At 38.9% G+C, this 114,104-nt stretch overlaps 2 protein-coding genes across 2 annotated transcripts; one reads left to right on the forward strand and one right to left on the reverse strand.

The window, feature by feature from the left end:
• Positions 1-11,822: 11,822 nt before the first annotated feature.
• On the forward strand, positions 11,823-59,784 carry PRR5L (proline rich 5 like). The gene is made up of 9 exons (XM_063289626.1): positions 11,823-11,905; positions 24,149-24,399; positions 26,218-26,298; positions 30,251-30,299; positions 38,535-38,592; positions 43,632-43,723; positions 47,792-47,932; positions 49,137-49,263; positions 59,393-59,784. Exons 2-9 carry the CDS (start codon positions 24,230-24,232, stop codon positions 59,773-59,775), a joined length of 1,101 nt encoding a protein of 366 aa, XP_063145696.1. The 5' UTR covers positions 11,823-11,905; positions 24,149-24,229; the 3' UTR covers positions 59,776-59,784.
• An 8,078-nt stretch (positions 59,785-67,862) lies between these two features.
• Positions 67,863-96,732, reverse strand: TRAF6 (TNF receptor associated factor 6). Its single transcript, XM_063289627.1, has 7 exons — positions 96,624-96,732; positions 82,022-82,352; positions 80,394-80,544; positions 79,264-79,422; positions 77,969-78,040; positions 75,518-75,595; positions 67,863-73,979 (listed from the first exon to the last, which is right to left on the reverse strand). Exons 2-7 carry the CDS (start codon positions 82,324-82,326, stop codon positions 73,098-73,100), a joined length of 1,647 nt encoding a protein of 548 aa, XP_063145697.1. The 5' UTR covers positions 82,327-82,352; positions 96,624-96,732; the 3' UTR covers positions 67,863-73,097.
• Positions 96,733-114,104: the final 17,372 nt, after the last annotated feature.

The raw sequence follows: 114,104 nt of genomic DNA on the forward strand, positions 1-114,104 counted from the left end.
CCCCCTCCAAGCTCCCATGGGAACTGGGCAACGATGGAAAGTCTTCAAAGGAAAACTCCTCCAAGGACGAATCAGTGCTGCTCTCCAGGTCTGATAACGCTTCTGGCCCGGTGCCTGCTGCTGGAAAATAGCTAGATAATTAGAAGATTCTTCCCCCCTCCCCCTTGGGAAATGCAAGCCGGAGGTGGAGGGCTGTGGCTCCCCCTCTTCTTCTCGCTCTGGCCTCAGAGCCTCTGGCGGGGGTGGAGGCTGCCAACTTACGAACTCTTCTGCTTGGGATTCCTCTGCTTGCTCGGTCAAGTGAGAAATCTCTGGTAGAGTGCGAGGCTTGGGTTTGTGAGGGAAAAGCTGATAGAATCGATGAACCAGCGCTGGTGCATGCACATCTCTGGCATTTTCCCATGTGTGCTCTTCCTCAGGGTACCCTTTCCAGTGTATTAAATATTGGATGCCCCTTCCCCTCCTCCTAGAGTCCAGAATTTCCTTGACTTCGTATTCCTCCTCCCCATCCACAATTACTGGAGGGGGGGGGCATTTGCGATCGTAAGGCACTTGGGGGAGGGTCTTTGGCTAGCAAGGCTCTGTGAAACACTGGATGGACTTTCATGGATGCTGGCAGCTGTAAATGATAAGCCACTGGATTTATCTGCTGCACCACAGTGAAAGGGCCCACAAACTTAGAGTCCAACTTCTTGGAAGGCCTGGTAGAAGTCAAAAACTCGGTAGAAAGCCATACTTTGTCTCCTACCACATTTGCTGGCCCCTCTTGTCTGTGAGCATCTGCAGCTCTCTTGTAAGCACTTTTTGCCCTGTTCAGCTGCTCCTTTAATAATTCTTGTGCGGCTTGTTGCTCTTTAAGAAAATCAGCCTCCGCTGGAACAGTTCCCTGCTGGGAGGAGGTGGGCAACACCTGAGGGTTAACCCCGTAGAGTGCTTGGAAAGGAGACATCTTGGTTGAGGATTGCACAGAGTTGTTATAAGTAAATTCTGCCACGGGGAGCAGGGCTGGCCAATTGTCTTGCTGATAAGTGGTGTAACACCTGAGATACTGCTGTAACCATTGGTTAATTTTCTCAGCTTGCCCATTACTAGCAGGATGATGCAATGATGATAGGTGGATCTGGACCCCTAATGACTGGAAAAGGGCCCTCCAGAACCTGGAAGTGAACTGAGGGCCTCTGTCACTCACCAAGTGATTTATCATGCCTCTATACCTAAAGACATGGTCCATAAACAACTGCGCTGTGGCTTGCGTAGATGGGAGGCCCTTGCAAGGAATAAAATGCACCATTTTAGTGAAAAGGTCCACCACCACTAGTATGGAAGTCAGCCCCTGGACCGGGGGTAAATCAATGATGAAATCCATGGAAATTATATCCCAAGGTCTACTGGGGGTGGGTAGGGGTTGCAAGAGTCCTGTGGGCTTCCCTGGGAGAGGCTTGGCTCTTCTACAGGTATGACAAGAAGCAACGTAACCCTTTATGTCTGCAGTCATCTTAGGCCACCAGCAGTCTCTCAGAGCTCTATGGAGAGTTTTGAAAACACTTCCGTGGCCTGCCGTTTGATGGTCATGGCAAAGTCTCAGTACTTCTTCCCTCAATGAGGGGGGAATGTATAATCGCCCGCTATGCCAGAGGATTCCTGCTTCCCCATTAAATGGGGAGGCAGTGTCTTGCGGGCCCCTCTGGAGGTCATCCACCCTGGCCCTGGCATACAGTTCCTGTTGTTGCTGAGCTCTGACTCTTGTAAATATGTCCTCTGCTTGTCTGCCTGCTGCTAAAATCTCTGTCTGGTTCCCCCTCGTAGACTGATCAAAGTTGTGAGGTTGTAATATAGTAGCCTGTACCTCCTGGTGAGTAGCGGGGGTTGCCTGAATGGATCGAGATGAGGCATCTGCCAAACAGTTCTGTGCCCCGGGAACATAAGAAATAACAAAATTGAAACGGGAGAAAAACTGGCTCCATCTGATTTGGCGTGGGGTGAGGGATCTGGTGTTTTGTAGAAGCTGTAAATTCTTGTGATCGGTGCAAACTTTCACAGGAAAGGTTACACCTTCTAGCCAGTGCCTCCACTCTTGAAATGCTGCTTTAATTGCCAGCAACTCCTTGTTAAAAACATCATAGTTTCTCTCTGCTGGTGAGAGTGTGCGGGAGAAAAATGCACAAGGAAGCAGTGTCTTCCTTTCTTTGTCAATATATTGCAATAAAACAGCAGCGATAGCAAAATCTGAAGCATCTGAATGCATTATGAATTGCTTCATGGGATCAGGATGCTTCAAAAGTGGCTGGGATGCAAAGAGTTGCTTGAATTCTTGGAAGGCTGCTTGTTCCCTCTCCCCCCAATGAATTTTGATCCTTTCTTCAAAAGCTGTGTGAGGGGTTTAGCCCTGTCACTAAATTTATTTATGAATCTTCTATGAAAATTGGAGAATCCTAGAAATTTTTGTACATCTTTCACATTTCAGGGGGGTTGCCAAGAGAGAATTGCTTGGACCTTTGAAGGATCCATGGATATGCCTTCTGTTGATATTCTATAGCCCAGGAAATGTAATTCAGTTAAATCGAAGGCACACTTCCCTAGCTTGGCGAACAGCTTGTTCTCTCTCTGTCTTTGTAAGACATTACATACATGGGTTACATGAGTTGTAGCATCCTCAGAGAATATTAATATGTCATCTAGATAAATGACCAGATACTTATCTAGTAAATCAGAGAAAATTTGATCCATAAATCGGGAAAATATGGCTCCTGCATTAGTCAAGCCAAAGGGCAAAACAAGGTACTCAAATTTACAAACCTGGTATCGAAGGCAGTCAGATATTCATGCCCCTCTTTCATCTGGATCAGATTGTACGCATTCCTGAGGTCCAACCTAGTAAAAATGCGTGCTTTCTGTAAGCGATCCAGCAAATCAGATATTAGGGGGAGTGGGTAATTTTCCTTGACTGTGACTTTATTGAGGGAGCTGAAATCATGCACCACTCTCATGGGTGCCTCCTGAGCTGCCGGTGCCAACGGGTCAGGCTTCTTTGGTACAAAGTAGGTAGGAGCAGACGCTGGGGAAGTAGATGGTCGGAGGAAACCCTTTTGGAGATTAGAATCCAAGTAATCTTTTAAGGTGGCTAGTTCCTTGGGGGACATGGGATATTGTTTCCTTGCTGGAATCTTGGCTCCTGGTATCAACTCAATGGTGCAATCACAGTCCCTATGGGGGGGTAGTGCTGTGGCCTCTTGTTCACTGAAAACGTCTGCGAAATCTGCATACTTGGCTGGCAACTGGACCCCCCTGCTTCCGTGACTGCGTTGGTTGCTGGAGAATGAAGAGCGGCTTGAATTTTGTGCTGGCATTCCTTAGCTGGGAAGGAGACTGCTCCTGTAGTCCAGTCCAACAATGGGTTGTGGATCTTCAGCCAAGGTGTGCCCAGGACTATAGGCACATTAAGTGATGCAGTAACATAAAGTTGGATCCACTCAGTGTGGTCTCCCGTTGTTAGTTGCAAAGGTTCTGTGAAACTTCGAATTAGTCCTGCCTTGAGGGGCTGGCTGTCAATGGTCTCAACTTCTATGGGACGTGACAATTCCATGGTCGGGATGTTCAGGTCTTGTACAGTCTGTACATCAATAAAATTGGTGGAAGCTCCGAAATCCATGAGGGCCTCTAGCTTGACCTGGTGCTCTGGGTTTACGTGCATTATGACTGGTAAGTAGTAAAAGGATTGCCTGGAATCCTTGGAATGAGCCCTTCTTAATTGATTGTCTCCCTGCTGAGCTCTGTGGAGGGAGATCGACGGAGTTTCCCTGGTTTGAAGTCAAGGTGGAGGTGGCTCTTGGTTCTGCTGCTTGCCCTGGGGCTCTTACGGAATTTGCTTGGCTTCTCGCTGGGCAAGCTCTCACCATGTGCCCCTGGACTCCACAGTAGAAACAGAGGGCTCTCTCTCTCCTTCTCTGTCTCTCAGCCTCAGAAGTAAGCCTCCTGCTCACCCCAATCTGCATTGGCTCCTTTGGTCCTGAGTAGAGAGATGCTGCAGAGAGAGCTGGAAATCCTGGAAGCGCTCTGTGGCCCCTGCCTCTCCCCGGCTGCATCTGTCTGAGCTCTTCTAGCCTGCCGTCTATGACCACAGACAACTGATATAAACCTTCTAGGGTAGCTGGTGTTTCCTGGCTCACTAATTCATTTTTAATTTCCACATCCAGTCCCTGTTTGAATTGGTCTTTCAAGGCCCTCTCATTCCAGATCTCCTGCTAACAGCTTGAAATCAGCAATGTAAATTCCCACCCTCTTGTTGCCTTGCTTGAGCTTCCGAATTTCCCTGCTGGCAGTGACCTCTCTGATCGGGTCACCAAAGTGTGCTCGGAACCCTGCCAGAAAATTCTGGTAGTCATTGAGAATCGGGTCGTTGTTCTCCACCATGGGAATAGCCCATTTGGCTGCTGGGCCCTTTAGCAGACTTAAAATGAAGGTGACTCTGGTTCGGTCTGTGGGAAACTCTGCCGGCCTGCTATCGAAAAACATTGTGCACTGTGTGAGAAAGGTTCTCGACTGTCCTGCTTCTCCTCCAAACTTCTCTGGTAAACTGCCCTGGGATCTCCAGACTACTGGCGGAGCTCCTGCTGCTGCTGCTGGCACTGGTTGTGGGTTAACCAGAGCTGGTTGTTGTAATTGCTGTAGCATAGCTGCTTGTAAGGTGTTGATCTGGAGATCTACTTGTTGTTGGTGTTGTTGCAAGGCTGCTGCCAGTTGTTGGATGGCTTGCCGAATTTCCTGGTTTTCCGAAGACATTTCCCCAAATGTCTTTTTTGTTGTTGTTGTTCCTCCCTCTTTCAATGGGAGTAGGAGTTTGTTAGGATTGATGTCCTAACAGTCAGGAACCACGCTGAGACGAGGAATAGGTCTCTAGTGTTTTATTACTGCTACATAAGACAGAAAATCCTAACAGACTGAAGAAGCGTGGGAAAAACCCAGACAGATAAACCCCAAAAGTCAAGGCGGGTCTGTTCCATATCTCTTTGAATGGCTGCTTAACTCCTCAGTACTACGCATGCGTTTTCCCCCCTGGATAGGGGCCCCCTCCTGCTCACCATCAGTGCTCATGACAGAGAGTGGCTACAACAGATCCCAGGAGCAACATTAGAGCTCTCTGTCCAGAAGAGTGCCATGCTAGGAACAGCTAAGATACTGCGCAGAACCCTCAAACTCCCAGGCCTCTGGTAGAGGAGCCGAGGTTGAGGAAGACACAGGCCACTGATAGGGGTGAGAAGGGAAGATTTTACACACACACACACCTGTGTTGAAAGCCTTCATCAGGAGTATTTAGAGATAATACTTGGATCAAATTCTGCCACAAATCAATCCTTCAAAATAACATGAATTCCAGGTATCTTCCACAACTTAACTGATTCACTTCGTAAGAACATAACACAAAAATCATCACTTCCACTGTACTTGGAAAAAATTAGTTTTTTTCACATGCATGTGCAGGCAGTTCTTTTTTGTAATCTCTCTGATGGGAATGTATTAACCACCTCCAAGTAATAGATGTTCCATATATTGGTGCTGCACTCCTGAACGGTGCATGCATCAAACTGCACTGGATAGATAGTGCTCCCAGCAAACAAAACAAAAATAAGGACAGCAACTTATAACAAATCAACAAACAGGAGACTAGGCTGAAACTCTTCTGAATTAACTCAGACTCTGTTTTATTATTTTCCTTGCACAGAGAATGTTGTTCCTCACACAAAAACATTCTGTTTCAGCCACTGCTACAGCAGGGTTGTGAAGAATTGACATGCTATGGAATGAAGTTTTTCACACTCAAAAACTCTACTTGCCCTAGAGGACCAGAGGGTTTGAGTCTGAATTTGAATGTCAACAAAGCTCTTTCAGGTTTGATGTGTAAGTGTGTCTTATGACCAGAAACCTGGCCCTTTTTCTTTTGGGATAAATTAATCTAGAGATTTTAACCTTTAGCGCTTCACTAGTTTGGGTTACTTGTTGAGGGCAGGGTGAGGAAATAAAATACATCGAGAGTACTGGGTGAAAGCAAGATGTGTTCCTAGCTTTTCTAAGTCTGATTCTCTGAAGCTATTGAAAATATTTCACTGTGACTACAGTGCACACTTGCATTGTAAATTAATTAAGAGACAGATGGCAAGTTAATCATTCACACAGAAGTTCTAATTGTTTTTATCTTAATAGTATCCAGGCATTTGATATAACCCTTCTTCTAATCTGTTTCCTGAATTAATTTTATGAACTTCTCTATATTGGTTCAGACCATGTTAAAATCTAGCTTACTAGTTAAACAATATCAAGAAATATGCTATAAAAGTAGGAAAATATTAGTAAGTTGGGAAGTGGAATATTGGTGACCCACAGTCATCCCCTCTATATTCTATTAGACTTATTTTTTTCTCAGTTTTTCACATGAAATGCAACTATAGTGATGAAAATGGAGCTGTATAAATATCAACTGTGCAGCTTCGATTTAATGGACTGTTGAACAATGGATTTTGCATGCAACAGATCATATTTTTGCAGCATCATTTGCATAATGTCAAATGCAAATCATGTCTTTTGTGTCATAATTCATAATTATACAATTTTTTTTCCCATTTGATTGTGTCTGATCCTCGGCGACTGCCTGGGTAAGCCCTTGCAGTTTTCTTGGCAAGATTTCAGAAGTGGTTTGCCATTGCCTCCTTCCTAGGACTGAAAGAGAGTGGCTTGCCCAAAGTCAGCAGCCAGCTTTCATGCCTAAGGCAGAACTAGAACTCAGAGTCTCCCAGTTTCAAACTCATTGCCTTAACCACTAGACCAAACTGGCTCTCTATACAAATGCAATTTGACACAAATAACAGTTGGCATCATTTGTGTTAATGGCAGGCATTCCTCCCTGCAATTATTTTTTTTAAAACAAGGGTTTGCTGTACTTACCCACTTTTTCTGCAAACTGAACTCTGTTAAAGAAATAGGAATAATAAGAAGTTGGCAACTCAGTGAGCTGCTGTGCTGAGACTTCTGTGTTCATTATGTCAGCTTCATAACTTATTCATGTTCTATGTCTCTAACAGAGATTTTATTTAGAGAAGTTAGCAAGTGATAACTTCTTGGATATATGTATTTGATTTATACTTGGTACATCAAGAGGTTCCTGAAAAGCTTACCAAAAAAAAAATGATTATCTTTGCAGTGCACTGATTTCTTCAGAGAAAGTTCTGTTAATGGCACAAGGGCAAGCTAGATTACACCCCTTTCCTTCCTGCAGTCATCTGACAGAGCAGATATCCATCTTGAATATCTGTGTTTGATTTTTCTTTTTAACTGGCTGATTTCTTAGGTGCAAATTTTACTTAAGCTTAATTCTACCACAAAACACAGTGATTACCCATTGTGGCTGGAAATTTTGGAAGTTGTAGCCCCAGCACATCTGGAGAGGACCAAGTAAGCAAAGGGTAAACTCTGAATTCTAGTCCTGTCCAATCTGAAAATTATGGTTCACAGCTTCAAAGCAAGTGAGGATACTAAACTAACTTCAGACTATTAAAATAGCCTTTCTTGTTCCAAGGTGATGGCCATAATTTACTGAATTGATTAAATTAGAAGATTTTCTGGTTCATTGTACCTGATGCAGAAGGATAATGTTATGTGATCTATAATCATCCAAGTGGAGTCATTGTGAAATCAAGATAATTGTCTGATGGTGATGGTGAGCAGGTGAGCAGGAGGGGGCCCCTATCCAGGGGGGAAAATGCATGCGTAGTACTGAGGAGTTAAGCAGCCATTCAAAGAGACACAGATCAGACCCGCCTTAACTTTTGGGGTTTATCTGTCTGGGTTTTTCCCATGCTTCTTCAGTTTGTTAGGATTTTCTGTCTAAGGTAGCAGTAATAAAGCACTAGAGACCTATTCCTTGTCTCAGCGTGGTTCCTGGCTGTTAGGAAAATAATGCAGCTATAATTCATGATACATTTTGTGCTTATAGTGTACTGTATATGGGCATGCTGAAGACAATTTCTTGTATCAAACACTTAGCTACCCTGTATTTTCTGTACTTTTTGTTTAATAGCATATACAGAGAGATTGAGAGAGAGATTGATTGATTGAGTTACTGGCTTTTCATTTAAATTAACAAAAAATCTGTAGCTTTAAATCATATTAAAAGCCCTGGTAATCTATTTCGCATTTATACTGATGAAATCTGAGCAGTCAGGAAAATGACCTTGGATTTGTGATGAAAACATCAATCTAGAATCTGGTTTTGTGAAAAAGGCAAAATGTTGGAGTTTTTTTTTTAAACAAAGCTGCTAATTCCATAATGAGTGTATATAAAACTATGTGGTAACCATGCCTGGAATACCATCCTGCTGCCTACACTTCAAAAAAGATACTGCAGAACTGCAAATGACCAGAATAATGTATGCAGTATCTACTTGAACCATGGATGTGGTGGTGTTGATATTGGCACTAGCAATTTGAGTTGAGACGGGTCTCCTCACTCTTGGACTTCCGGAAGAAACTGAAGACCTGGTGCTGCCGCCTTGCTTGGGAGGGGGAGAGTGATAGCTCCACCTGGGGATGGCTGGCGCCATAGCACCTCTTAGTGATTGTGTTCCATCTCCACTTGGATTTTACATCTGTTTTTATGTATATTTTAATGATAATGTTTACGTGGTTACGTTTTTAGTGCTATTTTATTGTAAACCGCCCAGAGTCCCCCATTGGGGGAGATGGGCGGTGATATAAATTTAATAATAATAATAATAATAATAATAATAATAATATCTTGCCATTTTTATGGAGCGGGTGGTGGGGTGAGGGACATTGTTTGCTTGGAGTGGGATGCTGAGAGAATAACTTCCTTGCAGTCTCCTATGGGTCAGTTGGAAGGAGACTATTAATTCGCGCAAGATGTTTCCGACATGTTTTCTGCTGTTCACTTCTCAGCAGATATGAGAACCATCACAGGTCAGCTTCAGACTGGTTTGTGAGGGACTGATGAATGGAAATGGGGCAGTGTGGAAGGTAACAACTAACTGTCCTTCCCCCCACGTTTCTGAAGAGTAGCATCTTTTCAAGGACCATAGCAAAACAAGTCTTGGACAGTCATAGCACATTAATTTCCAAGTATGAATCAGACATCCCCTGTGGTTTAATTAAAATGTTTCATTTCCCCCACAAACTTCTACCTTAAGAAATCTGGCTGGGAGAGGTGCAGATTTCCAGTCAGAAAACAGATCTACCAACTCCAGCTTTCCAGCTTTTGCTGTTTTGGTAATGATCTCCCATTACTTTGATGAATAATTCTGGAATCATCATTGGTAACATTTCAGGGAATTATGGCCATAAGAGAGCCCAAAATAGCATTTCCATACATCAGTCCTATGCTGGTTCCGTTGTGTAAACTGATAATGGATGCTGCTGTGCACGAATAAGCCAATTAGCAAATGCAGATTTAGAGGGATGTATGTATATTACATACACATTTGTACATACATATACATGTATAACTGCCCCATGTATTCAGCGGTGGGATTGAATACCAGATTCCACATCCATCTTGCAGTGTGCTAAAAAACATTTTCCTGTGTTTTATTTTGCTTGTTGTTGTGAGTAGCTTTATTGCATGTGTATGTAACTAACTATTCAATTCAGCACCTTGTTTTTTAGATGACTTTTGGCTCAAAGCCATAAGATACATTAACCTCATTGATTGGGATAAACGAAATATCTTTTAATTAAGAAGAAGAGGAAGAATTTGTTTTATAACTGATTGAAAGGCAGTATTATGAATATGGTTTGTGATAAGAGTCCAGATTTTTTTTTCCAGGTAGGATGGTACTTGGTAAGCAGAGAGGAGGGAAAAGAGGGTCAGTTTGACTGCTCAGAAAAATTTAGATTTCACTCTAAAGGGCAGGACAAAGTTTTGACAGCAAAGGCTATTCCTCTTTATTTATATACAGTAGGTACAAAAAGCTATCACAAACAGCAGTGACATATTCATCAAAGGAAGGGGTAGAATTTCTAGCCAATTATATTTCTTGTGGGAACTGACAGTGTGAAAAATACACAGAAGGATGTGACCCTCAAACTGGGTTACTTGGGAAGTACTTCAGTGAAAATAGATGGCATAAGTGTACCATTAAATAGATTCAGGATTAAAATCAAATTATCTCAGAAAGTCTGAAAAGCTGTTTGGAAAGCTGTCTATTGAGATACAGACACTTTCCTCTAGTTTCATTTTATATAGACTTCTTTTTTTCTTTGTCTTGTTTTGACTCAGTCTAAGCAACTGAAAGTAAACCTTTGCTACTGATGAAATAGGATGGAATTTTTGTCCCATCTGTCATAGTTATGTGTACTTCTGAGCAAAAGGGTGTTGACTTGGGGCATAACCAGACTGGTGTTCAGTCCTGCTTGTGGAGCAAATTGAGCTCCCCATAATCTCTTACCACTGTTCTCGCTCACTTACCACTGTGCTTGGTCCTGGCTTCTGGAGGCAGTTGTAATAACAGGAAACTTCTGCCTACTAGCAACACGTGCCTTTTCAGAAGTGGATCACAACATTGTCTTGCATGCCTGTCTCACCTTGTCTCACATATCTCCTGTTGCCTGCTTGTGGCAAGGAAATGGCATTGCTTCAAAAAAGATGCGAGCACAGAGCGGTCATGTCAGGGGGAAGAAATTTGTGAGTGGTGGGACAATGCTCCCCATACTTGCTGGAAGATAAGCACTGATTGTCTGGTAGCTGGGTTCTCTTTAATTGTCCAGGAAGGAGAGTCATGATTAACTGTTGGTTCTCTGTAAGTCAAAAACCCTTTTACAGCATATCAGATCAAGCACTGCACCATTCCTGTAATTGTATCTACTGGTTTAACACATGTGGATAACACATAAATTTAGCCATGTTTAAAACGTTGTCATTTAAAAATATTATGCTGTCTTCCTGATTTTTAAAGTAAAATAAAAATAAAATATTGCAAAGATGTGCTAATTGGAACAAAATAAAAACAAACTATCTATAAACCACTAGGAAAACTAACTATGGGTACAACAGTAACTGTATCAGCAGAGCTAAACTGGGAACTGAGCTTTATCCTAACATTTGTTTTAGAATAATGGTTTGAATGATAGCAACTTGGCCCCTGCCTAAAAAAAGACATGAAGAAAGCATCCAAAATACTGGGGATGACATTTACAAGGATCTTTACCTTGCCAACATCCCATTAGCCTTCCACATCCCTCCAGATATTTTTGGACGGAACTTCCAAAGTTCCAGAGTATAAATATCAGACCACGTTTGCTGGTGCTGGTGGGATCTTACATAGCTTTCCTCTCCCAGCTTGCTAATAGAATGCACAGATCAGCAGCAGTGAAGTTCAACAATACAGGTCCAGATTTTCTCAGTTATCCCTGAGTGCACCTTTAACACACTTGAACAGGTGAAGCTCCTTGCAGTACAGAGATGTTGTGATGGAAAAACTGTACCTGTTGCCTGTTCTGTGGGAGAGAAGAAATCCAGTTGATTTCAAACAATGACCGTGATTTTGACTTCTGCCCATTCCAATGCAACTTCCTTTCACATTGATATAATTTGTTTTTGAATATCATAAGCCTGTCCAGGTCATAGAATGCTGAGTTTCTGGGTGCCCTTTGCAGCATTCTTCTTGTCTGGAAGTCTAGCCAATTGTAATGTGCTTCTTCTTTTGGCTGCTAGCAGGCTTCCTGCTTCTGGTGGGTAACTGAAGAGGGAGGAGCTGTGGAAAGGAGGAACTTCCTCCTCCTGCCTCTTCCCTCTTGCAGCTGAGTGTCTGCCACAGTTGGCTCAGATTCCTGAAGGAGCAGATGGTTGCTCTTCAGTATACCATGAAGAAAGGGAGCAGCATCCCCAGTCCTTTAATGGTGAGTGTTAAGACTAATAGGTATCTTGATTTGGGACATTTTGCCTGGTTGACTTTTTAAAAAGTTTAATCTTTAAAAAACTTTCATCTCTAGCTAATATGCAAATGAAAGAAGTTATTAACATTCAACTTGGATTTTTTTAAAATAAAAATATTAGAAGTGTTACTTTAGCAGCAGTAAATGCTTTCAAAATAATAAAAAAGGGTTACATTTTTTAATTTGCCTTTTGAAGTGGAGGTTGTCATCCTTTACCTACTTATCTGAAATGAGCTATGATGAACCCAGTGGGACATCTACATAGACAAGTGTAGGATTTGTCTTTTGTAGGATGGGGGATAACATAAATACACTTTGAAAAAAACAATATGGGCATTTACATTAATATCGAAGACAGAGGTGCCAAAGGGTAACATATTTAGGTTTGAATATGATAAATATTGTACAGCAGTTATTGTAAGTACAGTCTTCAGGGCAGCGTTTCCCAAATGGATGCCTTCTGAATGCATTGAAATTAGTGTAGCTAATTCATCAGCAAATTGTATTTAGGATATGTTGGACTCCCCTAATAATGTATTTGAAAGGGTGGACATCAGATTTTTTATGCTGGAAGTGTAAGGAATTTGAAGGCTCACTGACACACATGATATGGTCATGTGATCATTTAGTAACTTTTTGGGGTTGTGTATGAATGTGTATTAGATTTATGGGAAAATCTTTAAATGTTAAAGATGTTAATGTAATGTTGAATTATATATCAAAGCTTTGGAATTTCTTTATCAGGAGTTGTAATTCTATCGATTATTCTGGGGTGGGGTGGGTGGCAAAAAGAATTATATTAAGAAATTGGAAAAGTGATATTATTCCAGATGTCAAGGAATGGTTATTGGAAATGTGTGATCTATCTGTTTTGGAAAAGGCAATGTTTTCTACCAAAGGATGCAGCAATATGTGTTGTTATGGTGGAGATTTTGTGATATTTTACAATAGTATCTTGTATTGTTTATATTATAGTAGTGAAAAAAAAAAACCAGTGACTACTGATCAATATAAAATGCAAGTTATTTTTCCTTCTTAGTTTGTATCTTTAGTTTGTATTTTTAATTTTTTTTGTTCATTTTTTGGTAAAATTAAAGATTATTTTGTTAGGAAAAATAAAGATATTAAAGAGAAAGAAGTGTAACTTTTAGCTATACCTGTGCTTTTAGCCTGAGTCCCAAAATAAATGGATAAATTATGTAATTGATATTGGGAATACTGACTGACCTCTTTATCTGCTGCTTTTTTAATTAGGTGCAGTTGTCCAAGCTACCTTTAAAGGCATGATAAGGTAGAACACTGGGATGATGGTAGCTTAGGACACCTGGAAAGCAACAAGTTGGAGGAAACAATTCTGGGAAGCATTTTCACTTGGGCATAACAATGCTTACTGTTGAGTTTAAAAAGTTGGGATTGGAATCCTGTAGCTTACTCTACCACTGCACCCTGTTCAGTTAAGAAAATAACATTTACAATTTATTAAAGAAACAGCATGCATAGTAGGAAGACAGTTCAAGACAAGTTTTGAAGAAAAGCTTGGTGGAAAATTAGGAAAAAGATTGTGATAGAGTTAAACTAGTGATTGTTCCTCTAAAGTATGTCTTATTTCAAATTGTTATTTAGCAGGGTTCATTTGTACTATACAGTAAGCCATGGTTTAACTATAGTTTATTAATCTACAATTTAATGGGTTCTCTGCTAAATAGTGAGTGAAAATGATGTATGAACAGTGGCTAAGCCAAAACAAAATTATTTTCGTGTGTTCTGTAAACCCCACCCTGTATACATATCCTGTGATGAAATAGTAAGACTGGTAGAAATTATGCTTAAATTTGGTGGCTGTCTAGAGAAGTATTATTACTAATCAAATGGACACTGTTATTTAAAGAATGCAATTGTGGATTGCAGTGGAACACTTGCAAATAACAACATGGCACGTGGAATTAGATTATAACGAACATCCATGTTTCTGCACTTCCTAAATGAGCCTATACATACTTAAAAAGCTTTATGACCTTTTATAAATAGAGAACGTACAAATCAACTGAATTTTACGTTAACCATTATTTTTAATTTGCTCACTATATCTAAAGACTATGACTAGAAATATCTTTATGTGCTCAATATAGATCTCTTTGCTCTTTCTCCTTTCCTTTTTTCTAACTAGAGAATTTGACAAGGAATAACCTTTTGCGGGAGGAGAAAATAAAAACAAAGCTTGGTAATATATGTACCTTATTCTTGGAACAGATGGAAATGACTTCATGTACATAGTGATGTATAGAAGTAACTGATAGTAAATGTTTAAATCTTCTCATGTTTGCTCATGGAAATATATATATATATTTAAACCTACATGTTTATTAACCCAACATGTAACTGGAGACTGGAAATTATCATCTGTACCTGTAAAGAAAGATTTCAATAATCCCATATCCAGTTAAAGATTGACTAGATTCGAAAAGGAAGCAAGCAGCAGGTTACAGATGCTTAACCGCTAAATGGGTAGAAAGAACCTGCTATCTTTCATTTAAAGACCTACAGTGTTGACTGATTCTTCTTTTTTAGTGTGTTGTTCTTTTTTTTTAAAAAAAATGGCTTCTAAATGCCTTTCAAACCTTTCTGAAAATTATTTGGCAAGAGGACAATCCAGAGGTGGAAGAAAAGCAAAATAGCCACCTGGCTGGTTAAAAAATCAAGAGCAGGTGAACAGAAGATTAAAAGAATAATGTTTAAAAATGAGAAGGGGATTTACAGTATATACTCTGTCTCCCCATAAGTAAATTACATTGACTTAATTGGGATTAAATCCTTGGCATTTGCATCCTGAATTAGGGAAACCTTGATGAAAATAATAAGGTCCAGACATACTGTTAAAGTATTCGAGGTCATCATGTTTCTAGAACTCTTCTAGAATATTGCTCAAGCCTTTAGTTGCAAAATTGTTCTAACATTTTTAGTCAGCAGCAGAGGGGACCACAGGCAGACTGACAAAAGCAATGTTATAATGCATGCTCCACTCCTTTCCTATATGTGTCATAACTTGCATGCATGTCTGAAAGGGGCGGAGCTTGCAGCATGATGGTGCAATTCTGCTTTCACCGTTCTGAGGAGAGCTTGAGGTCCTGGGTCATTGGTGGTCAGCGGTATTACAAAACCATGTTTCCACCTGAAGGACTTCACCTTTGGGATTTTTAAAAGATAAAGACACTTCATAGGCAGAAGTGCTGTCCTTGCCCATTTTTCAGGGTGGTTTTTGAACTTCCCAGCCTTGTTTACAGCCCTGAGATGTCCTGGATGTGTCTCATCCAAGGACTGAGCAGATGTGACTACATAACTTTGGGCTCCAGAGAAGGTCAGCTAAGTGCTGTGGCCTGCTGAAATAGGAAATGCTTGGCTTTATTAAAAATGTTAAATGTTTACATATTTGGGCAACATTTGAAGCAGGACTCAGCATTCCACTGAGAATGCCCAAGGACCTCCACATGGGTAGTGAGATATACAACTTGCCTCTCCCTCTTCGTCATACCAAATTTTATTGCAACATTGCAAGCATGTCTGAAACTTGTTTGGTTCCATGGGTTTATTTTGGGATGATATTGGGAAGAAAAAGGTTTTGCTGTGGGAAGCTAATGTTTCATGGGTTGCTAAGAACCTTTTATCTATGTATCTCTGTTGATGAACTTGGGAGCAAGGTTTTTAGAGGGTTGTGGTGACTTGATAAATTTGGTAGATAGATACATCTGATCCCCAATCTTGAAATCATGTTGCACAGAACGATGCTTATCGGCTTGAAACTTGTAAGCAGCCTGGGCATCAGCCAAAGCCTGTTGAATCACCGGCCAGGAATCCGCAAGCTTAACAGCCCAGTCAGAGGCAGAACAGGATTGGGGAGGGGGTTGTGGCAGTTCAGAGATGGGAACAAAGTTGTGACCAGAAACCACACAAAAAGGGGTTTGCCCGGTACTTTGATGGACAGCATTGTTGTAAGCCACGTGCCATCTTTCTTTTTCCGGAATAGCACAGGGGCCCCAACTGGGGAATTTGCAGGTTCAATAAACCCCCTTGATAGATTTTTGTCAATAAAGTCCCGTAATGCCTCAAGCTCCTTCTGAGTCAGTTTTCTGATGGGGGGGGGGGTAGCTGATCTGCTTCCATTTCCCCAAAAACGTCTGCAAAGTCTTGGTATCAAGCGGGCAAGCCTTCTAAATGTGCCAAGTTAGGGTGCAGCGTGGCGGCCGCAGCCCTTCCAACCCCCGCACATGCAGCCCTCTCTGCTGTAGGAGCTTGGTAAAACCCATCTTTAAAAGTCACAGTTCTGTGTTCCCAGTTTATATATGGGCTTCAATAGGTCAACCAGGGGATCCCCAGAATTACCAAGGGATTGCCAACAGGTGCTACTACGAATTTTAAAGTCTCACGGTGGCTGCCCATTTACATTGCGACAGTTCCAGTGAAATGGGTTGCCACCGCCCCCCCCCCACCATTGAACCATCCAACTGTGTGAAGTTCAAAGGCTGCTGGAGGGGGAAGCTAGGCAGGTCCAAAGCAGCAACCAGATCAGGGTGAATTAAATACCTGGAACACCCAGAGTCAACCAAAGCCCAGACCTCTGTAGTCTTTGTGCGGGAGCCCAATTTCAGGTCTTCTGGTTTGCATGAAGGTATGCTGAGCGTGCTCAGCCTTGCCTGCCAGACAGATCCATTCATACAATGACTCTGGGCCATCCCTACACAACGCCCACCGTAGGACGTCCCGCTTTAAACCATTCTGTGAAGGTTGACTGAGACCAGTCGGGGATTTTCCCAGCTAGAGCCTTAAACTCCAGGGCATAATCAGCTACAGACAGTTGGCCCTGGGTAAGATTCTTCAGCTCCTTCTTAGCTCTTGCCTTGGGCAGAGGATCCTCAAAATGTAGCTTTAACGCCCACATGAAGTCCTCGAAATAATCAAGTGCAGGGGAGTCAGCCTCACTTAACTGAACATACCAGTCAGCTGCTTGACCCTTCAACTTGGTGGCAATGGCAGTTATCTTAGCCTCTTCGGAAGGGAAGTATGCTCCAAATTGCCTCGTGTAACTTTTAGCATTAGTTAGAAAGAAAGATAACTTGGTTGGATCCCCATCAAACTTGACAGAAAAGTCTCTCACCCCCACTCCTGTTGGAGCGGAATCGGCGGCTGCTTGAGTGGTTGGGCCCCAGGTTACAGTAGCTCTCCCTTATCAGGGTGGGGACACTGGTTGAGCCCTGCGGGGTGGAGATTCATCCTGAAGCCATCTCCGGCCCCGCTCTGCTGGCAGTCTGGATGGGAGGATGGGGGATGGTTGTGTGAAGCTGGGATCTCCTCCGCGCCTCCCCTGCCCCCCCAATGACAGAGACAGGTTTCTTAGCATATACTCCATCGATTCTATTTTGGCCTCCATCACTCTTAGCCTTTCAGGGGTTTGAGATTCCTCCCTCCCTCGCGTATTAGGCTATCTCTCTGTTGATACCGTGGTAGATTCTATGTCTGGGGTCAGCAGGAACCGATACTTCCAGGACACCTGGGACATCCCTGGCTGGGATTCTCCTGCTTCATCCCAGGTGATCAACTCTGCAGGTGATTCGCTGGGTGCCGGTTGCTCTGGTTTTCCCCCATCGTCAGATTCCTCTACCTCAGGACTGGAACTCGATTCCTCCCGGAAATCTGAAGGTTCTGGGGTGAGGCTCAGTTCTCCGCTCTTGACCCTCGACTCGGGCATCAAACTAGTCATCTCCTCAAGTCCCCCGGTCATGAGCTTGGACTCGGCCATCGTTAACTATTTTCCCTCACAAGAAACTAATCTTGGTAGGAGCTAACAGTACAACTTCGGGAATTCTCAGCTTCATGTAATGGTTGCCTATTCTAAAACACTATCAGACTCATGAGCAGGAATTCAAAGATATCTGATTTATTAAAGAATAGTATGCAGGATCACAGAGAAAGCTGAGAATGATAAAGCGTGCCAAATGCAAACTAAAAATTCTCGGTGTAAATGAGATCCCTCCCCCTGTAGAACCTTCCCAAGTTCACAATCCCAGGTGCTCCTAACAGTTTCTGATGGTCTGCGGGAAAAGTCCTTGAACAGAGAACATAACCCAAATACATTCCATTGTAATGAACACAGATACAGAGCTTGGTACAAGGTCTCACAGCAGCTCCCTCCCAAACAGAAACACGCGTCAGCGCCATGGCATGTGAAACGTTATGATGTATACTATACATTGAAACAGTGAACATGACAGATATAGGTTGTAACTGCTGACTCTCAGAGCTGGGATCCCAGCAAATGATGAGATCTAACAAGGGCAGTTTCTTTGTGTCTTAATCCAGATTACATCTGAGATTAGCTAGCACAGTGACACTGCTCTAAATTTGAAGTGTAGGAAATAAAGTCTTGGTAATTTGTTAAGAAGAATAAGATAATTTCTTATCAGGAATAGATGGGAAATGATGTGTCAGAAAAAAAGATTAAGATTGCTTTCTTTTCTCAGCATCTGGTCTAGCCTTGGGAAATTCCTTGCCTCTGCAGCAAATGTTGTAAAGTTCTGTGAAATCCACGTTAGTTCTGCCTCTAATCTTCAATTTAGTTTTCAGTTTATAATTCTATCCCTTTGGGTTTCTTACCTTGGGGATAACTGCACTGTTAGGCAGCATGTTCTACATACATATGGTTAGCTGTAGGTAGACCCTAGTTATGTTGTATTTGACCTTGGTAAATTCCAGAAGATAGAGTCTTGTCTTTATGGTCAGTCTCGGATTTAACATTGTTTTCTGAATAAAGGAGTTGTTGTTTTACTGTTGTAATGTCATAATAAAGAGATTCTTTAAGGAGAAGGAAGTGTATTCTCTAGATTTGGACAAATTATTCCAAAGCTTGCGGTATAACCACCTGTGTGGTTTAGGTAAAACTGTCTTCTTTTTTTATGCCTGTTCCAAATTTAAGGGGATGAGCTAGTTGAAAAATAGCAGTAAAAAGTATATTATTTGGAAGCTTGTTTTCTGATTCGCCGATGATCAGATATTGTAGATTATATGTTTTGCTGTGGAGTCCTTGGTGCTCTCTGAGCCTTGTTGTTTTCTTGCAGACATTTCATTGCCAGACTAGGCAACATCTTCAGTCTGAGAAGGGAGTGGGATTTGCTTTCTGTTTATATACAGTGGCTTGCCCTGCTTGTGTTGGTGGGGGTGTTGTTCTCTCCTTGGTAGTTCCTTGATTAGGCTGTTGTTTAGCACTGAAGATGTTGCCTAGTCTGGCAGTGAAACGTCTGCAAGAAAACAACAAGGCTCAGAGAGCACCAAGGACTCCACAGTTCAACCCTGAGCTACAAATATTCTCTTTGATTGGTATATGTTTTGCCTCTGAAGCTTTTTAATATACTATAGTGCCATAACTGACACCCATTAGGCATAATTGGCACAAGGCCTAGGGCTCATGAAAATGTTTTCCAATATTTTAAAATTGGAAATAATAAAAATGAAATAGAAGTTGTTTATTTTCATGCCTTTTAATGAATAATTATTCTCATGCCTTTTAAATTTAAAAAAATGACAAGAAACACACATACTTTGAACATCAAACCAGTCATCTGATTTGTAACTTATAGGCATAGTGTGAATACTAAAATTTAGTACTTTAATTATTATGTTTGTCCCAAATCATCAATCTGCAACAACTGTTCATTAGTACAAAAATGCATATCATGTATTATTTACTATTCCTTATTTCTTTGTAAAAATAAGGAAATTTGAAAATCATGTGAAATATAATTTTAATACTATTATTTTCATGGAAGGAAGGGTCCGCAAAGGCAAAAGTACCCAAGGCCTACAAAAGTCATAATGTGGCCTTGACTAGTGCTATGTGCATATCAATGAAAAAGATAAGCCTTCCTACCACAGGATCTGAATTAATGAAAAACATTAGAACCACTACCACCTCATCCACCCCAAATCAAAGCTTTCAAACCCAGGAAACCATGTTATTTATAATTCTAGTGTTCCGAGTGAGAAATAAGAACTTTCCCACCCCAGTTCTTCTGAACTTAGTTGACCCTTCTATCTGTACTCCCTTTGCATTCAGGATAATGTAGGTTTGTAAGTGATTTGGAAATTCCTTGTTTTGAACATCAATACTTTTGCAGGATGATTTGTACTAGAGATGAGGAACCTTTGACCTGCAGGCTGAGCTTGGTCTCCCAGACTTTCCATGAAGTCCTCACCTGGACAATTGCTGTTTCAAGAAGCTGAGATAAATAGTGCTTCTCTGGGGCTTCACTCTGGGGCTTCACGTAGGAAAAGGAAAGGGTAAGCAAAGCCAGAGAGAGAGAATGAATGAGATGTATGTCTAGGTAAGAAGCTGAAAGGATGGGTTTTGATTTTGCCCATCAGTAGCATCAAGGCCACCTTCTCCTCTTTCTTTTCTTCCTTCTGTTTATATTCTACCACTCTACAAATTGAAAACCAAAAGTAATGTTATAAAAGCTGTGTGAAAGCCTAGTTATCTTTTAAATAGCTGCAGAGCTATTCTGAAGTACAAACTGGAGACAAAATTCTCTCAAGCTTTTTCCTACATTTGAACTGGTACATAAATCACCTTCAAGTTGGACATGCATGCTGGGGAATTCTGGGAGTTGTAGTCCATGCATCTTAAAAGTTTCTGAGGTTGAGAAACACTGTTCCACAGATACTTGTTTGTAGCATGTTTTAGCTCAAAAGTATCTTCCCCTGCTTCCTTTCTTGATACCATCTTTGTGAATGTTTCCCATGCTTGGGGCTAAATGTACTAAATGCATTCCTTCCCTGCTATTCTTTTCTTTTTGTTCCTTCAAGTCAGTGTTGACCCCTGGTGACTGCCTAGGCTAGTCCCTGCAGTTTTCTTGGCAAGGCTTTTCAGAAGTGACTTGCCATCGCCTCCTTCCTAGGGCTGAACAAGAGTGACTGATCCAAGGTCACCCAGATGGCTTCGTGCCTAACCCGTCTTCTGGTTTCTAGCCTGGTGCCTTAACCACTACACCAAACTGGTTCTCCCTGATAGATATAATAAGTGCTTTTTAAAAAGCAAACAAACCCTCTTCTCTGGTATCTAGTTGGGCAACTATGAATAAGTTCTGCCAATAATGTAATGGTCATGGCTAGCAAATTATGAGAAAACATTTTGTACAGAAAACATCTGTCTAACTTGAAGGTGATCCGTGTACCAGTTCAAGTGTGGGGAAAAAAGCTTGAGAGAATTTTGTCTCCAGTTTGTACTTCAGAATAGCTCTGCAGCTATTTAAAAGATAACTAGGCTTTCTCTGTAACAGCAGAGAATTCTGGTAACTCATCCATCAGTTGGTTTGCTATGGCCTCCAACAAGGTTTTTATTCTTCTTTTTCTGAACTTGATGCTTGGACTTTGTGCACACCATCAGGAAATATTTAATAGCCAAATCTTCATTGTACAGAGCGCTATACCATTTTCATATGTGACACATTCTTGCATTGTTGCTGTACACCTAAGCATGTTTATTACCAAAGCTTAATAGGTTGTGAAAGACTGTCTTAAAGTCTTCTGAAGTTGAATGCTCTAAAGTTTGAGGCAAATCAATACCTGAAGAAAAATCTTGCCTAGAAATACATACTGCTGTGAGATTGACAGCGGGGGAAAAAGCATTTGAATAATAGAAATAACTAAGTAAAAATTAGGGGACTAGCTACAGATGATACTAATCATAAGATTAGCAAGAACATAATTAAGGACCTTTACCTTTGTTGTTGTTGTTTCTACATATAGTAAAAGATACCTTCATGACAGTATAAATAAGAATAGCTTAAGCTTTTCTTTCTGCAGCCATGAGCTCAGTGAAAGAAAGAAAGAAAGAAAGAAAGAAAGAAAAAGAAAGAAAGAAAGAAAGAAAGAAAACAACCCCCTACAGTGATTAGTTGTAGGGGGGAAAAAAACCCCACTAGCATCAAGGGGAGGTTTTTCCTGAACTGGTATGCAGAGGGGGGAAATCTGATTACAGTCATGCTTGAAGAAGCAAGGCATAATTGTGTACTGAAATGCTAATGACCAGTCTAGTTCTATTTTGCTGTTTAATTAAAAGAGGCTGGGGGCGGCACTTAACATTTTTATAAGAGGGTGAGATTCATGGTTGAGCGAGGTTGTATTACACATATGGGTGCAACCAGAATTGTCTGGCTTTTTTTCTTTTTTAAATTTTTGATGGAGAGTGAATGTAGCGATTTTCTTTATTTTTGAAGCTAAGTCAAGTCATTACTGCAATTGGATTATAAATTCATTTTCCTAAATTGTGGGAAACCATATGGGAAGGGGGCCTAGGGAGGACACAAAAATAGAGTTGAGAGCAGGATGCCTATCCCTGAATTAACACAACATTGCAGTGACTAATTTGTCTTTAGACTAGGTGGTGCTGGATCCATTTCAAACTTCATCTGTAATTCAACAAGTCTATAGGAACACTTATACCTTTTTCTTATTGTCAGTTATGTACTTGTATAGTACTAAAATGCTGCACAGTTGTGTGTTTCTTTCTACCAGGATGAAGTTGGCTGCTAAGGGCAGGGCATTTTCTACTCAGTGAATGAGTAAGAGGTTTAAACCAGATCTAGAGCCTCTAGAATACTTTAGTCTGATATACTGGATTAGCCTCTTAGTCTCATGAATTTTTGATGTGTTTCCAGAGGAAATAAATCTATCCCAGATAGTTTTAAAAAAGGAACTTACCTAGTATATAATCTATTTAATAGTTCACTAATATCTTGATTTGCAGTCTTTGGCTTGGACCCAAGCTTAGTCAGAACAAGAAAGAGACCTCAGGTTGATCGTGATCCACAGAAGTCTCTTTCATTTCAGCTTACTCTAATCCTAACTGTGAAATGTAAATTGTATATAGATGCTTGGCTATATATGTGGCCTGGTTTTGTCAAAATGAAAATTCTATAGAAATGTAAAATATTCCAATTATTTCGCATTAATGTCATGTATAATCATTATCATTTTGAAGTGGTATGCAGTATTATATATTGCAAGGTGAGCTAAGTGGAAAGAAATTGAGGTTGAAATAAGATAAGGTGGGAACCAGGAATTTTAGCCCATGGTCTTAAGTACTACACTACTGAATACGACAATGGAAACAATTTTGCTGCCTCCTTTTAAGTCCGTGCCTACCACTGATGATTAAAAAAAAAATTACAGATCCAAAACTCCCATTGTCTAGCTTTGACCCCAGGACTACATTTAAAGTCAAAACAAAACCAGTTTGGGTGACACAACAAATCCCCTTTGGCCTGGTGACAGTCCCAACAAGTGGGAGAGGCATCTGTCTGAACTCTAAAGGAAATTTCCACTGGTAATGATCAGAAGCTTGGTACAGTATTACCAATCTCAGCCTCACTCATTGGTATGTAGTGATTTCACAAGGAATAGGTTGCAACATTGTTTACAGTAAAAGGAAAACTCAGCCTTTGACACTTTTCAACAATTCTCCATTAGATCCAGAGGGACCTTAACAGAAAGCCTGGGTCTGCTTTTCTCAATGCTTTGTTGATCATTTGGGATCCTTCCTAACAGGCCTGGTTGCATTTTCAGTGCAGAGTTGGGAGGGTATGCCTGCTCTGCTTGGGTTAGGCATGTTGCCGTGTAAAAAACCTACATTCAGTCTAGATCAGTGTTTCTCATCCTTTGCAAATTTATGATGTGTGGACTTCAACTCCCAGAATCATAAACTTGCAGAGGGTGAGAAACACTGATCTAGATAAAACCTTTTGAGCAAACAAGATGACACGGCTTGCTGATATATATAGCATTCCTCTTCCTTTCTCTGTTTTATGTATGCTGGTTTCTAGATATTTATTATAAATATGGGTTTCTAAGCCAGGCTTCTTTCTGTTTTTCCCCAAAGGATTTTGAATACTTGCATATTAATATCTAAAAACCAGAATGTCTTCTTAAGGCTGAAGTTGAAATGAAAGGTTTTTGTTTTTGTTTTGGACAGGTTAAACTGTATCACAACAGTGGTGATGGGGAGGGTCAGTTTGCTTTGGTGCAACAGAAGCCACGTGAGCTTGCCTTATGACTAGTCTATTTTATTGGATCATATAGTTCATATACTATGATCACTCCTCAGTTTTAACCTATTCTTTTTGGTTTCCTTTTTGGACAGGTTGAATTCTGATTCCTGAGGAAAGAGAAGTCTCTTTTCTGCTAGTTAACCTAAGTATCCTTGGCTGGTTTTGAAAATCCTTTTCCTCATCTCTTTCCATCTAAACCGATGACCAAGGATTCCACCATAGCTCCAGCTTTCACTTTCCAATTTCAGAAGATGGGCTCATTCCGAAAGCCCCGGCCACGTTTCATGAGCTCACCAGCGCTCAGTGATTTGCCACGATTCCTGGCAGCTCGGCAATCTCTGCAGTTCAGCTCTAACTCTGCCTGGAACAGGTGAAAAAAATCATATGAATGTATATATGATGTCTTGGGGTTTGGATTCAGAGGGGGGAAAAAGGTGCTCCAGCGTGTGCAGGGACACTCACATAGCACCTTTCAGCAGCTCCTTAAAGCAGTGAGGTATCTTTCAAGGATGGTGTGACTGCCCTTTGCAGTCCTGAGGAAAGATGCATTTGGTTTAAGAAATTGCCAGCAGGAGATATGTGTGCACTCAGTAACCCCCTTTTCCCCTTGTACCCAGAGTACCACAGAGCCCTGTTATGTCTTATAATACCTCCCTTCCAATGTTATTGGCCTTCTCTATGTGTTTGAATTCACAAACTATCTTTGCAATTCTGTGGATATGTCATTAATTGTATGTATCTTGTGGGGGTGGAATTTTTTTCCTCCCTTTCTTCTCCTTGGTGTGCAAAGGAAAAGATTTTGGATTAGATCTGGTTCAAACTTTTCCTGAATGCATCAAGGGTAGAGATTGGGTGAATAAACTTGAGTCATACGCCTGTTTTTGTGAGATACCATTCTGTAAGAACTTGACAATATCTCGGCAGGGATTTTTCACACTAGAGAGATTTCCATGTAGGTGTGTCTAGGTGATTTTACAATGTGGTTATGGAAAAGTGCCTTGAAGTATTTATTGAAGAAGTTTTGATAGCTACAGTTGATTGTATTTTTATTGCTTGGTTAACCTGAAGTGCCAAATCATGATTTAAAATTCTGCATAATAGGGAAGTTCCAAACATAGTTTTCTGATTCAGATGCAGTGGTTGTTAGTACGATGGCTTAGAGAAAAAACCAAGTGAGCTCTCTCAAGAGTGTTTCTCATAGTATCAAACGATGATTCCGTGCTGTGTGTGAATTGTCACTAGATCAGCAACTAGAAGCACAGCCCTGTTAAATGGCTGCGGTTAATGGCACAGAGAGCATTTACAAATTGTTGCAGGCAGCAGTGATTGATTCCGGTCTCCACTCCCTCTCAGACCCATGTCCTAGCTGACAACTCTGATTGGCTTGAAAGTGGGTAGGTTTGGGCAAATATATGTGTAAATAACTGGATTAGTGAAAGGAAATGGTAAAAACATCCTTATTTTCCTGAATTCTGTTATCTTAGAAAATATTTTTTCATCTTCCATGGGGGGGGAAAAACCCTGGGATAATTCACAGACTGTTCCAATGATGATTTGATCATGCAGTACCACAGAGATAGAATTTTGTAGCTTGTGAAACATACACAACACCCTTCCTTCCTTCCTTCCTTCCTTCCTTCCTTCCTTCCTTCCTTCCTTCCTTCCTTCCTTCCTTTCTTTCTTTCTTTCTTTCTTTCTTTCTTTCTTTCTTTCTTTCTTTCTTTCTTTCTTTCTTTCTGTGTTCTTTTGTGGTATGCAGTGAATCAAACTGTGTTTAATTTCTGGCCTTTGTGTATGCCTGGAGAAGTCTGAATATACAATGGCCAAAATATTCAGGGTGATTTTTCCTTCCAGAGAAGATGATGCAACAGTCATGGCAGTGCTCTGAATAAGGGCAGAAGAATACAGTGGAGCTCTTAACTTCGGCTAGTGCCTGCCCGTATTAGTCTCTTGATATCTGTATAACTACATTGCTCTCCACTGTTATCTCTTGACAGCCACGGGCAAAGGAGGCTGATGATTCCATGGGGGCGGCGGGGAAGCAGAAGTCATTTAAGGGCAATTAATCTCCTTCTCTACTCACCAATATATTTACATGGTTCTTGACTGCAGTTTCATTGCTTTGTGTAAATCAGGCTGTGACGTTCATTATTTATGACTGCCCTAACCATCTCCTTCTGTTTGGCAGTGTTCAAACAGCAGTGATCAATGTGTTCAAAGGGGGAGGCTTGCAAAACAATGAACTCTACATCCTCAATGAAAATGTCAGGTACGTTGCTTTAACTGAACTGGATTCAACAGCTTTCCCAGGGAGCTTTGTACTGTGACAGTAGCTTGTGCCTTGGATTCATAATCTGCTTCTTTTATTGGCACAGTCAAGGAGACTGACCCTGGGACTCTTTTTATGATGCCGTGATGCCAGAGCAGTGCAGAAATCCACAAGAGAAAAAAAATGGGCATATATCAATTATTTTACATGGGAAGCAGGAGAGTGGATTTAGACCCTTCTCCTTCTTGCTGCCAGGTGATTTGTGGTAGTAGTAGTAATGGACAAGTGACATCAGAATTTGGCCCTGCTCCTCCTCCGACAAAGTCTTTACTTGCCAAAATCATGGTTAAGAAATGGCTGTCAAAAAGGGCATCTTTTCACCTTCCTTCTGTCATCATAATAAAGGATCTTCAGGACTGCGAAACTGCCACCCATAAGAATGGTTTAGCTGGGTTGGGCAGGGTTGTTAATGGTGGTAGGTAGATGTGCTTTGCATTTTTAGTGGGCAGAGCAATGATACAATCTGGTGGAACCATGTGCATGTAAGCAGGACTGAGATTTCCCAATTTATTTTCTCTTGAATTTTTCAGAAATATTTGAGGGATTTTCTTTCCCTGTCTCTGGTCTCTGCACTAATATATCTACATGTGGTCAGAAATGAGTAAATTTGCACCTTCCCGGGCAAAGATTTAATTGAGGGTGAGAAAGGATCTGTTTGATTGTCACTGAGTTGTGAGGTGCTGTGTGAATGTTGCTGCTTTGGAAGTTGATACTCTAAACAACTGGCATCATAGAAGAGAACTAGCCTTGAACTGGGTTTCCTCTTCAAGATAGACTTCTGTCTCTATGTCCTTGCTTTTTTAAAAAAAATGTGAGGTGTGTTACTGAGGCATCTGCTTTGATGGTTGGTTTTTTTGGAAGTGGGATACAATAGGTCTGCTCTTTGGAATCTGAACAGAGCTTTATTATTTAATCAATCAATTAATTATTTATTTATTAAATTTTGCCACTGCCCATCTCCCCCCAAAGGGAGACTCTGGACAGTTTACAACAAAGATAAAAGCATTAAAATACCTTAAATAGATATAAATACAAATATAATATTGAGCATAAATAAGAGTATAAAATCCAGATGACAGTGAGAGTTGGAATATCACTCATGTCTATCTAAAGGGCTATTTTATGAGTTAATGTTTTGGTACTGAATTAGTGTGTATGAGAGAGAAGAAGAGAAAAAGAATGCGTGTGTGAGAGAGCTACAGTATATGCTGTGAGTGTAGAATATTGCAGATATTCAATGTTCAATTGTGAATATCTTTGTGACTTGTAGAAGTTTGGATAACTGTGAACACAGACACTGAATCACAGAATGAGTTTATTTGAACAAAGTCTGGTCAGATATATTAGTACAAAAAAGATTAATCTCTTGGTGGAACGTGTTTGGTGTAGTGGTTAAGACGCCAGGCTAGAAACCTGGAGACCGTGAGTTCTAGTCTGCCTTGGGCACAAAGCCAGCTGGATGACTTTGGGCCAGTCACTCTCTCTCAGCCCTAGAAAGAAGCGATGGCAAGCCACTTCCAAACATTTTGTGCAGAAAAGTGCAGGTACTTGTCCAGGCAGTTGCCAGGAGTCAACACTGACTTGAAGGCGCCTCCCCCTCCAAAAAAAAGCATGGCAATAAAGAGTTTGCTCCAGGAAATGGGAACTAACATTGATTTGATTATGGCTTCAACTTTGATAAACACATAGAATGACCTCCTTTTCTTTTTTCTCCCTTCGTGGCCTTTCCTCCTTCAACTCCATGAACTTGTTCCAACATTGTCAATACCAAGATATTTTGACAAAAGGTTACCAGTATCTCTCATGCTTCTGTTTGAGATGTACTCAGTGAGTTAATTAAGAACAGCTCTGACATTTTCTCCAGTAGCACAGATCATTTTTATTTGTCTGATTTGAAGCCAGATCTGTTTAAAGCCTGCAATTTTGGCCATAAGATCTGGATTTTAAAACAAATTCTTCATAAAGTTTGTTGTTTTTTATATCATCTCAGTAAGACGTAGTTCTTCATGCTCTGACAAATGGCTTCATAAGTTTCTTCTGGAATCAGTTTCCGCCCCCCTTCACCCTTGTGGGTGAAAATCTTACTACTTTAATGCAGGCTTTAAATAAGAGGCTTGGAAAGGAAAGTTGTCTTTTAATCTGTGCAGGGAACAGCAATGCATTCATTTTTTTCCTTGCAGTGGCAATATGTGTTTCTCCAGCTGTGAAACTGGCTTGCATGTACTGTATATAAGCAAATCTGCCAAAAGAGGCAGAAGTTTCTGTAGGATTAGTCAGTTGTCAAAAAAGCCACCAGTTCCACCTATTTTGGCATGATTTCCGGAAGGATAAATGTCTTGGTATGTCATAGCAAAATGTTTGTAGTTCATTTTGAAGACAAATGAATGTTGTTATGTGGATTAAAGTTTACCTGATGCATTGAATAAATTGGGCTCCAGATCACAAAATCCTTTGTTTAACAAGCTTACTTTGGAAGGATGTCTGATTAAGTTTGTCCAGTGGATTGGTTAATTGGTGGAGTGAGAAAATGAATAGCAAATATATTGGGAGAATGCCTGGAAGGTTTTGATCAGAGAGGATTAAGGGAAAAAAATGTGCTTTTAGTTTACATGTGAGAACATGAGCTTAGACAGCAAATTTGTTAATCCAGTGAATGGGATAATTTCAGAAAAGGAGGAAAGAAATAACGTTGCTGAAGAATGGCTGCCCATAATTTGAGAAGCACTAATGGATGGAAATTGAAGACAGGAATTTAGAATTCTTATAAATCTCCTGTATTGGATTAATGTTGGTACTATAAATTACTGGGTGCAACAAGGAGAAAAGTGATGTCAGAATAGAATTTCAGCTTCATGACAAGCTGTAATGGGGAGCTGGTATCATAGCAGTGATATACTGCAAAATCATGATTTTTTAAATTATTATTACTTTGAAGTCATAGAAGTGGCTTATTTGAAAGTTCCAAGGTTTTGGTCCACAAGTATGCTACATCCTCAGTTTTATTTTCTGGTATTCAAAACTCAAAATCAGTTATATCTCAATTCTGTTTGGAAATATGCATATTTAAACTGTAATCTTATAGTGATTTACTTGGTGGTAAGTTACTGAAATGGGCATTGTATAATGTTTGTCATTGATCAAAAAATGACACTGGTTTTCTGTACTGGAATATTGCTGAAAATATTTCTCTGCTAGTGTCATTGGCCGTTAAATATGTGTGGGAGGGGGCATCAACCGCTCAGAGTCCCTCCTTCGGGGGGAGATGGGCGGTAGTACAAATTTGAGAAATAAATAAATAAATAAATAAATAAATAAATAAATAAATAAATAAATAAAAGTCTTATGAGTTAACCTGACTGGAAAGAGTAGAAAGCATGTTTCTGCTTTGCTTTCCAGCCCACTCAAGAATAATATATTGGAAGGTAGAGATGGCCAAGTTGGAAAAGTGATCTTGGCTTCTTTAGAAGTTGAACTTGCTCTTGCTTGCTTAACTTAAGGAGTTAAGTATGGAGACTAAGGCCTTTTGGTCAAATTCTTGCTGTAAAGTTTGTCTCATACAAATCAGTATTTCTAATCCAGACTGCTACGTGTAACAAGGAATGCATTGTCAAAAGGTGATTCTAAATGAAAGTGGAAAAAGTCAAATTAAAAACAAATGAAGCTGGCTTTGGTTTAACTTAATGCTGTACTGGCTGACAGGTGGTGGTCCACCAACATAGGACTCTTTGTTTACTACCAGATGTGTTATGGGGAAGCATGAAAGAAATAAAGAACCTTTGCTTCAAAGCACCTTATTAGTACACCTATACATTATACAGTTCAGTAAAAATCTATTCTTTTGATTAATGTTGTCTGGAAGTGTTTTCATGATAAGTGATCCATTTCTTTCCAGGCAGTTGTTGAAGAGTGAGCTTGGATCCTTCATCACAGACTATTTTCAGGTAACACTTAGTCCTTAAGTGGATAGTTGAAACAAAATGAAATTGGACTGTCTTTTGGTTCAGTCTTTACGCTGACTTTCCTTTTTCTTGTTCTTTTTTAAGTAGCTGCAAGACCTTGGATTTTGAGTAGAAAGCTGAAAACTGTTTTGAACAAGATAACATGATAATAAAGGTTAAAGCAAAGCTGGACCACCTGATTCCCATTTGCTAAGAACTACAAATTGAAAAAGTCAGGGTTTCTTTTTTAAAATGCTAGGATTGTATGACATAAAAACACCTCATTTAAGTGGATAGTGCTCTGAGGATGATTTTTTTTAATTTAAAAATTCTTGAATAATCGGACAGTGGGCTTCAGAAAAAGTGTCACAGCTAGGGAATTTCAGATCCTCTGCTTCTGGCCTCAAAGCCCTCTCTGCCCCCACTAAATGGGTGTGTCTGTGCATGTGTTGCTTAAGTTGCAATGCTCACAGCTAATGTTTCTCTTCTCCCCATTCCCCTCATCATTCTCACTGCATAGCTTATGGAAGTGGAAGTGTACTTCACTTCCTGGTGAACATTTAAGATACATAATATACCTAAGATCTTCTCAGATAATGCCTGGGTAGTTAATCCCAGATTACCAGATTCCCCTGGCATTCTCTGGAGCATCCTTGATCATTATAAATCTAGACCCAGTAAGGAGATTTGATTATAAGACATTACGAGGAAGTTTTCAAAAGCAGTCTTTGAAACTATTGCCACCATTCAATAAATACTCAGCTGATAGTTTAATAATTCCTAATCAGAAATACAGGTAGTCCTCAGTTAATGACCATTCATTTAGTGCGGTTCAGACTTATGATGGTGCTGAAAAAAAGGACTTAATAACCGGTGCTCACACCTATGACCATCACAGTGTCCCTGTGGTCACATGATCATGATTTGGGCACTTGGCAACCGGTTTGCATTTATGAACATCACACCATCCCGTGGTCATGTGATCACCATTTTCGACCTTCCCGGCCGGCTTCTGGCAAGCAAAATCAGTGGGGAATTGTGTGGTTTGCTTAATGACCACGTAGTTTGCTTAATGACCATGGTGTTTTGCTTAATGACCACTGCAAAAAGGTCGTAACATTGGGTTGGATTCACTTAATGACCGCTTTGCTTAGCAACCAAAATTCCAGTCTCAATTATGGTTGTTAAGCGAGGACTACCTGTACATGAAGTTGCTTCTTGTTCCATAGTGCTAATGCATCTCTGCATAGTTGATTTAAGATGGCTTCAGTCGTCAGTGAGACGAGACCATTCTTGAGAACAGCTTCCTTTGATGAATTTTCCTCCCTAGGAATTCATGCTATGATGCTTAGCCTTCCCCACCTTTTTGGAAAAAAAAAAAAAGACTACCTAAGCAATGACATGAGAAGTGCAGTGCAAATACACATTTTTGGCACTTAAATGTGGAATGCATGTTAGATAAGCTGTCAACCCACATAGTTCCAACATGCACTAAAATATGTTGTGGTTGTGGCTTTGAAACAGTGAACAGAAATCTCATTTATTAAGCCTTTCAGGGAACATAGCACTGCTTCTTGAAATATGAATAATCTGCAGAGCAACAATAATTCAAACATTGGAGGTGAGGAAATGCATGAGTCAGAGTGAAATTGTTATGTATCCTTTAACTGATAAACAGCCCTTAAAAATCTTATATTTAACCACAGAAAAAGTTTGGGTCTTGTTATCTACAAGAGTCCAAAAGGATGCGTGCATGAATTCATGGTTATATCATTGTAGAAAACTGCCTTGTTAGTGAAAATGGAAGATCTGAAACCAAATCATGAATAGGGTGTTTCTTTATCCACCCACCTCTACATCAGGGACCAGTTAGAGTTCTCAGAAATAGCCACAAGGATTTCTAAAAAGGCAGGCACACTCTTAATTTATTCTTTATGCTAACTTCAGGGTATACTGTTATAATGCATTTCTTGTAGCAGTAATAACATGTAAAATGTTGCACAAGTGTATGTGTGTGTATGCATATGTATATATACTGTATGTACAGCAACTGGACTTCACTGTAACTTATTCTTTCTTGGTCAGAAACAGAAAAGCTATAAAAATTCATAAACTCACCAAGCCTACTGCATGCTGGGCAAGGACTATAAAAATAATTGGAGAATGTAATTCCAGGCAATATCTTACAGTGTGCCATTTTGTAGCACAAATTTAAACCAGCCCTATTCAGGCCAGATGAACTTCATCATAGCAGATGGATCAGTGAGTTTGGTAGATTGACTAGTGAGAGCCAATTTTAATTGACAAGGGTGTGAGTTAAGAGTACCTGTTAGCTACTTGATTCTAGTATGCAGGTAATGGCATCCAAGGGATAAAAGAAAATAAGAATGATCTTTCCTTCAATGATTTGTTGCTTTTGTTTATTAAACCTGTAATTTAGGCTATGCTTGCTTCTACATTTAAAAAAAAAAGTCACCTAAAACAATGGTAGCATAGACATTGAACAATAAACCAGGTTTATTGAAAATCCTGGCTTACCATGAATGGCATGCTAGTGCATTGCAACCTGTTCATTCTTCCTGCTAGCTTAAATTGTTAAATAAATCAGGAATGATTTATTGGCGCATCAGCTGGACTAGAGATGTTTGGCTGTTTGTCTCCATACAAACCAGAATTTGTAAGTGAGAAAGGAACCCTGGCTAACAACTCTGGCTTGTAAGCTGTGAGATAAAGCCAACATTTCTGATACAGGCAATGTGCAGAATGGATGGGATTTGTTTGGCCTCTTGTACTAATTGGGAGGAACGAAGCATACAATAGCTAATGAGCCAGGTATATCAACAGCTCATTTGCAGTAAGGATTCTACAAAATCCTGGTTATTATTCTATGTGAAAATTGCCAGTGGTTAGAAAAAAAAAAATTTCAGCATAAAAATTGTGGAATTGGTCTAGTAGAGCTAGACTGAAGTTTCAGCCCATTCAGAAGATCATAGTTCAACCCTAATATTATTTTCTCCTACATTCTCTGGGAACAGAGAGTACACAACCCAGATCTTACACAGACATAATAGGCCTAGTAAAAAGGTAGTACTTGGCCTCAGAAAGCAGTAAAATTGGCTGAAATTGTGGAATGTCAGGCAATGTGAAATGATGTAATAACAAACCATGGTAGCCTGAAGCTTTTGTAGATGAGGGGAGAAGAATGTAAGTTTGGTGTTGCGGCCAATCATAGTTTGCTTAAAATCCATGGTTCATGATTAGATTTTGGTTCATAATGACCAACTGCAATTTGCTATTATGTCTGAACTAAACTGCGTACTTGGGGAATTGATAAATTTGTAAAAAAACACATTCAAAGACAATTTCTCAATTGTCTTCTTTTGTCATGAGTTGGACGGACTGAAACCTCCTTCTTATTAAGGACTCTTTAAGATCCACCTTCTATTTATATCTATATCTGTATTTATATCAATGTATCTCCATATATCTATATCCTCTACTGTCAACTGTAAAGGAGAGAGCACTTAATAACAAGATTTGAGAGCTGGAATCTCATCTCAGAAATGTGAGCTTAATCTGAGAGACAACAAGCACTTTCTTTTTCTACTACTTTAGATGGAGTTTTCTGCTCTATAATAAAAATATTTCAGATTGAGTTACAAAAAGGCTAAATTGCGAGATACCAGTTCACTTGGTCTGTTATAGCTTTACAGGTAGTCCTAACAGCCATTCGTTCAGCAACCGTTCGAAGTTACAAACATGCTGAAAAAAATGAGGACTGGTGGCCAAAGTTATAGCCATTGAAGCACCCTGTGGTCATGTGATCAAAATTCGGGTGCTTGGCAGCCTGCCCGCACTTATTACTGCAGGGGTGCTGCAATTCCCCCCCCCACCTCCCTATCTCCCCCCCATCTATGCCTTTTTGGCCCCCTGCCATCCTGTGCTCTGCCATCCCAGCTGACCTTGCCATCTTCTTGCTCCCACTGCTGATGAGGTGTGTCCAGCCTGGCTGCTGGGCTGGGCCGGCTTTGGGTGCAGAAAAAGAAAAAAAAAAATGGTAAAGGCAGCCCCTCTGCAAAGAGCTCTTGTGTGGGGCTGAGCTACCTTGGATAATGAAACTAACCAGCATGTATTTACGATGGTTGCAGTGTCCTGGGGTCACATGGTCACCATTTGCGACCTTCCCAGCCAGCTTCCAACTAGCAAAATGGGGAATGGGGAATGATGTGATTCACTTAACAACTGCATGATTTGTTTAACGGCTGGTGCAAAAATTGTCGTAAAATCAGGTGCGGTCATGTGATGCCTCGCTTAACAACTGCACTATTTAACGTCAAATTTTATGGTCCCTATTGTGATCATAAGTCAAGGACTACCTGTACTTGTTTTTGTAAATAAAAAAGAGAAAGCTTCACGTTTCGTATAAGCAGTCTGACTCAAAAAATACAAATAGAAAGCCCAGTGGGATGCATAATAACTGCTAGCAATCTAATCTTGAGGAAACTATTCCAACAGACACTTGTCCATATGAAGGAAGCACATTTCTTGCCTTCTGTGTTTTGTTCTAGTTTAGCTGGTTAGAATGTGCCATATTTTGAAAATCCCAGAAGAGTCTTGTTGGCTGTGGAAGTTTGCAGGATTGGTGCTGTTCAACCTACATTTCTAGTGCAATCATCCAGTTTTTTGGGCATGTTACAACTATCTTTGTATGTAGATGTAAAGGTTCCTAGAATTCTTCATCTCATTTTCAGAGTGGCTCATCAGATGATAGAAGTTGAGGATGCGCACTCATTGTCCTAGATTTTCTTTGGATAAATGGTGGCAGTAGGAAAACAAGTTTTTTTTTTTGATTGTTCAGAATTGCACACATCTCTGATGGGCACAGAAGTTTTCAGCTAAGCCAATGATATCTGGAAAACGATGTCCAGAAGGAATGTAAAGTGTTGTAAGTTACCAATTACTGTTCCTGATATAACTGGGATAATGTATAAGAGTTCCCTGCTACCTTGATATTCCACAATCTAGAAAGAGTCTGGCTGCTTAGTCCTTACCCACTCCAGAAAGTTTCAAGTTTCATGTATTCTATTAAAACTAGGATTTTTTAATCAAGTGTTTTACATTTCACACTAACCACCAAACAAACTTACTGTATTATAGCTTCAGAACTTAGCCAGTTAAGGTTTATTCAATAAATCAGGTAACCACACATCTTCTAAGCTATAAACTGTACTTAAACCACAGTTGCTGGATTCATAAATCAGATATAGCCAAAGCAAACAAGCAAAATCATGACTATTGTTTTATGGTTGAGTTCTGGCAGATGAGACCTTGTATTCCATCCTATATACCTTCTTGAACTTTTTCTTGTCTTAGTCCTCCTCAGAATAGATTTTTAATTCAAGATATTTTGTTTTCCAATATCTTTACCCCAAGTTCATGAGTCATTGGGGGGAGGGAGAATATACTGGATCACAATATATCCATGGCATGGATTGTGAGAATAACCTAAGTACTTGTTTAGTCTGGCATTTTGAGAAGCTTGAGAGGATGACAGATCATTTACTGTTACCCAAACATATATTTATTGCATCTTAACTAATTGCTAAACTTTTACGTAACACAGAGAAAGAGACACAGTCTTCTACATACCACATAAAAACAAACCATGAATTATTTTAAACAAAGTCTCTCTTGAGTAATTTTTTTTCAATTTCAAAATCTGTCCTTTAATTGGTTTGGCATAGTCTTCCTAGGCTTTCAGAATAAATATAGCTTCTTGAGAAGAAAGCACTGTAAGCACATTGATGCTTTTCTTAAAATAAGAATAGCTTCTTCCCCATGCTTGCTATGTATTTAGACTATTTGTGCAATTTTGGGGGGGCTTCAATCCTTTCCTTTTGGTTTGTGCTAAGATTGCAGGAAAGTGTTTGCTTGGGTAATTGAATATAATATTAACACTGCTGACAAATTTTCTGTTTTGTTCACTGTTCCTCTGTGTGGTTGCTTACACGGAGATCCTCCATCAGACAATTATTCTTCCATCAGACAAGGAATTCACAACTATTCTGGATAGTTGTGAATTCTTCCATGTGCATACAGGTGAGCTGTAGGCAGCGGAGTACATCCATCTCTTGAAACCATGAATCCCTCATATGATTCATCTGCCTCTTTTTCACAGTGGAAGGAGTGCTCATAACCTTGGGCATATTCTCTTTGAGAAATTCTGCCTACATGCATAACCTCCAGCCTTAAGCAACTTGCCCAAACTGGTGCCATCCAGATGTATAGGATTTTAATTCCTAGAATTCTTACGACCATTTTGGCTGGGAATTCTGAGAATCCAGAGGACATCTTGGAGATTATTGTACAAAATAATACCACTATCTACTATACATCATCCTAGAGCTCAGGAAGGCAGATTCCAGTTGAACGTTAGAAAAAAAAATTCTTAATAGTAAGAGTAATTTGACATTAGGACCAATTACCTAGCGAGGTGACATTCTCATTAAATGTTTCTGGTGGGCAGAAGCTGATGGTTTAACTTGGATTTTTTGCATTGAGGAGAGAGTTGGACTTGATGACCTGAGCAGTCCCCCAATTCTATGATTATAAGTATTGTAGTACAATACTTAGACTGCATTTGCTCATCTCCACCGCTCATTCCTTCTCCCCATCATCAAACTTTAGGTTGCCAGTTTCCTGGAAGGCTTATGTGAGTGTTTTAAAACCATATTCTGCAGAATAACAGTATTACTGTTAAAGATGTTCTGTGAGTTGGTCTGTGATCCAAAAACCTTTTTAATGGGTTTTAGATCTATTCAATTTCACTAGTGAAAAATGAACAGGAAATGCTGGTAGATCTCTCCATAAGCATACAATAAAGTAACTGAAAAAATCCACAAAACTTCAGTGAAAGTTCATCGGAATAAAGTCTTTGAAGTGAGCAAAAACTGATGGTATGGCTTCTTTTTCCTTCAATGCATCTTTGAGAAAGTGGATTTTCAGCATATTCATCAACAAAGATTCAATACTGAAATAGGTTTAATGATCAAAAATCTTATGTGGATGAAACATGTCATCATATGGAAGCCCATATATCCCATTAAAATGTATAACTGTTGCATTAAATATAAAGAAAACTAAAGGTTGTTATTTAAACAACTTTTTCATTTGTTTTCCTTTTTTAAAAAAGATCACAGGTGTTCCTCTTTTTTTTAAAAAGTAAAATTTTTCAAAGTGGCATACACTGATGACATAAAATAAAGTCAGTATTGACTCATTCCTTCTATTTTTGAAGTTCAGAATTGAGTGTCAGTTCGTATATAGCACAAGAGGGAATTGTGTCTAGGGACAGCCCCAAAGGTTGTAGCTGTACAACACATCTTTAGGGAACTCCCTCCTTAAAGCGGGGATTCCAAAGTACAGGCAGATTATATTCAGTGGGCAGATAATGCAACTGGACTGGGGTTGTCACCTGAGAAATGGTAGAAGAATAAAATGGAATGTCATAAAGTTGATATGGCCAGAATAGCAAATAGGGGCATCCCTTAGTGCAATGTGTTGTTACAAGTCCTACTTGTGTTCTAATTCCCAACACACTGGAAAACCAGTAGAGTATTTATAATATTATATTGTCCTTTTAAATTCTACATATTGCAGTCCCAGATAGAATAGCCTCTGCACTAATTCCCTAAGAATTTAGTTCAGTTGGTTTCTTCCACCAGTTAATGTATTTATGGCATTGGACCAGCATGGTATTCAGTTGAGATATGCAATGTGATTGAACATCTGCAGAGCAGAGACTGTTTTTAACTTATCAAATGCAGGAATGCCTCTCTTTATATCTATTTTCCACATTTATATGGCAACCCAGAAATGTATGCTCTTTGAGAGTTCCCAGAGCTGAGAGTAAGATGATAATATAATATTAGAATGCAATACAGTGATTAAGGCATAATAATAGCAATACAATCCAACCCGAATATCTTTTTGGTAGAAAAGAAATGAGTCTGATTAGGAATTCAGACATTACAGCTAGAGCATGTGAAACTTTCATTGGCCATGTGTGAATTGACATAGCTAGTTGATCAAAAACTAACAGGGATTTTAAAAAATATTGCTTGTTCGGTAGGTTGAGTAAATCCATTGGAAGTAGCATTTGTAAAAATTGAAAGCATCATTTGTATCTTTGAGTTTGTGAAAAAAATCCAACATTATTTTTTTCCCCCTTTTTGGCAGAACCAGCTTCTTGCAAAAGGCTTGCTGTACGTAGAAGAGAAAGTTAAGTTTTGTGAAGGCAAGTATAAAAAATGACGGCTTTGGGGAGGGCTCTGGGTTCCCAGTAAGCTTTGTGAATCATCGTCTGAAGTTGCTAAGATGAATTTGTGGAAAAACCAACAGGTCTGAGTCACATGGCTAAATATCCCCAGGTCCTATTATATATAAACAACACAGTGAAGTCCTAATAATAGCATTGAGTAGAGGTGATTTAGAGCAGAGAGAGAGCCACCTTTCTAATTGAAAAGCATACTATAAACAGCTATTTATCAATACCATTTGTGAAAAAAGGAAATCGCTTGCCATGTGATATGTACATCATAGTAAGTTATCAGATGCCAAAATTTATCTGTACACATGTACCATTGATGACAAGGTGGTGGTGGAGGATGTCTAGCAAATGGCTGTACTCAACCTCATAATCAAATCGATATTGTTATGGAAGGCTATTAAACATTGTTCATATTTCTGCAGGGAAAGCATGCCTTACATTTGAGCATTATAGACTGAAATCAGTTATGTTGTGCCTATAATTTTCAGTCTTCAGAAATCTTTTAATATGTTCCACATGGTTTTTCCAATTGGCACTAATGGGTACAAGTCAGACATTTTGGATACATTTTGGTGCTCTCTGATTCTCAGCTGTTTGGTTACAGTGAAAAGTTTGGAAACTATGGGCAGCATTTGAAAGTTAATCCCTGAAAAGATTGGAGCAGGGTCCTGGTATTCATGAAATACAGCCTTATCTCAGATTGACATACAATACATGGGAGAATGTTACTAGGCCATAACAGATTTCACTTGCCAGTCTGCCTGGAAGTTATGCTACTCACTGATACTTCAAAAGGAGACAGGAATCTAGGGAGAAATAAATCTATCTAGACTTATTAATACAGGACCAGATAAACTTCAGTTATTGGGCCCGTTTCTTCATCATGCATAGCATTCTGGTTTATTGTTTTCTGTTACTTGGATTCAGAAGCAAAGAAATAAGAGTTCTGAAGATGGTTGTAAAAACTGCATGTAGCATTTCTTTTAGAACTTTTTCTTTTAAAAAAAAACAGACATACTCTTAGCTAGACATTAACAGGCAGATGTGATGTAACAGCTCTAGAACCTGTCAAACATACTGTTAAATTCCAACTCTCAAACTAATTTCTAATTAAACTCAGATAATTAGGGTTTCTCTGAGAGAGAGTTTTACAACCTTAGTTTAATTTTAAAAATTAAGTAAATAAAATTACGTTACAATTCAGTGGGGCATAGGCCGATAAGACTGTAATTCCAGGAGTCCTTGTTTGGAAACTAGTCTAAGAGCAATGAATAAAATCTGCCTATAAAGTTGCAACACGAGGTTTTCCAGTGACCAGTCTGAAGCCATCAGTGCAGTTCGCACAATTCTTTGGAGAGAGTGCTCATCTGGGTCTTAGGCCATGACAAGAATACAGCAGCCAGAAACTTGTGCTTCTAGGTTGAAAATAAAAGCTGAGTTTGGCAATTCTTCAGTGGCAAGTTTCTGAATCACTCAACTTTATGCAGAAAATTCAGATGGTGCCATTTGTGGCTGCTGAAACTTATTTTGGGAGAAAATGAGTGATTCTTCAGTTCCATGATTACTGAAAAAAGGTGATATAGATGCTCTTTAGTTTCTTTGGCATGGGGCCTGAAAAATAGTTGTAAATACGGAGACTAAAGGAGGTATATCTGTAGTGATGGTGAGAGTTAAGGAGATGGTGGGTATTTAACTTTTCCTGTTCTGTGTGACAGGGCTTTCCTTGTTTTGTTCCAGGAAATACTCCATGCTGCTGGTAAAATAATTTTGTGGAAAGATGGATTCCTATAGGGAGTTCCCAAACACGTACCTCTGCACTTCCACACTGCATCATGCTTAAAAATAGTTCTTTCTTGTTTTACTAGGATGAAACTGCAAATCCTGCTAAAAACCACTTCAGCACGCAGTGTGCATTACAGGTAGTCCTCAGGTTATGACAGCAATTGGGATGGAATTTCTGTTGTAAACAAAGCAGTTGTAAAGCACGATGTCACATGACCACATCACTTAGCGATGGCAATCCTGCAGTCCCAGTTGCCATTGCAACTCCAGGACTGTGCGTGTCGTTAAGTGGGAAGAGGCATGCGTCCCAGGCAACCAGGCTGGCAGGTGAGGGCTGTGGGCTGTGGGTATCGTGGGCAGGCACTCTGGAGCGTGGGTAGGTGTGCTGGTGCTGCAGGCAGGTGGGGGATGCCATGGGCAAGTGCTCAAGTGTGGTTGGGTGCTGGGGGGGGGGGGTGCCATGGGCAGACACTACGGAGTGCAGGCTCATGCAGTGGGGGGGGCAGATGCAGGCAGGTGCTATGGAGTGCGGGGGTATGTGTGAAAAAGCAGCAGGAGCAACTTCCAACTTTCTGCCAACATCCCACTGAGTTTGTTTGTGGAAAGCCAGCAGGGAATGTTGGAAATCGCAATCATGTGACCACGGCTCGCTGCGAGGAACTCTGAGGACGAGTTGTAACTTTGAACAGTCGCTGAACGAGAGGTCATAACCTGAGGACTACCTGTACTATGAATTCAGAAATGAGTGTAAAGGCACAATTAACATGGTAGGATCTGGGTCATTGGAAGAGAATCTCCCCCTCCTCCCAAAGAGTTTTGAGTGATCCCTGACTTCATAACCAACTCTGAGAGGTAGAGTGAGCAGACAGAAAAGTATTCTTAACTGTATGCATGGAGATAAAATGGTAACAAGGTTTAAAGTTGAGTTATAACTGTTTATCTGGATGGAATTACAGTGTTCCATAGTATGCATGCACTGCTGACCACAGATTTTCTCCTCACTTAAGAGTTGCTGAAAAAGGCTAGAGGAAAACCTATTTAATGGGTTTTGAAATATTAATGCAGGTATTTTCCTTCCTCGGTAGAGGAAAAGTTTTGATAAGTAACCTTATGGGTAGGTCCAGTGCAATGTTTTTTGATGCCACTATGTAGAATTATGTCAATAAACATATAAAGGGATGCATTCTATTTGATTGTTTTTTTTTCCAATCTGCATACTTAATTTAGGATTAAACTCCTGCTTTGTAAAAACCTGAGCATTCATTCAGCAGCTCATATTAGGACAACTGTACAGTTGGCACGTCTGTCCTTGATCATTCTCCATTGGGAATTGAAGAAAGGTTCTATTCACATTCAGTCACACATAAATAAAAGCCACAGTTTGTGGAGAGCCATGGTAATGCAGGATTCCTAACCATATTGGGATTTATAGTTGTGTTCAAGAAACAGGGAGTAGAAGGTCCCTTGAGAACTTGCCCTCAAGTTTAGGTTGTAGGTGAGGACTAGGGGAATAGGTCTTGTGTTCATAAACCTCATCTCATTTTTAGTCTGCAGATGATCTTATTGTAATAGGATTATATGAAATCTAGAGTTGATTCATACAATGTGATGTTGGACAAAGTGTTTCCTGTCTTACCAGCTCCTCCTATGAAATGGGACTTCTGGTTTTCCATGACCACTGTCCTTGTTATATCCTTCACACAAGCACGTGCCTCATTAATGGACATATTTGTGCAACTGGAGAATAGAATATTAAAACTCCTTGTGCTGAAACCTTTTGGCATTCTGTGGATAGTGAGATATTCTTTAAATAGAGAGGAGTGAGGATAGCCTACGGATTTTTTTCCTTGCAATGAACAATTAAAAAATATATATTCTGAAAGTTTAAGCCTGCTAAATTATTACTGTTATTTCTGCCTCTCTCTGGGAGAATGCCCACATTTTTAGTTAAAGGTTAATGAACTCTATAAACAGTAGGGGCTTTCTGCTAAGCATTTTTTTTTTCTTTTTAGATAAATCATGTTTTATAGTTTTCATATGACCTTAGCCTGAGGCAATATGGAATACTGATTATTCTGCAAAAGAAGTCAACACTTTATTTTATCTTGGACGGAAGACAGAAAGTTAGGCACAGTTGCTATTGTTATAATTTATGTATCTGCAGCATTTTTATACTATCGGTTTCATCTAAATTTTTATCAGGGTATACAAGTGCATAAAAACCCTAGAAATATAATACCATAAAATATACCGTACCCTCAAAGAAACCTGGTCTCTTGTAAACAGTTCCCAAGGTTTCACAATAATTAAATGCTCTGTGGAAGTGCTTAGCCATTACAATCCTCTGGAAAACTGTCAGGGATGGTCCCATTCAGAACTCCAGAGGTCACATCTTTCATAATATAGAGACATATCCCACAAACCATCATGCCCTTGCTCTTACTCCTCTGATCTCACATGGGGAAGAGATACTGTCAGCATCCCCATTTGGGACAAACAAACCAGATGGGTCAGTGCTACCTGAAGTAGTTCTGTAGACACCCAGACCCCAAGTTATAAAGGGCCCTATGACGGGCCTTATAGATTAAAACTAGCATTTTGAATTGTACTCAGAAATCTATTGGAAACCAGCGTAGGGCCAGCAGAACCAATGTGAGGTGGCCCTGGTGATTGTTACTCACCATAGGTGGCAGCTAAATACTGCACCAACTGCAGCTTCCAGGAAGTCCTTAAAGGCAGACCCATACAAAGGACATTGCAGTAGTCACTGTAGTTGCAACTGAGTCTGCCTTTGTGCAAAATTAGGCAGTATTTGGATAAAGGAGAAACCCTCTTCAAACTGAGTTCAGCTGCTAGTGACTGCATGAGCATTTCCATGTGGGTTTCTTGGCCACCACATGGAAGTGGTTTGTCCTTGCTTACCTCCTGGATTTTTCTGTTTCTACTTCCCAGTCTAATCTACAAACCTGGTATTCCTGGAGGTCTTTCATCCAGGTACTAACCAGGTCCAATCCTAGTTAGCTTTTCAAGATCACCCAAGGTTGGCTAGGTTTTGCCACTTATCTGGGCCTCTGTTGCTCAGCTAGAAGGCACCTAGCCAACCTCCAGTGATCTCTCAAAACTAAGCAATGTGTGGACCTAGTTTGTACTTAGAAATGAGGGATGAGTATCTAATAACAACATGTGTCTTGAAAGTTCTCCAACGTTTCTTGTATTTGTTTTAGGAGAAGATCGGATCCACGTATTATCTGAAACCTGGGATCACTTCTTCACAGAGACTCTTCCCACGCTACAGGCTATATTTTACCCTGTTCAGGTAAGTCTAGTTAAAATATAAGCTCAACAGGACAGAGAAAATGTTTAAAGCTTACTGACAGTTGCTTCTCTGTAGCTGCAGGGAGATGTGAGACTTAAGCTGTAAAGGAAAACAGTTTTAAACTTTAAGAATCACAAATTTCACCAGAACTGCAGCTGAACTTGTTTGTCCTGCTGTCAGTGAGTTATAAAACTCTGACTAATTTAAACCATAAGCCCTGTTTCTCAGTAATTGTAACTCTATTCATGTGCTTTAAAGGATAAGTTATTCTGGATCAATATTTTGTGTTATTTTCAATTGACAGGTCAATATCCATTGTTAACAATACATTTTATTTTTAACCACCCAGAAGACATTGTAATTGGACAATATACTAATGATAAAAACCATTGTCTTCAACCTGGCACCTTCCAGGTATATTGGAATAACAAAATTCCCAGCCAACCTGGCCTGAAGGTTCCTTGAGGACAAGACTGTCTGTACTTTCTTCACCTTCTTCCCTCTCAGTTCTTTGATCATCTTTATTATAGCCTCTTTTTCTTCCTGCTGTACCTGAGGGGAAGAACAGGAAAGAAGTCTAGGTTCAGTGGTTGACCCTTGAATTTCAAATGATGATTTGTAAAGAGGCAGCTTAATTTCTATGACAAATACTTGGTAAGGATCTATGAGGCATATAGAGGCAGCATATTTGTAAGCTAAAATTTCCCCCTTTCTGACTTTAGAACTGTCCCTCTAGAACAGCGTTTCTCAATCTTAGCAACTTTAACTTGTGTGGACTTCAATTCCCAGAATTCCCCAGCCAGCAAGGTTGAGAAACACTGCTCTAGAAGCAGAGAAATCATAAAATGTATTTGTGTTGGCCTCTGACTAAATTGGCTCAACCCACTGTCCAACAGTCCCAAGGATTTGTTTCCCATAGTTAACAATCCTCAGTGGTGCACCACCTTTTACACAAACCATTTTCACATTTGAGGTAAGTGGAATACTAATAACTTCTCTGTGTTCATTATCCCAGTAATTATGTTTGGCACTCTGAGATACAAAAGATAATATTTTTTCCCAAGGAGCTGAATGGGCTCAATAACAAGAAAATAATATTATCTAGGCAAGAAAAGTTCCTGATGGGACAAATTTCTTGCAGAATGAAATTCTTAGGGAAGTTACTTACTTTCTCTGTGCTTTTCCAGAGCTGCCTTTAACAATCTAGCATTAGATGGTGTTTTTTCCTCTCTAGACTAAAAATGTCAACAGGTAAATATCGCTACCTTATGCAAACCTTCTTTCAAAGTGGTGTTTTCCATATTGGTAGAAAGAATGTAAATATTTGCTTCTTGCTGCAGGAATCTTGATTTCCCATGTTGTTGTTTTCTTTTTCTTTTTCCTGTTATCCCCTCCCCCTACTCCTCTTTCTCAAACTTGCAGCAGATGATAAAAGGTATGTGTGGCTTTATGGGCAGGTGAACTGTGCACATTTGAAAAATCTTTAAGTCCTGGGCTCCCAACAATATGCCCATGGGTGCCAGTGTGCCTTGCAATTCCTCTTTTTCCTACCAGGCTGCCTGCCCCATCTGATTTTACCTTTTACTTTTTTTTAAAAAAAAATGGGATGCTGCAAAGTAAAGCATGATCTCTAAATGTAAGTGGCAGAGACTGTACTAGAAGGTTAAAAGAGGTGGTTGGGAGAAATGAACTGAAAACCAGCTCAGCTTCTGGCAAATGCTGTCAACTTTCTAAATATGCCTACAGACCCAGAAAGTTTGGGGCCTTAAATCAATACATCTGTCTATCACATTTGTAGGCCACCCATTCAGACTCTGGGACATATTGAAACATAAAAGTCCAATTCTGCATCTTCTTTAGCCCATGTCTCAGGGCAATATGTTTGAATTAAGGAGGCACACCAAACCCACTCAGAAGCATCTTTATGGCTTTGGATTTGAAGTGCTTCACAGCTATACTACATGGATTAGAAGAGAGTTATCCTTTGAATTCATATGACCTTAAATTTTGTGCTCTGTTTACATTATGAATTTAAACATGTGTATAGTAGGAAAATGTTCATTCAAAACTTAATGGATGTGATCTGAAATTACATTTTTTTTTCAGTTACATAATATTGCTGTTGCTTTGTTGATTGAAATGCTCTCCTGGATTCTTTTTTGTGTGTAGTACTGCTCAGACAAGGACCTTCCATCTTAAATAAATAAAAATAAATGATCATATTGAAGAATACCAGGTCTTAAGACAGAGCTTAGTATCATCCTACTTGACACCTTCCTCCAGTTCGATAGATAAATCATTGAGGTCTTTCTGAGTTTGCAGCCAGCTGTGACTCCACTTGATGTAGCTTAGCTGACTGTATAACCAAAATATTATGGAAAAATGGAAATACTGTATGTTTCTTAAAGTACATATAAATTGATGGAAGCTTCATATTACAAGAGATCTTTTCATGCAGTACACTCCCCTTCACACTCTTCCTTCATAAAGGAACAATAGTATAAACAGCATAAGAGAAATTCTAACAGTTCTAAATGCTGTTCTAAAATTCTCATGTACCTTGGGTACAGCAGCCCAAAAGATTCTGTACTTAATGTTACAATGATATGAAATTGAATGGTTACAAATAACACATGTGTGCTACATTCTAGTAATTCCCGAATAGTTATCAGAGGATCATAGAGAGAAGAGCAGTTTGAGAAATATAAATATGATTGAAAATGAAAGGGGCATTAACAGAAAAAAAATATGCTTTTGTTGTTCATCTACAGTAGATTGTACAACTAAAGGGTGCCAGTGAAATTAAATTTAAATTTTAACAATGAACCAGTATCTACAGGTTAAATGAACAATTATATATAAATGACCTTGGTCCAAATGTGGAGGCAAAGCCAATTAATTGTACCAGAACATTTTTCCCAAAATAAATCAGAAAAGGTTTAATATCCTTAAAAGTGAATAGCTAGGCAAACAAAATTTGGCATCATTTTGCCATGAATTGATAGTTTCCCACTCCGCCAGCTTTCTCTTGCAAATGAATAGATATTTATGCATTCTTAATGTCTCTGGATTGGTGGCACTTATTTGCTGAGATGTTCTTTCTTGATAATTTTTTAAAATTTGCACAATAGGTCGGTTGTAATACAGGAAGAATTAGGCCAAGTTGAGAATCTCACGTTTCTGTTTCTGAAAAAATTCCATTCCCTTCTTTTTGCAAGTTTGTCCTGCTCCATTTATTTGCCCATAACCACACCCTCTGAGGCTTAATGAGAGCAGTCCTTTTTTAAAACAGGAAGATGCTAGCTTCAGAGCCTTTGGCTTGTGTTCTTACTTGGCATTTTGATGAACTTGTTAGTTGTATCATTAACCCTATTATGAATTGATGATTAACATACATTTATTTCCTCCAGCTAGAGTTCTGCTTCATTAGTTGTGGATAGCAATACAATTCCCATGGAGAGTATGCGGCATAGTTGATTTTAGCTGTTAAAATAGGAGTTGAAAACAGCGCTGAAACAAAGGTGGCAGGGAATTGCATTCACATAGGCTTGGCATTAGCTTGTTTAAGGTGGTAGCAGCTAACAGAAGCATATTTTTTTTAAAAAACTGATGCAGTTCAATTTTATTCAAATGCCATATATTTTATCTCTTACAGTGCTCTTCTCTTTGCTGGTCCAATTTCAGATATTTAAGTTAATAAATTAAGCCTTGTGCTTTGGCAAGTCCAGGATACACAATGAAGTTTCTATGGGACCCCTTGGAAAGGGTGCTGCCTCTAATATGCTTTGCCTGTCCTGATACAAAGTGGTCCCACTTCCCCATTCTTAACATCAGTTTTTACAGTGCCTTTCTGTCCACATACTGTTCATCAAGGGGCCTAACCACTGCATTTATTTTAATTTACAACCATTTCTTTGTTAGCTTATGTTCATGTTACCATCTTGTTCTCCAGTTCTTTTCTGATAACATGTGGCATTAACAGTCCTAAAACATTGGTGTCAGTCTGCAAATAGGGTTGAAACAAATTCCAGTGTCAATGGATGCCATATTTTCTCTGTATGTGCATAGGGCCAAGACTTAACCATTCGTCAGATTTCCTTGCTTGGCTTCCGAGACTTGGTCTTATTAAGAGTAAAGTTGGATGAGATTCTTCCTCAGGTCCAAAGTAACCTTCCACCCTCCATTATCCAGATGCTGCTGATTTTACAGGTGGGGAATGGTCTGTTTCCACCTCTCATTTATGCTGTTTGAAGGTTTAATGAATGGAAGCGGGCAAGACATTTCAGGGCTGAAACATTCTGTCTCAAAACATCCTGTTCTAACCTCGCACCAGAAGAGTATTGGTGTTGGAACAGCCTGTCTTAACATTTCCATGAGAGAGCCAACCTTGAGGTGTATTATTCTGACATCCAAATGTATTGCACACTTCTATTAATGAACATTAGACAATTAGTGAAGAAAGCATAAGGATGAAATTATTGGTTTCCAAACTGTTTATGAAGCAAAGAATACTAAAGAAACATTGCCTTTGGCCTGGACCAACAAATACTGGTTCCCCATATCACTGGGATTCTGGCTTACAGGGAGGCATTGATGATATGCCTGCCTGCACAAATGCCTCTATGCTCATGCTGTATGCATGGATGTTATGGGGTGGGTCAACATGGTGCAGCCTTAATCATGTGCTGGGCAAGGTATTTTCAGTTAGGAGGGCTGGGATTCTGACATCAAGCTTTCATTGATAAAGTTGAGTCCGATGGAGCACCCTAATCGCTGATAATATTTTAAGCCAACCTAAAATCTGCATTTATAAATAATTAAAATAAGTTTAATTAAGGTTGCAATATAATGATTTCTATGACTGTTTCAAGGATAATAGATTTTTTTTTAATTACCCTCTCTGAGGTCAACGAGCTCTGGCCTTCTGCTCATTTCCCCCTAACTACAACTCTCTGACTTAAAGAGAGAAAGGGGAAACATCAGGAGTGTGGTCATGAGGTGCTGGGGTACTTTGGACTCAGAGAATTAAAAAAAATATATCACTTCCCAGTTGTGTCCAAATCCTGGGGAGAGAGTTAATTTGCTTTATTCTTTGACTTGCTGGAATGGCCTGCTTTTGCTATCCTGCTGAGGGCATTCAGTAGAATCCTGTAGAACAGTGTTTCTCAACCTCAGCAACTTGAAGATATGTAGACCTCAACTCACAGAATTCCCCAGCCAGCATCCTGGTTGAGGTTGAGAAACACTGCTGTAGAGAATGATATAAATATTGTTATAACTCCCACATAATAGGTAGCCTAATATGTTACTGAGTTTCTTTTCTTTGGTCAATTAAAAAAAGATGAACAAATGAAATGTGTTGATTTGCATACCCCAGGTATTTGGTAATAGGTGTTTTTTGTTTGTGTTTCAGGGAGTCCATGAACCTACAGGTCCCAGTAAGGCCTTCATGCAATTAGAGGAACTTGTGAAACTGGTAGTTTCCCCATACCTTGGTTTGTGTGAAGAACATTGCTTTCCTGGCAGTACCTGTGCCCTGGGTAAGATGTATCATGCTGAAAAGTGTTGCAAATCCTGACATTTGGGCCCAGGGTAACTAGAGAATCAGTGGCAGACCTTTTTGTGTTTCAGAGAATTAAAGTTGCATAAAAACCACAGTCAATATCCAAAGTATTTGCTCACATCTCAGTAGTGCCTCATTTGATTCTGTTATAGAAACCCTGCAAAACACGTTCGGCCAGGGGCAGTACCATATGGTAAGAAAAAGTGTGTGTGTGTATATATATATACACACATACATACACGAGATATCTACCGTTTACAATTGACTATAAACTGTCCATAGTCAAGGATGTGTAATCAATACTCAGCATCAGATGAGAGGCAGAGATTGAGAGTGAAAGCTTAAATTGTCCCTGTGCAGATACTAATCAATACAAACTTGCATTTAATTTGTGTACATGCAAGAAAAAAACCCTTCATTTCTTTTTCTTCTGTCTTACTGAATGATAATGAGACAGTCATTTTGCAAATGTTTAACAGCTAGTTAAAATCTGATTTACAAAAATAAAGTCTTCTGAGCGCTCAGCTTTTGAGGTGCGTTGTTTTCCTTTGGCTTTTTAATGAACTTACCTAATTATTAAGTGTCTGTCTTGTTTCGTATGCCTACCCCTTGTTCCCACAGGTGTGTTGCCTTATCACTGGAATAGCTAATCTGATTGTTAGATAGAAAAAAAAACAATTCTCTTGTGGTTATATTAAATCATGATCACTGTGAACTGTTCCTCCCAGTGTTTAGTGCTACGTTGTGGCAAGGAAATGACTGTAAATTCAATAGAGTCAGATTAATGCAGTAGTTCAGTAAGGTTTTGGGCACAGATTGGTTCCTGTCTTGCTGTCTCAGATCATTTCACTGGAAATAGCTAAAACTGGGATCTAGTCACAAAGTATGTGGTTTTCTCAGACTGATTTTCATAGGGGAGCATAAGTTTGTCTACAGATTTATATTTAATATGATTTGATATGTAGTTAGTTCAGTGGAAAGAATGTAGGTTGCTCCAACCCTATCCAACGTTAACCATTTTCTCCCTGATCATTTTCTGTTTCCTTGCCTATCTCTTAAGCCTGATTTGAAAGCAAAGTTGCCTATATTATGCAGGGTTATAGGTCTCCACTTGTGGATTCTTAGCTCCCACTGTTTGGGTGCTGATCTTGTATGCATATATCTGGTGTCTTTAGCCAAGCAGAGTTCTGGGCTTTCTGTTTAGTTCTTGGCCATAAAACCATACCAGATTAGTTTGCAAAATTCAGCAGCTGTAAATTCATGACTTCAATAAATGAGATGTTCCTGTCACAGTACAAATATAATCAGTGCATAGCTAGCTGTTTACAGCTAATAAAGTCATGGCCCTTCTCCTTCAGAAGAAAAATAATACAAAGTGTACAGGGACTTGAGTGATACCGAAATTGTTTATTTGTGGTGGCCATGTGACCCTTGTGAAACCACTCTGCTATCTTCCTGTCTACCAATAAAACCAGGGTTTATTGTCATAAAACACATTTTTATATGCTCCATGACCTTTAAAGAATTGTAGATTCAGAATTCATTTGGTCCTCCATTTAGAGAACATGGGGGCCCTGCCACCATTTTATTTTATTTTATTTATTTATCATATTTTTATCACCGCCCACCTCCCTCATACGGGGGACTCTGGGTGGTTCACAATAAAACAGTTTAAAATTCAATAAAAGCATAAATAATAACATCCATAAATATCATGCTATTTTGATATTACCATGCTTTGTAAGTGTACATTCAGAGCATCCTTGGTGCCATGGCAGCTGTAGGCCTGCATTTGGAGTCTGATAGTTGTATAGAAATATTGACGTTATTCCTTTTGGGATGGAGCAGGAGTAGGCAACTTTTTGAAGCTCATTTCAAATTGTGAATGTGTGGTGGGCACATTTACCAAATGGCTGATATGGAAGGCTGCTTGTTCTCAAAACATCTGCTGTGGTGAACATGGCAAGTCACAAGTCACCCCTTTATCGTAAGATGACCTAGTGCCCTAGCATACTTTCATCCCAGTGGGAACTTCATGAGACCCAAGGGTATTCCTGCAAATCAATAGGATAATAGAGGCTGATGCTTTTTTTTTTTCCTAACCTGCAATTTTTCCTTGGCTTCCTGTGGGGAATATAAGAATTACATAACCATTGATTACTAACTGTTTTGATAATTACCGTCTCATACACTATCTAGTCTGATACTTTAGTTTCTGTAAGTTCTTCCATCTTGTTCTATTTCAAGATGAAGGATGAAGGGAAACACAGAACATACCATTTTTGGATTGATCTGAATTCTAGAGCAACTAAAAACACTTCCCTGAACTCAATTAGTAGCTGATTACCTTTGTTTACAGGGATAAATAAAGGATGAGAAAAATAACTAAAAGGATTTGGTGTTTTAGAGGGAAGCTGTGATTTTGAAGATTTGGATGATGTTGCAGCCAGGATTGACATTTATTGACCTTGAAAAAAAATGAAGCACCATATGGTATTTTGTAAGCAATAGATACTAGTTAAAAAAAATCCAAGTACTTGATGGATGCATATTTTAAGCAAGTGACCAAAGGTTAGCTAAGCAGAATCTCTTGCATTTTTCTGGCTCTCTAGCTAGCAATTAAATATGTGGGTGGGAAGGAGAAGACGTGAAGATTGGTCTCTTGAATGATGCTGTGATACATGGAATAGCGGTGAAATGTAAGACTGCTGTTGAGTTAAAAGTGAAATTAGAACTAGAGAAAGTTCTCATTTCAGTGGCTTTTTGGGCCTAATTAGACACTTAAATGGAGCACAATATGTTTTACAGCTCCCAGACAGTATTTCCTAAAAGAAATATGTTATACAAAGTTCATCATCTTCATATAAACTTTAGTCACTGAACCAGAATGGATGTGCAGAAATGCTGAATGTTATATCATGAAACATGTTTTTCTAATCCTAGATGCTACTGGAATAGACTAATGACTGAGACATCTTTAGACCCTTAAAGCTAATGCAGAACGTCTGTGTTCAGCATAATTGCTTACAGTTGGGCAATATCTCCACCTATTGGATACTGAAGAAAAATATCCAGTACTTTTCAGTTTTCAATAGCTCAGTGCATTTTGGATGAAAGTGTCAGAGGCTTATGATGATGGATAGTGTGACATACACTGTTCTCACAAGGCTAGACCATAAACATTCTATGGATCATATTTACTTGAGTCTCAATATGAGGAAAGATGGGCCTGACAACCAAGGTGTGTTCATTGTTTCCAACAATTGATGTCTAGGAAGCAATGGTTAAAATAGAATAGGGAGCAGCTAAATGGTTCAAAATTGGGAAAAGAGTGCATCATACTTGTCTACTGTCATAGTATTTATTTAATTTATATGTAGAACATGTCATAAAAATGCTGCACTAGAAGAAATAGATAATAGAGAGGTATTATATAGATATTATCAGTATCTATATAATATCAATAGAGAGCCAGTTTGGTCTAGTGGTTAAGGCAACGGGCTAGAAACCAGGAGACTGAGAGTTCTAGTCCCGCCTGAGGCATGAAAGCCGGCTGGGTGACCTTGGGCCAGTCGCTCCCTTTCAGCCCAACTCACTTCACAGGGTTGTTGTTGTGGGGAAAATAGGAGGAGGAAGGAGTATTAGTATGTTTGCCACCTTGAGTTATTTATAAAAATAATAAAGGTGGGATAGAAAATAAAATAAAAATATTTTTTTAAAAAATAACTAGAATTAAAATTGCTGGGAGAAGCAATAACAACTTCCAGTGGACTGATGATACCAAACTGCCACTGGAAAACTTAAACAGTGGAGCTAAAGCATAAAGAAAAGGCAAGAGTCACTGGAGAAGACTCTGAAGCTGGAAAAAAGTTGACAGAAGATAGGGTGGCTAGGTGATAACACAAGCATGAACTTACAGGAAATCAAAGAAGCAGCTACGGATCAACAGTCCTGATGAAAGGATGTCCATCAAGTCACAAAACATCAGAAGCAACTGAATGACCAGACAACAACCACTAAAGGTCATATGGAAGGAATCTGTGGCATGGCACTCAGTTTGGGTTGTATGCCTCTGCTGTCCATCTCACCTAAGTGCCCAGAGTCACTTAGGTGAGATGGACAGCCATACAAATCAAATACATAAATAATAAATACCTGAACTGTGGAAAGCACACCCATTTTTCTTGGCCATCTTAAGAGAATTTGGCAACATTTTTGGCAGAATAACTTTTTTCTTCTCTTGTAGCAACTCTTCTATGTTTCATTGACTTCCCAATTTTATGATTCCATTAATTTCCCTTTTAGCCACTCAGAATGTTTTGATCTGATGTTTCCTCTGGTCTATGAGCTGAGTTCAGAGTTATTCATGATTCTGCTTTTCAGATGTATTTTTAATTTCTTGCTCTTGTAGTTTTGTACTGCATTTATTTATTTGACCTCTAGACTGCTGAAATCATTCAGTTATATGCATAGACATAGCATATCCATTGTATAATAGCAAATGTAATACAAAAATTAAAACCAGCAACCTAATCAGAGCAATATAATTATTGGTATTCTCTCATCTCATTAAAGAAGTCAGTGCTAATCTCACTTCCAGGGGAAGTCTGTTCCATAATAAGGGGAGCATTACAGAGATGCACCTCCTCCTGGTTTCAGGCCCTCTGGATTCATGATACTGGGGAACTACGGCCATTTCCTCCCCTCCCCCCAGATGTTCTTATGAGGCAGGTTGGTTCTTGCTTGAAGGAGGTGGTCTTGAAGATATCCCAGGGCTAAGTCATCCAAATTGGGCTTTAAGGCTACTTATAATCCTCTTTCCATGACACTGCAAGTTTGTGGCAGTAGCCCTTTCTTTGGTGAGAAGTGATCTATGAAGTGAGTTACCTAGCACCTGGAGGTAGAAGCCAAAACTGCATTCACACACACTTCCTGATCAGATTTCACCTTTCTTTGGCTCTTCCGCATTGAGGCAATTTGTTTCCCTACCTACCATTCCATCTTTTTTTCTAATTCCAGTAATGGCTTGGCTCACTTAAAACTGATGCACTTTTCTTGCTACAGCATAGAGGTAATTTTTCATTGCTTCAAGGCCAGGGAAGACAATATGTACTGTGTATGTGCAGACATCTTCCTTGATGACCACTAGGCTTTTTCCTTAAGATTTATTTTCATTAAAAAAAAAAAAATCTGCAAACAACAGTGATGTGAAATAAAGTATTAGCTTCTGGTATCATACAGTACTTCTTTGCAGAAGTGCTGTAGAGTCCCACTTAGATGATAAAAAACGTCAGGGAAGGAATAGTTCACTTCCTGTTAAGGAGGCTTTTGGGGACAGACCAAGCCAGAAAATATTGCCTACCTGAGCATTGGGTGCTTTCTTTTTTCCAAGTAGTATAACAGTTTTATAGATGCTGGTGTCTAAATGGCCAATTAGGCCTGGTGCGGAATTTAAGAACAGGATAATTTTCTGCTGTAGTAATATAGGAGAATAATCCAGTGAGGTGAGCTTAATTATACTGGCACTAGCTGAGCATGGGATCAAAAGAAAGTGTGGTCTTTCTTCAAAATGTATAATAATAATAGTTGTATAAACACATTTGTATTCATTCGTTCTCTTAGATTGGAATCAGCCCACAGTATTTCTGTTGGAGAGATTAAAAAACAATAATAGGCATTTGTTGCTGATGGCTTATCAGCTGATATGAACTCAGTGCACTTTTCCTTTCTGTTGCCATGTCAGAGGATAGCGGTTTGCAGTGTTTGTCCATTGCGGGAAATATTCTTGGTGGCTAGCTGCAGTAAACAGGGCTGTAGAACAAAGCCTTCAGTGTTTGTTTTCTCCTGACTATTCCTGTTTGGCCACCATTGCCCTTTGGAATGCATTACCTTTTCCAACTGCTTTTTATAGCTACCGCTCCAGATTGGAATGGCTTTTTGGGGACATCAAGCTGACAAGTGAGAAATGATTGCTAAATCTAACTTTTAATAGGGGGGATGATGTGCTGGCTAGAGGAATCTATTTATTAGATCTCATGTTTCGTCTGATTTGAAATGAATATTTGCAGCTACTTAAAGAGGTCTGGGCAGAAAACTTGCAAAGCGTAGGAGCAAGCCTACGTTTCTAAATTAGATTGTTCACGTCCCCCTTTCTCTCTCACTATTTCTGCCATTTTGTGTCTCTTATATGCTTTCTTCATTCTTCTGCAACAAGCAGCATGATTCAGAGCTGCCTACTCAGGGTCCATAAGGTAGACAGTAAACCAGTCTTTCCAACCAGGCAGCCAAGCAGCTGTGTGGTTGGAAATTCTGGTTCATGTTATCTCCAGCTTACCAGTGAGTTGGCGAATGAAGTTCTCCAGTGCAGTGTTTCTCAATGTAGCAACTTTAAGAAGTGTGGGCTTCAACTCCCAGATTCCCCAGCCAGCTGTGGGAGGAATTGAGGTTGAGCAACACTGCTGTAATAAGTACCTAACGTGGGTCAACCTTCTTTTTACATTATTGGCGTTTTTCTGAGGGAAAGGAGTTCTGATCTGGATTCAAGCAGAGTCTCCTTCTGGTTCAGTATTCTTCCCTTCTCCATTTGTTTCTGAAGGTGCTGTGAATAACACATTCAGGGTAGATGGGCATACAGTTAAGCAGGAAATGAATTCCCAGTTTGGAACAGGGAGTTACGTTGTATTAACTGCTGCTTTATAGAATAAAAGAGGCCAATTTAAAGGGCAGAGAGGAAAGCTGAGGTTGAACAAAGACTATGCGGCAACATCCTATGTAGCATTGGGGTCTCAGGTTAGGTACTCCTCTGCTATACCATTGAAATGGGATGGGGGATAGCAAGGGATCAAAACGTCAAGATGGTGGATGCAGTCCTGTGATAGAAGTCCTGTCATGTTGTTTTTCCACACTCCCCCTGCCCCCAAGTCAATAACCATTGGTGTAGGTGGGTGCTCTCCAGATGCACGGTACTGATGGAATGACCTCAGGAAGCACTGCTGAATCTGATTGACTTGCCAAGAATGTTTTGCTTCTACTTTGGCAGTGCAGGCTGTGAGGACTATTCCAGTTAAAACTGCGCACTGCAATTCCTCTTCCACCCTTTGCCCATTATTTCAGCAATAAGTTAGGGCTGAAGGACCATAATAGTTGCAGTGAAAAAACATAAAAATGTAGCATCACTCTTGCAGTGATTCTTAGCACAACCCATGTAGATAGCATGGATTTCCAGCTGGAAGCTCTGGAGGAAGAATTATGGGCATGACAGTGGCAACTGTAAATATATATATATATATATTTACTTAAACACACACACACACATACATACATACACAGAGAGAGAGAGAGAGAGAGACTGACCATGAACACCCTATCCTTTAGCAGGAATGCAATCTATCAACCTCACTGGAGGCAGCCTTTAAAATACCCCAGAGAGATGGATGATGCTTGTATAACTGTTTTGTATAAAGGCACAATAGAGGGACTTTAGGATTTGGTTACAGCTTGAAATCAAGTTTTAGTTAGAATTTCACTTCAGTTTGGACCGGGAACCTTAACTATAAGCAGTAGCAATACACACACACACACACACACTGTGTGTGTGTATAGTATGTGTGTGTGTGTGCGCACGTGTGTGTGTAAGTGTAAATAAATAAATAAAATTCCCCCCAAAGATTATAATGACTAAGAGGTCTCAGATCCTCTTAGTCTTAGCTGCCTGCCTCTGGTATATAAAGGGAAGTTGGAGTTTCCAAAGGACTATGTTCCCTCTCACCTCTGCCCTTTTTCTTGTAAGAGAGGGAGTTTCAGTTGTCCTGGGGGCAGCAACCACTGTTGGAAGACCTTAGACACTAGCTGTGGGAGGAATTGAAGGAAAAAAGAGACCTCTCCCTCATCCTGTGATACTAAAGAAGTAAACAATAGCTGTGTGTTATCCAAGCAGAAATTCATGGACCTATATAGCATCTAAGACTTAAAAGAACCTGCTGTGGGACTATTCCTATCATTCAAGACAGGTGTTGAGTTTGCTGAGCCTTGCAGATTAAAACAAAGAATGTACAGGGTTCAATTTCTAGCATGAATGAAAGTTCACATGGAATTTACAAAGTGCTGCTTCACAGCAGCCACCAGATTGTGGCAGAGTTGGAATGATGGGCTTTCTGACTTGGTAATTCTTGGTTGCCAAAGGCAAGGCCGTGTACTTCTTAGACCCCATCTTTTCTCTGTAAGGGCTTGTTTTGGTGTTTCATTCCTGACTTGTATAGTGAGTTGGAATCAACAAAAGAGAACTTAAACTATGAAAGTTGAACTGCTAATATTTGCTCTCAGTTATAGATTTGGATAATTTTGAGACAAGATTGGTTGATTTGATGTTCTTAACAATCATATCTACTTATAATGCGAGTGAAAGAATAAGCTGTTAGCTTGAAACTGAGCTCAGTTTAGATTTTAATCCAACTGAGTACAGATTTAATTGGTTGGAAGTGAATCCATTACAGATTACATCTATGAAAAACTAAGGAAGATTTGGATAGATAGGTAGGATTGGATGGATGGATGGATGGAAGGTTTAAGATGAAACATCTATCTCTGAAATCTGGGGTGTTGTGCATATTTAGGACCTCTGTCTCTGTGATAACAGCAAACTGGCTATGATTTCTCTCTCACATAAGTGACTTTCTGATGCTTAGTCTTGTGAAAGTTTGTGAAACCATTTCTGAACTATTCCAGTGCTGCAGTAATAAATGTTGCAGCAGCTATTTTGGATCTAGTGTTTCTATGAGCAGAACTATCAGGGGAGACATCTGGAGAAAAAGGCAAGCTGAGTTTTATTGATGTCACACTTCTCTCTGTGGTGTCTCTACTTCCTAAAAAAACAGTTTAGGAGAATGGGGGAAGTTTTCAAAACAGTATGAGGCAGTATGAGGCTGCCAGCATATACAGCATGCCCCCATTCCCATACAACCCTGTAAGGCAGGTTAGGCTGATAGAGAGTGACTGATCCAAATTCACCTAGTGAAATTCAAATGCTAAGGGTGGACTAGAAGCTGGGTCTCCCCAGTGTCAGTCCAGCACCATCACTACTAGACCACACTGGGTGCTTTAGAACATGCGGGAGCATGAATGTAGTCCTTGTCCATGATTCATTAAAGCTACCGCACTTTAGGAAGGTTCCTGCTTCATTTTTTGAATATAATTTTATTATATTCAATATTTAATATGTTATATTTAATATTCATCTTAAAATTACAATAGTAAAAATTAATAAAAAGCAAACTTAGAGAAGAGAATGGAAAGAAAGAATAAAAAGTGCAGGGGGAAAAAAAGGAAGGAAGAAGAAAATATATGTATATAAAGAAGTGACTTCCAGACTTCATCACAACAAATATAAACAAATTTAATAACTCTTCACTCCCTATGAAGTTAAACAGATATCTCTTCATCCCATATCCCATCCCTTATCTATAAGTAAATCTACAAAACATTAACTTTTCAATCCTGGTGTCAGCAAAAAGTCCATAAAGGGTTGCCAAAACATTGCATAAATAAACAAACAAGCAAACTAACTTATTTTAACTGTTCAAATAAACCAACTTTATATTGCTTCCTTTTACTCCTAACAGTCTTAATCTTTAATTCAATCAAATATTGTCATAGGATTTGATTTCTCTTCAATTCTTCTTTATCCCATCGCACAGATTTCTTCAAGGCTTTAAAAGGAAATTAAGCATAATTTATTGTATAACTTGTATTTTATTTATTCCAAATATCCTCATCACTCACATATTGCAACTTGTCAGCAAAACTAAAGATGAAAAAATATTTTATATATATATGTTAAAAAATGATTATGACCTTCCTGTTCACTGAAACATTTCATTGAAAAAGATAGTAAATTGCATTTTAAAATTTTGAATGCAGAATTCATGTAGGGAGATTGTTTGTACAGTTACATATTTTAAAACTATCCCTGTTGAGGGGAGCTAATATGCCTTTCACAGAGGCAAAATTGTTTGCACAAGGATGGTTTTGGAATGTTCCCTGAGAAATCGATTCTTGCAGTGGTAAACAATCTGTGATTAAGAACATGTCTTTTCCCCCTTATTTTCCAGAGAGACGGTATTACAAATCTCGTTACAAACCCAATGGGCTGAGCATCTCTTCTCACACAGTGGCAACCCGACAGGTCAGTGAGACCGCCTTGACACCCTTGACTGAACAGGAAGGTGAGGCTTACCTTGAGAAATGTGGGAGCATCCGTCGGCATACTGTTGCCAATGCTCATTCTGATATCCAGCTGTTGGCCATGGCTTCCATTATGCACTCAGGCATGCTGGCGGAAGAACCAGACAATGGTGACCAGTGTCTACTCTTGCAACCCAGTTTGAACCACAGGCAGTTTTCTAGTGAGCCCAGCATAGCAGATGGACCAGAAGGACTGGACACCCCAGGCATGGAGGATCCTGCAGAACTGAACTGCACGTCTGTCTGTTGAAACAGAGGAAGAGAAGCAAGCCATTGTTATGTTTCATGTTGCTTGGATCAAGAACTGGATCTACAGGGCACGTTCATGATCTGGTTTTTTTCTTAGGCTCTAATACTAGGAGGGTCCTTTCTGCTGACTACAAAGGTACAAAGTTGGTTCAGCTGAAACTTTCCAGCATTGCTTCAGAACAATGGTTTCTCAAAGTCCCGTACTCCCCACCTAAGCTAGGTTTCTGTACCACAATTGCATTCACCTTTTGTCTTATCCAGAGGGTGAACACTGTAATCCTAGTTTTATTCTGCCATGCAGATTAGGAAGATGAACTTCAGTGTTGGGGACAGGCAGGTATCTTTTCTCACCCGTGATGTCTTCTAAATACAAGGAAGCCAGTTATAAAAACTTCAAGTCTGTTGCAGTGGTGCATCACTTTGTAGGGCAATGAACATTATTATTATAATATGATGCACACCTAAATTATAAAATAGGAGTAGCAAAACTGCTTCCAGTCTCTTAGAGCTTCTGGCTCTTCTTAGAGCTGTCTGGATTAGCCAAATTCTATTCTGGGTAAATAGAATAAAATGGAAGCAGTAGCTGAAAACAAAACTACTGTTGCTAGCATGTTGTTTTGAAGTTTTCTTTTCATTGCTGTACTTCTCAGGGATTACTTATATTAGTTTCAGAAAACTGTTGAAGCATTTTTAGGGAAGGTATCTGCCTGCCTGCTTGTGATAGCAAAGAAACATAACACCAGTGCTGAGCTGGTAAGCAGGCAATAATGGCTTTGTGCTACTGAAGAGGTTGCCTTCTGTAATTTAGTTGTTGGGTTTAAGACTGACTATTCTGGAAATAGCTTCTGTTGATAACAGTGATGAAAAAAGTTTACTTTTGCATTAGATTATGTTAGTGGTGATAGCAAACAGAACCCCTTCAGCTGGTGGGAGTAGCCATTCTTGCAGGAAACCCTCCTGCTGTGCAAAATTTCCATACAGAACAGGAAACATCCACGGCTTCTGTAAAGATGACTGCTGCAAAAATCAGGATCAAGTTAGTTGAGTTTTTTGGAACCTGGGTAGTGGTGCTGCCTTTAGACTGTTTGCTCCCATTTCTGCAAACATTTCCATATACCTTTGGAATCCAACCCACTATTTGGCAAGGTGGATAGGGAGAGAATGTTCTTCTAAGTTTTGTGGCTAGATGCCTTCCTCCTCCAGGTCCCTTGATATTGATGGGACAATGGCCTTTAGTAACTACAACTGATTGTTAAAAATCCAGTTTCCTAATATATTTTTCATATGTATAATGCTTGTTTGGCAGTGGTTCCCTTTTGATGGAAGTCATTCATAATCCAAGGAGAAGGCTAATTTCTACGTATAGATACAGATAAAGGAGTGCTATTGGCTGTGTTAGCATAGTCCTAGCACAACTTATTTAGCTGTCAGAAAAAAGAACAGTGGAATAAAGTTTGTTGGAGAATGTGGGATGTGTGCTTTTCCTGCCAGTTCTAAGGCTCCAGAATAAACATTTAGCAACTACTACCCAGGCTCTATTGTGTATGCAACTTTCTCATTACAAAAAGTTCAGTTAAGTAGGAAGAACAAGAACATTTTTCCACACCCACAAGACCTGGAGCTCAACATGTTTGGAAAATGCAAGGATAAGAAAAACTCTTCTGCTTGAAAGCAACAATTAGCTCACAAAGATAGCTATCCTAAATACCTGATGGAAGTAGACTTAAACCAAACATCACACTATTTTGGGGTCAACACAAAAATCTGGAATTTTGAGAGGGTGTCATAGACATGCTCACAAAAAGGCTGTCATAGGGAGTATGGTCAGTCACAAAATGCTCATTTTTCAGAAAGCAAAAAACTAAAAAGGAACTTCCTCAGCAATTGCAAATACAAGGCAGAACTAGATCCAAGTTCCAAAAACACTCTCTTCAGCCTGCTGTTCTGCTACAGCATTCACATTATAGGTAATTTGGCCAAAGAAATGAATGTAAGAGAGATACTGTAAATAGGCAGAGCCCCAATGTGAAATCATTTATTTGTCCAAAAGCATAACAGTTTCAACTTTACAGATGATTAAAGAAACATAGACACCAAGGAAAAGTATACACTTTCGTGAAATACACTGGGCAAGGCATACGTACAAAAAACTGTAAAAATCACCTTATTAAATTTTTAAAAAAACAAGCAAAATATATTCCAAAATTCCTTTCAGACACATCAGCTGTTAAAAAACAAAGCTTTGTTATCTTCTTTATTTGACATTTTCATGTGAAACAGCTTTGAGGCTCAGTCACATGTTTTCTTTTTTGCATATAACCAAGATGGAAATATAACCATCTCTGACAAGTGCTTCTCACTTTCTCAGCCTATTGCCTTAATTCTCTTAAAATCTGTTTTGTGGCTTCTCTGTGCTATAGCCTCAAACCGAAACGAGACAACTACCATTTCTACTGCTAAAGCTGCATGCTAAAGACCTTGGCTCCTTTCCAGGAAATTGTGGTACAGAAAAAGAAAGTGGGTATGTAAGACAGGAAGGGACCAGGGTCCACCAGTAAAACAGGTGTTTAGCATGCAGTATGGTTTCCCAGTTTCAGTTGGCACCATCCCTAGTTAAAAATTTAGTGGTAGGTGAAGTTAATCTCTATGAAAGACTTTAAAGTAGAGGTAAGGAACTGAGGCCAATGTGGCTGGGAACTGCAGTCTGGTAATTTCTCCATGACAGGTTTCCCATCTGAATTCCAGATGTTGCCTGGCAGAATTGGCAATACCAGACTACACAGCCAAGCATGACACTACCTTATTCCAGGTACCTAGAAAGACTGATAGAGCTGCCCTAGCATGCAATAGTGCCTTGCAGTTTCACTTTTACCACAAGTAGAAGGCCAGGAAGTAGTAATAAATAGGTGTATCTGAAGACATCTTTGGGGTAAGCAACTTCTATAGCATTCAGCACACAGAAAGGTTGAAATCACTTCCCCCCTGTTCAAAGAGTATTCAATCACCATCTCTACCACCGCTTAAAGTCTATAGGCCCTTCCAGTCTATGATCTCCTGCCATTCCCTGCTGCAGCCTAACCCTAGTAGAATTAAGTTAACCCCCAGAACCTAAATGCATGACACAGATAATGCAGATTATCTTAAATCGATGCCATAGCCTTTTTTTAATGCAGTCATCTAAAAAGAAGCCGATCGTTCTATTAATTTTTAATATAGGTTTCTTTGTGTGTGTGTGGGGGGGTGTTTTTGAGTTAGTCTTGACTCCTGTAGAAGGGGAAGTCCTTGCAGTTTTCTTGGCAAGATTTCAGAAGTGGTTTGCCATTGTGTCCTTCCTAGGGCTGAGAGAGAGTCACCCAGCTGGCTTTGTGTCTAAGGCGGGATTAGAATTCAACCTCAATCCCAAACAGACAAGGGTCTCCCACTTTCTAGCCTGATGCCTTAAGCACTATACAGACTGGCTCTTAATGGCAGTTAATGAACTGCTATATAAAAGTCTCTTGACCTTAAACATAGCACTAGAGACTGTTCAGGGAAAAAGTAGCATGTAATATTCTTTTATTCACTGTGTAAAACAATAGCAGTATTAAAATATAAAAACGGAAAAGAAAAGACAGGAAAGCAAGACTTCAAGCAAATCTGCAAAGAATTCTACGTGGACTTGTTTGCATCCCGTTTGGACATTCCAATGCTGCCATTGACCGCCACGACTGAGCATATACCGCCCGTTCTAATAAGTGAAGTTTGGCACACCATCCATCAGATGACACTGGGGAAAGCTCCAGGAAAAGATGGTATAACAAAGGAAATCTTGAGGGCTGGTGGTCGCAAACTATGGAAAGCACTGGCTGATAGTTTTAAATATGCTGATAGTTTTAAATATGTTGGGGAGCAGAGGGATTCCACCGCAGGCGTTTGCTTTCTAAACCAGCAGAAGGGTGAGGAAGATGAGTATGTTGGCTAGGGAAACACATCTGGAATGCTAATACAAAATACAGTATATGTCCATTTACATGTAGTATTAAAAGCTTTTCAGGCCATCTATACATACTTGGATTACATTGTGCCACTTTCCAGCACAGGAAGCCAGCCATATCCCTGAGAATGCGTCCCAGCTTTTCTGGGTCAGTGGACGTATTTGGAGCTGGGTTTTTTTAAGTGTTCTGGGCCCAATCACCAAATTATTGTCCTAGTGAAGGGGATTATCCATTGATCAAAGTGGCTGGTGTGCCTACTCAAAATATTTTTCATGTGGCAAATAGGGAGGTAAGAAAAGATTGGTCCCTAAAATGCATCAGTCAGGGATGGTGTTCATGTTCCAAAGCAGAAACTACCATCAGGAATTCACAATTTTCTCACTTTTTACTTCACAGAAGGCAAATTGGTGGCATTTATAAACAATTTGGCCAAGAACATGGCTGAGGTAGGTCACTAAGGCATTAGGTCTCCAAAAAGATAGACTGACAATGCTCAAAGCAGCATATAAACAAAAGCAAAATACTTGCACCTAACACTTAGAAAAATAGGCAAAATATACTTCTTAGTCTTCCCAAATTTTAGCCCATTGTTTATCACTCAACCCATCCTGCATTCCTTTTTATCTGAGAATGCTTTGAAACAAAAATACTGGGCTGTAATACATTATTTTTGCATGAAAACTTTGGAACCTTTGTAGTGCTTAAAGATATTTCTGCAAACAAAATTGTATTGTTAAAAAATTATTAAACCAGGAAAGGTAAGGAACCTAGTTAGCACCAAAGGAAGTATTTGGAGACACATTGGTACTCATAGGAACTCCATTCAACATGTACCTGTAGGATATCATCTTACAGGTGCAACATAGTCCCAAATAAGCCAACATATTCTTAGATCTATTGCAAAAAGTTTTTATTTGCGGACCAGTGCATATATTTTAGGAGGCATCTCTTTCATATCCTGGTAACCTCAAAGGTCTTGGATTTCCAGAACGATCACCCACTAGCCAGCATGCTGGGGAAAGCTGACTAGCATAATGCCTAGATGGAATAGCCTAGCAGATAATCATTTTGGAAGTCTTTTTGGTTTGTTTTTTGTTCCTCCTAACCTGGAGAAGCAGAAGTCTTTGCTAGGTAAAATGATAGCCTATACTGTAGCTAAATGTAGAATCCATTTTGCATTTTTTTTCCTAAAAAAAGGATTCCTCTAGTATCCTCTCAGGTCTAGCTAGGTGGCAGTACCTTGGTGACTTTGGTCCATCTCAGAGAGCTAAATAGGATCAGACATGATTATTACTTGGATGGGAGATTGCCAGGAAACCCCAGTGCTGTGGGCCAGCCTAGGAAGTTGGAAAAACCCTTCAGAAGGCAGTGTCAAACCACCCTGAGGTAACTGAAATGTTCATGGGCTTTCCTCAGGCTTGCACTAGAAACAGCTGAGATGGGTATGGGATCAGAGAAGCATGCTTATTCCAAGGGTTTGGCTCAAAGGTATTAGAAATGGAATCTAACCTGGCAACTTATGCATTCTGTGTGTCCTGCTGGTGAATTCACTTTTAGTGGCTTTTATGTAAAACCACCATCTGCTCTAGATTTAAGTGTCTCTTAACAAGGTGATGAGGTGTTGCTACTGGAAGGTTCCCTGAAGCGCTCACAGTTTAAGAGGTGGTTTCCTTGTGGCTGTAATGCATACTTATATCCTCAATAGCTGGATTTCCATTTAGTATTTATTATTAGTTTAAAGTGTGCAATCTGAACATAAACAGAAAACACTAAAATCTAACTACTTGGCAAATGCTGCAAGGGAGAATTTAGCAGTTTACAGCAAGTGTGTATTTAGTTAAACAGGTCTGCAGCTGGGCCAGTGAGCAGAATTTTAAAATCCTTTCCTTGTACTAAAAACATCATTCAAAAGTGCTTATTTTGACACAGCTGTTGGACTTAATAGAGTAATACTGCCCCTTTGTGGCCACTTTAGTAAAAGACATGCTCATTGAAAAAAGTTGGCTATTATGTCAAGCTTTCAGAATTCTGTAATACAAATTTCCTGCACATTCAGAAGCACAAGTTAAATGGAGTGCTAGTAATAATTTACTAATTATCTTAGTTAATGAATTACACTTAGCACATGAACAAAACCAATATGCAGCATGCACATAGCAGAAATACCTGGAATGGGAATAAGGAGCAACTCCATGTAGTCACATCCCTGATGCACTGCTGCTGACAGAAGATGGCACAAATGATGCTAAATAGTGCCAACAACTAGAAGTTGCATACCTTATGGTTAATAATGATATTACTTCATGAATAGCTGAACTCAGAAGCTAAACGATGTATTTACAACTGTTAGGTGTAAAACCATTCCTTCCAATGTTAGTAGCCACTGTCTTGGACCCTTCTCTAGGAAAGTTAGTTTGCTAGTTTTTTTTTCTCCTTCCCCATTTTTAAGTTTATTACACAGAGCCAGAAGGAATGTAAAAAAAAAAATATGACAGTAGTAAGCTTTTGGTTGCACAAAACAGCTGAGGAACATTCTAGCAGAGGTAGAGTCAATAGGACTTTCCATGCATCACTGGAGTACAGTTCCCCGCATCACTCATTAGCCATGCAGGATTTAACTAGCAGGAGCTGTTAATGTCACCTGGAGAGATACTGTTTCTGTTCTAGAGATCTAACCAATGAAATAAAATTTAACTCTCCTTCTGGAGATGTATAAACATCTCGACCAGGGCACCATCCCCTCCCTCCTTGTCCAGCATCACCCTATACTCCCTTCGTACTGGTTTGGAATGTTGCCTTGGAAGTATTTTAATTTAGGCCAATACCACCAAATTGGGAAAAACATGTTTTAAATTAATGATAGCTCATTTTTGTACCTGAACATAGACCACTCTTGGGGAAAAAGGGTCAGAGACAATCACCACTTTCCAACTCAACCTACATTAATCTGTCTGCTGTTCAGAGTCTGTTGTCCTGAATCTGGCATGTGTTGTTTTGTTGGCATATTCTTTGTATCAGCTTTGCCTCCCTCTATAGGCCACTCTTCTGACCCAAAAAGTATGGCATTAATGTGCTATGCTTAATACAGACATATATAAGCCAAGAAGATCATGTTTGTTTCTCCGAGCATAGTCTTACTCAGACTTGTTGAATGTTGTCTTATTTAATCTCTTGAAATAAGGAGGATTTTTCATCATGAATTTTATTTTGAAAAACCTAGAATTTCTGAGCAGTTACAAATTGCTCATTTTCTCAAAAGGAGGTATCTGAGATGCAAGGGGAGCAAAATAATCAGTCACCACTGGGCCTCGAAAAAGGTTTCTAACTATACAAGTTACAGTTAAGCATTTACGAAACACTGCAGCAGATAGTTCTGTTAAACTACTGCTGAATTCACAATTCCCATTAATGCCAACCATTATGAGCTGCAATTGGGGAAGGAATTATAATCCACTATCACTGAAAATTTACACTCATCCCTGTAATACAGCATCCATAATGTTGCACGTTCCATTCCACAGCTCAAAATAGTTTTGTATATTTTGCTTTTACTTGAAATAGACTATTTTATTCTCAAATGTACTTTATTGTAAGCTAGCAGGAAATGCCCCCATTTCTCCAGGATTTCCTTTTGTGTTCAAAACAGGAAGAGGGAAATCATGAACACACACACGTTAAAGAAATCAAGTTGAACAGCTATGCAAATGAGAAACTAATTGCTAAAATTAATGTCATTTACCCATTCAAACAAATGTCTGAAAATTATTTTGTTCCATGTTGCTGATAACAAACTAAGAAACCCATTGACATTTTTTTGTATATGTAACTCACTGACAAAAACATAATTATGAAAAAGTTGTATGAAAAAATAAATTAAACCACAACATTGTCCCTTTTAAAAAGCAATTTGCTGACTAGGCATTACATAAAATGATGATCCAGAAGACTTCCTTAAGTACAGCAAAGGCTTGTCCATGTTTTGCTACTTTTGAGATTTTGCCTGTGAATGTTACAAAAACAGTTTGCTATGTCTTGTAAATTCAGTCAGTCGTCTTACATACATTCAAGTCCTTTTGCACATAAATCTTTGACATAACTAGACATTTTTTGCAGCAATATTAAATGGATTAGTTTATTGTGATAATCAGTAGTAGTATATGCACAGATTAGTGCATTTATTACACAATATATTTTGTTAAATATTGTTCTCAGACATTAGCAACATTGGCAATATGTGATGTTTTAATGTGGCCTTGTTACTAGTACCTTCAATTTACTGGATTATGTCACATTAGTTCATTTAAGGCAGAGACCCTGCATTTTAATTTAAAAGGTACTTTTTCATTGCAGTTCACTTGTAACATATGTTTGTATTTGGATGCCTGGTTGAACACACATTACAATAATTTGAAACCTCAGTGAAACAGAAAACTTCTAATTCTCTATTTAAAAAATTTAGGAGGTAAGTATCTTGATATTGTATCCCAACAATACTTAGCCTACAAGTTGTCCCAGCCCCATTTATGTTATTCCCAGAATTCCATGTTTGTTAAAAGAGCTCTGTGGTAAAATGGCAATTAGATGGCACATTTTTAAAAATGAAGAGTTAGATGTGTTCAGCCTCCCAGAGTTAAAATACCTCCCCGCTCTCCCAGAGCACATAAAAAGGGCCAAAATCTTGCATCTAGCTCACTGAATATATTGCTATACTACCCATAGTTCTACAAGCCGCTCCCCTAACGAAGACAACATGGCCCCCAAATAGAAAATGCTTCCCACTTCCACCCTATATTGCAGTGGAGTTAAGTGACTAATTGTGAAGCAATTGTGAAAGAGCATATGATCCTGAAAAAATATACTCACAGAAAACTTTTGACTTCTACAGTGAGCAGCAAAAAACATGTCTTCATATGCTATTCAGCTTTATCTGATCTAAAGAATAGATATCTTATTCAACTTCTATATATTCCAAGGAAATTAGAAGTTTTTGGCACACATGCACACAGATAAATGCACATAGTGAACAATTGCAACTGCACAGTTCTTCATAGTACTGCTTTTTCACATGTAAGCACAAACACTTTTGTTATTACTTAAAATACCTAAGGGAATGGAGAAGAGGGACTTGGGACCTTTCAAATCTTGCTAGACTACAATTCTGAACATACCTGACTACTAACCATACTGGCCAGGCCTGATGGGAACTGGAATTTAAGATAGCTGGAAGTCTATGAATTCTCTGCTCCTCCATGCATCTGATCAAGTGAGCTATAGTTTATGAAAGCTTATGCCTTTTAATGAAATTTGTTAGTCTAAAAAGTTGCAACCAGATTCCTAATTTCTGCTCCTGTCCTATTCCCAATATGTGACAGAATATAAAACACTGAAATAAAACCGTAGCATCCTGCAGAGAGTTCTACGATCATAATAAACACAATATACAATGAAATGGATGGGGAAATGGAAGAAATGAAGCTAAAAACCAATTAATTAAAAATTTAGATATATCTAAGAGATGGATTAGACCTTATTGATGTCCAGTAACAATGAGATCCAAAGATAAGGGCTCAAAGTGATTGATTTAAAAAGTAGGACAAAACAGAAGCTAAAAAGTACTGCTAGTGATGGAAAATAAGATTAAACAATAGAAAAAGAGTGCAAGTGTTTTAAATGGCAATGTTTAAATGTATTCAACAATTTTTAAATAAAAGTTAAACTGAGATTGCAATCCTATATTCCATTATCTGGAAGTGTAATCAGGCTGGCTTCTTAATAGATGTGCTGAAGACTGTGCCATGAAACTGAAATATGCCCACAGATGGTAATTAGTTCCTACCTTTATTTTTACTTTATCACCTAAGGACTAATAAAGATTGGAAATAGCAAGTGAAAAGGTAGAATATGCAAGCTACTAGTTTATGGACTAAATGGATTATTATTCCTTAAAGGTTAATGTTTATTGCAAGAAATTACTGTTCATACACAGATGCCTTTGAAAACTGGGAAATAAACTTGGCTTTTCTGTCAAATAGATTGTAATTATGCAGTAGTAAAGGTAAAGGTTTCCCTTGACAATAAGTCCAGTTGTGTCTGACTCTAGGGGGCGGTGCTCATCTCCGTTTCAAAGCCGAAGAGCCGGCGTTTGTCTGTACACACTTCCTCTGTGGCCATGTGGCCGGCATGACTAAGCAGAACGCCGTTACCTGCCCGCCGAAGTGGTACCTATTAATCTACTCACATTTGCATGTTTTTGAACTGCTAGGTTGGCAGGAGCTGGGACTAGCAACGGGAGCTCACCCCGTCACATGGATTCGAACCGCTGACCTTCCTGTCGGCAAGCTCAGCAGCTTATAGTATATAACACTGCTGTATATAAAAATGTCTGAAGATGCCAGCATTTTCGTCTTAGCTTACTAAAGATAGTTAAAACTAAGTTCCAATGAGTGAGTGATGTTTACTTTTGGATAAGTAAATGAAATATATCACACTAAGAGTTATTATTTCACAAAAAAATGACAATTAGATCAAGTTTAAATGAAGAATAATCTACATAGTTCTTTTTCATAAGAAAAGCATCAGAATAGAAAATTGTATTGTATCTGTACTCTGAATAGACAACCAATTCTTTGAAATAATGCACATTTTCAGTGCCTGGGTGGGGTGGGAGTTTGGGAAAGTCATTGCGTAAGTCATTGCTCCCAAATAAGTATCTCTTCTACAAAATTGTGGAATATGCTACCTTAAGTGTTAACACTCACATGCTCTGCTTTTATGGCATCTGAGAATACTTTATTTCACTCCCAAATGCTTGGGAAATTCACTATACATTTCGCTTCTTGGGCAGTGTTCTGACAGGCACCCTCAAAATCTGACAGGTCATCCCAAAATTTGTGTTTTTCTATGGCTGCTTCATTATTGTGTGTCTTTTATTCATCTGGAAGACAAGCACCTTTACTCTAAGTGTTCTTATAGAACTGTAAAGAAAGATTAAGTTATCACAGTGCTACAGATTTACCATCATATGTTTACATGGAGTACTAGTGCAAATTTTGGGCTACTGACTGTTGCCCCCAGGACTATTTATATTGTTTCTCCCCCCCCCCCCAAAGCAATGGTAAGGCTGCCTTGATCTTTTTTTTTTCTTTCACACATGAGAGCCACACTTTCATCCTTTAGTTAACTTTGGCCATGATTCCACACTTTTTGCTCTCATGTCACACAGGTATTATTGAGAGCACTTTCACTAAAAAGATTCTGTCAACACCACTGAATTTTGATCAGAGGTTTCTTTTACACAAGGTAACAACTTTAACAGCACTAATAACAAGTTTGTGCACCAAAGTAGCACGATTCTATAGAGATTGTTGAGTGCAAAAAAAAAAAAGCTTTGGTACAGCTTTGCTTAGATCAGCCAATCTGAGGCTGGTGAAAATCACATTCTTGAGAATTGTAACACCTATGTTGAATATGTCAGCAAAACAAACTTGAAAACACTGCAGAATGCAAGCACAAGCCTATCAAAAATCACCTACTGAAAGAAGGGGAATTCCCTTTACTGCTAACAGATTGCAACAGTGCTTCCAGGTAAACATGAAACATGCCTAATGTTTGTAACAGCGTCACAGTTAAAAGTTATCATCACAGAAGTGCAAAAAATGCAACAGGGCAAGAGATAGGATTAAGCAGTGCAAATGACATAGCGACATGGAAACCAGTCAAGGATATCTCAAGATTTCATCAGTCATTAGGGCAAAAGTATGCTTGATACCTCATTAAGCTTCTCTAGGAGAGATCTGCAATGAACTTTTAGATATATCAAACATACTATATTAACGGCAGTTGAGAATGGATTCTTAACACTACATTCTCTGGGAAGAGAATGCAAGAATGAAGCCCTAAGTAATTCCAAATCTACAAACATATGAATGTTGACTTTCCTGCCCAGATGATAAAGAGCATTAAGCAGTTATGCATGTCATATGTGCATACTGTGTCAAGGGTTTTTGTTGTATATTGTCTCACAATTTATTCTTAACATCCCTACTTATTAGCTTAGATATTCAAATAATTCATAGAATCATAGGGTTGGAAGGTAGCTTGGAGGTCTTACAGTCTAACCCACTTCCCAGGCAGGAATCCTCAGATGATCCCATGACACCAGGAGTCACTCCATCCATTTGTTTTTGTCCTACATTTAGACACTATGGAAAACAAATTCATACCCTCTTCACTGTAACAGCCCTTCAAGCACTGGGAGACTGCTATCATGACTCCTCTTAGCCTTTTCTTTTTTAGGCTAAACAAACCCAGTTTAACTGTTCTTCATAAGTTTTAGCCTCCAAGCTTTTCATCATCTTTATTGCTCTTCTCTGCATTCTTCCCTGGCTCATGCTTAATCTGTAGTCTACTAGGATACCCAGATCTTTTTCATAAGTGCTACTGCTGAGCCAAGTCCTGCCTATCTTCTACTTGTGCATCTGGTCTTTCCCATCTAAGTGCATAACCTTATTTATTTTGCCATTGAACAGTAGTTTATTGGATAAAGCCCAATGTTCAAGCATATGAAAACCTTTCAAACCTCGAGCATGTCTTCTGACGTGTTAGCAATCTCCTCCTAGCTTTGTGCCATTTGCAGACTTGGTGAGCCTCCCATCCTCTAAGTCACTTATAAAACTGAAGAATACTGGGCCCTAGACAGAGCCCTGAGATACCCCACTATATACTTGCCTCTAGGTAAATATATTTCATAGTTTAACTTCTCTGAGATACAAGTACAAAGTTTATAGCTTTAGCAATCAATCTTCTAATGACAAATAGCAACAGAATCTGACCCATTCTTGACTATACAGTAGGTTGCTCTGTTTCACTGTACTATTTTTAACACATGTCAGCTCGTGGTAACAGTTATCCAGCTCACTTGTAAGGATCAACAGAGTGCACTAGATATATTTTTGTCTTATGACAGAAGAATGATCTTCCCTTTCCTGAAAAGCATACTATCTTCCCAGGGTGGCAGTCTTACTTCTGCTTCAAAGATCTGTGATTCTCATGAATCTCACTCTTCCTTTACAGTTCAAGAGATTCTTCATACAATAAGACAGCAAAGCAGCTGCTACAGGCAAAAAACTTTTCATGTAGCAAAAAAAAGGCATTTATTATTGCTGCTTTTCTATTCCTGAGGAGGAGGAAGAGGCACTAGCAGAATTTTGCTATCTTAGGTTAACATGATGACTTTTTTCTTTTTGAAAACAGGAGCATCATTTTCTGCTCCACATCAGGGAGCCGAATAATTTAAACCAAGCTTGGTTTTCACAATTACATAAACAAATGATCAAGACTGGACAATAGGCTACGATGTTCCATCTGTGCTACGAGGCTGAAAACCCTCTCTTCGGAGACTGGTTAAGTCCAAACGCGTTAAAACTTCACAGCGTACCAAAAGAATATCATCTTTTATGTATGTTCTTTGTTTTAGGGCTTGCAACTGCATAAAAGTCACATATCCAAAGCCCTTTGGGTTGCGATGGGCCATAGGACGTTGGAAGGCTAGCAACTCAGGCTTGGTATCCATTACTTCTTCATGATTATGCCTTGGTGATCCTTCTGACTGATCCAAAATTGATAGACGTATGGTGCCTTGGAAAGGCCAAGGCAGATGACTGTCATAGTCCCCTTGCATTGTGTGAACAAAAAGAGAAATGTAGTTAGCACAACGTTGAGCACTTGGCAACTGGATATGCAGACGCAAGCAAAGTTTATATCCCGGTTTCCCTGTGTAAAAACCTGGACTGTGGATCACAACAGGCCTTTCTTCTTCCTGGGCTTTCAGATACATACTGAAATTTTCAATTTTCCACAGGAAAATACCATTACATTGTTGGGCTTCAATGTCAACAATTTTTTCCTCTAGATTTCGAATGGTGCGTTTGAGATCCCCCATCTGGGAGTTTTGGGTCTCCATTTTTGCAATGAGTTCTCTAATTTGGTGATCTTGTCTTACTAAGCGACCTTCCAGTTGCTGAATAGTCTCCTTGAAGTTCTGGACCTCAGGGCTACACTCACATGAAGGTGGCATGGCTTGAGAGAAGAGTGATGGATCAAAGGGTAAAGCTCCAGAAAAATTTAAGGAAGTTGGAGTAGTAACACTGACACTCTGAAGAGTCTGAGCCATCATTCTCATATGAACCTGAGTAAATTCTTGCATGTGGCGTGCCAAGTCATTTCTCTGCATCTGCAATTAAATAAAAGTGTATATAACTCTGTGTTTCCTTTAAGTAAAAGCAAGGACTGAGCCTTAATGAAGAAGGGAAAAATGTTGCATTAAAAAAGAAATAGCTTTATTGTTTAATGATTAACTGAAACAAGAAATGAAAAACTGAACAGAAATGAACTGTTAATACTGCACGGAGTTCAAATGGTCAGAAGCAGATCAAGGTCCATGAAAATCCTCTAAGTATAAAACAAAGTATTTTCAGCTACTTAGAAAGTATAGTATCAGTATTACTAAATAGTAATGTAATATTTGAACTATGTCATTTCATGCAGTAAGAGATATTTGTAGAACTCTGTTTTGAAAATCTAGATTTCACAAGAATGTAACCTTTCACATACTAAAAATAACTTTCTAACATTAATGGTTGGGCAAATAAATTTGAAAACATGAAGACTGGAAGCAACATTTTTCTAATTTAAGTAAAGGAAGAACTGTTCCTATTTCCAGCTAATCAGTGTATAATCTTTTCCCTATAAATGTTTATTGTTATCTTCTTATGAAACATTTTTACATGAATGTATGGAGATTGCAAAACAGCAGCTTGAGAAGCAGCTGCATTTATGCAAATAATAATAATAATAATAAAAATAAAAAATAAATCTGCAAAATTATAAAAATGTATTGGTATCTTTTATTTCATTGTTACAGAGCTACATTGTGACATATCCACATTGTTAAAGCACATGGAGTAGCAATGGAGTAAAAGAAAGAATATTTTGCTGAATTGTATAAAAAAAATTCTATTTGTTTTTTCGTTAATAAGTCATGGCACCATGCTGTTCTACAGAAGTTATTTAATGTTTTGACCAAATTTTCCAGAGCTTATTAGTTTATTTGTTTACTTAAAATATTTATATAGCGGCCCATCTTATATCAAACTCTGGACAACTCCCAATCAACAATTAAAACAACTTTAATAATAAAACAACATAATACATGTATCTATTAAAACCATGAACATTAAAAAGAACCTGGCACCAAAGTTAAGCTCCCACATGTAGTCCATTGTCAAATCCTCTTGTCCACCTCACCCTATCTCAGCACTTGGGGGAAAAGTTAGGTCTTAAGTGCTTTTCACATAGCTAGCAGGGTAGAAGCTTGCTGAACTTAAAGCGCAGGGACTGCCATGGAAAAGGCACACTTCCTAGATCCCATAAGATGGCAATGTTTAAGGGAAGGGACTAGGAGCATGTCCACCCTATCTGATTACTAAAATACATCATATTTTAAATTAATGTTTTATACATTATGTTAATTTATCAATAAACTGCTCTGAGTATCTTGTTATTAAAACATGTAAGCTTTAACAAAGTAACAAAAATGTTTCATACAAAAGCTCTAAAACTGCTTCTCTAAATTTTCTCTGCCTCAGGGCTAACCAACTAAATACAATGGGATCAATCTTTATATATTTTAAGTTAATTTTAATATTGCTTGAAAAATATCCTTCTAAGAACAACAAAAATATATATGTATAAAACTATAATTTAAATTACCTTTTCTGTACACCCAAATGTACTATAGGTACATGGTACTGGAGCAGTAGGGCAGTCATTACCATAGTGGTTAGGCAGCTAGAAAAAGAAAAAGAATGATCTGTAGTTTCCAAAAATCCTACAGTAACAAGTAAATGTGTCATTTATACCACAACAGCAGTTATTAAACTAATATCACTTTATAGGTATTGGAAATTCACAGCAAATACGACATACTATTTTATTTGTCCAAGTTTTTTATGCTGACTTTCATACCATTTTCCAGGCCGCAAATAAAATAACAGATTAAAAAACATTGTTAAGACTGTCATCCTGTGTCTACTTGCCTAGGGAAAAGCCCTCTGAAAGCAATGAGGATTTATTTATATGAAGATGTGCATAATGCATTATAAACATCTAATTATTAACCTCTAAAATTCAAGGCAGCATATATAAATCTATATCTACATCTATCTATATCTGTATCTGTCTATATCTATATTAATGCTATTTACAGTCTCAAATAAAATATAAATAAAATAATTAGTATATCATTAATGCAACTCAAAAGGCCAGGCTGAAGAGGAGGTTCTTCCCTGTTTTCCTAAAAGCAGGAAGGGTGGGGCTAATCAAAGTAAATAAGCCAATGAATTTATTAGTTTGGAAGTGATGAAGATCTTCTCCCATCTGCCCAACAGTTAAGCCTTTGAAAGTAGAGCCATTTTTAGGAAGGACTATTCTGTTGATATTAATGACCAAACAGATTCGTACCAGAATAAGTTGTACCTTAAATCATAAGCTTTTTAAGGCCTTAAAGATTAAAGAAACATGCTGAACTATTGGAAAACAACTGGCAACCAATACAGATTTTAGACAATTATATTAAATTTTAATTTTTGTGCTGTCCTCAATTACAAATGTTTTAAAAGATCTGTATTTATATTTTCAGGACTGTTTGGCAGCTATATTTTTCTACCATCCAAAACAAATTCTTTGGAAAGTCTTAAAGTACTCTGGGAACAGGATCTGGAACTTAATAAATCTCAATGGAATTTCTGAATTCCTTTTATATCCACTATAACAAATCATCCAGAACATCATCATTACTGTAAAAGTAATTCATCAATAGCATTATACTCCACTGAAATGACATTACATTAATTGGAATACTTCTAGCTGGTATTGGCAAAGGTTTAAACAAATGTTACGTATTTTCCTTTTTGATGGCAAGGCCCAATTAGCCAAAGTTTTGATAAAACTGAAAAGCTTCACAAACAATGTTTTAAAGTGAATCCTAGGATAGGGTTTTGGCTATCCTATTTTATGTTACATACAATATAGAATTATGCATTAAAAAAACTGATTCAATTTCTATTCAGTTTAGCTGCCAGATTTGTAAAACAATGGAAAACAAAAACACATCATTGGATCAAAAAAGCCAGAATAAGTGGTACCTTAAATGGGAAATTGCACTGACAGAAAATTACTTCTCCAATTAAAAAAAAATTGCAAACTCTTCATTTTTCAGGATAGATTGTCCCTGCTAGCGAAATTTCATTTTAGACAACTATATTAAATGTTAATTTTTGTGTTGTCCTCAATTACAAATGTTTTAAAAATCCTGTACCCCCAAATTATAAGCTTTGTTTTTCCTTCTCTGGTTCATCTATTATTAATTATAGTTTTTATAACAAACAAATATGTAGTTTATTTGTAACTGTCACAATATAGTGTTTTTAAAAAAAACATTAGTCACTTCCTATTTTAAAATGTACTCTGCTTTCAAAATCTCTACTCCTAGTGTAACTTATAAATGACAAAAATATTAAACTAAAAATCAAGATATCAGGACAAATGAAACATATTACAAACAGTAGGAAAAATAAAGCACTTAAGATAATAACTAAGCAACAAGCTTTGTTAGTAAAGCCACTGTACTTTGTAGCAGAATGAATTTCGCTGACATTTTGAAGTAGAGACAGATCAAGGTAAGATTTAATGTCTGAAAAAATTAATAATACTTTTTAAAAACATTGGTGGTATAAGTGCTATACATATAATTTGTTGTAAAGATTTAAGAGCGGCCACAGAGACAGCCTCCCTGGGAAAAGCATTCTGTGATAGTCAGTCAAAAGGATTCTTTCTATGGATATCATCTGCTTAGCATAAGGTGAAGCTTTCAGATACCCAGGTCCCAAGATGCATATATTTGTGCACATATACAACACAAAACAAAATTTTTGAATGTAATTATAATATAGATATTAAAACCAGGGTGCTTGATAAGAAAACCCTCTGATAGATGAAAACAGAAGATAATGTTCCTCCCTGGCATTTAACTCTATGTAACATTTCACACTATCCCATTATGTCTCTTAATAATGTTGACTGTCCAAGGTATAAATTAGAAATTTGTGCTATTAGACTTTGAGCAAAGTGATAAATAGAAAGCAAATAAAATATGTCCCTTACCTGTTCTCTGATTAGCATGGTATTACAATATTCACAGAAGACATTTGCCAAAAGGCATATTTTGTCATGAACCTTTATTTTAGAGAAAGCAAAAAGTAAAAGAGAATCAATTTTCAAGAAAAGGGAATGATAATTAATACTAATAGATGTTCTACAATCTAGGACACAGCTTCTTTCTCTCTCTCACACACAATTTCAGAAGTTAGTTTGGTTGCATAAGATTAGATTCTTGTCTGCCTTACTCCCAGAATAAGAATTTTGAATTAATAGAGGGTACACACTCAGACCAAGCCACAGGGACTGTGAGCATTTTGTAAAGCCATACTTCAAGGACAGAGCTATTATCCCTTTTCCCAACTCTGGTATCTAGGCATGTACATTCATTCTTGCACCCCCCCCCCCACGGAGGTGGAAACTGTGGTTATTGAAGCACTGATCTTAGTGAGAACACGTGAACTATTAGCAGAATGGCAAGGAAACTTGTTAACACAACAAACACCACAAGAAGAATACAGTTTCCCTTGGTGTAGCTCATGTCGATGCTGCACAGTACGGCTCTGACATTTTTCCCCATGGCTGTGTATAGCTGTGTGGTGACCACATTTGACGAAAAATGACACTTTTATAGAACCGTATAAGCAAATCCACAGAAACAGAATGTGTGGATAACAAAGACTTAGTGTAGTTTATGTGCAATTATACATATAGTTGTTTTAAAAGTGCAAAACAAAATACTTCGTTCAAATCATATAGGTTCTATACAGGGATGTACAAAATTCATTGTACCAGGAAGAGAATGTTCTGGAGAATAACAGAACATTCTGTTTCTCTCTGAATTCTCTCCATGCTGTTCCAGGAGCAGCTCAGTATTTTTCAGAAGTAAATCCCTAGCAGTTCCAGTCCTGGAAGAAGTTTGGCATGGTTCAGAGGAAAACGGTACATTCCACTGTTCTCCAGAACATTTCATTCTTGGATTAATGAACTTTATAAACTTTCTGTATAAAACTTTCTGTTCTGACAACTATAAATACTGACTTACATCCAATATTATACAGACAGAGTTTTCATTGTTCTCCTTTAGACCAATGTAATGAACAGGCAGAACTGGAGAAGAAAGGAGGAGCAATTTCCACTGAAAGATGCTATTACCTCAGTGGACACTGAGGAATAAAATATTCTATTTTATGGAATATATCATTTTATATGAGACAATAGAAAGCAACTTGGAAATAATCAATGCATTATTAATATAAGCTTATTAAGTATTTATTAAACAGTTCTATTTTGGACTATACCTGCTTTTCTTCGTAAGGCATACACATGGCACAATTCGGACAGGCAATTTGCCGCCGTGGACACTCTAGTTTAATGTGTTCTTGCAGCTGGTTCTTCTGGAAAATCCCTTGGCACTGAGAACATTTCTCTGATGCGAATCCACAACGAAGCTGATGGTCCTGGGGAAGAGCCATTAGAAGAACAGGCACCAGAAACAAAACAAAACAAAAAAATCTGTATATTCCTGAATATACAGGATTTGACCAGAATTGCTTGTAACATTAGTCAACACAAACATCATAGATAACTATAGCTTTAACAACTATACAAGTAAAGATCTACAGGTGGTTTCATGTAGTTTTCTCAATGGTGTTATAGAAATATTGTCATACTTAGTGACCCAGAGATCTATTCTTTTAAAGCAACCTATGTTACAAAATCAATAGTAAACTTAAAATATAACAAATATAATTAGCTTCTGCAGCAGCAGAAGAAACTTGTAGGCTAATAGCTGAAAACCACCCATGAAGTACGAGTTAGGGCATGGCCTTCAGAAGTCTCTTAATGTTATTACAGGTGGTTCTTGATTAACAACCACTCGTTCAGCAACTGTTCAAACTTGTGACGGTGCTGAACGAGTGGTACCAGTCCTTGGAGTTCCGGCCATTGCAGTGTCCCACAGTCACCATCTGCAACCTTCTTTGCTGGCTTCTGTCAAGCAAAGTCAATGGGGAAGCCAGCAGGAGGTTGCAAATGGTGACCATGTGACGTCTTAGCTGAATGAGCCATGATGATTCACTTAATGACAGCACTGGGAGTGCTGAAATAGTCTTTGCTAAGCGGAGCAATCATGCGACATCATGTTTTATGACTGCATTGTTTAGAGATGGCAATTCCAGCCCAATTGCCATCATTACTGAGGACCAGCTGTAGTTTATTCTAACACAACAGATTTAACCTCAGATTCAAGGAAAGGGTCATAATAACTTTACTCCCTTTTATTCATTTCTTTCAAGAGTTGTTGTTTTGCATATCACCAGTATCTCTTTGTGCAAGTCCTAAAGGGATAATACATATACTGCTGATACTGCTCAGAATAATATAGAACTGAACTGTAATTCTGGGGGAAAAAAAAACCTTAGATGCCTACCTCTAAATGCCTTAGTTCCATCTTCTGGCTGCAGCCTTTGTTGGGACATTTCACTGTCAATGATAGGATTTCACGTTTTGCAAAGTTATCAGGAAATAGTTGATTTTCTAGTAAGATTTCATTGTCTATTGGACACTTATGACCTGCATCTCTGTCAAAAAGAAACAATTTATAAATTTTTTAACATCAAGTATTATACACTTGGCTGTAGTTGTAAGGTGCTTCACATTTAAGCAAACAACCTGCTTCAGATCCAAAAGTGTCTCATGTGAGCTGGAAGTTATTTTTATTCCTGCTTGATTGTCCCTCCTCACAACCAGTCTGCAAATGTCTCCATCTGACTACCGCATCTTTTTACATCTCATAGCAGATTAATTTAAATACCTTAGGAGTGGGGGGGGGTAGAGGTTGGAGCTGGGGAAGGAATCAGGAAAAAGCATCATTCCAGATTATTTTTTCTTTTTGCTTGTATTTATCTTGATCTTAAAATACTATATATATATATATATGGCTAACACAAGATATAAAAACACTCATTTCATGTATTTACTACATGTAATGTGGCATATTTATTTCTCAGACAATATACCCCTTCCATTCCAACAATTCTTTTTTAATATTTGAAAAAGAACACACAAAAGAAGGGCAGAACCAGTGGAGAAACAGGAACTTGTGGTTTGATGCTGAAAGAGATTTCCCGGATGTGCTTGTATGTCTAAGGCCTGAACTATTTGAATCAGAATTTAACATATTGAGCTTTTAGTGCTAATCATTGACATACTAGTCAATGATTCAAGGAAATAAAGTGCCATGCCATTTATTTAAGGTTTCATTGGCTCAGTTTTAGAGCCTCCTCCTATGAGGAGGGATTACCAACTGACTGTCAGACTTCAAAGAGTACCATTAAAACATGGGTTATCTATATATTTTGCACTGAACAAGCATTATTCCTAACCAATGTTAGGAACTGTCTACTTGTCGGATACTACATTTGATTCTTAGGGGAAAAAATAGGACATGAAGGAATAATGTGTTGTGGGCCCCCGTTATTATGATGGTTGTTTTAGTCCGGACTCTTGCATTTTTTAAAACAGTTTTACTGTTCTTGGATTCTGTAAGACACTCTGAGTCTACCAGAGTGGGTGGCTATACAAATTTAAATCAATCAATCAATCCAACAATATACATCCTGCAATAGTATATTTTACTTATTGATAGTTAACACATCTGTCTAACAGTAACAAAGGACTATTTTATGATCAGCATATCACAGTTTAAAAGAAATCAACCAACAAACCAATTATACATAGTGAATACAAACTGTGTCATGAAATACCAAAATTAACTGGTTAAGGACAATTCTGACTTGTCCTTTTTGATTTGTTAAATTATAAATACTTTTGGAAATGGCTAAGACAAAACGGTCTTAAAAGCAGACTACACAAATTTCTCTCACATGATTCATAGTAACCTTTCCCCTGACACCATTCATTTCATTCACAAGAAATCTGTTTTAATTTTTTGAAGGTTACATAAGAAATCTGACAGAGCAATCAATGGAATGGACACTGCTAGCAGACTGGGCCTGGGGCACAGCTCATTACCTTTCCACAAGCTCACTGTATTACCTTATGGATTTGACAATGCAAGCTTTGCAAAAACGATGTCCACATGGTGTTTGTACTGCTTCCCGTAGAGCCATTAAACAGATAGGGCATTCATATTTACTTTCCAGTGGTGGGTCAAATTCCACATCGTAGCCTTGGGTTTCCTCCATGAAAGAGTTTGAAAGTGTCCCACTGGTACCATTGCTGATGCTGGCACTGATGCCTTCCTCCTTGGTTCCAGCACTGCAAGCACTGGCCATGGCTGCACAGCAGCCACTCTCTTGATCACTGGTTTCAAAGCTCGTGTTACTATGTAGTAGACTCATAGTAATTTAAAAGGTGGCAGGATAACCTACAGGCACGAAAAAGAAAATTTTTCATACATACAGATATTTATCACATTTGGAACATTAGGAAAAGTGCAATTTTATACAAAGTGAAAGAAAAGAGCAAAATATTGTAGAAGTAAAAAGGACAGGAGGATGGAAACTAAATACAGTTTAGTAAATACTATTCTATACCTCTCCATATCTTTCTATCCTTGCTTCTAACATGTCCAGACACCATTTCATATATTGCCTTTCATACCTTCATACATTGCCTTATCATCGGTTTCTTTTTGAGAAACCTCATCAATTCCATCCAACCACAACTATATTTCTATTCAATCTATTCCTCCTTCACTTTTTTTTTTGGTGATTCAGTCCTCATTTATCTCTATATGAGCAGACCTCTTCAACATATTTAGTACCAGTTCCTTGCTTTTCTATTTAATCCACATTCTTTAATTATCCACACATTCCTGATCCTATTCCTTCTTGTTTTAACATACAAACTGTACTTCATTTGGAGCATCATACTTATGATATTGTGACAATCTGGGGCCTCCAGAAGGAAATCTGCTTATTAATGACATTTTGTTTCTTTCTATAAACTATTTTCATAACTGCAAAAGGCAGAATGATTAATGCTAAAGGTAGAATATCCTATATCTATGTACAATTCACTTCAGCAAAGGATCGTTACCTTGTTGTGGTGCTGGAGCTTGAGCACCTCAATGATGCCATGAGCTAAATCGTGAAGGGCCACCCAAGACGGGAAGGTCATGACAGAGAGGTCAGACTAAATGCGATCCCTGGGGAAGGTAATGGCAACCCACCCCAGTATTCTTGCCGTGAAAACTAAATGGATCAGTACAACCAGAGATATGTCGGTATACCATCGGAAGATGAGACCCCCAGGTCGGAAGATGGTCAGAATGCTACTGGGGAGGAACAGAGGATGAGTTCAATTAGCCCCAGATGTGATGACGCAGCTAGCTCAAAGCTGAAAGGACGGCTAACGGCCGACGGTGCTGGTGGTGAACGGCGAATCTGATGTTCTAAGGATCAACACACCATTGGAACCTGGAATGCAAGATCTATGAGCCAGGGCAAATTGGATGTGGTTATTGGTGAGATGCCAAGATTAAAGATAGACGTTCTGGGTGTCAGTGAACTGAAATGGACTGGAATGGGCCACTTCACATCAAATGACCACCAAATCTACTACTGTGGACAAGAGGACCACAGAAGAAATGGAGTAGCCTTCATAATTAATAGTAAAGTGGCTAAAGCAGTGCTCGGATACAATCCAAAAAATGATAGAATGATCTCAATTCGAATTCAGGGCAAGCCATCTAACATCACAGTGATCCAAATATACGCCCCAACCACAGATGCTGAAGAAGCTGAAGTAGAGCAGTTCTATGAGGATCTGCAGCACCTACTGGACAACACGCCTAAAAGAGATGTTATTTTCATCATGGGAGACTGGAATGCTAAGGTGGGCAGTCAAATGACACCTGGAATTACAGGTAAGCATGGCCTGGGTGAACAAAACAAAGCAGGACATAGGCTGATAGAATTTTGCCAAGACAACTCAATGTGCATAACAAACACTCTCTTCAAGCAACCTAAGAGATGGCTTTATACATGGACTTCCCCAGATGGACAACACCGAAACCAGATTGACTACATCCTTTGCAGCCAAAGGTGGCGGACATCTATACAGTCGGTAAAAACAAGACCTGGAGCTGACTGTAGTTCCGATCACGAACTTCTTCTTGCACAATTTAGGATCAGACTAAAGAGATAAGGGAAGACCCACAGATCAGCTAGATATGAGCTCACTAATATTCCTAAGGAATATGCAGTGGAGTCGAAGAACAGATTTAAGGGACTGGACTTAGTAGATAGGGTCCCAGAAGAACTATGGACAGAAGTCCGCAACATTGTTCAAGAGGCGGCAACAAAATACATCCCAAAGAAAGAGAAAACCAAGAAGGCAAAATGGCTGTCTGCTGAGACACTAGAAGTAGCCCAAGAAAGAAGGAAAGCAAAAGGCAACAGTGATAGGGGGAGATATGCCCAATTAAATGCAAAATTCCAGGGGTTAGCCAGAAGAGATAAGGAATTATTTTTAAACAAGCAATGCGCGGAAGTGGAAGAAGACAATAGAATAGGAAGGACAAGAGACCTCTTCCAGAAAATTAGAAACATCAGAGGTAAATTCCAGGCCAAAATGGGTCTGATCAAAAACAAAGATGGCAAGGACCTAACAGAAGAAGAAGAGATCAAGAAAAGGTGGCAAGAATATACGGAAGACCTGTATAGGAAGGATAACAATATCGGGGATAGCTTTGACGGTGTGGTCAGTTAGCTAGAGCCAGACATCCTGAAGAGTGAGGTTGAATGGGCCTTAAGAAGCATTGCTAATAACAAGGCAGTAGGAGACGACGGCATCCCAGCTGAACTGTTCAAAATCTTGCAAGATGATGCTGTCAAGGTAATGCATGCTATATGCCAGCGAATTTGGAAAACACAAGAATGGCCATCAGATTGGAAAAAATCAACTTATATCCCCATACCAAAAAAGGGAAACACTAAAGAATGTTCAAACTATCAAACAGTGGCACTCATTTCACATGCCAGTAAGGTAATGCTCAAGATCCTGCAAGGTAGACTTCAGCAATTCATGGAGCAAGAATCGCCAGATGTACAAGCTGGGTTTAGAAAAGGCAGAGGAACTAGGGACCAAATTGCCAATATCCGATGGATAATGGAAAAAGCCAGGGAGTTTCAGAAAAACACCTATTTCTGTTTTATTGACTATTCTAAAGCCTTTGACTGTGTGGACCATAACAAATTGTGGCAAGTTCTTAGTGGTATGGGGGTACCAAGTCATCTTGTCTGCCTCCTGAAGAATCTGTATAACGACCAAGTAGCGACAGTAAGAACAGACCACAGAACAATGGACTGGTTTAAGATTGGGAAAGGAGTACGACAGGGCTGTATACTCTCACCCTACCTATTCAACTTGTACGAAGAACACATCATGCGACATGCTGGGCTTGAGGAATCCAAGGCTGGAGTTAAAATCGCTGGAAGAAACATTAACAATCTTAGATATGCAGATGATACCACTTTGATGGCTGAAAGCGAAGAGGCACTGAGGAGCCTTATGATCAAGGTGAAAGAAGAAAGTGCAAAAGCTGGCTTGCAGCTAAACCTCAAAAAAACCAAGGTTATGGCAACCAGCTTGATTGATAACTGGCAAATAGAGGGAGAAAATGTAGAAGCAGTGAAAGACTTCGTATTTCTAGGTGCGAAGATTACTGCAGATGCTGACTGCAGTCAGGAAATCAGAAGACGCTTAATCCTTGGGAGAAGAGCAATGACAAATCTCGATAAAATAGTTAAGAGCAGAGACATCACACTGACAACAAAGGTCCGCATAGTTAAAGCAATGGTGTTCCCCGTAGTAACATATGGCTGTGAGAGCTGGACCATAAGGAAGGCTGAGAGAAGGAAGATCGATGCTTTTGAACTGTGGTGTTGGAGGAAAATTCTGAGAGTGCCTTGGACTGCAAGAAGATCAAACCAGTCGATACTCCAGGAAGTAAAGCCAGACTGCTCACTTGAGGGAATGGTATTAAAGGCAAAACTGAAATACTTTGGCCACATAATGAGAAGACAGGACACCCTGAAGAAGATGCTGATGCTAGGGAGAGTGGAGGGCAAAAGGAAGAGGGGCCGACCAAGGGCAAGGTGGATGGATGATATTCTAGAGGTGACAGACTCGTCCCTGGGGGAGCTGGGGGTGTTGACGACTGACAGGAAGCTCTGGCGTGGGCTGGTCCATGAAGTCACAAAGAGTCGGAAGCGACTAAACGAATAAACAACGAATGTACATCTCAACAAATGTACCACCTAATAGTTCAATATTCTGTTTCATTTTCTGATTTCTATTCTTTCAACAGATAAAAAGGACATGTCTTTTCTTAAAAAGATACTAGAATATTTCCTAGTATCCCTTCTCAATTGAGTCACAGTGCTTGTATGTGATTGTGAAAGCAAGTTATATATTTATTTTTTTATTATTTTAAAAAAATCTAAATTGCTATTACCATGGTATCAAAAAACAAATTCCTTATAAATTTCAGTTCAAATACAAAAATCACAGTCAATAAATGGCAAAGCAAGAATGTGAATTATAACTCAAGCCTAAAGTCTGTAAGTCACTAGTTAAACTGTTAAGCTATTGTTATTATTATTAAACTATTATTTAAACTATTATTATACAGCCAGTTTGGTCTAGTGGTTAAGGTGCTGGGCTGGAAACCAGGAGACTGTGAGTTCTAGTCCCACCTTAGGCATGAAAGCCGGCTGGGTGACCTTGGGCCAGTCACTCTCTCTCAGCCCAAGTCTCCTCACAGGGTTGTTGTGGGGAAAACAGGAGGAAGGAGGAGTATTGGGCATGTTCACTGCCTTGAGTTACTTATAAAAATAATAAAGGCGGGATATAAAATAAACAAACAAACAAACAAACTGCATTCAAAATATGGCACAGTTAATAAATAATGCTGAATTTTATAACAGCAAACATGTATGTGATGGGATGAGAGTAAGGTATATAATTCTACTATGATAGAATAAAAAATGTTGTATTTGAGCTGGATCCGTTGCTATTCAAGGAATTTATACTATTAGGAACTATTCCAGTCACAAACAGTTTCTGTTCAGGTGTAACATGTTTAACTTTGAAATTTAAGAATGCAATTCTGCCCAAGCTGAAGGGCTGTAGAATTTAGCAGAATTCCCCTTTGTTCAGAGTTTTTAATGAACGAAGTAGCTATACCCTTTTTTCACAAAACTGCTTCCTAGACAGTGGGCATTTTGCCAGCCAAACATTTAAATCAGGATGAAGTTGTGGATAGCCAAGGGAAAATGTCAGGCTCTGCCTGCTACCCAGTAAAAACACAGATGCTAGCGTAGGCTGAGGTTCTGGTTTTATTTGAGTAACAGTATGCGTGCCCTTTAAGAAAGCTGAGAATGAGTGGAGCGCACCGGAACGGGATTTAAATAGCCCGCGCCGGTCAGCGCTCCACCCCTTCTTACTCTGGGTGCGCCCCTGAGCCCCATCGGTTCCATCGTCGGTAGGTGAGGGGTCGTGGAGCCCCTCCTGTGCTCCGGGCGTTTCTTTGATTGCTTCCCTGGCCGGTGATGGTTCATTGCCGGGCGATCAGGTTCGTAATCTCTTTGACAGCTCAGGCGCGCCTTGTGGTCTGGTCTTGTCAATTGCTTTCTTTGCAACATTGTATCTTTCTCTTCCGTGCCTCCGGCTAGAGTTGATACTTTGTTGCCAGCGCCTGTTGCTCTCTTTTGTTACTTAGTTGCCTTTTCCCTTAATCCACCAGGGACCCATTTCCCTGCATTGTCATGCGAGCCGTTGCGATGTCACAAGCATCGCAATGGTGATCATGACAGAAAGAATATGCTTAAGTTGTACTTATATTCCCTTAATTCAAGACTTCATTCCTGGCCAAGTTTTGGTAGAAAGAATTTATCTCTTACAGATTTCAGGGCAATTTTTGAAGTCCTCCATAACCATCACAACAGTACAGGACATATCACACCTTCGCACAATGTCACTAGTGTATGAACATCACAGAATAAGAAAAACTCAAGTGATAAGGAACTGTCTCTCTGCCTTCCTGATATGCACTTCGAAGAACTAATAAAGAAGGACATTACAGATAGAACTGCTTTTTGACAAACATGAAAACTGGTTTGATAAAAGCATTAAGTGAAAAAGTATATTTTGCCTAAAAGATGGGTTAAGATACTGCAGTAATTGGTAGTATTCCCAAAATTCATAGTCCTCCCAAGCCAGCATCCCAACTGCTATTTCCTATTACAGAAAATCTCACCAGCACAGGCGTCCAATTATTTGATAAGATTTTTCTGCCTAACAATGAACAAATAACAACCACCTCATAACATTGTGAGTTCTATCTGTGTTATCAGTCCATGTGATAAACAGGTAATATCAAAGGGATGTCATTTAGTCTATAGAAGTTGCCTCAAAAATGAGAGAAGAGACAAGATTTTGAAAAAATCCCCATCTCTCTGCTAGAAAACTGCTATTAACAAGAAGATGATGCATTTTGAAAAGATAGTTGTCAAGTAAACCGACATTTGGCTTGTTTCAGAAATATTATTTCTATATTATTAAAAATATAGAAGAGAAATATAATGGAATATTTAAGGAAATGGAGTGCAAGTTGCAGTACAAGGTGGCATACAAAGTTGCAATCCATTCAGTCTTCAGTGTTGTGCTTTGTTGAACCTCTAAATTTGATTAAAAAAAACAAGACTCAAGAATTCTCATATAGAGAATGTGTTAAATGCATGACTTTCAGTCAGATGGAGAGTGAAAGAATACTTGAACTGTTCCATACTGAGTTTTGAGAAGAATCCACAAAGACATGTATGCTGGAGGCACTGTTGCTCGACCTTCACTGCTGCTGCTGCTAAAGCACCTTCACCCTCCAGGGGGAGGGAGGGGGCTGGGTGCCTTTCCCCTTTCTCATTCTCTGTCCTTTTCTTACAAGGCAACCAAAGTGAAAAACCTAATCTCTGTTTGCTGAGCAATATTAGCAGCAGAAGGTATCAGCATAGCCAGTAAATTAGCAAGGGAAGTACAGATGTTGAAGCCATTAATGACTGCAGCGGGTAACATGAACCCATTCAACTGAAATACACATAAATTTTTCTCAAGATGACAGAGCACATGATCATAATGCTTTTCCAAGCTGGTGCTGTTCTACATCAGACTACTATTCTCAGAATTGCCAGATACCTTGGTCATCTTTCAGACACAAATGAGAATTTAGTGAGTCACAGTCCAAGATATATAGGAGGAAGACGGTGTATTAGGTATGTTCGCTGCCTTGAATTATTTATAAAAATAATAAAGGTGGGATAGAAAATAAATATATGAAAGATACCATGTTGTAAACTACATTAATAACAGATGAAGATATTGAGTTACATAATTCTCATATAAGGTTTTACTTTTTTACATAATGGCAATGGTGCAATCCTTCCCCAGAACATTTGCCAATAGAGGAACTACAGGTGGGAGTACAGTTTTGCTAGTGAATCACACTGACTTTTTTGATCCCTAAAAATAATTATTTGGAAAGTACAATTCAAGATTTATAGCCCAATGGAGTAAGCACCCACAGGTACCATGCTGGATCACCAGGTAGGAGCTAGTCAGTGATCTATTTGAATTAAAAATCCATAGTTCTCCAATGTCTTTCTTATCTACACTGATCCATCTCTTCCAGAATTCTTGCAACTGGCCTGAGGATTCTGGGCCAACTTAATGGTGAACTCTCAGAACACAGGGAATGATGGCTGGGGAACCATGCAAACAGTACATGTAAACTGAAAAGTGTAGCTACTATAAAGGAAGTAATGTGTTGACCAGTATCCAAGTTCTTATTATGGAATTTCTTGCCTGTTTCCAAATAATCCTGCATTTTTGAGAAAGATAGTGTCAAAAACTTCTGACCTTAAAAGTTATATATAAGTATTAAAATGTAATGAAACAAAGCATTTTAAAAGCCATAGTACACTTTCGGATAAGCAGGTAACAGACAATACTTATTTAAAACTTAACCTATATGCTTTCACTCTACCTTTTGCCTTCCTGTGCAAGTTGAGGACACTACTGATGGTGTATAATGAAAAATATACTAATAAAAAGTACACTACTAATTTTTAAACCCTTAGTTCTCTTAAGACTTTGCATAGCTGCACAACTTTTCTTAAGCTGCAAACATAATTCTATAAATTACATGGCAGTTTGATTTACCTGTTTATTCCCTTATTGGGAATAATGAAAAGGATGTTTATATATCATGACAAATGATGAAGAAAATATGTATGCCTTTGTATTTTATCCTACATAAAACTAAATTTCACAGACACTTCATACAAAAAAACACACCGGTTGTTGCTCCTTTTTCTAACTTATGGATATGAGTGACTTTAAACTACTTTACCTTACTTTGATACACGCCTTATTCTGGCATTGATTTCATGCTTCCTGAAAACCCTAAAATGTGTTCTTATTGAAGAAAGGTGTCTGTTACAAAGGTGCTGAGAAAAAGTAGCCATACTTCTACTGTTTGGAAGATTTGTTTGATTTAATAGTTATTTTTAATAAATATGCTTTTACTTCTGTACAATGCAAGATATTCAAAATGATCATACACAGCTTTTGTGTTCTTTAAAATCGCAAGAGTTTGAACTGGTTGCTAATGGGAACAAAGACTATTAAAAACTGTGTTTGCTCATCATTACCTAGATGTATATATTTAGTTCTTCTAAATTACTCTTCCCAGAATAAACTGTTTCTTACTATGAAAGTATAACGTCTCTCTTTAGAAGTTATTAATACACACTATATGCGGATCCAGCCACTGGAACTAAAGTTTAAAAATCCTTAATTATATGTAACCTTACCGTCAGAAAAATGGGATGTTGTGAAATATTTGCACTGTTAGCTACATAGTAGTGAAGCTATTCTAGAGGAACCAAACCAGAAGAGCAACATGTCTCACAACTGATCCTTATCTCTGTATACCATTGCCTAGGAAACAGTTAAAATTACTATGCACACTACCAGTAGAAATTATACAGTCAGCCTATTTTGTCTCCTGCTTTTGCCTTTACCAATTTAAAAGCAAAGGCTTTACATAATGCAATTGAGAAATATCTTGAAGGTCTCCACTAAGAATCAACTAGGAAATACATACATGTAAACATATACATGTAGATCTTGCTTCATAAAGGTTCAGAGACTGTTTGAAGTTATGGCGGTGCTGAAAAAGTAACTTTATGACCAAACCTTGCAATTATGACCATTGCAGCATCCCCGCAGTCACATGATCAATATTCTAGCACTTTGCAACTGGCAGGCATTTATGAATGTTGCGGCGTCCCACAGCCACTTAATTGCCATTTGCGGGCTTCACAACTACTTTCTGACAAGCAGAGTCAATGGAGAAGCAGCTAGTAAAATTGCAAGTCACAGTCACGTGATGCCTTGCTTAATGCCCACGAGTGATTTGCTTAACAACTGCAGCAGAGGTGAGGTTGCAAGGTTGTTGTGGTCACGTGGTGTTTTGCTTAGAAATGGAGTTGCCAGTCCCAATTGTGGTCGCTAAGCAGGACTACCTGTATATGTAAAATAAGTAATGGCCAAAAAATATCTAGAACACTCTGATTAAAGAACATTATTTTCATGCACCTTCTCAATACAACAAGATTGCCAGTTTTGAATTACACATTGCTTCACAACAGCAGCAACAGTTTGCTAGTTGAGATTATGAAGAAAAAGAGGATACTCATATGTATCAAGAATAAACAGTGATAAACATTTGGCCTAGAACTACACTTCCAGTTATGCAGCTGCATGCAACTATTTTTATTCATGGAAGTTACCAGAATAGGATATTTTAGTTTTACTTTAACCAAAGAAAAGTTTGTTTTCATCATTAATTTTACCCAGTTTTTCTAAGAAATTAGAAAAATCCCATTCCTGTACCCACTTTATTTTCTCTTTAGGAATGCTAATTTTCTCATAAACACAACTTCTGCTTTATTACATTTAACAAGCACTGTATGCTCAATTTAACGAATATGTTTAAAGCACTTCTGCTGCTTTAAAAATACTGCCTTCATTTTATTATTCAGACTCCGAAGTACAACAGTAATAATACACTTGTTTCAAAATATATTTGCGGACCAGTTTTTGATAAATGTTAAGTAGATAAATTTAAGTATCATGGGGATTTCAATCTGAGCTTCATTTACATGATCACTGAATGCTTTTTCATCCTTCTTTTACACACAGTTTTCATTTATTAGGACTAAATGTCCCTCTCCTAGAAGTCCTTCTTTGTTTTTCAGTAAAAAAGAAGTACTTCCCAGATGAGGTGCTGGACTAGAAATTAGTGGACAGAAGCCAGCTGGATAATTTAGGACCACACATTCTCTCTCAATCCAACCACACTCACAGGGTTGTTGTGGGGAAAGCAGGAGAAGCAAGCATTATGCATGCTGACTAGAGTTGTACAAAATAAAGGCAGGATATAAATCAAATAAATGAAAACTGAAATTTTGATTTTTTTTTTCTTTTTTCAGATTTTATCTTTCTCTTCCTTTTTTATAGTGCTGTTTTGTGGTATGTGTTCTGATCATGAATTAAGGCCAGGAAAACAATTCTGTGAAAGGAAATTGGTTGCTGTCAGTAGTGGTTAATACATGCTAGTATAATAATTTGTAAGGGGAATATGTTATCTAAACATCAACTTTGCTGTTTAACTTAACTGCATAGTGACACTTGTATACTAGTGAGTACATATACTCAGAGACACTTTATTTCTAGTAATCTGTCATTAATGACTGACTTTGGGAAAACTTTAAAACTGCATGGCAACCTGGATTTGAAGCAAAAAAGCACATTAAGCTACATTTGACAGCAACTCTTTTAAAAAGCTGTATCTTTTCCTGGCTGCCATGCAATCCTAGGAGAAGTCAAGTTTACTTTAACAAGGCACCAACAGGTACAACCTGCCTGTCCATGAGAACTCCAAACTGGGTTTCTGTATTGCTGTATGGCCCTTTCCCTGCCTTTGTATATCATAGCTAAAAATAGGATAAATGTACTTAGAATGACATGAGTGAAATAATGTGTATCTTTCTCCTATCATGCTCACCTACTTTTGTCATCTAAGACATTTGCTTGCAGATAGATTTAAGAGATCATTTACTCTTTGTAGTTTATTTGAGTCCGGATTTTGTTGACTTCATTACTATCTAGCAGACCATGCTAATAGATTCTCAAACCAATTAAAAAGCCACAACACTTCAACTCTATTTTCAATTCCAAAATAGTGAAGAAATAAGAGGATGGAATTAGAGGATCCTCAGTGTATACAATACTGGAAAGTCATTTAGTCAAGCTTCAGTTTCTGTTTTTAATCATTGCTAATTAAGGAAAGCCCATTTTGTTAAAAAGTAAAACAGAACAGTTTCAATTTCTGTTTCAGATAAACAAAGGAACACAGAACAGTTTTAAGAATTCACATCTTGATCCATTTGCTTTATGATATTAATGTGATTGTGATATTAATGTGATTATGGGATGTTTAACTTTTGTTTTAATTTCAATACTAAAAAATTTATGCCAACAAATTCCTCTGATAATCCAAACTGTGGAAAAAGGAACAAAGCATGCTCATTGTCACACTTATTTAAACATGAACAATGCATGGAATATATCTGTCATCGTACCTGATAACTAGAAGAGCTGCTTTGCAGACTAATTTAAGTACTTGAGGGATTATTCTAAAACAGTATAAAGGTCTCTTCCTAGAAAGAGTGGGGAAGAAAACCCCTTTTCTTCCAAGTCATTAAATAACCATAATTACATCAGAGCATATTCAGTTCTAAGGCCAGTTCACAAGCTAGGTTTCATTATGCTAAACAATGTAACTTCATTAATCAAGAAAAGAAGGTTTGAAATGCTAATCACAGTAACTAGATTTGAGCCCCCAGTTCAAAACTCACCTAAATAGCAGGTGACCTTTGATAGTCACTCTTTTTAACCGTTGTCTCAATATGTGGTCTGTCAGATAAAGAGAGACCCCTTGCTTCATTCCATCTGGTCTGTGGTGCTTTGTCATCTTTTATCTTTTATTGACTTTATTGTAATTTGATTGTTGTGAGCTGTCCAGAACCACTGGGGGTCTGGCAGCATACAAGTTTAATAAATTATTACTGAATTATTACTAAACTTAGAATTTGATTGTATATTTATTGTTCTGTATTGTAAACTGCCCAGAGTCCCTCCGGTCGGAGGAGATGGGCAGTGACAAATCTGATAAATAATAAATAAATAAAATATGGGGTCAATAAATGTGAAGTATGACTACAATGTTCAGTGCTGACAGATACTGTGACATATATGGTACTATTTTAATGTAGCAGAGAGGTGCTGTTCTTGTATGAGGCCTGAAACACTTTTTCCAAGTCCTTTTCAAAATATACAGGTTTCTACCATATATATTCTTCAGGCCATTCCGAATGCAGACAAAGCATACTGATTGCTACATATGGTACAAAGGCCAGGTTCCTCATCCATTCTCTTCAAAATGCATGCTGTTAACTTTGACAGAGCCACCTTTCTGATCTCAATTTCAAGGCAGATTTTACTGCTGGTTTTCTCACAGTGTGCTAGGACTTCATTCACAGTAAAATATCAGCATTTTGGGAGAAAACAGTCAAGAATCTTGTTTTCTAATCAAGTCTCTTGAAGGTTCATGTTGGGTTTTACATCACTGGCTTACAAGACATTCTTCTGATGGATTAACAGATATACTATGCAACGCTGAAATAAGTAGCATTTCCCATTTAACATGCTTTAACTATGAATCTGTGTTTTATGTTGTATGATAATTATAATTAGATTTTAAATTACTATGAAGTGGTATAAAATATTTGTGGTATACAATATTTCACCGTGGTATACAAATATTATTAATAAATAAAATGGCAATACTAGGCTGGCCACACCATGCCAGAAATATCTAGCAAGGCATTCAATCTCTAGTGGCTTTTAACTGACAAGATTAAGCAGAAGTGACATGGTTATCATCATGATAACCACAAAAAGAACCAGACTCTTTTCTCAGGAATTTAATTAGAATTTCTCAGGTAGCAAAATCAACCCTTTGCTGGCACATCACTTAGATACTCTCATGGTTAAACCTGAGAAAGCAGGCTTTCTGAAGCAATGTGAACATGAAATTTGTTATTTCAGAATTGAAAAACTAAAGAATTCCAACTCCTTACATTTAAGAAAGTGACATTAAGCAGGAGTGCCCAGCCACAGCAGCCAAGGAAACTGAATATACTCTTTTAAAACTTCTAGGGCTAATCTTTGGTAATAAGGTGTTTTTTATAAGCAACAGTGTTAGGCTTGTATCGTGGCTTCCTTCATTTCAAACCAGACCTTAATTTTGGGTTGTTATTACTATACATTAAATGAGGTAGTAAGCAGAGATGATCTCACAGATCATCCTGAGATTGCCACATAATTGAAAGCATTCCTGTCTCCCTTTTGCTGCCAAGACCTTTATTTTTGCTTTGATGAAAGAAACTAGCCTGTTTTGTTTTTCTTAACAGCTCCAACCCAAGAAATATACAGGAGAGAAAAAAATACAGACGGCCATAGAAGGAGAAGGGGCAAGAGGCAAATGAAGAAAACTGACAAATAGCACGTCCGGCATTATGATCCTCAAATATCAGGGAAAGGGAGAGCGGGAGAGAAGTCGCACACCTCCTAGTTCTGGTCACCTCTTAACTTTTCAGCTTCAAAAGTGATTCTGCTTATTAACAGAATCAAAGAAAATCAACACATTTTCTATATATTAATAGAAAATAACGTATTCGAGTGGGGGAGTGTTGACTCTTCCCCCCTCCCCAAACGCTTCATAAATTTCAAATAACTCGCAGATTCAGAGAAATTGGATTTCTCACCCACTCAAGGAACAGTTCTCTCCGTACAGAAATAATAACAACAATTCCAGTGACCAGCCTGTGTCTGTAAAACACACACACACACACGAATCGAAGTGGAGCCCCGCCGAAGCAAAGATTCCAAACGAAATTGGAGGGGATAAAAGCATCAACTTCTAACCCTGTACTCTTCAGAGGGCCGCACTGTAATTCCTAACACAGAAGCTACAAGCAGCAAGGACAACTACGACCCCTCTTACGCCGGGCCAGCTTGGCTGACGACGCTGGAGGGCGCGAGGGGGACAAGGCTGTTGTAGGTGCGGAAAGGTGGGGATTAGGCACACGCGCGCGCCTCTGGCCCGGAGGCCAGGGCCTGGGCGGGCAGCTGCAGAGACGGCCGATCTCTCCGACCGAATCCTCTCAGGGTCCCACGAGCGACTCTGGGGAGTCCTGGAGCTGGAGGCGAGGGCGCGGGCTTGGAAAGGGGACCAGCAACGAGGCCCGGGCGCTAGAGACTGAGACGGCCCGCAGGCTCCAGAAGAGCGGGAGGAAGCTGACAGAGAGCGCCACTGCAGCCAACGAGCCTTCGTTTGTAATAAGCGCACTACGGCGCCGCACCAAGGGGCGAGTCTCCCCCTTCGGGTTCCCTGGGACCCGGCGGAGGGGAGAGCAGGGGAGGGGAACGGGATGGCGCGCGCGTTTACCTCAGCCTACGGGTCACGTATCTCCGAGACGACTCCTCGACCGCCACTGCAGGCGCCCCGACGAGGCAGACTGACGACGGGAAGGGGGAGGCGGCGAAGGAAGCACAAACGGAAAGACACTTCCGCCTCCTCCAGTCTTGAACTCGGCGGCTCGAGCAGGGCGAGCCAGGGGGAGGCCGCGCCACAGCGCCCCTGGGCAGGCAGTCTTCCCACGGGCGGGCGGTTTTGCAACGCCTTGGGCAGTCGAATCCTGCTCGCCTGCGGAGCTCGCACATCCAGGAGGGGAAAGTTGCCCTTCTGGCTTGCTCGGTTGGTCTTTTCGTTTGGAAGCCTGTCTGGGTTCCCCTCCTGGCTAGCAGCCTCCCCCAATCTGATGCCCTTAGGAACACCATCGGCGCGCGGAGCCCCTCTCTCAGCTGTAGCGCCTGGGTTGCTACATCCACCCACAAGGGCTGCGTGCTGGGCTTTTTGGGTCGACAACGGGATCACATGCCACGTTCCTGGGGGTGTACCTTGGTATTTTTAAAAGTCCAAAATGTCAACCTCGGCTTAATGGTCTTCCATGGAGGGAAGCGGGGGTTAGACAGGTGTGATCGCCTGGCCCTTACCTTGCATCCTATCTCGTGCTTTTCAGTAGGATTTTCCTGATATGTAAAAGGGGGAAATAACGGCTGTTTGCAGACGCTTAATGAAGACATGGAATGCAACTGATTGTAACTTTTAAAATAAAATTGATACCATGAAAAAAGATACTTCTGCCTTTTATATTATCTCATTCTATGCATGCACATTGTAGTATTCTTTTACCAGATATTTTTTATTCATCCATTTTCAAACAAACAGAAAACAATGTAAAATGAAATAAATATGAACACATTTTAGTATTTAAGTTTTACTTTAAAATCAATAGTCTCCTTGTGTTATTTCCTTTTTGGGACTTGAACTTTTATATTGCTTTTGCTTTTGTTGTAATCAACTACTCTTCCAGTATTTTTTTTCCTGCAAGTACTATTGTTAAGCTGGGTGTCTCCCACCTTATACCTAGGAATTTGTTTTTACTTTGGTAAGTGCAGAACTTGTCTTCATTTCATTTCATTTTGTTTATTGTTTTCAGCCCTTTAGTTTAGCATATCAAGATTATTTTAAAAATTCTTTAAGTCTTTTAAGATACTGGCTTTCTCATCTGATTTTCTGTAATCTGCAAATTTGTTAAGCTTTCCTGCCACATCTTCATTTGTTGTTAATAAACATATTAATGAGAACTGAACTTTATGGTCTTAATACCCTTCTCCAGTTTGATGAGGTATCTGTTGAGCATTTTTTTGCACACTTGTTCAGCTACTTATACATCCTCTTACAATAATTGTTCAGCCATCTAACCCAGAATTTAAGTAGCTTCCTAAACACAACATTGTGAGAAGCTTTATTAAATCCTGTGCTGGAATAAACTACATTATGTGGGCAACATTTCCACAGTCTGCTATGAAGTTTTTTGATCTAAAATAATAAAACAAGGATAATCTGGCAATACTTGTTTTTTTGACAAAGCCACACTGACTTCTAGTGATTACCATATTGTTTTCAATATGAGTGATTTCCATATTGTTTTTAATATGATTACCATATTGTTTTCAATAAGAGATTGGTCTCTTTATGATCTGCTCTAGAATCCTTCTAGGAACTGATTGTCAGACTAGTTGATCTATAATTTCCTGGATCTTCCATTTTCCCTTTTTGTTGAAAATAGGGACATTTTGCCTCCCCCAGTTTCACTGGCACTTCTCCAGTTCAAGATAATCTCTACATGCAATGGTTTTCATCAGCTGTACCCACAAATATTGACCTCTGCCATTTGCCAAGGCTTTTGCATAATGCTTTTCAGTAAAATAGAGGTGGTGTTTGATAGATTACCAGCCTTAGTCATCCCTATAATACCAGCAGCATTCCCAGCTAAAGGTAAGGGCACTACTGCTCAATTTGGGGCAGCAACTAAAGCCCAGGTTTACTCCAACATGCTCACACTATTCTATGCAAATTCTAGAGACTATTTTGCAGACAACATACAGTTGCCTCTTTCTCATCAACTAGCAGGTCTATGCAGTGTCCTCACTCATAAATCAGGTTGTACTAACGATGCAGTCCTGGAGATTTAACCCCATTCAGAGTAAACATATACTCTGATAAAGTTTCTGTCCTGTTTCTTCATACTGTTTATCACAGTTGCCTGGTGAAACCATGTTAGAAAAGACAGCCAAGATAGATTTTACTTAGATGTTTTTTATTGGGCAGCTGATTTATGGATTCTTTTCTCTTTTGTTTTGAACATTTTTGTATACTTAGTATCCTTTGCCAATTTTAGCTCATTTTCAGCTGCAGACAACTTTACTCTGTGGCCACTGGGACCAGGAACAAATCCTTGATCCTTCATTGTCTTGTTTAGTTTTTGGATGTTCTCCCTACCTTTTAACAACAATATATGGCTGATGTCACTGTTGTTTTATGCTATAATTAGTTGGTTAACTGCATGCATACCTGCAAGTTATAAAAATAAAGTTGATATGCTTAAGCCCAGTTGCATAAATATGTGGTGAAAAGTAACAATACACACCCATATACATACATACTTATAGATTTTGTGTGTGTAAAGCACTTCTGCCATTAGTCAAAGTAGAAGATGGAAAAAATAGGGAATGAGTTGCATATGAGGTGAAAGAGCCAGAAACCACAGTATGGTAATTTAGTTCACACACTGGGTTATCTTCTTAGTAATTTCCTAAGTAATATTGGAGAGAAAACTCATCAGTACCACAGCTCCCTATCCCTTTTCAGCTGTTTTTACAGTGAGGTTCATCCTATCTTGTCTATTTGGTCAAGACCATGAATCTAATACTCAGTCTTCAAAAGAGTTTATTTGTAAGGGTTTGCAGAGCCTGGTCAATCACACAAAGGAAACATTAGCAATACTTCCAAGGTAAAAGATCCCTTCCCATGGCCAAATACTTTACAAGCTATATCTACTTTACAGGAACAAAGAGACTCAGATTGTTTACAAGGTAGGTATCAGGCAACTCCATACTGGGATACAGATGAAGTCATGGTAAGAAAAGCATGTGTATTAGAAAAATATACACCAAGCAGTTAATTTAGAGTTATGTGCTAGATTGTACCAAGTACACACAAACTTCTCTAGTTTCCTATAGCAATCAACTTAAGTCATTTGCTAAATAGTGTTGAGTCCTATATTTTCTAACCAGCATGCTAGCTAAGAACAATGAAAATTATAATCCATCATTCAGGAAATCTGAAGGAAAAATAGTTAACTTGAGAACAAGAAAATGCTCTACTAGTTTTTAGATAAATGAACTAATACAACACACAATAACATTTTAAAATAATAGTATTTTTCAAAATAAGCCAAAAGCATTTCAACACAAAAGTGCTCATCAGTGGCCTCACACAGCTAAATACAATAAATCAATAGGTTTTTAATATTATATATAAGGCATCAAAAGAAAGCAAAAGTATGATTTTCAGACCCTATTTTAATTGCTCTTCAATATATTCATTTATAAAAAATATTAAACACCTCTTTTTGGAGGATTGCTGAATTCAGTATATGAGTGAAAGAAAGGTTAGTAGACAATGATTTGCCCACTTTTGAAGGCCAGCAATTGGCAATGAAAAATGAGATTTTGGTATTCACTGCCACAATATATAGTGAGGCTACTATCTTAAAGTCAAATTATAAGACCCAGTTTGGTGTAGTAGTTAAGGTACTAGGTGGGAAACTGTGAGTTCTAGTCCCGCCTTGGGCACAAAGCCAGCTGGGTGACCTTGGGCCAGTCACTCTCTCTCTGCCCTAGAAAAGAGGCAGTGGCAAACCACTTCCGAAAAAAACCTGCCAAGAAACTACAAGGACTAGTCCGGGCAGTCGCCAGGAGTCAACATGACTCAAAGGCACTAAATTACAATTTTACTTACATTAGAAAAACTACATACAGTACAGTATAGTACATAAAGTTATAGAATGTACAGTACATAAAAAGCAAAGGAAAAGGAAACAGAACCAGTTAACAGTTGTCAGTGAGGAGAGGTAACCAAATAGTAAATACAGTAACCATCTGTCTTTCTTTCTCTTGTCTTGTAAGAAATCCCACAAAGGAGAATAAGCTGCGAATTCTCGAGAAATCTGGCTACCTGTTCTTCTGTGCTCTCCTGTTTTGGTGGGCTTGAAAGGAAATAAAAGCAAAAAAAAAAAAAGCCTGCTCTTTTCTTGATCTCTTGCTTACCTTTTGCCGGTACTGTACCAGGCTGACCTTGGCCTGCCATGCCCTCTAGAGCAGAGCTATCTCATCTGAGCTGCAAAAATGGGTTGGCTCCTAAATGAAGCCTACAGTTGGCTGCCGTCTAGTGATTACTGGACTTTTGCAGATCAGATGGGGTCGCCCTAGCCTAGACAGAAAGAAAAGAGTTTCCCATTTGTTCTCCAGCCACATCTACAAAGCTGCTTTGTTGTCCTCCCCTCCTGTCCCAGAACTGGCAGAAAACCAAATTGCTCTATATCTTGTTGCCCGCACTGCACCTTTATTATTGACCGAGAACAGACCAGCGCTGCACTGTTTTCCATACAGCTTTAACAAGCAATATTCTAAGTGCTGTGACTGGTGGTTCCCTCAGCTGAAATTCCAGCCCCACCCACTATACGAGAAGCCTTCTCCAAATGGCAGGCACAATACTCTGGTTATTCCATGTACAGTCATGCAATTAAACTTTCAAAAAATAATTCCTTGAAACAATGGGTCAACCATTGAAATATTTCACCATTATGTGGCAGCAAAGAATTAGAGGCACTGGGAAGGGAATTCCCCGCCAGACAGGCTACAGGCTTAGAGAGGCAGGGAGATGACCTGGGAGAAGAAATCCAGAAGCTGTTTGGGAAACACCAGGTACAGAAGAAACATGTGTCTGGTCCAGAGAGGTGGGAGAGCATCACAAAGAGACTCAGGCTAGCTGCCATCTTACCCATAGCTCCCTGGGATATAAGAGGAGAGAAGGGATGACACAGACAGACTTGTAAGATTCTGTTATTTTAGCCTATCTCAGTAAAACATAGTTCTAGTCTTCTTCTGGTGTCTGTTTTCTGATCTGGTCTCATCTCTACACGAGACAAGTCCTTTCACAATTAATGAATTATGCCAAAAGCAGGCTAAGCAAATTTCAGGAATTCACCTTCTTTAGGTCCACCACTAGACCAACCAATCCATTTGAAAAAAGAAAAAGAAAAAAGAAAGTTGTGGAAACAGGGTTATGGTCTCCCTTGCAGCACAAAGAGGATCAATGGGCAGGAGAGCAAGTTAGGGACTGGATGGAAGGAAGCAATCCCAACAGAAACAAGCAGTCCCAATGGAGCTACTATAGTTACCAACATGAAACATAACATTTCAGGCTGCCTCCCCTACACACATCAATGAGCATGCAGTCTTTGGAAGTGGGAGAAGAAGGAAACCTTACTTCCAGAGCAGTGCACCTAAGCCTGTCCTTGGGCTGCCACTTCTTCAGGGGGACAATGAGCTATGGGTGATGGCATGTGGCATGTCCTTTGGAAACAATGGGGCATCTTTGCACCAGGACAATGAGGCTCTTTGGATTTGCCCTCTTCATGGGCAAAGCAGTCACTTCAACTACACTCTTCCTCTGAAGGTTTGAACGGTAGGCCCAATTGAGAGATAGATGGACAGATGGACGGACGGACAGCCAGTCTGGAGAACCATGGCCATATATTAATTATAATCATTATGGAGCTTGTTTCACTTTGGTTCAGCTTATCTATCTATCTATCTATCTATCTATCTATCTATCTATCTATCTATCTATCTATCTATCTAATTTGTCCCCGCCCATCTCCTCCCATCGGGGGACTCTGGGTGTATTGTATGAACATGCTGATTGTGGTTTATGGCTTTGCGTGAGTTCTTCCAGAAGTGGTTTATTCAACAAACCTGGCTTAGGCCAATCAATTAAGCCAGCTCTTTAATTCTCCAGGGGTGTGATCCCTAGGAAACAAAATCATGAATCATATACCTAGTGCTGCTAGAGATCTCTATCAGAGGCCTGGGGGAGAAAGATGTAATGTTTCTTACCATATGCCTTCAGAAAAAAGAATTAGGACCTTTCTTCACTGCTGAATTGAAATGCTTTCAACACATTCTTAAGGCAGCAGGAAAAAAACAGGGTGTGAGATTTGCTGTCTTGCCTTTGTTGCTTCTGTTTCCAGTCACTAACCAGCTTTAAACCCTTTGTGGCCTCCCTTGGACTATCATGAAATAAAGGGGAAAGCACTGCGTACTTTAACATGAGTACAGCTAAAGACAACATAAACCTTTCTCATTCATGGGGTAGGAATGAGATGAAAGCCAAGTCAAGGGGACCCAGCAGAGAAAAAAAAAGATGTTGACAGAACATGTTTGTACCATGATTAGTGTGAGTGGGGAAAGACCATTAAGCAGCCTAGTCAAATCTGCCTTTAAAGGTCAAACTACACATTTTAAAAGATTTATCTGACAGTTATCCTCTTTAATTTTTGCCACCCATTCCAAATCATTTTGTCAACTGCTCACTGCTACTTTTTGTGACAATGCATGGTATGAGGCCCTTTCCATGATCTCTCCTGATCCTCCTGATTTTTTCATTGGTTGATTCTAATTGCTAGTTGAATTTCACCATGCTTCCCCTCCTGTTTTTTCCCTTTAACAACCCCCATGATGGCATTTGCTTTTGTTGTTATTGTTGCCCCTACTTACTGAAATGGCATTCAACATTAAGACAACCACCTGGACACATGCACACCCTGCAGAAAGCCACAGCCAGTACTGGCTTATGCACAATGTCCTTCTTAAACATATGATTTTTAAAAAAGTAATTGGACCTTGCCATCAAAAAGGAAAATATGTGACAATTTGTTTAAATCTTTGTCAATACCATCTAGAAGTATTGCAATTAATGTAATGTAATTTTAGTGGAGTATAAGGCTATTGATGAATTCTCTTTACAGTGATGATGATGTGCTTGATGATTTGCTGTAGTGGAAATAAAATGAATTCAAAAGAACAAAAAAGAAGTGATTGAAACAGACTCAAGAAACCTGATGAAAAGGAACATATTTTACTGTAGGAAAGTTACAATTCAGTATAATGATAGTGCCATCATATGGCACTTCTTTTGGAGGAAAAAATGCTTCAGAGACTTTCTTGTTTTAGGATCAGTGGTATTGGGTACGAAAGCAATCTCAACTTCATGGGTGACTTCATGCACATGTTCACCTAGTTTTCTTGGTAACAGTGCAGGAGTGATTTTCCATTGACTTCTTCCAGAATATGTTTGAATTTCCTGGTCCAGCTTATTGATCTGGTATTTCCTGGTGCTCTCCCATCCAAGTATGAATCAGCTGTGAAACTCTTAGTTCTATAATATCATCTTAGGTGAGCTAGGTGCTACCACCTATCTGGGTTAGGAAAAGGATACAAGTAAAGGACCTAGATTCAAACTTGGCTGTCCAATATCCATGATGTTTTTGTGGCAGCATTATGGAAATAATTTCCCCTTGCTTTCTTTGGGATTTTTTTTTACTCCCCACTCTAGCTGACAGCCCAGGGATCCCCCTGTGGTCCTCCATCCAATAATTAATTGGAGTAACATTTACATCTAGTAAAGTGGTAAAAGTAAAAAGCTAATTTGATAGAAACTGATCTGTGACTGGAGTTAGAGATGGAAAATAGAAGATGGCAGAAGAAAAAGAATGTTTGATAATTATTCATTATTTCCATCTCTTATGAATGTTCAAAGTGCTTATTGGTTATTACAACATCTCTGTACAGAGACATGACAAAAAAAAAATCAAACATGTATTATAGTGTCACAATGCAAATGCCAGTCTGTCATGCTTGTGTGGCACAGTAGATACAAGTCTGTATGTCACATAGTTTATATCCTGATATTACAACAGAAATTTCATCACTTGGTCCTCTGTTGCCTGCCCCACCCCACCCCAGGATGACTGATCAGGAAACAGATTCCTCAGGAAGACTGGAATGCTCCTTTACTGAGATAGACTATTGTAATCAAATCTTGTAAGCCTGGCTGCATTTCTCCTCCCCTTCCTCTCATATCCCAGGGAGTCAGGGTGGAGCCAACACTTCCCTGTTTCCCAGGCTTAAAACATATTTTGGCACATGTTATTGTAATCGTCTTTCAATAGTTTATCCAAGATGATCTCCGTGGCTCCATACATATACAGAGATGTTATAATACAGGTCCTAGGAAGCACATCTATTGAACATCAATATCACAAGCAGCTATGTTGTTTATCTTTACATGATGCAGCTTTTAACTTGTACAGTAGCTTCCCAGTCCCTCTGACTGAATGCGATTGCCAAAAACTGGTGGAATCCGAAATCCATCCCCCCGGGTAATGTAAGCCCTATTATAGTTATAACATTATTTTTTTTAAAAAAAGCAGAAAGATTCCTCTCCAGTTCCCAGGCTTGTGCACATTAATGACTTGCTTTGCATAATCCATTGCAGCCCTTTGACCCTTCCCCCCCAAAATGTTCCTGGCTATCTCTGCTTTAGGGAGTAATCTTGTCATTTATTTTCTGTAAGTGCTCAAAACAGTACTGTATGGAAGTAGGAGTAATAAAAATAAGGCAAGAGAAAGAATACACATAGGAGTTGTACATTCAGCCATAAAAAAGAAATAATACAATTTTTACAGGAGCAATGAGAAAAGTTTAACTTCAATAGACATTCCTTAAAATAGTAAAATGAATGTCTATATAAAAAAACCTTACAAAACAGATTTCTATAAACAGGAGGAAAACTTTCTTAATTTCACCTATAATCTGCTGAGGAGACAATCAACAGATTCACTCTTCCTCTCTGTCTTTCCAGTGAAAATCAATGCATTTTCAGTCCACAGTGTTGGCTACAAGCCATTTGGAAAAGGAGCAGAAAAACCCAACTGTTAAAGACATTTCCCATCTTCCTTTCATGTGACCATCTACCTCTAAGAAGGCCATATGCTTCTATCCATGCTACAAAGATGCATCCACTTATTCGACATATGCAGTGGGTCAGCTATTCCTGTTTTCTTGCTGAAAGGTTGATTTATGTCAGTTCAATTTGGCAGCAATTTTTCTAGGATCTGATAGCTATTCAAAGATATTTTATGAACAAAACTGGCAATTTACAATGGTTAGTTCCACTGGCCTTTTATTTGCAGCACAAGCAGAAGTATGTTATGAATTGTGTGGACTTAGGGAAAATGTCCCCCAAATTCTTCCTTTTAACAGCAGATCTAAAGTATGTAAATGAAGCAGCTTGTCTGGTAAACACGCATTACTCATAAAGAAGTACCCATGTGAGAGAGATCCTTTAACTGATGAAATAAACAAGAAAACAAACAAGCACCTAAATACAGCTTTTTTGTTGCATCACCTCATGAAAAGAGGTATACAATATTCTTCTACACTGGAATTCTGAGGTCTCAAATCTGTTCAGCATCTGAGCCTGTTGGCTTTACATGTTGAGTATAGAAGGAAAGTCATTGCCAATATGAGAGCTAAGTGAAAATAATCATAAAAATATCAATCAATTTTGTTTTGTGCAAGGATATATGGTGTAGTGAGTAAAGAAAATGACCTTGATGGAAATATGCAAGAACCATTACCTAGGCAAAAGGGACTGAAACATTTGTTTAAGTCCAGAGCAACAAGATAACATTCAGAAGTGACTCAGGCAGATGCTTCCCTAATTTACAGTAGTAGTAGTAGGAGGAGGAGGTACAGCACAATTAAACTTGCACGATTCTGTTAATATAGCCAGTCTCAATAAAAGTAGTTTTAGCCTTCCTGTGGAGTTGATTTCCTGGTCTGTCTACCTAGCGGGGCTGACATCAGGTGGGTGAGGCCATTTTGCCAAATATTTTTGAAGATTATTACATTTGTCAGGGACAGGTCTGCTTATCATCATCACCATTATCATTGACATAATAATCAACATCTGTATGTTGACTTACTTCTCCATATTCCTTTCTCTGTGTTGTTGCACGCAGCAACAACAGTAACAATAGTATTGAGTGGCATGCATACATATCTATCATGTGGCATGCATGCATACATATCTATCCTTTTGGAGCACTTATCTCTCTTCATGATCTACCCCTCCTTCAAAAATTTGTTTTACAATTTAATCTTCATTCATACTCTCTACAGGACCAAATCACCTCAATCTACTTCTTTTGTACTGGTCATTCACTTTTCTATTCAATCCACATTAATTTAGCATCCATTTGTTCTTAATCATCTCTTCTGGTTTTGCCATAAACACTTCTTAAGTAACCATTCTCATTATATTCAACTTACATTCTACAGGCTTATCCACCTAACTTTGACTTCCATATAATAAACACAGGAGAAGCAGGCTCTTATATTCAGCCATTTTCAACAAACATCCTTTGCTTACAAACACCTTTCTGCCAGCATTTGACTTATTAAAATTTCACATTCATTTTCTCATCTTCAATAAACATTCTACCAAATACAGAAATTTTATACTTATTTTGGTTTTTCATCATTTATGTACAAATGCAACTTGCAACTTTGCCAAACATAATTACCTTGGTTTTTTTATACATTTCTTTTCAGATTGATTTTCCATTGCATCATACAATCTATGTAATCATCCAGGTTCTCGGTCAACAACATGGCATCCTCTGCATGTAAAAGGTACTCAGATTCATGTTTGCTCAACACAACTCTAATGTCTCTACAGGGTTACCTTATCTTTTATCCATAAATCCATAAACAACCAAGTGGACATAATACATCTGTATCGAGTCCTAGCTCAACGATCCTGCTGTGCAAATCATTCAGCAACATACTTAATTCATAAAATGCCCCTTGTGGTTCTGCTCTTCAAAGCCATGGAGCAGCTGCAGCTGCCCAAAGCTCAGTATGAGATTGTAACACCCCCACAACCCCACAAGCCTTCTGTGCACACATGCATAAATAGAAGAACTCATGAGGACTGTGTAGCAACTTCCCAAACAACTATGATTGTTCAGTGAGAGTCCTCACTGAAAAACCACTCATTCAATGACCATTCAAATTTATAACAGTGCTAAACAAGGGTGCTTATGATGGGTCCTCATAGGTGGGGTCATTGCAGCATCCCTGCAGACAAGTGATTGCAATTTGGGTGCTTGGCAACCAGCTTGCAATTACAACATCACAGTGTTCTGCTGTCGTGTGATCACCATTTGCGTCCTTCACAGCCAGCTTCCAACAAGCAAAGTCAATAGTGAAGCCCATAAATGTGACTGCAGGATGCTGGGACCACACAGGATTCACTTAACGATGGCAACTGGGACTGCTGTCGTAAGTTGGTGCAGTCATGTGACATTGCATCTTATGACCGCATCGCTTAGCGACAGAGTTCCCGGTCCCAATTACTGTCAGTAAGCGAAGACTACCTGTAGATCTAGAAGGGGCCTAGTTGAATGATATGCACAAGCCTAGTGGTAGTGGTAGTAAATACAGAAACTACTGCCTCTTAAAACCAGCACATATTTTTAATTTTTTTTCCATAGGGAGGTTTTATGTATGGGTTTCTTCAAATTTGTAGCCAACACCATCATGTTTAAATATATCTGAAAGCAATTGCATATATAACAATACTGCTATACCCTGAGATATTTATTCCATGCTTAATATTCTATGTTGTACAGATATTAAATATTTATTATCTCCTTTATGAAGGGGATGAAGCTCATAGTGCTTAGTTCAACTTTGTTAAGCCCATTCAAATATTATTTCCATTAGACCATTTAACTAAGCAAGCTATATAAGAAGACAGTATTGGGACTTTTGCTGCTCTTGTCCCATACTCTTGACTTTTGGTGGAGAGATCTGTAGAAATTTAAGCCCACAAAAACAGTCCATGTTCACATGCCATACTTCTCTCTTTAGACAAATTCTACTTCATGGTTAGCATGTAGTGGAGCTCTTTTTTATATATATGGAGAGTTTGTTCCTCATACTGAGCTTAGCACTTTATGGAAAATCCAGCTATAATACTCTGCCCCTTAGTTTTTTTTTTAATAGAAACTATATGTTAGTGCAGAAGATGTTTGTATATAAAAGACTGTAGGAAGACTGTATGTATGGTGTAAAGTCCTTCAATGCAAGCTCAGCTCCTGGTGACTTCATGGACATGTCCCCAGTTCATAAGCGGATTGCTATTACCTTCTTCTGGGATGTTCTTTGACTTCCCAGTCTAGGCTCTTATTCTATGGAGATGTCCTGCTCAAGAATTAACCATACCTGGTTGATGCTTATTTTTGAATGATGATGCTTATTTTCTGAACCTAGGCAAGGTCATCTATGCACTGTTACTTGCTAAGGTAAACCATTCTAGCCATGGAAGTCTGTATTCCTAAAATAGTGCAATAAAAATCTGCTTGTTTCTTAAATGCAGGTAACAGACCAATTGAAAAGGAAAGGAAATCTATTCAAAATTGTCATTACTGTAAAGTAAATGAAACCAGGAAGAAAACTGTGAATTTTTCCCATTAATTCCTTAAAATATACAGTGACATTTCACAATGCAGAAATAATCTCCACCACATGATGGCACTGACTGAGCACAAAAAGAATACTTTTTCATTGACTCATGACTTTGTGGTTTAATGGCTGAGTCACAATATATTGAATCATGTAAAAAGAGACACCCAAATTGACATTAAGTGTAAGACAATCCTGTTTCTGCAGGGTGATACATTCTAAGGCAGGGGGAGGGGGGAAAGACTTATATCTGTGGAAATATTTGGCAGGTATAATTTGTCCTCCCATCAATGTGATTATGCAATCAAAATGATTCTGATTTTTTTTTCTTTTTAAAGATAGAAATCTCTATCTATCAGGGCTACCCAAAAACTTTCCCTGGGGGGTGCGGGGAGATGAAATGAAGTGGTTGTTTATGCACCAGCCTCTGGAGACAGCCAAAAGCAGTTTTGAAGCAGCTGCAGAAACCTTGTGGCTTCTTTAACAATTAGAAAGTGGTTTTGATTGGTTTACACAGTTGTACTACTATCAAATGTGTCGGAATTCTGGATAATAACTAGGGATAATCTGAAGGCTGGCTTCAGTGCCAAGTACCGAGAAGTCCTGGAGTAATCAAATTGGTGATACTGGTATGCCTATGTTCGAAGTGTACTCATTCCTGCAGGAAATGTTACTTAGACCTCCAGTTCATGGAATTATTTCACTTACTATTTCCTATATTGATGATTGCATTTTATTTGTTGATTTATTTTCTTTTACTTTTTAAGGTTGCTTTTAATTTATTAATGCTGCTGCCTATTGTCATTCTGATATTAATCATTGGTACTATTTTTCTTCTGGCTGGCTTTTTTCTTCCATCTTCATTTGATGTTTTTTATACTTCCATTGGGTCTTGCTCCCTAGCACCTTTCTGCATAGACTGTTACTTAGATTTTTCTCTACTGCTGCTAGATGGCATCCTTCAGATGTGTTGGGATGACAACTTCCATATTCCCATCCAACTGCTGTACTGCTCATAATCTCTGAGTGAAACTAAATTTACTGTATTGTTCTTTGCCTATGTCCCTTTTCTATTTCCTACCCTTAGATTGCCCTTCTGACAGCCTACATAGTTTTCCACTTCTATTATAATGGTCAGGTGACACCCCACAGGCTTGAAAGTAGCTTATACTCAAATATACTTTAGATACAGCCAAGTCCCACTTTTTATTTATTTATTTCCTAAGCTTCAGCTTTCTATTCCAAATTGCTAACCCCAGCAGTTTTCCTCTTTGATGGTTTCAAAAAGAAAAGCAAGCCAGCAAGGAAAAACCAAATCAAAACCAGTAGGCAGTTATGTGAAATAAGGGACAGGGAAAGGGTCATGAATTCCATCCCAGTGCTTCCAAAGAAAAATCATCATTGGTTGATTTAAGCAGTGTAAAGTGCTACCATCAGGAGATCAACAAGCGATCTTTCATACCCAGATTTTGTCCCTGGATTGGGAGAACAAAGATAAATATAATTCCATGTTTCCCAGCAGAAATAATGCTGGCACTAGAACCATATTTAAAAAAATATTTTTGAAAACAGTAGGCAATTGACAACAAAGGTCAAAGCTGAAACATCTTGGCCAGTCTTGGAATAGAATACAGTTTCTCAAATCAGAAGAATTTGTATTCTGATTTCTCCCAACTCCAAATTTGTTCCATCAGCAATTGCTATAATACAATGTATCAATTCACATTAACTGTTGTATTTAAATTAAATTAAAATGATTAAATGTTGCATTTAATAATATAATAAGAGGATATATAATGATGTCTTCCCACTGGGTTGAACCCTAGATCATTTCAGATTTGCTTGCTAGTATCAGGACATTAGGGACAGAGCATTGTTTTTTACTGGAAAAACAATGGTTTGTTCCCCTGAAACTTTGCCTTCCCCTACTTATCTCTCTGTGTGTGTCCCTCTGAGTCAGTTTTTGACTCCTGGCAACTGGACTAGTCCCTGCAGTTTCCTTGGCAAGGTTTAGGAGTAGTTTGCCATTGCCTCCTTCCTAGAGTTAAGAGAGAGTGACTGGCCCAAAATCACCCATGCCTAAGGTGGGACTAGAACTCATGGTCTCCTGCCTGATGCCTTAACTACACCAAACTGGCTGTCTTTACTTATCTAGAATATTCTGTAAAACTGGAGGTAAATGGTTTGGGGAAAACAACAAGGGGGAGGCAGTTTGCCTGACTACAAACAGGAGGTCCAAATAATCTCTCTCCAACTATCGTTTCTGTAATTAACTTGTGCTGAAACCCAGGAGCTTATTCAGGGAGGTATTAAGTAACTAGTTTAGCTCTGCTGTCTGGATTGATTTTTGTTAGAATTCTCTCTGTGTGATTGTTGTCTTCCATTGTTTTCTCCTTTTTCCTAATGAACTCCTTTTTATACATATAGATTTTTTTGGTTTCTGAAGGAATTTTTCATTTTAACAAAAAGCCTTTTGTCTGTGAGCAAGAGTATATGGTTACTTCTGTTTGTTAAGTCCTCTACTTCTGGGCAAGAAGTTTCCAAACACTTCCTTCCTACTTTTTTTAAAATTCTGGGCTCAAAAGAGAATTTCTTACTAGAAGCATCGGTGTTTGTTCCTAACTATTATGACTCAAAATTATGAAACATGCATCCTGACAATATTTTATTTATTTATTTTCTATCCTACCTTTCTGGGACGCGGTGGCGCTGCGGGTTAAACCGCTGAGCTGTCGATCGGAAGGTCGGCGGTTCGAAACCGCGCGGCGGGGTGAGCTCCCGTTGCTCGTCCCAGCTTCTGCACACCAAGCAGTTCGAAAACATGCAAATGTGAGTAGATTAATTGGTACCGCTTCGGCGGGAAGGTAACGGCGTTCCGTGAGTCATACTGGCCACATGACCCGGAAGTGTCTATGACAACGCCGGCTCCAAGGCTTTGAAACGGAGATGAGCACCGCCCCCTAGAGTCGGACACGACTGGACTTTACGTCAAGGGAAACCTTTACCTTTACCTATCCTACCTTTATTATTTTTTATAAATAACTCAAGGCGGCAAACATACCTAATACTCCTTCCTCCTCCTATTTTCCCCACAACAACCCTGTGAGGTGAGTTGGGCTGAGAGAGAGTGACTGGCCCAAGGTCACCCAGCCGGCTTTCATGCCTAAGGCAGGACTAGAACTCTCAGTCTCCTGGTTTCTAGCCCGTTGCCTTCACCACTAGACCAAACTGGCCGTAGTGATGCAAGCGTTGCCTTTTTGCACCTGTGATGTGAAGTTGCATGGTATTACATCAAGGGCTGAGTATGTATCACAATGTTGTGGTGTAGGCTTCATCCCCTGCACCCAGTGGATGACGGGGGGTAGAAGAGCTAAGAACTCCCCAAAAGGTCAGACTAGAGCATGTCAGGAAGTTCAGCCTTACTGGTGGAAATTTATTGTAATTATTGTTTTACTGGAAAAACCTCAGAAGAACACAATCCATGAATTTAATTTGGCTGTTCCTCCAGGCCTTGTGGCAGGGTGGTATCAAGCCACATTAAAATGGAATCTTCATTCTTCTGGACACGCATGATCTTTGTTCTCATTGTTTTATTGCTTTTAATGCTGTAAGCTATGCAGAGTTGTGTGGAGCTGTGTGCCTTCTAAGTGAAATCATCATCATCATCATCATCATCATCATCATCCAAATTTCTGCATCATGCAAAGGTTCAAATGTGTGTGGGGGGTTATAAAATCTGTAGTAAGAACAGCAAGTATATCCATAATTAACAGATTGTTTTGATAAGCAATGTGACATGTTAAAAAAAAAACCAGGTGTCAGCTGGAGCTGAGACTCCTCAACTGTGGATGATAGTAAGCAAGTTGTGGTTAGTAACCAAAATGTTCAGGGAGTTGGGAGGGACAGAGCTAGAATAAGATAAACAACAGCCCAAGGATCTTATAAAGCACAGGGGAAAGGAGAAACATGTGTGATCTTGATGCCAGCTGAGCAGCCATACAGACTTGGGAGTGGGAGCAAGGTAGGCTGATCACATTTACTACAGGTTTCCAGTTTATTATATGATATCTAAGACTGGATTAAATAAATGTTTCCTTTGCCAATGCTGAATTTTGTACATATTCTACCAGATCTACCCAGCAGACCTTGAATCCATTTCTAGGAGAATATGGACATAAAAATTAAAGATTCATCTGAGAATCTAGTTCTAAAGGAGGGGTCACAGAAATAAGCCAAGAAAAACAATGGCTATAGAAAGCAGCTAATCTGATGTTTTTGAAATGAGACCAACCGCCTATAAAAACAAAAGTGCAAATCTGGTTGTATCTTTCAATCCAAATTTCATTCAGTCTAAAGAAGAGATCCTGGAAGTTTTGCATAGAAAGTGTTTAGAATTATTTTTGTTGTTTTCAAATTTTTTTTAAAAAAATTGAAGCTAGCCATAAGGATAATTGAAACAATATATGGCTATTTATCAAAGTAAACACCAGGGCCACAGTGTGTTGAGAAAATCCCCATTCAAATTCCATTCCTTTGCATAGAGCTTACAGATGAGATCTTTCAACTGGCTGATGCCCTTGGCTAGAATTATGTTACATAGCCTCATTAGAGCTAACAGCACAGACAGATATAGGAATAATGTCTGAGGAAAAAAAAATCCCTGATGATGAGACCTTTTAAATAATCTCCTGAGTAAGTATACATGAGTTATTACTGAAGACAAGACAAAGTATTTGATTGGGAAAGCATTAAGTATGAGAGAATCTTCTCCTGGCATTTTAGCTTTGAACTTTTCTTAGCCAGAAGATGAAATTAATCTCATATAACCCCTGAGCAACATATCTATAGCAAGCATTAGGTCAAG

This window comes from Candoia aspera, chromosome 1 (genome assembly GCF_035149785.1).
Source record: "Candoia aspera isolate rCanAsp1 chromosome 1, rCanAsp1.hap2, whole genome shotgun sequence".
Classification (NCBI taxonomy): Eukaryota; Metazoa; Chordata; class Lepidosauria; order Squamata; family Boidae; genus Candoia; species Candoia aspera.

Bases quoted from the DNA above. Each gene is read 5' to 3' on its own strand.
- TRAF6 (XM_063289627.1), bottom strand. From the start codon at position 82,326: ATGAGTCTACTACATAGTAACACGAGCTTTGAAACCAGTGATCAAGAG. The intron at 80,545-82,021 runs GTAATACAGTGA...TCTTTTTGACAG, and splicing joins TGCATTGTCAAATCCATAAG to AGATGCAGGTCATAAGTGTC. The intron at 79,423-80,393 runs GTAGGCATCTAA...GCTCTTCCCCAG, and splicing joins TGGAACTAAGGCATTTAGAG to GACCATCAGCTTCGTTGTGG.
- PRR5L (XM_063289626.1), top strand. From the start codon at position 24,230: ATGACCAAGGATTCCACCATAGCTCCAGCTTTCACTTTCCAATTTCAG. The intron at 24,400-26,217 runs GTGAAAAAAATC...TCTGTTTGGCAG, and splicing joins TCTAACTCTGCCTGGAACAG to TGTTCAAACAGCAGTGATCA. The intron at 26,299-30,250 runs GTACGTTGCTTT...ATTTCTTTCCAG, and splicing joins ATCCTCAATGAAAATGTCAG to GCAGTTGTTGAAGAGTGAGC.